This window comes from Trichosurus vulpecula, chromosome 1, assembly GCF_011100635.1.
Source record: "Trichosurus vulpecula isolate mTriVul1 chromosome 1, mTriVul1.pri, whole genome shotgun sequence".
Lineage (NCBI taxonomy): Eukaryota > Metazoa > Chordata > Mammalia > Diprotodontia > Phalangeridae > Trichosurus > Trichosurus vulpecula.
Genome location: NC_050573.1, coordinates 32,239,444 through 32,352,378, shown reverse-complemented (window position 1 = coordinate 32,352,378; position 112,935 = coordinate 32,239,444). Strand labels below are relative to the sequence as shown.

Here is a 112,935-nt window from a genome sequence, read left to right as displayed (position 1 = left end):
ACAAAACCCAAAGTAGGTTACCATTGCTTAGGTAGAATTCAAACTCAGGTCCTCTGATGCTAAACTCTGTGCTCTGTCCTCTCCTGCACACAGCCCATTCTCCTTTTTCTCTGGACTTTGCAGTTTTCATGCAATGAGAAAAATCTCCTACTTAGTGGTTTTAAGGAAGTTTTTGCTTCCTTTACTAGACTGCAAACCTCCTGGGGGCTCTCTGCTTTTGTTTTCTTTCCTAAAGTTTGCCTTGTCCCTGACTTTATTTTTCTAGAACTCTGGCTGATCCATCCCAGCTGCTGCTGCCATCTTGTTAAAAGTATAAAAACTACATAAGCAGGGGTGGTGCCTCCAAAGATTTGAGTTGTTTTTAAACTCCATAATTTTGAATGTTTGATTATTCAGAACAATTCATTAAGGTCATTTTTTAAGATTTTGAATTCTAAAACCACCTCTCAAAGAAAGTCCAGATGTACCATGCGCTTTAGTCACATTACCTAGAGAACAACACACCTGATGCTCCAGCCTTGGACCAGTCTGGCATGAAATTAACTCTCTGTTAACAGAGTCTAGTGTGCTATTGTGGGAATGATTCCTAGATCAACTGTCCATGTAAAGCCAATCCATTAACTTATTAAAACAAAACCCCAAATTAGCATAAAGCTAAAAGAATAATGATAAGAAAAAGATATGGCTTATAATTGAAACAACTCAATCCTGACTTAAGTAAATTATTGAAAAGGAAAAATTGATAACAGATGGTAGAAATCAATTTATCCTGAAGTTTAACCAATGTTAATCAATTGTTATAACAACCAGACCCAAAAGAGTCCAGCGAGTGCCTTAGTCACATCAGTAAGCATTTAAGTGCTAGGCACTGTGTGCTAAGGGCTAAGGATGTGAACAATATGGGACTTTACCTGAGAATTGAAAAAAGCCAGGGGAGCCAGGAAGGAGCGAATTCTAGGGAAGGGGGACAGGCTGAAAAAATGCACAGTCGGGCAATGGAGGGTCTTGTTTGAGGAACAGCCAGGAAGCCAGTGTCACTGGATCGTATAGCACATGGAGAATGTTTGTCAGTCAGCATCTGACTTACTTGCCAATCAAAGAGAGATAGGGGCTGCTGGCAATACCAGGTTAGAATATAAATGCATTTGCAAAATCTTACAAAGAAAGATGATGGAAAATTACAAAAAATATTATTATACAAATCAGAGAGAAATAAGAGGCTGAGCCAGTTGAAATAGTTTGACAAGAAACTCAACCAACGACAATGACAACAAAAAACCAACCAACAAAGTCACCCCATGAGCATTCAGGCATGGAAATCAAAGGAAGACAACAAACAAGGGGAAATGGGAAGGGAAAAATTTTAGAGATTTTTTTAAAAAAATCTCATATTTATAGATTTTCTAAAAACATCAATATATAAGAAGCAGTGTAGAGTAGTGGATGGAGAGCTAGCCTCTCAGGTAGGAAGATGTGGGTTAAAGTCTCACCTCTGACACATGCTGCCTGTGTGACTCTGGGCAAGTCATTTTATGTCTCAGGGCCCCCAAACAATTTCTCAGACTTAAGTTGCAGAGCAGGAGTTGTTATGCATTGAAAAAGGGAGTTTGCTCACCAGGAGTTCCCTATACCTATGAAATCACAAGTGAAGAAAAATCTTTTGGTTTTACATCACCTTCATTTCCAAATCTCTCTCTCTCTCTCTCATTCCCTAACCAACAAGACATGTGATAAAGATTTTTAAAGAAGGAAAAACCATGTCAGCAAAACCAAGGGACATCAGCTATGTCAGACAACACAGGAAATATTCCACACCCTTAGCCCTGCATGTTCCCAACTTTTCTCTGGGGCCAAGCCTCATCTTTATATTGTGTTCATAGTATTCAGTGTCTTTTTAAATTGCTTTTCCCATTTACACTATCTAAATGATTATGTGCATTATTTTCCTACTGACTTAATGCTGCATCGATTTATGTCAGCATTCCTAGGTTTCACTGAAGTGTTCACATTTGTCATTTCTTGCTGTTCAATCATTTTTCAGTTGTGTCTCACTCTGCACGACCCTATTTAGGGTTTTCCAGGCAAAGATGCTAGAGTGGTTTGCCATTTCCCTCTCCAGTTCATTTTACAGATGAGGAAACTGAGGCAAACGGGGGAAGTGACTTGCCCAGGGTCACATGGCTAGGAAGTGTCTGAGGCCAGATTTGAACTCAGGAAGATGAATCTTCCAGAGTCCAGGCCTGGCATTGTATCCGCTGTGCCACCTTGTTGCCCTTTTGTCATTTCTTATAGCTCAGTAATATTCTGTTACATTCAAATGAGAAAGATTTGTAGGTTTTAGTGGCCTCAACAGTGATATGTAGCATCAAAAACCCTAATGCCAACTGAGACTCTCTTCAAAGAAATACAATGTCTACTACCTACCTTGGAGGGACTATAATGAAGTCTTCTGCCCTGCTTAGACTATTTCTAAAGAACTGTGGCTGCCTCATTTGGTAACAGCTATAGAAAAGTTAGGGAGAGCAGTGATCATCATGGTGAGGAACTTTGAGAAGGTAATGCCATGTGTGGAGCAGCTGAAGAAATGGGATGCTCAGCCCATAGAAAACTTGGTAGGGGGAAAGTGCTGAGGGGGGTGGGAAGAAATAGGATGGGGTGAGGTGGGGTAGAATGGGATGGGTTGAGGTAAATGACATAGGAGGGGATGGGATGGGATGGATGGGGTAAGATAACCATCTTTAAGTAACTGAAGGACTATTATCACTTGGAAAGAGGGTTGGACTTTATCTTCTTGGGCCATGAAGGAAGGACTAGGGCAAGTGGGTGGAAGTTACCAGAAGCAAACTTAGACTTTGTGCCTGGAAAAACTCCCCTCTTATGAGGGCTCCTGAGCGTAGGATGGGCAGCCCCATAAGGCAATGGACTCCCCTTCACTGGAGAGCTTCAAGCAAAGGTTGAATGGTACAGAGGAGGCTATTTCTCAGGTATAAGGTACACTAACTAGTTAGAGTGATTTGCTTTCAATTTTGAGATAGAAAGACAATAAAAATTCCAAATAATATAAAATCAAATGTTAATTGGTATGGAACGAATAAATACAAGTGAAATGAAGGAAAAGTGGGTGGGAGGGGAGGCAGTGTGAGGGAGAAGAACCAGGAAGGCTTCTAGCCCAGTTAGGACAATGGGTTGTATAGACCAAGAGATACATCAATGGTTTCTTACATTCTTAGATAATTTTTCCAAGGACTAAGAAATATATAAGAATCACTGTTAACTGGCATATTCATTGACCCAAAATAAGGGCTACTGATGGTATCCACTATTAAGTAGGCTATCATTTCCTATGCAGATCTTCCTATCCTAAAGAAAAGGGACCATGGCCCCTGGTCCAGAGAGGTCACCTTTCTAAACACCTGGCTGGCTTGGATTGGAGGCTGACCAGAGCAGCCTCCAGTTTTTGCCATTAGAAAAACTATAAGGACTTACTTACATTAAGAATATCCTAAAAGAAAAACCAAATGGGTTAAAGAACAAATCATAGAAACAATTGATAATTTCATTAAAGAAAATGAAAATGATGGGACAAAATACCTAAAATAATGGGATGCTGCCAAAGTGGTACTTAGAGGAAAATTTATACCTCTAATTGCTTACATCAGTAAAATAGAGAAAAAGCAGATCAATGAATTGGGCATGCAACTAGAAAAAAAAACTAGAAAAATAATCCATTTAAAATACTCAATTAAACACCAAATTGGAAATCCTGAAAAATAAAAGGAGAGATGAATAAAATCAAAAGTAAGAAAACCGTTGAACTAATAAATAAAACTAGAAGCTAGTTTTATGAAAAACCAATAAAATATATTAAACTATTGACTAATTTGATTTAAAAATGGAAAGAAGAAAAACAAATTACTAATATCGAAAATGCAAGCGATAAATTCACCATCAATGAAGAGGAAATTAAGACAATTGTTTTGCCCAGTTATATGCTAATAAATTTGACAATCTAAATTAAATGGATGAATTTGTACAAAAATATAAATTACCCAGATTAACAGAAAAAATAAAATACTTAACCCAATCTTAGAAAAAGAAATTGGACAAGCCATCAGTGCACTTCCTAAGAAAAACTCCCCATGACCAGGTGGATTCACAAGAGAATTATACCAAAAATTTGAAGAACAATTAATCCCAATACGATAGAAACTATTTGGAAAAATAGGCAAAGGAGTCCTACCAAATTCCTTTTATGACACAAATAGAATACTGATGCCCAAACCAGAAAAAGCCAAAACAAAGAAAGAAACATATATGAATATTGATGCAAAAATTTTAAACAAAATATTAGCAAAGAGATTATCACAAGGACATACATGCAATTTACCCCAGGAATGCAAAGCTGGTTCAATATTAGGAAAACTACCAGCATAATTGACCATATCAATAATTAAACCAACAGAAACCATGTGATTATCTCAATAGATGCAGAAAAAGCCTTTAACAAAATATAACACTCATTCCTATTAAAAACACTAGAGATCATAGGAATAAATGGAGATTATCTTGAAATGATAAGTAATATTTATCTAAAACCATCAGCAAGCATCATCTGTAATGAGGGTAAGCTAGAAGCCTTCCCAATACAATCAGGGGTGAAGCAAGGATACCCCTTATTACCACTATTATTTAATATTGTACTAGAAATGTTAGCTACAGCAATAAGAGAAGAAAAATAAATTAAATGAGTTAGAATAGGCAATGAGGAAACAAAACTATCACTCTTTACAGATGATACGATGTTATGCTCAGAAAATCTTAGAGAATCAACTAAAAACTACTTGAAACCATTAACAATGTTAGTAATGTTGCAGGATACAAAATAAAACCACATAAATCATCAGCATTTCTATATATTACTAACAAAATCCAACAGCAAGAGATAGAGAGAGATGATCCATTTTAAATAACTGTAGACGATATGAAATACTTGGGAGTCTACCTGCCAAGACAAACCCAGGAACTGTATGAATACAACTATAAAATACTTCTCATACAAATGAAGTCAGGTCCACAGTAGTCAATGAGTATAGTAATCTACTCTTTGATAAGCCCAAAGACTCCAGCTTCTGGAATAAGAACTCACTATTTGACAAAAACTGCTGGGAAAACTGGAAAATAGCATGGCAGAAACTAGGCATAGACCAATATCTCACACCCTATACCTAGATAAAGTCAAAATGGGTACGTGATTTAGGGATAAAGGCTGTTATTGTAAGCAAACTGTGAGAGCAAGGAATAGTTTACCTGTCAGATTTATGGAGAATGGAAGAATTTATGAACAAATAAGAGATAGAGAACATTATGAAATGCAAAATGGATAATTTTGATTACATTAAATTGAAGAGTTTTTGCACAAAGCCAGTGCAACCAAGATTAGAAGGGTATCAGAAAACTGGGAAACAATTTTTACAGCCAGTGTCTCTAATAAAGGCCTCATTTCTAAAATATATAGAGAACTGAGTTGAATTTATAAAGATACAAGTCATCCCCCAATTGATAAATGGTCAAAGCATATGAAGAAATTAAATCATATGAAAAAATGCTCTAAATCATTATTGATTAGAGAAATGCAAATCTAAACAACTCTGAGGTACCACATCACACCTTTCAGATCGACTAACACGACAAAACGGGAAGATGATAAATGTTGGAGATGTGGGAAAATTGGGAAGAATTTAGGGCCAAAGAAGATATCAAGGGCATTACAAAATATAAAACAGATAATTTTGATTATACAAAATTTAAAAGTTTTTGCACAAATAAAACCTATGCTACTGAAATTATAAGGAAAGTAGAAAACTGGAGAAAAGTTTTTGCAACAAGTGTCTCTGAGAAAGGCTTCATTTTTCAAATATATAGAGAACTGAGTCAAATTTATAAAGATACACATCATTACCCAATTGATAACTGGTCAAATGATATGAATAGGCAGTTTTCAGAAAAATAAATCAAAGTTATCTATAGTCATAAGAAAAAATGCTCCATATCACTATTGGTCAGAGAAATGTAATTTAAAACAGCTCTGAGGTACCACCTCATACCTATCAGATTGGCTAATATGACAAAAAAGAAAAATGTTGGATGTTGGAGGGGATGTGGGAAAACTTGGGTGCTAATGCACTGTGGGAGTTGTGAACTGATCCAACCTTTCTGAAAAGCAATTTGGAAAACCATGGAAAACCATGCCCAAAGGGCTATAAAACTGTGCATACCCTTTGATCCAGCAATACCACTGCTAGGTCTATTTCCCAAAGACATCCCAAAAAAGAGGAAAAGACCTATTTGTACAAAATACTTATAACAGCTCTTTTTGCGGTGGCTAAAAATTGAAAATCAAAGGGATGTTCATCAGTTGGGGAATGGCTAAACAACCTATGGTATATGATTATATACTATTGTGCTATAAGAAATGACAAGCAGGATGATTTCAGGAAAAAAGACTTATATGAACTGATGCAAAGTGAAGTGAACAGAACCAGGAGAACATTGTACACAGTAACAGCAATATTGTTCAATGAAGAACTGTGAATGACTTAACTATTCTCAGCAATACAATAATCCTAGACAATCCCAAAGGACTAATGATGAAGCATACCCTCTTCCTCCAGAGAAAGAACCAATATTGACTGAATACAGACTAAAGCATGCTATTTTTCACTTTCTTTCATTTTTTCCTTTTATTCAAGTCTTCTTGTACAAAATGACTAATATGGAAAAGTTTTACAAAATTTCACATGTATAACCTATATCTGACTGCTTACCATCTCAGAGAATGGAGAGGGGAGAGGAGAGAGAAATGGAATTTGGAACTCAAAACTTTAAATAAAAATGGTTTTTTTAATTCTAATTAGCATATTCATTATTTTAATGCAAATTATGCTAGTAGCATTCATTTATAAGTAAACTAACATTTCCCTTAAGTAAATTACGAATCTCCTTTGTTTTTATGAGTCCTTAACCTCTTCGACCCTTGGTTTCTTCATCTGTAAAATGGGGATAATAGCACCTATTTCACAGGGCTACTGTAAGGATCAAATGAGATGAGATACATAAAGCAATTTGCAGATCTTGAAACACTACATCGATGCTATTATTGATGATGATGCCGATGATGCAGCAGGTGGTCCAGTAGAAAGAGCACTGGACTTGGAGTCAGAAACACCTGAGTTCAAATCTGGCTTCACATGCTTCACCTGTGTGACCCTAGGCAAACCACTTAATCTCTCTCTGCCTGCCTCAGTTTCCTCCTCTGTAAAATGGGACTCATAACAACACCTACCTCCCAGGGTGGTTGTGATGACCAAAGGAGATAATATTTATAAAGTGCTTTGCAAACTTCAACATGCTCTATAAATGTTAGTTATTACTAGCACCTACTGCATTATCGACAGTGGCAGGTAGGTGGTGCACTGGACTAAGAATCAGGAAGACTCATCTTCATGAGTTCAAATCCAGCCTCAGACACTTACTAGCTATGTGACCTTGGGCAAGTCAAGTTAACCCTATTTGTTTCAGTTCTTCATCTATAAAATAAGCTGGAGAAGGAAATGCCAAGCCAATCTGGTATCTTTGCCCAAAAAAAACCCCAAAATGGGGTCATGATGAGTCAGACACGACTAAACAAAAATTATATGACAAGATTTTTCCAGGGTTCTACATAGCAAAACTATTCCACATGTTTCCTGGGCTCTCAGGACCTCAATATGATAAGAAACCATTCTTTACCAGGAAGGACTCAGTCCAGGGAAGAATTACAGGAGTTCAAATGTCTACTGTATTTTACAAAGTACTTTCCACATCATAAAGTATTATACATATTATCATCCCCACCTTACAGATGAGAAAACCAATGTCAAAGAGGCTCAGTGACCTGTAATCACTGCCTCTGAACACAGGACTGGCGTCTCCCAGCTTTAAATCTTGTGCTCTTTCAATAATGTCTCTCACAGGCAACAGTCCATTTTCACAAAGAAAATATCAGACTCATACCCTTTGACCAAATGATTTCACTGATGCCTTCAGGATATTAATAAAACTGGGACAAAAAGCCCATCTGAACAAAAAATGTGCATGACAGCTTTATCTGTAATAGCAAAAAAACTGCAAGCAACCCATATATCCAAAAGATATGGAAATGGATGAATAAATTATTCTTTGTCATTGTAGAGAGGTAGCATGGGGTAATGGATAGAAAGCTGGCCTTGAAGTCTGGAAGACCTAGATCAGGGGTGGGGAACCTGCAGCCTAGAGGCTACATGTGGCCCTCTAGGTCTTCAAGTGCAGCCCTTTGACTGAATCCAAACTTAGAAATGAAGAGCTGCACTTGAGGATCTAGAGGGCCACATGTGGCCTCAAGGCTGCAGGTTCCCCACTCCTGACTAGATTAATGTCCTTCCACTTACACATACTAGCTATGTGCCTCTAGACAACGAGCTTACTCTCACAATGGCCCAGGAAAATCCCTAAAACTCAAGGTTGCAGAGATGAGCTTCCCATCTACTGCAGAGGGAGGGAGTTTTTCCACTGAAAGCTTCCTATACTGATAAAATCACAGGCAAGACTGGGTCCCCTATATACTACCAAAAAAAATAAATAAGATAGATTCTGTAAATGGGAATATGGTGTAGTGAAAAAAAAATGCTAGGCCTGGAGCCAGGAGAAACAGGTTCAAATCCTGTTTTCATCTCCTACTGGCTAAATGCAAATGGGTAAGTTTCTTAATACCTCTAAGTCCCAGTTTCCTGGTCTGTAAAACAAAGATAATAACACCTGTAGTATGCTACTTCAAACGGTTGTTTTCGTGAACAAATTAAATAATGAAGGCAACAAGCATGGCAAACTTTAAAATATTGTAGTTGTTGGGGTGCGCTCCATTTAGACTTCAGCAAGTTGAAAGTCATAAGGAACAAGGAGAGTGACAACCGAGATGTCATTAAGAGTGAGGACCTTCTAGGTGTTGTGGAATCATTCTACACCTAGTAAAGGATCTGAGGCTTTCAGCAAGAAAGAGGAATATGAAAAAGCCAATAGAAACAATGAATTTCACCCCACTCCAGACTGCCTTGTACCTTCCTCAGGCATTCACTTGCATAAACCAAAAAAAGAATGTTAGAAGCTGTTTTTTTTAACTTTGGGAAACCTGAACCCCAAAAGTATTTAGTAATTGTCGGGCAAATAGCCACTGGCTGGTTATGGTCTGGTAAGACGAATATTTGGGCAATGTTCTGGATTCTAGGTTTGGGTGAGGTTTGTCACTGAGTGAACCACCTCTGAACCAGGTAGAGTTGTCAGTCAAGGCTTTGTGGGAACAAAATTGGAGAAATCTCTGCTAATATGAGGCAAGGGTCTCTATGCTTTCTGGAAGCTCACAGTAGGACCTAGGTGATCCTGGGGCTGCTCCCTAAAGAATAAGCCCAGGCAGAGACATCACACACCCACCATGTCCTTCAGTGAACTTCAGGAGGACCCTTCCAGGTGAGAAAGGACACCAAGGGAGTCACAGTTGTTTAGTGCCTTGGCCATATGATAATCTTTATATTATTGTATTTTTAAGATAGTGCCTGTTCTCCCCTTCCCCCTGAACTCTACATTTCTGGAAGGATTTAGGGAGGCTTTGTTGTAACTACTATATTTGTAATATAGTAGTAATAACTATATTTGCTATATGGTTTGAGTAATGCTTTTGTTAAGAGCTGAGTCTAATGCCTGGTTGTTAATGGGAATCATACTACTGGGGGCCATCCACAGTGTTACCCCTAGCACTCAAGGTAGCAATCCTTCTTCTGGGGACCCAGCCTGCAAATGTAAATTTGATTGAGCTGGGGGGTGCAATGATAGTGAGGCATACACATGTGGCCAAGGCCGCTCTAATGGCTTCTCTTTTCTCACGGACTCCTCAAGTTATTCCCTCCTGTTCATTAAGCTGGCCTCCCTGGATCTGCTACTCTCTGGAGCTCAATGTTCAATTGCTAAGGAAGGTTCTTTTTTTAATTCCATAGTCAGCTCTTTTCTCTCTTCTCTGTTGCCAGAGATCTAACTTCTTGAAGTTGCTTCCTGCCTCAAATCTTGACTATCCTGTGACTTCGTCTCTCTAGAAAGTGTTTATGTGTCTGTGTCTGTGTGGGTCTGTTCCCTGCTGCATGTGAGGTCTCCTACTGCTGCTGCACACCTCTCTCCCAAGGGGAGAGAGGAAAGAAAATCCATTCCACCCTCCCTTCTGGTGCAGGTGCAGCTGTAAGCCTTCCCAAGACTACTTTCTGCCTAGGCTGTCAGCTTCTTGTCTGACTAACTAGAAACCTGGCCAGCCAGCTTTTAAAGGACATCCACAGATATAGACAATATTCAACCAGCCCATAGCATTTGACCCTTCAATGAACTTTTTCACCCCTCATAAAATGAGGAAGTATGTATCTACAACTTTATACTTAGTTTAACTCATTAACTGCCTCTTTTTCTGTGATTACATCCTGGGGTGAGAGTTTGCTCAGATATCTGTTCTTCTCTTCTCCACCCCACCTAATCACCAAACAAATAAACTGTACATTTTCATTCAGTGAAGGCAAAGCTGGCCACTAGCCTTATCTACAAAAGGAGTAGTCTCTGAGCAATCTCACTCGTGCCCAGGAAATTATGTGCTCAACCCAATAGCAGAGGGCCTTTAGGAAAAAAAAAACCATTCTCTCTATGATTCCCCAAGAGCTAGAAGAGTATTGTTAGAGTGAGGACCAGGGTTCAAATCCTGACTTTGCTATTTCTCATATGACCTTGAGGAAATCTCTTCTCTCTAGTAATCAATTTCCTCATTTGTAAAATAAGAGGTTTTGGACTAGATCAGCATCCTCTAAAGTGAAAATACACACACTTCAGGGAGTAAACAATACAGCAAAGTAAAGCAAAAATATAAAAACTTTTTGCATATGATTATTTTTCATCAAAAAAATATATAAGCTTTAGTATGTTTTAATATGCTGGTTGACACTTGTTTCATACGCCAGACAGTGCCTTGTTGCATATGGTACCTAAGGTATCCTAAGGGAAAAAGCACGCATTTCATGAGGCAGAGGGGTTGACAGTGAGTGATGCCTACACTCTTTCATTCATTTTTGGTGTATTTCAACATGTTATGGCTTTATGTGTACCTGATGTCCATATCATTAATAAAATAAATTAATAAATTTAGACTAATAAATTAATAAATCATTAATAAACTGAAATGAAAGCAAATTTACAAATTGTATTTTATGTAGTTCTAACTAAACTAACCCCCCTAAAATGGACAAGTGGCTTAAAAAGATACCTACAAAAACAATCTTGGACTGAAGATACCAGTAATAATCTGAGTGCAAGTGAACAAGATATTGGCAAAGTTAATACACACATTCCTTATACAAAGCACTTAATCAGCCACATTATGAGGTAAAACAATGACATTCTAATCAGATATAATAAGAAATCAACCAGAAAAAAAACTGAGATGACCAAGGTGATGGGAAATACAAATTTACATGCATGATCATTAACAATGAACTATTCACCTGAAATTTACATTGTGGCTTGAGATATTGACTAATAATGATAGTAGGAAGTCCTGACAGTTAGCAAGATATTTGAAAACTAAGAATCCAGAACATGAAAACAAACCTCTACAATTTTTTCCAGCCAAAATTCGCGGCATTACAAAATTTCAATAAACTTAATGATAAATATTGTGAGAGAGATGATTCATTTTGGACCCGTACTCAAACTCTAATCAGCATTAGTCAGTTCAGTATGATGCCATAAAGGGTAATGATTGTTAGCAATTATTTTATTATGCTTATCTCATAATACATGTTTAGTCTGCCATCTGATAATAGGTATAAGAATAAACAATGTATTTATCCATATTTTATATAAATCACATAGGAATGTCTACATAAAATAGGTTCTTAGAGAAGGGCCCCCATAATGGGCCTCAGACTTTAATGAAATGTTCACTACTTGTTTACCAGTTATGAAGCTCACTTGCACAACCACAAGAATGTTGACAAAGATATCTCCATCCTGTTTTGCTCAAGTTCCACGTCCAAAGCCAACACGGATAGGCTGCCTTGATTCTTTGGAAAGTTCCCCAACTTATTTTGGTGCCTCCAGACCGCTCCCTCCTGTCCAGCATGAGCAACTGACCATTTTATGACCACTTCTTCAGTGGAGATGCCCCATGCTTCACCCAACCTGTGACCCTCCTGCTGATAACATCATTTTTGGCCCTCAAGAGCAAGGTCTATCAACCAATGACATTCTGTGTTTTACCATGCCTCTTTTGCATGTCTGAGTATCAAATCCTATAAAAACAAGGTTCTGGGGACCAGGGGCATCTTAGATCATGAGGAAGATCTGAGGTCCACTTCATTAGAGGGGACCATGGACCTTCTAATAAAGTGCCATTGACTCAACGCTCTGCCTCAGGGTTTTTTTTCCTTGCAGATTGGGCAATTATAATCACCACAATATTTAAATTAAAGTCTCTTCTTAGGTTTCCCATTGAATGATAAAAAAAAAAAAAACAGGAAGCTACAAACCATTGGAAAACACTTATTCTTCCTGCTACAATAAAAATGGCTGAAATAATTCACAGAACACAACGGGGAAACAAAAATGCATTCCTTTGTCAGCAAATACTGTTGGAAGAAGAACAGAAAATGCTGCTGAACACTTGAAGAAACAAGAATAAGAACAAATCACGCAGCACGGGCTCACTAGACAATTGTACTAAAGTACAAATATTTCTAATGTTGTAGTTCAAGTTATGTTGGGGTTTTCTTGACAGATACAAGAGTCGTTTGCCATTTCCTTCTCCAGTTTATTTTACAGAAAAGGAAACTGAAGCAAAAAGTTAAATGACTTGCTCAGGGCCACACAGCTTGTAAGTGTCTGAGGTGGGATTTGAACTCAGTTCTGTCCTGACTCCAGACTTGGAGGTCTGTCCACTGCACTGCCTAGCTGCCCTTTATGTAGATGTTACTTCAGTTGGGTCTTGAAGAAAGAGAGAGGTCTATTCTCTTCATGTTCTTTTCCCAGAACCTCCATTTAAGGAGGTCACTGAGATGAGCCATCTCTACTGCATTAGATTTTGCTGTCATGCCCCCATGGCAGGTGTCTTTCTTTCTATTCAACTTTCTTTTGTGTGTTGTTTTTCCTTCTTTCTTTTTTTCTTTCTTTCTTTCTTTCTTTCTTTCTTTCTTTCTTTCTTTCTTTCTTTCTTTCTTTCTTCCTTCCCTCCTTCCTTCCTTCCCTCCTTCCTTCCTTCCTTCCTTCCTTCCTTCATTCCTTTCTTTCTTTCTTTCTTTCTTTCTTTCTTTCTTTCTTTCTTTCTTTCTTTCTTTCTTTCTTCTTTCTTTCTTTCTTTCTTTCTTCCTTCCTTCCTTCCTTCCTTCCTTCCTTCCTTCCTTCCTTTCTTCCTTTCTTTCTTTCTTTCTTTCTTTCTCTTTCTCTTCTTCCTCTTTCTCTTTCTCTTCTTCTTAAAAGTCACAAACCCTGTTTGCCTCAGTTTCCTCATCTGTAAAATTAGCTGGAGAAGGAAATGGTAAACAGGTTCAGTAATGGTAAACTTTCTTTGCCAAAAAAAAACCCAAATAGGATCACGAAGAGTCAGACATGACTGAACAACAAATGCTCAATCCCTTCCCTCCCTATCTTTTCCTCCACCCCACCAAGGTTCCTGGATTAGATATGTCAACCAGGGGCAGCTAGGTGGTGCATTGAGTAGAGCAAGGGCCTTGGAGTCAGGAGGACCTGAGTTCAAATCCAGCCTCAGACACTTGACACAGTTACTAGGTGTGTGACCTTGGGCAAGTCACTTAACCCCAATTGCCCTCCCTTCCCCCCTCCAAAAAAAAAGATATGTCCACTAATACCTCTGTGGCCCTACTCACCATCCCATAAACTTCCGGAACCAAAGTTCCCCTCCAAGACCACCATTTCCCTATATGAATTGTCTATTTCCCCTTTTAGAAGAAGAGGGATTGTCTTTATCTTTGTATTTCTATCCCCAACACTTTCGGTACAGTTTTTGACACAGTCATTACTTAATAAATGCTTTGTTATTCATTTATTCAACTCAGAGGTGAAAACCCAACTAACTCAATATTCTAAGTCCAACTGTTTTTCCACTACACCATGCTTTAAATACTCATGGCTCACATTTTTATGCTGCCTTAGATAAAAATAACCGAATAGAAGCTGTGGTATGATAGAAAGTTCATTGACTTTCTACTTCCAACTTCTGTGGGAGAAGTTTGTGGTGAAAGGAGAAGGGGAAAAGAGAAGGGCCTGAGCCAATTAAGAAGGAAAATAAAAACCTTATCTATTATTTGGAGGAGTTTAGACTAGTGAATTTAGGCAGGAAATTTTTAGAGAAATTTGCTAGAATTTGAGAAAAATTTGAATTTGAAGAAAACTCACCAGGACCATGTCTTGGTCCAGTTTCTACTTTCAGGTTAAAAGAGAAACAGAATCCAGAATAACTAAGGGGAATATAAAATGACCAAGATGGAGTCAGAAGTAAAACCTGAAGAGGAAGACTCAAGGAGGAAAAGGAGAAGGTAGCTGACAAGACCAGGCAAAGTAAGAAAAGGTGATTGGAACAATCAGAGGGTAAATCCAATTGCTAGAATGGATAGGTGGGTAGGGTGAAGTAGGAGATTGAACCAAGTAGGAGGGGAGGGAAGAGTATATTTGTGGAGTTGTTCAGACAAATGAAAGGAAGTTGAGTTGTTGTCAAGTTATTAAGAGGTGAAAATTGACTGTAAAAAAATTTAAATGCATAAGGTTGAGGTGTAAAGGAAAGTCATTTACCCCTCCCAAAGAGATGCTGGAAAAATCTCGATTGGTATGAAAACTAGGGGAAATTGTGCTATGTCTTACATCCAGATTCTGAGGTTTCTATTTCTGCCACAGTCTAGTGACGCTTTTCAGTGTTCCAAGTATAGTCCAATCTCCATGCTGAAGGAGAGGGTAAAGGGAGAATACCTCTCCACTCTCTGAGTTGTGCAAGATAACACAATGTTCTCCAAGGAAGGAAACAATGAAGACTTCTAATACAATATTCCCAAAGAAACAAAACAATAGAGACTTCAATGAGAAAAGGTGGGGAGAGATTCTGAAGAGGAGACTGGGATATTTGATTTTTGTCAGGATGTTGGCAAGTGGAACAGTGTTACAGAGAGGAGAAAGGGAAGGAAAAGGACATCTGAGTCTCTTCCTGAAGAGTTGGGAGCTCTAAGGAGACATATGTAATATCAATTAAGTTGTGTGTCTTTGATTGAGTCTTACTCTGTGCTAAACCCCAGGCCCAAACCCCTATCTACTAGGTGCTAAGGCTATGTGGGCGTGAAGCCCTCAGGGTCATTAGGGGAGTTGCTAAGACCAGAGCCCATAGTAGGAGCCTAAGTTCTGGTGTTTGATGAGAGCTAAACAGTGTATAAAAAGAGAGAGCACAGCTATTTGCAGAGGTCTCTCACTCTCGAAGTTGTGTTGATGTGGAGACTCTGGGAAGCTGTAGTTAAGAGTAAACCTGGATGTTGGGACTTTGTTACACCCTAGTAATTATGCATTGAGATTTGAATCAGACAAGGTCTATCTGTTGATGTTTGTAATTTGTTTGTATTTGCTCTGAAGTTCAGGGTGCTGGCTTTTTCCCCTGAACTAAGTGAATGATATTTGTATACTGGATTGAAATAAGATTGCTAACCCCCTTAATGCTACTTTCCTTAGTAAAGCAGATCAAAAGAACTTGTGCTTGCAGTGTTCTCATTGGGCTTGTGTTGGTTTTGCACCCCCACAGCAGCTGCTAGCCTAATTGTTACAACAACATATCCTGCTTGTCCTCCATAGCAAACAGGTGAAAGATCATCCATGAGGGTCAAAGGAAGAATGAAGGAGGGGGGAATGGAAGAGGAGGAGGAGGAGTAGCTAGCATTCATATGGTGCTCTGAAAAGTTTTGCAAAGCACTTTACTTAGCCTGTAAGTGGAAAAACCTCTGACCTCCCATTCAAAGACTTAATTCAAGTCAACCAGAAATTCAAGTCAGAAAGATTTTTTTGAATATTAATTAATTTTAAATTTTCAACATTCACTTCCATAAGATTTTGAGTTCCAAATTTTCTCACCCTCCTTCCTCTCCCCCTACCCCAAAGTGGTGTGCAATCTGATATAAGTTCTACATATGCATTCATATTAAACATATTTTCACATTAGTTATATTGTAAAGAAGAATTTGAACCAATGGGAGGAACCACGAGAAAGAAGAAGCAAAAAAAAAAAAAGAAGAGAGAGCAAATAGTATGCTTCGATCTGCATTCAGACTCCATAATTCTTTTTCTGGATGTGGACAGCATTTTCCATCATGAGTCTTTTGGAGTTGTCTTAGATCTCAAGAAGCATTTATTAAAGACCTACTGTGTGTCAGGCACTGTGCTAAGCACTGGGAATACAAATACAAGCAGAAAGACAGTCCCTGCCCTTGAGGAGCTTACATTCTAAGGAGGGAAGACAACATAAAAGAAAATTGAAGGGACTTGTAGGTGGGAGAGGATACCATGTTGGGGAACAGTGAAGAAAGTCCAGAGAATCAAGAATGCAACCTGGAGAGAAATGAAGACATGGCTGACTAGCCTGGTGGGGGTGGGGGGAGAAGGGGGGCTTCTTGAATGGCAGGTTCTAGAAGGAATCAGCCAATCAGAGGGGGAGACCATGGGGGTAGAGAGTACTTCCAGTTTGAGGAGTCCAGCGGTATATTGAGTTTCCTGGGCATAGAGGTTTCTATAGTACGGTAGAGAAAAATTCAGACAGTCAGGAGTACAACCTAGAAAGAAATATTATTTCACATTAGTTTCCTCTCTTCCCAATCTGGGAAGAACTACAAATCCCAGGGGTTTTGTGGCCAGACAATCCCTTCTCAGAGGTTGTTACAGAAACAATGGCCAACCGTGATTCCATAGGAGTCATGATGAAGCATGCTGCCTATCCTGGTAGAGACATGATGGACTTGAGATGCTGATTAAGACATATTTTGCTTTGGTTTTTTAACATAAGCAGTAGAATTTGTTTTGCATAATTTTACTTTGTGGCAGGTATTTTGCTTTTCTTTCTTTCTTAAAGTGGGGGTCAGGGGAGAGTGGGGGGGAGATTAAAATAAAATTTAATTTAAAAAATAATTTATTTGTGGGTATCTTGCAGATAAATCAACCAATCAAAAATCATTTATTAAATGCTTACTATGTGTCAGTCCTTGTGCTAAGCATTGGGGAAACAAAAACCAAAAATATTCTATGGTAGAATTGAATTTGTAGTTGACCCTCAGGGGTCATTTTTCACCAGTGGGTACATAAGGATGGGGTCAGCAAGTAAGCAGGAGTACAGAGATAAAATAAAGAGGTTTTTATTTGGCTAGCCAGGCAGATACTCCCATAGAGCATCTATGCCAACCGTAGAGGAAATGCTTTTTTATATACACTACTTTTAGGCAGGATTATACAGACTAAGCAAGAATCATTTAAACCAATCACAATAAAGGTCAATTTTCACATAAGCTGGATATCAGAATGGGGTGGACACAGTTTATCTCGGGGAGGTGTTTTCAGCACAAGATACCCTGCCCCATCAAAGGAACAGGATGTATACATTTTTCATCTTATGGAATGTAAAATAAGTCACGTCCACAGCTGCGATCTACAATCATATTTTTCCACATCTCTGCCCTCAAGGATCTTTCATTCAAATGAGGGAGAGAGGATTACATAAATAAATTATATGCAATATAATTTATATGAAATATGAATATGAAAGATAACCTTAGAGAGGAAAGCACTAAGGGGGGAGATGTGAGGGTGGGGGGAGAGGGAGGGAACAGGAAAGATGGCATTTGAGCAGAATTATGAAGGAAGCCAAGGAGGGATTCTAAGAAATGGAGGGAAGGAAGGAGAACATGCCGGGCATAGAGGACCGGACAGGCAGGGCAAAGATACTATATAGAGTTTTTGTGAATCTGTGAGACTGTGAAATGTGAGATTTTGTGGAAATCAAAGTGAAAAGATTTGGTAGCAGATTTAGGCTGGAGAATGACATAGGACTTGTAAGCCTGGGTGATTGGAGTGGGATGCTGCTGCCCTTGACAGTCATACAGATGTACAGAAAAGGGGTGTATTGGAGGAGGAAAGATAATTTAGCTGTATTTGGGGCACTTTGAGATATCTATGGGGCATCAAAGTAATCAATAAGAACCTAATCAGGCAAAAATGTAGTTCAGGAGAGAGACTGGGACTGGTTATAGAGATTGGGGAACCATATTGTAAGACAGATAACACTAGCACACAGGAGGGCTGATAGCACAGGTTTACCCTCGATCTGGTCAGACAGGAAGGATAGGAAGACAGCTTGCTTCAGAAAAATTAATAATCTTTCTTTATTCTAGTCTATTCTTTGCAAAGGGAGTTGCTGATAATGGGAGCACCAACTCCTACAGCATTCCCTAATCACCCTTCTTGCAGGGGCCAAAAAGAATGAAGGGGGAGGCAACTACCCCTACATCTCCATGGGGTCAATCAAGACAGGCACAGCTTGTTCACTCCCCTAAGTCCCCTCAAACTTCAATGGGGGCTGGCTAAGGCATGCACACATTCCCCTCAAGCCCTGATGGGAGTCAATCAAAGCACGAACAGCACTCCAGCTTGTGCATTCAACCCTAAGGGTTCCTCAGTCACTGACCGGTGTCCACCTACTTTATAGGGCAACAGACAAAGAAGGCGTATGCCAGCAATAGCCTCACAAGTTTACATTATGTCACCATTATATCTCACTGCACAGTCACAGCAGATATTTATAATTTAAGCACAAATGTTTATATTATTTATCATTACATAATGCTGCGCAAGTGTGATGGAGATGTTTACAAGACATGAGCCTGGGAAATAGAGATTGTTATGGCCATGGATTCTGGGAAACTAAACTCTAAAAAAGAAGAACAAAAATCCACCTTACTTACATACATCCAAAAGGATGATAATTGAACCAATGGGAATTGACAAGATCACAAGTGAGAGAGTGTAGAAAGGACAGAGGCTTAGAGTACACTCACAGTCAGAGCTCATAACATGGAGAAAGATCGAGCAAAGTAGTCAGATTGGGAGGAGAACAAGGAAAGAGTAATAACATGAAAACCCAGAGAGGAGAGAGTATCCAGGAGAAAAAGGCGTGGTCAATAGTATCAAACGCTTCAGAGAAGTCAAGATGGACAAGGATTAGGCAAAGGCCATTCATTTCAGCAATGAGAGATAACTGGTAACTTTGATGAGAGCTGTTTCATTTGAGTAGTGAGGTCAGAAACCAGGTTGCAAAGGGTTTGGAAGACAGAAAGAGGAATGGAAGCACCATATGTAAATGACTTTTTCATAGAGTTCAGCTGAGCAAGGAAGGCAAGATTTAGAACAACAGCTATAATGAAGATAATGGTATATGATATGATAATGATTTATGATATAATGATATGATTTGAGGATGAGATATAACGAAGATGATTGGAGCAAGTGAAGGTTTTTTAGAATTGCGGAGAATTAGGCATGTTTGTAGCCAGCAGGGAAGAAGCCAGAGATTGAATATTGGAGAGATGGACCAATAGAGAAGCTGGTGAAGCCAGGAGGGAATGGGATCAAGGGTATATGTAAAGGGTTGTACTGAGCAAGAAAAATGCATCACCATTTCATCAGAGACTAACATGAAGAGGAAACTGGAGAGAAGGTAAAGAATGATACCAAGGTAATGTGAGATGGAGAGAAGAGGGGACTCTCTTAGAGAATAGTTTCATTTTTTCCCATGAAATATGAGGTCAGATCCTCAGCTGAGAGGGTGTGGGGAGGGAACACCATGAGCAGCTTGAGGAAAGAAGAGCTTTGAAGCAGTCACTTGTGATGAGTGGGATCGAGAAGTGGGGAGTGGAAGGGTTGCCTTGCTTTGGTGAGGGCCCAACTGAGATTAATTAACATAACTTTGTAGTGAACTCACTGACAAGACTTCTGAATTTTGCCACCTCCATTCAGCAACATGTGAGTAGGAGCAAAACAGGCAGGTGGTGAGGATTATCCACAGTGAGGATCTGACAAGGCATGACCATCAAGAGAGTAAAGGAACAAAGGGTTTAAAAATAGAGGATGTGAGGATTTTATAACATTTTTTGAATTTTTGAAACAAAACTTTTTCCATTAATTGTATTTGAATAACCACTGCCTAGCACAGTGCCTGGCACAGAGATAAGGAGTACTTGGCCTATGATTTCATTGGCATAGGGAATTCACAGGTGAGGAAACTCCCTTTGCCAGGGCAGATCCAACTTAAACTGTCTTAGAGAGTTGCCTAGAGCATTAAGAGGTCAAGTGACTTGTCTATTCAGCCATTATGTGACAAAGGGGAGAACCTAGGTCTTCCTGCCTTCAACACCTGTTCTAGATCCAATTAGCCACATTACTTCTCTGCCTGGCACATAGTAAGTGCTTCATAAATGCTTGTTGGTTGACTAATGGATAGAGTGCAGTAAAGTTGAACTGTTCACCAAGTGGATAAGAATGGTAAGAGAGGAAAACATAGACAGAGTAATGGTGATGGTCTCTGTCATCTCCACTCTCTTGATTACCAGAAATCTCTCCCTGGCTACTGGCTGCTTGTCTACTGCCTACAAACATGCCCTTGTTCCCCCATACTCAAAAAACCCTCTCTTGGTCCAATCATATCTGCTAACAATCATCCATATCTCTCTTGCTTTTTGTGGCTAAACTCCTTGAGAAGGTCATCCACATAAGTACCTCCACTTCTGGGGGTTTCTGATCTCATCATCCAATTGAAACTGCTGAGGTCAATTATAGAGTTACAGTTCTAGAGTTGGAAGGGAATTTGGAGGTCACCTAGTCCAACTCCCTCATTTTGAAAATCAAACTGTTGCATGACTTTAGACATCAGTTTGACTATCTAATACCAAATGAGCCAGAATGAATCAGAGAACAGATTTTATGCACACCCCACCCACAGGTGACAGGAATATGTGTCTTTCACAGTTTGGCTAGTTGGTTTATACATTACATGAATCAAAGAAAAAATATGGCTGCTCATTATATAAAGAATAAAGCATAATTGTTAAGGAGAATGTTTATCAATAGCTGCAGGAGTCCTTGTTGGTGTAGCTGGCTTCACTAAATCAGAAGGAGCTACCTGATAGACTAGATAAGAGAGGAAGATATCCTAGAGACTGAAATCCTCCCTTTCTAGTAATTAAGTTTTTCTGTACTGTAGCAAGGCTGTCCCCCATATATAACATGGGGGTGTTGCTACATAGCTCAAACAGAGGCAGAATAAACATCTCTAGCCTCTACTATCCCCCACCCCACCTTTCTCCAAGAGAGATTTTATTTACTACCAGAAGGGGAAACAAGAGGTTGGAGCCAGAAGGTTAATCACTCTAATCTCCTCAGAGAGAGGGGTACTAGGTAAGAATTGTATCTCTGTCTCCTTTAATATTTTTAGTCTAGGTGATGTGGTTTTCAGGGTCAAGCAAACATCTGATTGCTGTTCCTTATTAAGGAAAGGAAGACCTAAGCTTTATGTCAGAGGGTTGACTCCCTTCCACCTAGTACCAGTGCCACAATGAATATATATGGTGGTGGTAGTTGTCTTCTTGACTCCAGGCATGTCACTCTATCTACTGCACCATCTAGCTGCCCTGAACACACAAACAGCAAAGAAATCCATTTATCCAAGTCAATGGTGAAACAGAAATCAGAGAAAGTATACGTAGGAAAACATATACCAGACAATATAGCGTGAAGAAGCTTTCTTATTAGGAGCAAAATAACTCAGCTCAACCAAGAGAAAGGGTCATAGACCTCACCCAAGGGGAAATTCCCCAAAGTCTCTGGTGTAGCAAGCTAGGCATAGGGAGATGGTGAAGACTGCCAGCCCTTCTCATTATGGGCTCTTTTAAGAGTTTTATTTTCCCTTCAGCAAACTGAAGTGGGATTGGCATCATCCATCTTCTCTCTCCAAGATGGAAGCCATAAGCACCTGAAGCCACCGCTAAGCCAGAAGAGACTCAAGATCTTGAAGAGTCTGAAGACACTCCAAAGAAGTCGAGAGATTGAATTTTCTCTCTTCTCTCCAACTCCACCATGCCCCCTTCACACAACCACCACCAACCTTCACCAACAAAGAGAGACTCTCATACCACTGGACCATGAAACTCATATTACGGTACTAATTAAGGGAGCAAAGAAAGATATTGACGAAAACCAGCTGAGTTCTAGAGTTCATGCCAGGATCATATACAGCAAAATGGAGAATGCAAACAATACAATACAAACAATACAATACAAACAACACAGTACAAACAAAACAAAACAATTCAAACAAACTGGAGTCTGTTATATTCTCCCAGAAATTCTCTTTAAACAAAAGTTAAGCCAGAAATTCTCTTACAAAACAGAGAATGAACTACCTTGAGAGGTGGTAGATTCCTCCTCCCTGGATGTCTTCAAGCAGATGTTGGATGACCATTTGTTGGGTACCTTGTAACAAAGATTATTTGACATGAGTTGGCCTAGATGCCTATGAGGTCCCTTCAGATTCGGTGCTTCTGAGATTTTGTGGCTTGGATCATAGAATCAGAGATTAAGAGTTGGAATGGATCTTTTAGTCCAGAGTTGTCATACTCACAGCCCTAACCAGATTAACTGTAATTGGGACATGCATAACAAAATAAATAAAAATACAATACAATGGATTGTGTTCAATGTTTGAAAACGAGTCCCACCAGGACCATTTCTGAGTTTGATACCATTGATCTAGACCGATCCCTTCTTTTTACAAAGGAAAAAAGACTAAGGACCAGAGACATTGTGTCTTGTCCAAGGTCACACAGATAGTCAATTAGCACTTGATAAACATTTATTATATTCCAGGGATGGTAATAAGAACTAGAGATATAAAACAAGTCAAAAATAGTCCCTGTCCTCAAGGAGCTTATCCTCTAACGGAGGAGTAAGTGGCAGCAGTCTGATTAAAACTGTGGTCCTATCATTCCAAGTTCAAAGATCTTTCCATGAACTCTCCAAATGCTTTTTAATTTTTTAATTTTAATTTTCAGTTCCAAATTCTCTCCCTTTCTCCACCCCCTCCACCACCATTGAGAAGGCAAGAAATATACACATTATACATGATGTCATGAAAAAACATATTTCCACGTTAGCCATGTTCTAAAAAAAAGAAAGAAAAGAAAAAAGCAAAAAAAAAATAAGGAAAAAATATGTCTCAGTCTGCACTGTGAGTCTGGCAGTTCTATAACTGGAGGTGGATAGCATTTTTTATCGTGAGTCCTTTGAAACTGCCATAGATCATTATCGTGATCAGAGTTGCTAAGTCTTTTCAATATTATTGTTACTGTGTTCATTGCTTTCCTGGCTCTGATCAGTTTATAAAAGTCCTCCCAAGTATTTCTGAAGCCACATCCTTCATCACTTCTCACAGCAAATAACTTTTTTGGCCATTCCCCAATTGAAGAGTATCTCCTCAATTCCCACTGCTTTGCCACCACAAAAAGAGTTGTTACAAATATTTTTGTACATCTGAGTTCTTTTATTTTGATCTTGTTGGGATGCAGACCTAGTGGTGGTATTGATTGGTCAAAGGGTATGCACAGTTTTAAATCCCTTTGGGCATAGTTCCAAATTGTTCTCCAGAATGATTTGACAAGTTCACAGCTCCACCAACAGTGCATTAGTGTACCTATATTCCCACATCTCCTCCAGCATTTGTCATTTTCAGTTTCTGTCATGTTGGCAAACCTGATGAGCATCTCAATGTTGCTTTAATTTGCGTTTCTCTGCTTATTCATTTTACATAGCTGTTGATAGCTTAGATTCCTTTCTCTGAAAGCTGCCTATTCATGCCCTTTGGCCACTTATCTATTGGGGAATGACAATTTTTTTATATAAATTTGGATCAGTTCCCTATATATTTGGTAAATAAACCTTTATCAGAGAAACTTGCCATAAAAATCTCCACTTTCCTGTTTTTCTTCTAATTCTGGCTGCATTGGTTTTGTTTGTGCAAAACCTTTTTAATTTTGTGTAATCAAAATTACCCCTTTTACCTCTGTGGCCCCCTCTATCTCGTTTGTTCATCAATTCTTCTATTCACAGTTCTGACAGGTAATTTTTTCTCTGCTTCCATAACTTGCTTATATTACCCTTTGTGTCTAAATCATACTCCCATTTTGAGCTTATCTTAGTATACGGTGTCAGATGTTGGTCTATGCCTAGTTTCTGCCAGACTACTTTCCAGTTTTCTTAGCAGCTTTTTGTCAAATAATGAGCTCTTGTCCCAACAGCTTGTATCTTTGGGGCTAATCAAATATTAAGTTACTGGGCTCATTTGATTTTACATATTATGTAATCTATTTTATTGATCAACCACTTCATTTCTTAAACAGCACTAAACTATTTTGATTATTATGGCTTTATTATGACTTAGTATGGTTTGAGATATGGTACTGCTCCAAAAGTTTTTGATGACCCTCCACCACACCCAAGTATCCCTGCGAAACAAAGTCCATCTCATTCACATCAATATTTTTCCAGTGATACTGGAGAATACCACTGTCTCCAAAGGATTAAAGAGATGCATCACCCAAAGAGTAATGGAGTGGCAGATAATGGACATGAGTGGACTACAATAATTATGTGCAATAAATGTCATAAAGGATGTCACCAGAGTGATACATGCTCCAAAAAGGAGGTGGAGAAGGCTTGTAGCAAAGGTGTGGGATATTCACCTGCATGCTCTATTGGTATCCACACAGAGGATGGAGAACAGAGATTCTTAGCATCATTTGCATTCTAGGTCCCTTGGGCAGTCTGATAAAGCCCAGGGATCTCTTTTCAAAATGTTTTTAATATGCATAAAATAAAATATTATTAAAATAAATATTAAAATGCATAGAATGATGAAAGGAAGCTAATTATATTGAAATTGAGTTATCAAAATATATTTTAAAACAGGTTAAGAATTCTTGATACAGAGAATGGTCCCCAAACTCTTTGGGTGGAACCCCTGAGTACTTAATGGAAAGCATGGATCAGAGTTACACAGTATCAGAAGTCATGAAGTCAGAAGGAGTACCTATGAGATCTATCATGAGTATCATCATTGTGATTTGTTCCCTGTAACTAGAATAGCACCTTTCTCACCATTTTCTGTTCTGTGTCCTGGGCCCCTCTACAGGGGCCCTCATGTCTACAAGGGGCAGAGGAAGGTTTTGTGGGATATAACCAAGAACCATTTCTAAGGTTTTCTTCCTCCGTATCTTTTCCCAAAGTTCTCTTTCTATCAAAGATATCGTGACTTCCCCTGCATAGATAGTAGGCTCCTTGAGGGTAGGAACTGTTTCAATTTTGTCTCTGTATCCCTATGCCTAGTATAGTTCCTGGAATGTAGCAGGTGCTTAATAAATGGTTGATGATTGACTGGTTGGTCTATCAATCACTCAGGCTCTTGACGTTAAAGTTACCCTTCACTCTTGACCCTTTCCCTCATCAACATGACTAAATAATTGCTAATTCCAGCCTTTACCCCATCATTTTAATCCTACTCAATATGACTTGATAAACATTGCTTGAACACATACTGACAGCAATGCTAGACACTGTGGATAGGAAGATAAAAAAAATGACTCAGTCTCTGCCCTCAAATAACTTCCATTCTAATAGGGGAATATGACACATATTCTGTGATGACACCAGAGAAAAGAGGATGGACAAAGTGATCTTGGAAGATTTGGAGAGAAAGGATACTTTTTGAGTCAGGGAAATCAGAAGAGGGTTCACAGAAAAAGTATCCCCTGAACTGAGCCATAAAAGAATTATTTTAACCAAAGTCATCATGAGGGTAAAGTGAGCAGTAGTTCTCCTCAGGATGCTGAAGCTTAAATGGTCCTGGCTGCGCTTAGTCAGTCTTTTAGCAGCTTAGAAACAATTGATCTTAGCAACAAGTTAGCAAGGATTACCAGTTAAAATAGAAAGCTGCCATATGCAAACCTATCCTCATCCCTGTTTCAGCTTTCCCAGCAGAAGCCTCGATAAATAGCCTGGGATCTTTGTCTACTTCACCTAAATTTGTCTTTTAAAAGTCAGTTCTGTGCCTTTTGTTGTGGGGAGAAAATTGCTAGGTATTTTTGTTTCTGATTTGAACAAATGGAGATGAGGAAATGACTAAAATGAGGGACAGCTTATACAAATGCCCTGAGGTGGGAAATAACACAGAGTTCATTTGAGCATCTAGATGTTCAAGAAACAGTTGACTGTTCAATTTGTCTGAAGCAAAGGATTTGTGAAGGGGAGAAATGTGACATAAGTCTGGAAAGGTCAGTCAGGTCCTGATTTTAGGGAGCCTTAAATGCTAGGCTAAGGAATTCATATTAAAAGAGGAAAAGGGAAGAATAAAATATTGCACAGGATTTGGAGCTATAAGGAACCTCAGAAGTTACCTGGTCTAATCCCACCATTTGACAAGAAAAAGTGAGGTCCAAGGAAAAGTGACTTATCCAAGATCCCTAAGGAAAACATCAGAACCCAGAAGCAAAACTGGGTCTTCCAACTCCAAATTTAACACCCTTTCCATTTTACTGGGAACATGGGGAAGAGGAGGAGAAAAAGGGAAGAAAAAAGATGAGCTCTTTTGAGCTGAATTTGAGATACCAGTGTGACTTCTTGGTGGACATGTATGACAACCAGGGACTGGAGCTTAGGGAAGAGTTTGGGTCTAGATATGTAGACTTGGGAGTCATCAAGCATTTAATTAAAGTACCTACTGCAGACCAGGTACTGTTCAAGGTACTGAGCGACTGCCAAGACAAAAAAAACCCATCTCACCCTCTAGGAGTTTATATGTCTCTAGGAGGAAATGTCACGTACATGGATAAATAAATATGAAATACGTAAAAAGGTATGTAAACTATCTTGGAGGATATTAATTAATGATATTATTGATAGTTGATGATGTTAATGAAATGATTGCTATTTGGTATTGATAATTAATGATATTAATGAATCCAATGAAATGATGTAAGATGGTTGGAAGACTTGAAGTGCTACATGAATGTGAGCTGCCGCTGCTATTGTTATATGGCCATCATTATCACTGCAGCGTCTTTATCATCCTTGTGTTGCAATGTTGTCATCATCACGGTGTTGTCATCCTCGTGCCATTGTGCTGTCATCATTCTGTTATTTTGTCATCATCCCTTGGACTTTAAAGGGTAGGTGGGTGATGCCGTAGTGCACAGATCACTGGGCTTGGAATCAGGAAGATTCATCTTCATGAGTTCAAATCTGGCCTCAGACACTTACTAGCTGTGTGACCCTGGGCAAGTCACTTCACCCTGTTTGCCTCAGTTTCCCCATCTGTAAAATGAACTAGAGAAGGGAATGGCAAACCAGTCTAGTATTTCTGCCAAGAAAACTCCAAAAGGGGGTCACAGAGAGTCTGAAATGACAACAATAACAACAGTCATCCCTTCCCCCTTCTGGATCACTGCCTTGTCATGGCAGAGGGGCCTGCATAGCTCAATGAACCTCTGAGCTGTGCCATACAGGGTTACCCAAGACAAACAGGTCATAGTGGGGAGTTCTGACGAAGGGTGATCCACTGGAGGAGGAAGTGGCAAACCATTCCAGTATCTTTGCCAAGAAAACCTGATAGACAGTGGGCTTGGCATGTTGCATCGGGTCACAAAGGGTTGGAACATGACTGAACAACAACAAGTCATCATCATTGTGTTTTGTTATCATTGTATTGTTAAAGTAGATGCCAACTGAACCCAGACATCACCAAGGAGAGAGCTCCTCCAGCATTAGAGAACCTGGGTTAGAATGCTGACTCTGTTACATAGCACTGGTAGGATTTTGAGCATCTAAAAGGATACTCATGAGGAGGTCCAGGTCAGAGAGTGTGTACGGTTCAGTGTAGCCCATCCCATTGTCAGAAGCACAACCCAAAACTTAGCCTGATTGTTGGGCACATCGGTGTCATCACTGAGGTATGGTACCTTTTTCCAAGTCAAGGACCACCAGTGAGAGGCTCCTTGAAAGAAGCAAACCCCAGCAAAAGTCCCATCCTTCCTGCAACCTTCACTCCATTTGACTGTGAAAGAAGAGAGAAGTCTAGGGCCCAGAGACAAAGCAGAAATACCCTCCCCCACTTCAGGGAACATATTTTCTTTCATCTTCTAGAATGGAAAACATATTTTCTCTCATCTTCTGCATCTGAGGACGGTCCCCTTCCAGTCTTGCCAACTTCCTGGGGGATCTCATAGGTGTGGTTCTCCTTCCCCAACACCACCTCCATTTTCTCTGGGTTCCACAGATAAGCAGATGGTTCTCCCGATGTTAGCAGCCTATGCCAGCCATAGGGCCTAGGCAAAAAAAAAAAAAAAGTATTCTAAGAACTTCCAAAAAAGTAAAATTTTTGAAATGGGGCTAGAAGAGGAATTAAGGCTTGAAAGAAATTACTTCCCCACCCCCTACACACACGAGAACACACACACACACACACACACACACACACACACTCAAACATGCACGGATGTACATATACATTCACCTGTTGTCAGAACTGACTTAGGCCAGGTCAGACAATCTATTCAGTGAGAGACGTTAGAATACAAGGAAACTCTACTGGCCGGTTCTGGTTTAACAGGCAGGGTGGCCCCTAGACTTCACAGTTATTCCTTGCTTTATGCAATAGACTAATTCCCAGGGATCTGGGATATGAATCTTATCCTTACTAGCTGGGCAATCTCAGGCAAGTAATTTCCCCCTCTCTGGGAACTAGTTTCTTTTATCTATAAAATAAGAGGGCTGGACTACACTGTCTCAAGTTAAAAAGGAGGCTAAACTGAGTCAAAAGACCTAGTTCTGACATTTCCCAGCTTTCTGACCTTTGGGAGTAAGTCACTTGTCCCCCTTTGTTTCCTCATTTATAAAATAGAGTGAACTAGATGGTGCCGAGGTCCTTCTCAGCCCTGACATTCCCTGTCCTCAGGCCCCTCCCAGCTCTGAATCCCCTATTTTGAGGCCCCACCAGCTCTGACATTCCCTGTTCTGAGGCCCCTCCCAGCTCTGACATCCCCTATTTTGAGGCCCCACCAGCTCTGACATTCCCTGTTCTCAGGCCCCTTCCAACTCTGACATCCCCTATTTTAAGGTCCACCAGCTCTGACATTCCCTGTTCTAAGGCCACTCCCAGCTCTAAACTTCTACTACTGATAACCTCTGCCTGCCATTACTAAAACAACCACAGCAAAACAAAGAATGACCACCAGAGGGTGACATGCCTTTGGGTCCTTTCGATTCTCCAGCTCCCAGGTGAGAAATTGCATTTTCCTTGGAGGGGGTGAAAGCAGCAAAATCTCAGACAAGGAGGTTGCTTGGGCTGTTTCTCTCCAGCCCAGCCCTGCTTTCCCTAGCACCTCTTATAGGGCAGGCAATTCATAATAAGGACCAAAGAAGAGTTTTTAAAAATCTCTTCCTCCCACTGTCCCCTCCCCCATACACACCCACCATCTCCCCTCCCCTCACCTCCCTGCTTCCCTCCTTTCTTGGAAAGCAGAAGATTCCAAGAAAATAATCCTAACAAACAGCTCACACTGAAAAACCCATCTGCCTGTCTCTCCTTCTGACTTCCCTGGATCCATTCCTATCACCACCGATTCATCCTGTCCCCTCTCTTTGATCTCTCACTCTTCCCTCTTGTCAGTCACTATGTCCTGTTTCCACCTCCAGCATCAGTCTGGTGGCATCTGCTCCTCTCTGGAAGTTTCACTTCTAACACATCTGTCATTCATTTAATTAATCAATAAATATTTGCTAAAAGACAACATGGGGTCATGAGAGAGTGGCCAGTTCAATCATCTGGGTTCAAGTCCCACATCTGACATCCAAGGGCAGTCACTCTGAGGAAGTCACTTAACTTCTTAGTGCCTCCCAGTGCCTCCCTAAGACTGGAAGTTGTAGAGCAGATGTCCAGGGTCCCAAATCACCTTGTACCTATTTTGCATAAACACAGGCACATGGCCTTTCCCAAGGGAGAAGTTCTCTGAGAGCCAGGAGTATCTCACTTCAATGTCTTTGTGTATGCCTAATACCTAACACAGTGCTGGGCATCTGGGGAGAGACAGACAGAGAATTGACAGACACATAGAAAGAGGGAGGGAGGAAGAGGGGGAGAGAGATGTGGAGACAGAGAGAGAGAGAGGGAGGGAGAGGGAGAGGGAGAGAGAGAGAGAGAAAGAGAGAGAGAGAGAGAGAGAGAGAGCAAGCTCATATTTATTCAGGCAAAGTGCCAGGTGCTAGGGACATAAATTTAAGCAAGCAAGCCAGTCCCTAACTCCCTATGAGAGCCTACATTTTAATGGAGAAGACAACATAAAATGAAAAGATGGAAAAGGATTAGGAAGAGGGACTTGATAGGAGACTGGGGTGGTTGGCAAAGAGAAGTCAGATCAGAGAGCGTCTCCTAGGCACCAGAAACATGGCTGGAGCCCTTTCTGAAATAGTGAGTAGTCTCAAGTGGAAGGCTTCTCCAAGGTAGAAATTAATCAGTAAATGCATATTCACTGAATAATTGTTTAGTAGGGGGAAGTCTCCTCACCAGGAGTTACTTAGGACATCGAGGTGGTGCCCTAGTGCACAGAGCACTGGGCTTGGAGCCAGGACAGCTCATCTTCCTGAGTTCAAATCTGGCCTCAGACACTTACTAGCTGTGTGATTCTGGGCAAGTCACTGTACCCTGTTTGCCTCAGTTTCCTCACCTGTAAAAATGAGCTGGGAAAGGAAGTGACAAACCACTCCAGTACCTTTGCCAAGAAAAGCCCAAATGGGGTCACAAAGAATAGGACACGACAGAAATGACTGAACAGCTAATTCTCTAACTCAGCCATTTGTAGAATGAAGGGATGTCTCTTCCAAGCCTAAGGAGCAAAGGGCTGGCCTTGTCACTCGGGATCACTCCTTCACGATCAAGAGCTGGTTGCCTAATGCCTCCATCCCCCGCCCGGCCATCACAGCTTCACAGGCAGCTTTAGCAACCAGCAGGAAGGAAGACATCGCCATTGGGAACGTACTGATTCTGAAACTCACAGAGTACCATCTTTTGCAAGACCTAAAGTGACATTACAATGTAAAAACACACGAGGGCACTCTATTCAACCAGCAAGAAAGAAAAAGTTTCAAATATTAATTAAGTTTTCACATTTTGAAGAGAGAGAGGAGATTTACTCATTTTTGGTTTATGGTGACAATGGTGAATACTGACTCCTACTCCTAGTGATATTGTCCACTCTGGGCCCCTGTCGTTCAGCATTTATTAAGCACCTACTGCATGCCTGGAAATTTAATAAATGCTTGTTGATTTATTTACTGGCACTGTGCTAAGTGTTGGGGGCAGAAAGCTAAGAGTGAGAGAGTCCATGCTCTTTGGGAAGGACATCCAGGAAAACCGCTCAGAACAGCTGTACTGTAGCAGAAAAAAAAAAACCTAGCCTTGGAATCAGACAAGACTTAGGTTCAAATTCTGCCTCTGACTTTTAGGTATTTCAGAAAGGGCCTGAGTTAAACAAAAGGATTAACTGAGAGGCAGTTTGGCAGAGTAATGCGGAAGAATGTTAGACTTGAAATCAGGAGAGAGCTGGGTTCAAATCCTGCCTTCTTCAGCGAGTGACCTCACCTCTGAGCATCTGTTCCCTTTTATAAAATGGGATTAATAATACCTTTGGTACTGACGAGAATCAAGTGAGTTAAACATGGAAAACATTTGTGAAAACAGCATGCTAGGTAAGTTTCAACTGTTACTATAACTGTCTGTGTGAGTCTAGGCACAGCTAGTCAAGTTCTCCTCTGTAAAATTCATGCTATATGAATTAGAAAAGAACGATCTCTTAGACTCTTCTCAGCTTTGACATCCACCGTTGCGAGGACCCTCCCAGCCGTGACATTCTCTGTTCTGAGCTCCTTCCCAGCCCTGACATTCCCTGTTCTAAGGCCTTTTCTAGCTCTGACATTCCCTATTCTAAGGCCCCTCCCAGCTCTGACCTTCTCTGTTCTAAGGCCCCTCCCAGCTCTGACATTCTCTGTTCTAAGCTCCTTCCTAGCTCTGACTTCCCTGTTCTAAGGCCTTTTCCAGCTCTGACATTCTGTTTTAAGGACCCTCCCAGCTCTGACATTCCCTGTTCTAAGAGCCTGCCCCAAGCTCTGACATTCTTTGCTCTAAGGTTCCTCTAAGGCTCTGACATTCTAGGTTCTGTTTCCTCTGGATGCTGACATTCTATTACGAAGGCCCCTGGAACCCCTAAATTCCAGGATCCTTTGGGTTACTTGAGGTTCTCAGTCTCCCTGGGGACTCTGGGACTTAGTGTCTAACAGGGGCAGGAGCTGTGGACTAAGGCAGCAACAACACCCTGTCTCCCACTGGCCCAGTCTCCTGACAGAGCCAGGTGACTTCCACTGATTTCTCAGGGAAATCAGAAACAGATTTATTGGCTCTCTATCCCTTCTCCCAGTCACATGGGAAATAACCTCCTTAAAGTCCCTATAATTTTGAGGTCATTTTTCTCAGTCACCAGGCCCTTGCCAAGGGAGTGGCCAGTGTGACCAGGGCTATAAGCTAAGTACCAGGCTGGGGAGGGAGGAATGGAGATTTTAAAGGCCTGGATGAGTCTTTCAGGCCCTAGGTTTGAGCAAAGGGCCAAATTAGGATAATGCATTCCTACCGAAGCCTCAGAAGCCACAGAGTTATGTTCCCAGGCCTTTGCTTCAGAGGACTTAACACTGAAAAGGCCCTGAGACATCATATAATCCAAACCCTTCTTTGTTTTCTGCCACTTCTTAACTCACCTTCTTCCGTGATGCCTAGGACAGGGCTTTGCACATTGGGGGTAATTCATTTGGGTTCTGAACAGTATGAGCAGCAAGGGAATTTGTGAAAGGCTTAATTGCAAGTTGCTTGGGGGTGAAAAGCTATATACACTGGGAACAGGTCCTGGCTGAGACAGATAGAAAAGTAGGCAGGTCCACGGGATGCCCACAGCAAAAAAGAAATACCAGCTCGATTCAATGATCATTGATTAAAAGCCTGCTGGCTACCAGGCATGGAAGAATGGGGAAAGAGAGCAGGCGGTGCAGTCAGGAAGGCCTGGAGGTTCAAATCCCACCCCTGACACATATCGACTATGGGACTGGAAGCAAATGACTTCATCTCAGTGCCCTCGCCAACTCTCCAAAATTATTAAATTGCAGAGCAGATGCAAGTCAGCATAGGTAGAGGAAATTTTCTCCTTGGGAGTTCCCTGCCTTCAATGAGCTTATATTCTACTGCGGGATTGAATGGTACTATGAAGAGTGTCGGAGCTAGGCTCCAGATGTTGGCTGGAATTTTCGTTCTGCCACTTAATGAGTGTGATCTTTTACCTCTCAGGGTCAGACTCTCATCTGTAAAATGAAGGGGTAGACCAGATGTTCTCTAAAAAAATCCCTTCCAGCTCTAGATCTCAAAGCCTTAATGGGTTGTGTGTTCAGGAAGGACTGAAAGCTTTCCCCCTCTTATTTTAACAGGTGAAACAGCTGAGGCCTAGGAAGGCCCCTGATGAAACTCTGTATTCCTGCCAAACTGGTTTTCTTGCTCTTCCCTGAACAGGACTTTCCCACCTTGGTGTCTTTTGCTCACACTATCTCCCCATACCTGGAATGTTCTGCCTTCTCACCACCTCTGCCTTTTGGAACCCCCTGGGTGGCACCTCAGCTGGAGGACCTCACCTAGGGGTCCTTTCCTGATCTCCAGTTGCTAGCTTCAAATGTATAGACTTGTAAGAACATTTCTGCACTGTCTCACCAGTCCCATCCTCAACCTCATCTTCCCACTACAGCCTTGGACTGACTCTACTCATGGGTCAACCAGCACTAACAAGTGAGCTCTTACCTTTCTGAGACACAGACCTTCGCCCCACTTCCTGTGCACCTCCTCACCATTCTTTGGCACTGGTCCCCCCCCCCCTGAGAATTTTTTAATATGTTGTCTTCCCTTATTAGAATGTAAGCTGCTGGAGGGCAGGGATTGTTTTGTGTGCTTGTATTTGTATCTCTGGTGATTAACACCATGCCTGGCACATAGGAAGGAATAAATACTCTATCTACCTTCGTTGTATCCCTCCCCACTCTCCCCTTCCCTCCTGCCACCAGAAAAATGTCATTTCTTTGAGGTCAAACTGTGGCTCATTTCAGTCTTTCCTGTTTTCATCGCCTGGCACAGTGTCATGTACAAAGTAAAAGTAAAAAGTAAAAATAAATGCATATTGAATTGAGTGAATGACTTGCTTAAGATTACTTAGATGGTATGGCCAATACGTACATATGTATATATAGACTATGGATATGTATATATACACACACATATGTACATGTATATACCTATGTGCACACATGTATGCCTACAAGCACACATATAATCGATATAGCGATATCTAGTGTGTTACATCTTTCTATATCTACACATATAGAGATATATTGCTTAGCCCAGTGTCTGGCACATAGTAGGTGATCTCACCTACTATGTGCCAGGCACTGGGCTATATGCTTTACAACAACTCTTTTAAGGTAGATACTATTATCCCCATTTTATAATTGAGGAAACTAAGGCAGAGATTAAAGTGACAAGCCCAAGGTCATCCTAGTAAGTGTCTGAGGCTACATTTGAACCCAAGTCGTCTTCACTACAAGCCCAGTGGTCTATCCACTGTAAGATCTAGCTGCTCCTAGCAGAATTTGGGATTTCTGACTGGCAGTGAAGAGCACTCTCCACCACATTCCAATGGGTTAAAGCCATTTTTATGGCCAGAAAGAACTGGTTTGACAGATGGGGTGGGGCTGACAGTGGCCCCAGCTTTCTTTATTCCTGACAATGTCAGAACCAGCCCCAAGCCCCCTTTCACTGAAGTCATGGTGGCTATGAGCCCTTGTGGAGGTGGGCGGAGGGAAGGCTCAGACTTTTGCAGACGTATACTCTGGGGAGCACATTGGGAGGTCCATTGACCCCCTGACTTGTCGGTCAGTTGTATCGCTCCTCCTCCCTAGTATAAACACAAGGCCCAAGGTGGTCCTGTCATCTTCCCAGCTGCTCTGTGTTATTTTCCCCTCTGCTCTTGCTTTCTTGGGGCATCCAGCCAGAGCCAGACTAGCAGGGGAAGGGACAAGTCTTTGTAGAATGGGAGTGGATTGGGGGATGCCAAGAGTGCCTTGGCAGCTCCCGTCCTGCACAACAGACAAGGCAGATACATCCCAGCCCCCACCCCACCCCACCTAAAGCTTCGGGACTCAATTCTTCTTCTGGCTGGGAGCTAGGACTCCTGGCTTCCTTTCCCTAGCAGCTGGACGCTGGAAGGGGAAAGGTAGTGGGAAGGCACCTCCCATCCCACTGTCCTCAGTTACCCTGGAGAAAAACAAGGAGACAAGGTTCCTCATAGACCCCTCTAAGCCGTGGAGGATGGGGAAGTGTAATGATGCCCTCAGAGGACTTTAAATTCCCTACCAGGTCCCAAGTCCCCAGTGGGGCTAGAGCTGCTCCCTCTCCCTAAGGCGACCCTAGTGTACCTAGTCTCTGTATTGACTCTGAAGAGCAGATTGCGGGGGGAGGGTTGTGGGGGACGGTCCTTCCCATTCCCAGCCCTGGCCTGAGGAGCTGGGGTTCGCCAGGACAAGGGGGTGTGCGATATCTCCTCCCCTTTCTCCTCCTCCGCGGGCCCCCTCCCCTTCCTCCTCCTATCCCCTCCCCTGCCCAGAGCAGCGGCGGTTGCCTTCCAGCCCTAGGATCTGGGCGTCTGTCCGTCCTGGGAGAAGCGAGCTTGGTGCGGGTTTGGCAAAGGCAAGAGCCCTCCCTCAGGATCATCACCCCCACTCCCCGACTCCCGGGCTCCGGAGGGGCCAGGAGCCCGGGACAGGGCCTCCAACCCGGGGGGGAGCCGACTGCCTCAGTGATCAGTGCAGAAAGAGGAGGAGAGAGGGAGAGCTAGAGCCGGAGCGAGGAGGTGGAGGAGGAGGAGGAAGGAGGGAGAGGGAGAAAGAGAGGGAGGAGAAGAGCGGCGGTGGACAAGAGCGGAGAGGACGAGAGCAGAGACAATCGGGCGGTAAGGATATCTCGCCCCTGGTGGGGAAGGGAAAAGAGGGAACCGAACGGGAGAGGGGGCTGCCCAGCGAAGACTTCGCCCCCATGTCCATCCCCATCCCCATCCCCATGTCCATCCCCATGTCCATCCCCATCCCCGTCCCCATGCCCATCCGCTTCCTCGCCACACCACGGAAGGGCCGGAGGGGAGGTAACCCACCCAGTCTGGGAAAGAGGAGGGGGGTGCCCCGCGCCAAAGCAGCAGACTACGTCTGCCCTCAGGGGTAGCAAGGCTCCCTCATTCCCCGCTGTGACCCCCCCCCCCCCAGGACGCAGAGGATTCTCCCTAGAGAGATCTCTTCTCCCATGCTTTCACCCCCTTAGCTCTCCCCCAGACTGGCAGGCAGTCCAGCCAGGTGGGGCCCAGAGACCCCTGGGATGAAGCGGGGGCGGAGGAGAGGGAGGTCCGTGGGGGGAGGGACTGAGACCCTGGGAAACCCTTCGGCCCATTTTGCTCAGCTTCGGATCCCCACTCCCGGGCCTGGAGCACCAGCCTCCAGGTACTCCTCCCACCCCCGCCCAGCTGTTGGGCAGGACCCCTTTAAGCGCCCTCTCCTGCAGGCACCCTCCCCCGGGGCTCCCCATTGTTCTCTTCTGCTATCTCTCTGGGGAAGAGGGTCGGGAGAGACGCGTTCTTAAAGAGCCCTCTCCCTTTCTTGTCTCCCCCACAGGTCGCTATTCAAGTGGGCTGGGGAATCGCGGCTGCTCCCCTGTGGTGTTGGGAATGGGCCGGGCCAGGTTGGGGAGGCCAAGGCACCGCCCTCTGTGACCTGAAGAGCTGCCTTATCTAGGGAGGTCACTGGGTGGGGCCGGGCGGGGGTGGGGTGGTGGCCCCCAGCAGAGGGTCCATTCTGCGGCTTCTTGACCGAGACCGGCGAAGCAGGCGGCTTCCTGACCCTCCTCTCGTCTGGGGAGGGGGGCGGGGACACCCCCCTGCAGCATGAGCTGGGAGCCAGGCCTGGAACAGGGCCGTCGGGGGGGCGGCCCCACCGCCCGGTGATCCGCCTCCCCCAGGCATACAGAGGCAGCGGACAGGGCCGCTCCTGCTGCTTCGGGCAATGGATGGAGCTGGGCCCAGGAGGGACGCAGACTTTGTGCTTTCCAGGCCCGGGGGCCGTCTGGGCTGGTGACGGGGGGAGGTTGAGACTCACACATTGACGTGACGAGGGGCTGCCTGAGAGGTAGAAAGAAGAGGAGGAAAGAGGAGGGGGCCAGCCGGGATCGCAGGGGCGTGACCCCACCCTCCCTTGCCAGGATTTTGACGGAGAACGGTGCCTTCCAGGCTCATACGACCCAGGAGTCTAGGACCCGCCACCTCCAGGTGGAGGCAGGAAAGCCAGGCTGAGGGGGCTGGCTGTAGCCTCCTTCTGTGGCTCCAGGCCTGTAGAGGCCTGGACTGGACCATTCACTGACTCATGGACATCAGCAGCTGCTCACTATCTCAGCAGAAGGTGGCTTAGCTGTGGTCAGGGAGGCCTCTCTTCCTTCCTGACCCCTTCCCCTTTGAGAGGAGAGAGAAGGGCACAATTGGACTTTCTCAGCCCTCCAGTCCCCCTCTCCTGGGGACCCTCAGGTGTGGTTGCACCATGTCCAGACCAGGCCCCGGAGCACTGATCTCCATCAATGGCCTGGGGTTCCCACCCCAAAACCTGGCCAGAGTGGTGGTATGGGAATGGCTGAATGAATACAGCCGCTGGCGCCCCTACACGGCCACGGTGTGCCATCACATCGAGAATGTGCTCAAAGAGGATGCCAGGGGCAGCGTGGTCCTCGGACAGGTGGATGCCCAGCTGGTGCCCTACATTATTGACCTGCAGTCCATGCACCAGTTCCGCCAAGACACAGGTAAGCTTCCCCCAGGAGCCCAGGAATAGAATCATAGATTTCCAGTGGAAGCCTGGGACTTTTAATCTCTTTTGTAGCGAAGCCTCTCAGAGGTCCAGTCATTTGCATGAAGTCCAACAGGTAGCAGGGCTAAGATTCAAACCCAGAGCCACTGACTGAGATCTAGGCACTTTCTTTTATATCACATCATGGTATCATCCCCTCCCACTGCCCTCCGGAGGAGAAGCTGCCTCCACTCACACCCCTATGCCCAGAGCTCAGTGTCAGGAACAGGCCTACATTAGATAAAAGGCCTGCAGGACCCAGTCCTTAAGACCTCAGAAAAGAGGAGCCCTTTAAACCAGCATTGCCAGCCCTCAGCCCCTCTTGTTTGAGGTTGGCTAAGGGGCAGGTACGTAGGTGGTGCTGAGCCTAGAATCAGGAAGACCCAAGTTCAAATCCAGCCTCTTATGCTTACTAGCTTAGCAACCCTGGGGCAAGTCACTTTTACCTATAGCTCAGTTTTCTCAGCTCTAAAATGGGAATTCTGATAGCACCTACCTCTCAGCACTGGTGTGAGGGCCAAATGAGATATTTGTAACGCTCTTAGCACAGTGCCTGGTGCACAGTAGTGTTAAATAAATGCTTATTCTCTTCTACCTCTCAAGGCCTTACTCACATAGGTGTGATTGGGGCAGCATGGACAGAGCAGTAGACCTGGTGTCAGGAAGATCTGAATTCAAATCCTACCTGAGCTGAGTGACCCTGAGCAAGTCATTTAAACCCTCTCTTAGCCTCAATTTCCCTATCTGCAAAAGGGAGAAAATGTGGATAATAATGGCATCTACCCACCACAAAGGGGCATTAGGAGGAGGGTCAAATGAGCTAACACACGTGAACGCTTTGTAAACCTTAGGGCATTGTGTAAGTGATTGCCGTTCCTGGCACTATTATTAATTCATGAGAGCCAACTGAGCTGTAGGTTTGAGTGTGAGCCCCACCAATGACACCTGTCAGATCATCAATCTAGAGCTACAAGGGACCTTCTAGGTCCCCATTTTACAGACTGGGAAACTGAGGCCAGAAATGACCTGCCCAAGGGCATACAGGTAATAAGTGGCAGATCCCAGTTCAAACTCACATTCCCTGACAACAAGTTCGACAACCTCTGCACTGTGATATCCTGCCTCTCCCCTTTACTAGCCAGGTGACCTTGGGTCAGTCATTTCTGGCTTCATAGAGTGGTTATAATTAGCCTATAAAAACATAAAGGTTCACCTTTCAGATTTACTTCTGTAACCCTTAAACTTTTGCAAACTGTCAGACAAATGCGGTTCTTGATACTTCTGTTTATATTTGAGGGTTGCACATTTTCCTAGTTTGTACATTATTTTTTGTGGGGCAGAACCAGGGAGCCAAATCCCCATGTTTCCCTGGGCTCCTGGGCTTGTTTTACTGAGCTGGGGTCAGAGTAGAGCTATCAGGCCACCCCCAGAGGGATGATGGTCATCTACTCCCAACCTTGAGGCTGCCCAGATCTGTCAGACTAGAGTGTTTCTGTATGGGGCAGATGATGGTGAAGAGCAGGCCCAGGTTTGGGCAAATGTCCAGGTCTGTTCTCGATCTTTCTTCTCTTCCCCCTGGCCCCTGCAGTTGTTTACCGAAGCTCTCCCCAGGAGGAAGAGTGACCCTCTGGGATTGCAGAGCACTCCCCTGTGAGGACGTTGAGTCTGGGGCTCCTTAGACTGTAAATGGGATCATGGAGGGGGATGGGCCCAGAGGGAGGAGAGGCAGACAGAGTGAAGGTGCTAGACTCCAAATGCTTAGCAAAGATCAGAAGTGGAATTCCCACCCAGAATGTTGTCGTGTGCTGGTCTGAGCCCCACAGCTCAGGAGATGTGGAGAATTAGAGGATTTGGAGCTGGGAGGGCATAGCTGAGACCCTCTTTGGATGTGTCCTGGACCCCTTTGGCATGCTCTGGGGAAACCTATGGACCCCTTCTGAGAATCATGTCCTTAAATGTATAAGATGAAATACAGAGAATTATACTTAGATTGAAATATGGCTGTCAAAATATTTTCTTTTAAATTCAGTGACCCCAGGTTAAGCCCCCTTGGATCTAATCGAGTGGGAACACTGAGTGCCAGAGAAGTTAAGTGACCAGTCCAAAGTCTCAGACAGACAGTATCTCTAGGAAATGGACCCTAGATCTTCTCGTGCCAAATCCAGCTCCATTCACATAACAGGGCTTGAGAAACGTATTTGGGGTGGTGTGGAGGCGGCCGCGTGAGAGGAGGGACAAAGATGTTGCCTCTGGATCTTGAGGACGTGGGTTTGCATCCTGACTCTGTTGTTCTCTGTCTGCGCTACTGAAAAGATGAGGCCTTTTCTGCCAAGAAGGACAAAGGCTGAGAAAGCCCAGGACAGAACCCCCAAATCCACAAATGGCAGCACGGAGAAAGGAAATGTGGCCCAAGTGTTGGCTGGATAAAGGATGTTGTGCTTGTAGACTGGCGGAGGAGGGGGTGGTGTTAGGACAAGGCAACAGATGTCTTATTTTACACGGCAGGGAGGAAACATGTAGAACCTTTGACCCCATGTTGTTGTTTAGTTTTCAGTCATTTCTGATTCTTCACGACCCCATCTGGGGTTTTCTTGGCAAAGATACTAGAGTGGTTTGCCATTTCCCTCTCCAGTTCATTTTACAGATGAAGAAACTGAGGCAAACAGGGTGAAGTGACTTGCCCAGGGTCACACAGCCAGTAAGGGTTTGAGGCCAATTTTGAACTCGTCTTCCTGGCTCTAGGCTTGATGCCCTATCCACTGTGCCACCTAGCTGACCCCATAGGGAGGGCAAAAGATGAGCTTGAGACATCTACTGGCTGTCATGCCTATGGATGAGTACCCATGTGTATCTTAGCAAACATGTACGTAAGAGGGCTCCTTTACTTATTATTATATCTCTATAAAGGGGTATTGAGGAAGCTAGGAGTGGTACACATCTTTTTTTCCTTCTCCAAGACATCCTGTGGCAGGCCCAGGCCAGGCACTATTTAGGGCGTCAGAGAGAACACCTTCTTCCAGCTACATTATCCACCCTATCGCCCAGAGGGAAGACTGAGGCCCTGACAGAGAGCTAGGTACACCCCCTTTAATATGCATGTGTGTTTGGAGTGTGGGGAGGAAACCTCATGTGTAGGGGGACAAGGGACAAGCTTTTTACTTGGCTACCTCAGGAGTGGGCCGCTCAGATATTTTCCTAGGCTGGTTGGGCCCCAGCCCTGTTTGGCTCTCTGGAGCAGGGAATACCAGAGTGAAGGGCAAAGTAGTCAGTGCGTCTCTGGTGCCTTCTTCTCTCTCCTCCCCTTCATGTCACCTCCAGGACCCTCTCACTGCTCAGAGTCCTCACTTCAGTGCTCCAAGCAGAGCTGCCATTCTCATCCCAAATCTTTCTCTGTCCACCCAGCTCCCAGTGCGAATTACCCCCCCCCATCCATAAGACTGATAAACTAGCCCTCCCTAAGGTGTTTCAAAAAGAAATTGACAATGGTGTAATCCATCATCTTTTCAAGAGTAGTGGGCATTGCGGGAGGGGACCTTTAGTTAGAGGGCCATAGATTCTAAAGACCCAGGAATTACTCTCTGATGGTAATATTTCAGTCACCACACAAGAGGAACGTTTAGGGGAGAGAGACACTCATATCATATTTGGTAGGTGAACGCCTGCTCCTTCTACACGTAAAGCCAGTTCACATGGAAAGCTCCTTAGACCTTAGACTTTCTGTCTGTTCCCTGGAGCAGGAAAGACTAAAGAGGCAGGAGGACAGCCCGTTCTGGTATTAGCTGTACAGAGGGTCCCCTCTTTTCTTACCTTCCAGCCTGCTGAATTTTGTTTTATTGAGGGTCTTCTGAGTCTCACCCCACCCTTCCAAAACCTTCTAGATCAGGCTGTTCACACAACATCTACTATCTGTTTGCAGGAAAAGAGAGAAAACACATATACATTACACACACACATGCACACACACACACACACACACACACACACACACACACATCCATCCTAGGTCTGGGACCCTGCCAAGCTCCCCAGCAAGGGAGGCCTGGAAACCAACCAGGCTTGGCAGGGGGTCCAGGGAGGGATCCAGAGGCCTGGAAGGGAAGCTGCCATATCTTCCAGTTCACACCCTCCCATCAAGCAAAAATGTCAGGAAGTGGACCCCTTTCCTCTTTGTCAAGGGCAAGAGGTGATGTTGTGGAAAGAGGCCTGGCCTGGGAGGTGGGAGGCCTGAATTCGAATCCTGGCTCTTGCCATTAAGCCACACCTTGCCAAGTGAATTCATCTCTCTGATCCTGTTTCTGCCTCTGACTAAAGGGGGGTGAACTGGATGTCTCTAAGGCCAGTCTTTCCTCTAATCCACAGAGCATCTCTCCAGTCCTGTTCTCTTAGAATTTACAATCCTAGAACAACAAAGCAGTATGGAAGCCCAGAGGGCCCCCCTTTTGTGCCTTCACCCGCACTTAGGTTTCCTGTATATTAGAGCTGGTGGAGAGAGACCATCTGGCCCCACCACCTCATTTCACAAATGAGGAAACTCAGATCCAGAGAGCAAAAGGGGTCTTCCCCCTTGGTTAGGGCATGGGTCCCTGGACAAGGTGGATGCTCTGTGGTCATCATCGGCCCAAAGTGAATAGCAGTGCTCAGGTTGGAACCCAGATCTTCCCACTCCCAAAGGCTCTTTTACACTGCCCCACACTGCCTGCCAGGGTGATAGGAGGTAGCCCCTGCTTCATTGTGCCCCTCCCCATACACATATGTGCTGAATTATAAACTGAGGCAGACACACCTAGGTGTGTACTGAGATCCATATTCACGCGTATGCCAATAATTCTCATTGCTATTTATAAATAGCTTTCCAAAGACACAGCCAGTGTGAGTATTACTATGTCTTTTTTCCTTTGGGGCTGGGTCTTTGGTTTTATTGGCATGGAGACCTCCCATTGAGGAAATTCCCTCCACCAATGCAGGTCTGTACTTTTTTTTGCAACTTGTGAGTTACTCAGACCAACGAGAGGTTCAATGACTTTTCTAGGGTCACAGGGCAAGTGTGTATCAGATGGAGGAATTTAGCCCTGATCTTGCTGCCTTCCCTCTGGTTGAGTAAATGAAGCCAATAACTGTGCCCAACATCACCCAGCTCACCCAAAAGCTGGGCTACACATGTTGATTCACCCATGAGGACACCAGCATGTGTAACAGACAGCCCATCACCATATCCATGAGCAGATGAGCATGCTCATCTGTTAAGTAAGGAGGAGGGATGGGGGGAGTCAGGGCCCCAGAGCACAGTGCCTGTAGGGCTGGAGTTTAGCTGCCCCCCCAAGCCCCTGGGGTCAGGGTGTTTGTTCAGCTGGTGGCCCCAGGCCCTGGTGGCTCATCTGCCTGCCTCACCCACTGCTTGTTTTCACTGCTCCCACAGGAAGATGGGTTCTTCTTTGAAATATTTCCCCAGGTCCTGGGTCAGGACCTGGGAGCCCAGTCTGGAAACAGCTTTCCCACATGGAGGGAGGAAGGGGGGGTAAGCTCTCTGACCCAGGTCATGGGATGGAAATGACAGATGAGGGTGGAGGGGAATGAAAGAGGGGCCCAGATCCAGGCTAAGGGAGGAGAGGGCCTCTTCCTTACCCCCTCAGTGATTGTTATGGTTATAATGTTGTTACATAATAGATAGCTGTGATATTATTAGTAATAACAAAACATTTTAAATAGCCTTCCTTTTGAGGCTTCACTGTCAGGCTGATTCCCTCCCCTCCCCCAGCCTGCTGGAGCAGGGTCCTCACTGTCAGGCTATGTGACTCTCCCACCTGTGGGAAGTGGAGTCTTCACTGCTAATGTTTGGATTTCCCCACTTGTGGGAACATGGACCTCCCATGTGGCTTCATTGCATCAGTTCTGGGGAGCACGGTAAACATCAGTAAGTGAAGTGGATCCCAAGGGACTCAGTTTCCCAGTGTTAATTGGATGCCTCCCTGATTCCCACCTGGGAATGGGACAGACACACCCAGTCTCTTTCCAATTGGACTTTCTGGTTACTTCTCCCCACTTTACAGGGTTTTCTACAATCTAGCAGTGTGACTACATGCAAGACTTGGCCTTCTCATCTGTCAAATGGGATTACTATATGGCACCTAGCTCACAGGGTTGTTTTGAGAATAAGATGAGCTCATACAGATGTGACAAGAGGCATAGAAAGGAGACACAACCAGAACTGCTGGCCAGTATTGATCAGTCAATCAACACTGGCCTCCCAGTGAATTTCAGCCACTTTTCTGGTCTTTATCTTCTTATGACAGGTACCCAAGCTATCTATTAAAAATATTTTTTTAAAAAAACAACATAAGGAAAAAAAAACAGCAACCCACACACCCCAAAAACCCAACCAGGTGCTTATTTGCATAGTATTAGTTTATGAAAGAGGTCTTACTCATTCCCTGCAAAGCCTCCCACTCCTGCCTCTCAGCCTTTGTGGGGTCAGTTTGGAGAAAAGAAAAAAAAATCAGTTGGACTCAAGTCAATGTTGGCAGGAGCCCTGAAGAGTTGCCCAGAGGCCATACATGGACGAGAGTCAGGGGAAAATAAGGGAGGAGCCTGCTGAAGCCAGTGTGGCTTTGGGGGTGAGGCTGAGGACTCAGCATGCTCTCCTGCTCTCCCAACCATCTCCCCCTGCTCAGGCTAGGAGGGGAAGAAAAGTTAATGGGACAGCATCCAGAGAATATTGTAGGAGCTGGGAGGGGCCTTAGAACAGGGAATGTCAGGGCTGGAAGGGGCCTTAGAACAGGGAATGTCAGAGCTGGGAGGGACCTTAGAACAGGGGATGTCAGGGCTGGGAGGGGCCTTAGAACAGGGAATGTCAGGGCTGGGAGGGGCCTCAGAACAGGGGATGTCAGGGCTGGGAGGGGCCTTAGAACAGGGGATGTCAGGGCTGGGAGGGGATCCTTAGAATCCTATATGTCAGGGGTTGATGAATATGTAAAGACCACCTAGCCCAAACCTCTTATTTTACAGAGGTAGAAACAAAGGGTTGTTGACTTGTCCAAGGTCACTCAGTGAGTGAAGACAGAGCTTAGATCAATATTCCCAGTCCTGATAAGGTAAGGTTAGAACAACCCAACTTCAGATGAGGGGAGTGGCAGAAAACAAGTGAGATGGATATGGGTTGGAGGCCTGAGGTAAAGATCGGAGCTAATGGAGAGCCAGAGAGTCAGTTAGTAACCAGGGCAGGGACCAAGATGGCGCCAGTAGACAGTGGAGCTCCAGAGGGAGAGCCAACATGGTTATAGGCAATCCCCTCCCCCAACAGGCTCCAGGGCTTAGGGCCACTTGAAAGGGCAACTCAACCAGGTGTGATTCCAGATGAGGCCAGTCCAACTCAACACATTAAGACTGAGATACAATGGGACAAAAGGGGTTGGGAAGATTGGAGTTGGGGTTGGAAAGAGGAATGATGGTATTGGACCTGCTGGGAAATACCTCTCATATTAGGTTGGAGATGGATGGAACAGTGGTTAGAGCGCTGAGCCTCGAATTCGAATGCAGCCTCAGACGCTTAGTAGCAGGGAAGTGAGTAAACCTCCATGTGCCAGTTTCCTCAACTGTAAACTAATGATAATAATGGCACCTGCCCCCCCAGAGTGGCTGTGAGGATCAATTGAGATATTTTTAAAGTGCTTAGCACAGTGTCTAGTACATAGCAGGTGCCTGATAAATGCTTGTTTCCTTCCTTTCAGAAGTTGAAATTCCACTGTTTGGGATTCATTCCTTTGGATGTTTCCGTCAATAGGAGTTCCCTATTCAAATATACTTGTCCTAGAAGGGATTGCCCAGTATTCAATTACCAGCCATTAACATCTTAGTGTAGATTAGTTGGCTGGGAGCTGAAAGCAAGGCCTTGAAGGGTTGGCACCAGAATAGGTTACTGGGGGAGGGGGGGGAACCAAAAAGGGGAGTTAGATTAAGAACTGGAAATGATTTTAGAGATGATCCAAGCTAGTCCCTGTACTTTACAAATGTGGGAAACTGAGGCCCAGAGAGCTTGGGCAATTTGACCAAGGTCTCACAGATAGTAAATAAGTAACAGTCTAAGGATTGGAACCCAGGCCTACAAAGCCGGTTCACTTGCACCTTGGGGAGAGAAAAGAGCTTGGGACTGGGAGCCAGGAGATCTGGATTGTAGAACTCAACTACTGTTATAGGACCTTGGGGAGGTACTTCTCCATCTGTAAAATAATGAAGAGGGCAAGGGGGAAGGAACAAGCTCATTTTTGAGGCCCCTCCCAGCTCTGACATCTGCTGTTCTAAGGACCCTCCCAACTCTGACATCCCCTGTTCTAAGGGCCTTCCCACTCCTGACATCCCCTGTTGTAAGGCCCCTCCCAGCTCTGTCATTCCCTATTCTGAGGTCCCTCCCAGCCTGACATTCCCTGTTCTAAGGGCCCTCCAACCCCTGACATTCCTTCTTCTAAGGTCCCTTCTAGCTCTGACATTCCATGTTCTAAAGCCATTCCCAGCTCTGACATTCCCTATTCTAAGGTGTCTCCTAGTTCTTACATTCCCAAAGTCCCTCCCAGCTCTGACATTCCATATTCTAAAGACCTTCCCAGTTCTGACATTCCCTATTCTAAGGTCTCTCCCAGCTCTGACATCCCCTGTCCTAAGGCCCCTCCCAGCTCTGACATTCCCTATTCTAAGGTCTCTCCTAGTTCTTACATTCCCAAAACCCCTCCCAGCTCTGTCATCCCCTGTTTTAAGGCCCCTCTCAGCTCTGACATTCCATATTCTAAAGACCTTCCCAGTTCTGACATTCCCTATTCTAAGGTCTCTCCTAGTTCTTACATTCCCAAAGCCCCTCCCAGCTCTGACATTCCCTGTTCTAAGGCCCCTGCCAGCTCTGACATTCCCTATTCTAAGGTCTCTCCTAGTTCTTACATTCCCAAAGCCCCTCCCAGCTCTGACATTCCTTCTTCTAAGGTCCCTTCTAGCTCTGACATTCCATGTTCTAAAGCCATTCCCAGCTCTGATATTCCCTATTCTAAGGCCCCTCCCAGCTCTGACATTCCCTATTCTCAGGCCCCTCCCAGCTCTGACATCCCCTGTTCTAAGGCCCCTTGCAGCTCTGACATTCCATGTTCTAAAGCCCCTCCCAGCTCTGACATTCCCTGTTCTAAAGCCCCTCTCAGCTCTGACATTCCATGTTCTAAAGCCATTCCCAGCTCTGACATTCCCTATTCTAAGGCCCCTCCCAGCTCTGACATTCCCTATTCTAAGGTCCCTCCCAGTTCTGTCATCCCCTGTTCTGAGGCCCCTCCCAGCTCCGACATTCCCTATTGTAAGGCCCCTCCCAGCTCTGACATCCCCTGTTCTAAGGCCCCTCTCAGTTCTGACATTCCACGTTCTGAAGCCATTCCCAGCTCTGACATTCCCTGTTCTAAGGCCCCTCGCAGCTCTGACATTCCCTATTCTAAGGTCTCTCCTAGTTCTTACATTCCCAAAGGCCCTCCCAGCCCTGATATAATATCACCTTTGCCTCTCACTCACTGTCAGCCCTGGACAAGTCAATTGCTCAGAGCCTCGGGTCCCTCATCTATAAAATGAGGCTATGATAACAGCACCTGCCTTGAAGGACACTCAGGTGAGCTCTTGGCTTGGGACATTGTATTCCTGTTCCGCTAAGGCCCGGAGAGAGGGAGGCCTCCATCAAAGTCATTTAAATTCTTCCTTTATGTAGGGCACTCTGATGAATGCTAAAGGTACAAAGAATAAAGGGAAACAGTCCCTGCCCTCTAGGAGCTTATGTTCTGTTAGAGACAACTTGTACATGTATTTGTGTGTGTGCGTGTATGTTTGTATTTTTGTATAGACATATATGCGTCTGAGTGCACTCCTTTGTAGTTCTATGTATTTTGCTTTATGCATTTAAAAACATGGTTTTTAGTCCATAAGCAGTCCGTAGGCTTCATCAGACTGCTCAAAAAAGGTTAAGAACACCTGATACAGGGAGATAAGGGTTGGGGAGAAAGAAATGGAACCTACTGGGGCAGAGTGGGGGACTCCCTTTCTGGTAGGAACAATAGAATAAAGCTTCCAGCTCAATCATCCATCTGCCGGTCCAGCCTGGGGGGCAGCCTATCTATAGTCTTTCTTGCTTCTATCACATTGAGGTTTGTGAAGCCCTGTATTTCTTCCTGTCCTCTTTGGGAGGCACAGATATGTTATTATCCCCATAGAGAGTTGGCCTGGAAGACAGGAAGAGCTAGGTTCAAATGTCACATCTGAGGTATACCGACTCTGGGCCTTTCAGCAAGTAGGTATCTCAGTGGATATAGCTCTGGGTCCAGAGTCAGGAAGACATGAGTTCAAATTCAACCTCAGACACTTACTAGTTGTGTGATCTTGGGCAAGTCACTTCTCTTTATGTGCCTATATAGTTTCCTTATCTGTAGAATCTGTAGAGGTTGAATCCCAGGTCTGCCACTTCCTCCTTGTGGGTCCTTGGGTCCTTTCTCTGGGCCTCAGTTTTTCCCTTTGTAAAATGCCAAGATGGGCAGGTGGTGAGAGGATTGGACTACATAAGGTTCGTCACCACCCTGGTCACCTTCCTCTGGGTGCTCTCCAGCCCTCTGTCCTTCCTAAGTGAACTGAGCCCAGTTCTCCAGATGTGTCTGACCAAGGCCGAGTGCTACAGAATTAATAACCTCCCTCAACCTATACGCTCTGCTTACCTCAGTCTTTTTTTTTTTAATTGAAGCATTTTATATCATCTTCATGCTCCTTTTATACACTATGGCCATTTTGGCCTTACACCAGGAATGCAGGGCTAGTTCACTATAAGTAAAACAATATACATAACATACCATATGAATATCAGAAATAATTAAAGCCACATGATTACATCAATAGATGTTAAAAAGACTTTTGACAAAATTCAGCATACCACTCTATTAAAAACTCTAGAAAGCACAGAAATAGACTTTTCCTTAATCAATAATAATACTAAATAATAGTTGTCTAAAGCTATCTAAAACCAAGAGCAAACATCATATGTAATGGCAAAAAGTAAGAGGCTTTTCCACTAAGATCAGAGGTAAAGCAAGGATGTGTATTATCACCACTACTCTCTAACGTGGTACTAGAAATGATAGTTACAGCAAAAAGCAGGAATGAGGAATCAAAGGAATAAGCAAAGAGGAAATAGTTTTTGAAGATGATACAATGGTTTATTTAGAAAGCCTAAAAAAGTCAACTAAAAAATTAATTGAAACAATAAGTTCAGCAAAGCTTCAGGGCATAAAATAAACCATCAACATTCCTGTATATTTCCATGAAAACTCAGCAGGAAGAGCTAGAAAAAGAAATTCCATCACAGAAGATATAAAATATTTGGGTATCAATCTACCAGGACACACCCAGGAATTATATGAATGCAACAATTTTTGCACAAATAAATCAATGCAGTTAAATTTAAATGGAAAAAAGTTAACTAGGAGGAAATCCTTATAGCAAATTTCTCTGATTAAGGTCTCATATCCAAGATATAGCAAGGAACTGATTCAAATTTTACAAACAAGAACCATTCCCCAGTAGATAAATAGTCAAGGGATATAAACAGTCAGTTTTCAAAGGAAGAAATCCAAGCTCAATCAATAAATATTATTAGGTACCTACTATGTGCCAGATACTATGCTAACAACAACCATATGAAAAAATGCTCCCAATCACTAATAATTGAAGAAATGCACATTAAAGCAACTCTGAGGTTCCACCCTCATCCATCAGACTGGCAAAGATTACAAAAAGGGAAAATCACAAATGTCAGGGGGCAGTGGGAAAACAGGAACACCAGTGCACTGTTGACAAGGCTGTAAGTTGGTCTAGTCATTTTGGAAAGCAATTTTGAACCCTGACCAAAAAGTCACTAAAATGTGCACGCTTGAGCTGTAGTAGTACAGCCCCAAAGACCTCAAAGGAGGGAAAGGACCCGTACGTACAAAAGTATTTCTAGAAGTTCTTTTCATAGTAGAAAAATAACTCAGAACTAAAGGGGTATCTGCCTATTGGGGAATAGCTAAGCAAATTATGACGTATGGATGTAAGGGAATTATTGGCCATAAAAAGTTATAGAATGAACAGTTTCAGAGGAAAATGAGGAAGACGTCTTATGAATTGCTGCAAAGCAAAGGGAGCAGAACGAAAACAAGTCACCAACACTCAAGCTCCTTAACAGTGTGCAGCATTAGCTTTCATGGATCTCATGTTATACTATTGACTCTGAATGAGCTTGTATGCCACTAAGACACCCAGTTCTTTTTCTGATAAATGACTACTTTGTCATACCTCAGTTGATCACTTAGCAAGTGCTTACTTTGTGTCAGGCCTGGTGCTAGGTGCTTCTCTAAAAGTGCTGTTTGGATAGTAGAGCCCTGAGAGCAATCTCACAACAAAAATGAGCATGGTTTTGGGTGTGGGAGGAGAGAGTGAGAAGGAGGGGTAGAATATTGAGGAGAAACAGATCTGACTTGAATGAGAAGCATACAGTGAGGTAGCAGTAGGCGATAAAGTTGTAGATCATAGGATCATATAACCATATAGAGTTAGAAAAAGCCCCTAGGAACTCCTGAGTTCAACCCCACCCCATTTGATAGATGAAGAAACTGAGGCACAGAAAGGTTAAATGCCTTTCCCAGGATCATATAGCTATTTCATATCTGAGGTAAAATTTGAACTCAGGTCTTCCTGACTCCAAATCCAATGCCCTAAACACTGTGTCAGGGTATCTTTCCATATTGGGTGGGTCTGTGTGACTCATGGATCCCCATAGTTCAGCTAACTAGGCATTGGCCAAATCACCAAAGAAACAACCATCATATCTAGGATTAATTGCATAGGTTCCTAAGATTTCAGGCTAGAAGGGAACCTTAGATCATCAATCCAATCCCCAAACCCATTTAAAGAGGAGGAAATCCAGAGGGGAAGTGATTTGCCCAAAGTCACAAGGTAATGAATGAGCAATCAAAGTAGGATTTGAATCCAGATCCTTTGACCTCATCGGCTTTCTTTCTCACTGTACCATACTTCCTCCAGGACTCTCTTTGCCTGAGATAGCCCGTAACTGGGGCACCCACAGCCAGGTAAGGCAAGCAAGAGGGGGTGGTGAGTTGCGCAGGTCTGGTCCCTTGGTACCTACTGTACCATGGTACGTCATGGGGCCTGGGATGACGCCTGCTCCTGCCTGCTGCCAGTTACCAGGCAGACCTCCCCAGAGGACTCTAGGCTTCACCAACCCAAACCAACCTCATTAATCACTGTCCTCAGCAGGGAAAAGGAGAAGAGAAAGGGGAGGGACAGGAGGAGGAGGAAGAGGAGGGGGAGAAGGTCAAAAGCACAGAGGATGTGGAGACAGCATAAATACGGTGGAGCTGGGGCCCACTACACTGGGGGGAGTCCCTCTCTGCTGCTCACTGGCTGGGTGGCTGTAGGCACATTAGTACTTTTCCAGACCTTGTAGGAAGCAGAGGTGGAAGTGACCTTCCACTCCAACCCCTTCATTTTGAAGAGGAGGAAGCAAACTCATGTAAATTGCCCAGGGTCTCACAGGTGATAGATACTGGAGGCAGGATTCAAATCCAGGTCTTCCAGGCTCCAAGTTCAGCACCCTGTTCATTATACCACCCTGCTTGGTACCTGGTAGTTATTGACAGAGATAGATTTGAACTCGGGTCCTGGGACTCCAAGTTCAATGCTCTTTCCACTATACTACTATCTCCCCAGTTGTAAAAAATGAGGGGGCTGGCTCCTATATCCCTTTGAGTTCTAAATCTGGGACCATTTGCAACCCCTCCACATGAGTTATGAATCCCCCCTCCAAAAAAATAAGCTCCCCCTCCCACCAGCTGCATGGCTGGTAAGAGCTGAGGTCTTTGTTGGGTGTCCCCCTTAACCCCTCAGACAACACTAGCCACCCTTCTTTAGTGTGTCTCTTTACTAAAAGCTGATACAGAAGAGAGGAAATAAAACTTGGATATATTATTGTGCCATATGGACCTCAGCAGGCACCTTGAGGAGAAGCCCCAAGAGCAGTGTTAGCCACATAGAGCTCTGAGCAGCCCCTGATAGGTTCACCCTGGGCGGCTCTTTCTCTTCCATTCCCCCACCCCTAGGCACCTCCTTCTTTTCTTCTTCACCTCTCTCCCACTGCATTCTCCCACCCCTCCTGCCTGTACATCAACCCGCCCCTTGTCTAGCGTTACAAGCTGAAATAAAAGTAATTATTATAATAACTAACAAAGTATAGGCCTTTAAGGTTTGCAAAGAGCTTTATAATATTATCTTATTTTATTCTCACAACCACCCTGGGAATTAAGTGCTATTATTCCCTCTTACAGATGAGAAAACTGAGGCAGCAGATGTTAAGTGACTGGTCTCTGGGGTACCCTTCCTTACACCAGGTCCAGCATGCCATCCACTAGCTGCATTCAAAGCTAAAGGACTTGTTATACTCCCGGCCTTAGAGAGAATCCCTAGGGATGAAGGCTTGCCCAGTTGAGGGATTTAGCCTAGACTTGGTTCTTTGGAAGAGGGAATGGAGGGGCAGATTAGGAGAAACTATAGGGATCTATGACTGGAGAAGGTGATGGAGCAGTGGTGGAGAAGGTAAGAGGCCCGTCAGAGGGATGGAGACAGAGCTGGGATGGGAAGTGATGATTAGAGCTGTGAGAGAGGAGACCGATGGCCCTGGAATAAGGGTATGAGGCTGGGATCGAGGAGAGTAAGATCGTGGGGTGGGATGGGAAAGAGATGGACTGGGACTTTGGGTGGGGGAGAGAATGAAGCTGCGAGAAAAAAAGGTGATGGTGCTTCACAGATACAAGATCAAGGGAGAGAGGGACAGGTCAGGCAGATAATCGAGTGGGAAAAGATCAGGGATTACAGTGGACCACAAACTCAGTGTGTTGGTAGTGATGGAGCTTGGATAGGAAAAGGAGATAGGGCTGTGATGGTGGAGGTGATGGACAGCCAAGAAAACTATTGTAATCTTGGGCTTCATTAAGAGAGACTTGGTCTCCAGGACTAGGGAGATGATAGCCCTGCTGTATCCTGGAGAGAGAAAGTGCAGTTCAGTGGAAAGAAGACCTGGGTTCAAATGCCACCTCTGTTGCTTATTATCTGTGTGACTTTGGGAAAGTCATTGAGTCTCCGTGAACTTCATTGTCCTCATCTCTAAAATAAGAGGGTTAGACTAAATAGATCCATGAGCTATTCCTTGGGCCTTTAAATTTGTCTTCAAAATCTTTGATCACTGTATTTCAATCTAATATGTTTTCTTTGTAATCCTCTGTATTTTATATTACGAACTTAACATGATTCTGAGGAGTCCCTAAGCTTCACCAGACTGCCCAACCAAAGGGGTCGAGATCACAACAGGTGGAGAGCCTTGGCCTAGTCGGGCTACATTTGAAGGGCACATCCAGTTCTGGGCATCATATTTTAAGAAGAGGATTCTTCAACTGGAGAGCGACCTGAGGAGGTTCTTAGATTAAGGCTGTAAGAGGTTCATTTGAATGAACTGAGGATGCTTAACGTGGAGATTTATGAGGTTTGTGGTAGCTGTCTTTAAGTATTTGAAAGGCCATCTTGTAAAAGAGGGATTATACTTGTTCTGCTTGGCCCCAGGAGCAATGGGTATAGGTTCATTTAGTGGATGAAGAATCTCCCAGCAACGAGAGAGCTAGCCCAAGATGGAACCAGATGCCTTGGGAGATGAAAATTCCCCATCTTTGAAGGTCTTCAAGCAAAAACTCGATGACCACTTGTTGGATTTGTTATGGAGAATTTGTTCAGGGCATTACTGTCTTCTTCAAAGATGAGTTGGACTAGATAGCGTCTGGGGTCCTTGTCAACTCTGGGATTCTGAGTTTCTGAGCTGGGATGGTTGTGGTAATGGAGTTATGGGGAAGGGAGAGGTTAGAGCCGTGGGACAGGGGAGAAGATATACACAGGTATAATGCCAAAATGAGAGGGTGGTGGAGATGGGCTCAAGGGTGGTAGATCTATGAAAGGAAGAAGTGACTGATGTTATGGGGAAGGTCATAGAGCTGGAATTGTGTTGATGATGGAGCTGGGATCGGAAAGGAGATAGAGCTGTGTTATTGGGGGTAATGGAGCTAGGAGTGAGCCGTGATGGAGATGGTATTGTGTTAGTGATGGAGCTTGGATGGGAAGCTGTAGTGGTGAAGGTGATGGAGCCTGGGTTAGGGCAGGGTGGGGGTGGGGATTATGTTGACAGGAGAGGTAATTGATCTGGAGTTATGGAAGTGATAGAAACTGGGTTAGGGCAGTGATGGAGGTGGGACTGGATGATCTCTCAAGCTCCATTCTAGCTCTGACATTCTATACTCTGTGGACCTCCCCATCATTTCACCATTTCAGCTCCATCAACTATGACATTCCCTGTTCTAAGGCCCCTCCCAGCTCTGACATTCCATATTCTAAAGACCTTCCCAGTTCTGACATTCCCTATTCTAAGGTCCCTCCCAGCTCTGACATCCCCTGTTCTAAGGCTCCTCCCAGCTCTGACATCCCCTGTTCTAAGGCCCCTCCCAGCTTTGACATTCCCTATTCTAAGCCCCTCCCAGCTTTGACATTCCCTATTCTAAGGCCCCTCCCAGCTTTGACATTCCCTACTCTAAGGCCCCTTCCAGCTTTGACATTTCCTATTCTAAGGCCCCTTCCAGCTCTGACATTCTGTGTTCTAAGGCCCCATCTCAATTATAATTTTACCCTCTAAACCCCCTCCCAGCTCTGGCCACCTGACTGCCCACTTATTGAGAAGACTCATCCTTTCCTACTTTAGCTTCCCCTGTGTGCTACATTCACTAGCTCATGGCTCCTGCTTAAGAGAGCCCTGGGTCTCTCCTGCCCAGCTCATCCCGCCCCTCCCCCCAACCTCTTCACCCAACACCCTTGTTCTCATTCTTCCCTCCTCCGGGCTTCTATGGCCCAGGGCCAGGGGAATTCACTGCTGCTTGCCTTATTTCTCCAAGGGTGGCAGGTGGGTGAAAGGGGTGCTGAGGAAGGAGGCTGGCTCAGCCTTCCCTGATGGCAGAGGATGGCAGAGCTGGCGCCTGTCCCTGGAACTGAATGCTCTTAAAATCCTAACAAAGAAAACGGCCATCAAAGCAGCCAGGACTGTTGTGGGGAAGAGGCTCCCAGAAGCTTTTCTGTGCCGGTGACGGGCAGGGGGAAGAGCAATTAGAGCGTCAGGAGCCCGCTCTGTTTTGCTGGGTACAGCTTGGGCAGCTCCTGTCCACTGGGATGCAGGCCCGCTGTCCCCTGGGTAACCTCCCCAGGACAACTGGCCTGTCACTGCTTGGCAGGATGGGGGCTGGTGTTGAAAATCTAGGGCAGCCCCAGATAGAAAGGACAGGAGAGAAAGGAAGATGGGATGGAGGGTTCAGGAAAGGGAAAAAGAGGAGGAGGAAGAGAAAAAAGCAGCACAGACCCATGGCTCACAGGATCAAGGGAACGGGTTAGCCACTGATAAATCATTGGAGCCTGAATCTAGAAGCAGAAAGGACCTCAGAGACCGGCTAGTGCAGCCCCCTCATTTTGCAGATAAGGAAACTGAGGGAAGTGACTTGCTCAATCTTATACAGGTAGTAAGCATCAGAAATAGAATTCGAACCCAGGTCCTCTGACTCCAGGGCCAGAAATCTTTCCACTGTAGCATTGAAGTGAATGATGAGCACATCAGAGAAACAGGCCAGACAGGGTGGAGATGTTTTGCTGTGATAGCACAAAGATAGAGGAGGAGGAAGAAAGAGGAAAGAAGGAAAAAGGAGGGAAAGAGGAGAGGGGAGAAAAGAGAAAGGAAGGAGGAGAGGAGGAAGTGGTGATTTGGGGGAGCGGTTGAAGGGAAAGAGGAGGGAATAGGGAGAAATGAGCAGGAGAAGATGGCAGAGCAAGAAAATGGCAGAACAGAGTGAAAGGAGGTGGCCAATCTTGGAGAAAGGGAAGGGGTCAAGGACAAGGTGATGAGATGAAGGATCTGCTCTCTTTGAAGGAGGGGAGGCAGGGGAGGGGAGGAATGAGCCCCAGTGAGCCAAGGTTCCCAGATCAAGCTGGCATAGAATCAACTGTGGGAGACACCCCATGTGTCATGGGATCTCGTGGCCATAAAAAAGCCCTAACCAACCAATCCCTCCCTCGCAAACATCTCTGCCACCCTGGGGATGCCACCCTGGCTGATTCACTGACTTGGGGGAAGCCGACTCTCCCCTGAGACTCTTTGGAAATGCAGATGCCTCCTCTACCCAGCCTGGGGAGAGACTTTGTTGGGGGGGCAGGGAGGCAGTGTCCAAGAGTTAATAGTGAAGTATTAAAATCCAGTTCGATGCCCTCCTAGACTTGGAGTCAGGAAGACCGGAGTTCAAAGCTAGTCTTAGACACTTACTAGTTTGGTGACCCTGGGCAAGTCACCTAGCCTTGTTTATGCCTCAGATTCCTCATTTGTAAATTGGCAATAATGATGACATCTGCCTCTCGTGGTGGTGAGGACCACATGAATGTGTGTATGTGTACGTGTGTATGTATGTGTGCATTGTGTGTATATATGTACATGTATATACGCACACATAAAGCAGGGGATATGTATATATACACGCATACACAACACACACAAATATATATTAGATATACACGTAGGTATTACACACAGATTATGTATCGTACATATGTGTATATTGTATTACATTGTCTTGGCAGAATACATACGTGTGTTGTTTGTCATGTGTATGTAAATATGGGGCAGCTGGGTGGTACAGTGGATAGTGCACTGTGCCTGGAATCAGAAACATCTGAGTTCAAATCCAGCCTCAGATACTTCCTACTAGCTGTGTGACCCTGGGCAAGTCACTTTACTCTGCCTCAGTTTCTTCAATGGTAAAAATGAGCTAGAGAAGGAAATGGCAAACCACTCCAGTATCTTTGCCAAGAAAAACCCAAATGGGGTCACAAAGAGTCAGACACGACTGAAATGACTGAATAACAACAGTGTGTATAGAATGTGTAATGTGTGTATATATGTACATATACATACATATATAGGGATAATATATACATACATGTTTACATAATATATGATATGATATGATGTCATTAACATAATAATATAATACATTTACAATACCTGTAGCTGTATATAATATAATATAATACCTGTGTATATTGGGTATATATATGTGTCTAGGTACATATCTACACACACACACACATGTATAAAGTGCTTTGTAAACCATGAAGCGCTGTATGAATAATACCTATTTCTGTTTCCTACTGACCTCTGAGAACTCCAGGAGCACTAGGGACAAAGGGAAGGTGAAGGGGAAAGATATGGAGATTTTGTAGAGGACTGGCCTTCTGGAAGACATTCCTGGGTTCTGCCATTAAGGGCTTTAGTCTGGGGCTGTTGCGCTCATTGGCATAGAAAGACTGCACTAATCGGAAGAAAGAACCCAGCCTGACTTCCTCGTTTATAGGGGAAGAAGTAAGGCACAGAATGGGGGAAGTGACTTCCTTAGGGTCACGCAGGGACTAAAGCCAGTCTGTACTCCCAGACTGGCCAGTCTCCCAGATGAGTACTAATGAGTCCTGCTGATCCAAAGGCATACTAGGCAACGAGTGGGGATGGTTCTGTGCAACTTATCCCCCCTACAGAAGACAGCTCAGCCATGGTCTTATTTCATTTCAGACAGCATAGAGGAAAAGGAGTGTCACCACATCAGGTCATCCTGGTTCTACCCAGACTGGTCCCATACCCTCTTTGGGTCTTGACTTCCCTCTGCCTTGGATAGATGCAAAGTAGAGGCCCAGAGACAGGGCCTATCTACCCCATGGATTAGTGGCACATCTTGTACTAGAATTCACGTCCCATCTTTCCAATACACCTCCAAGGCCCTAATTGTCCGGTCACAGGGTCACGGGATAACAGACCTAGAATGGGGAGGAACTTTAAAGTCAGTGTAATCTAATTGGTTCATTTTCCAGATGAGGAACCTGTCTAAGGTTGAATCCAGGTTTTCTGGCTTCACTCTTTCCACTGCCCCCCTGATTCTGAGTCCAAGGCTCTTTTAATGAGTAAAAGAGGCATGGCAGGTATACTGAGGCCAGTCTGGGATATCCGGGGAGGTCAGCATCCCATTCCCTCCCACCAAGAAGCCCCTCTATGGTCGTTTGAGACCCATAGTCCAGGCGCCCAAGAGCTGGACTCTATGGCACAGCCAATACCCCTCCAATTCTGTTAAAATCTGATTAAAAGGGCTCGGTTCCTGGGGATTTGAAGGAACAGGGGCTCAAATCAGGAAGCAGAAACTTGGCACTGGCCCAGCCAAGACTCATCTCACAAGACTCCTCTTGTGGCTTGGAGACGAAAGCGTGTTAGGACGTCATCAGATCTTAGGAGACTCCGCTGTGAGCTGAGAATAGATGCCTGCCTGTTTTTCCCTTTCCTCGTGTTGTCGTCCCCAAGGCCACTCACTTGCCTCTGGGAAATCTGAGCCCTTCCTGGTGACCACAGCAGGGCTCTGGAGCCCTGCGCATCCCCTTGCCTTGGTTTGCTTTCCCTGCCGCTCCCCTCCCTTCAACTGCAGGGTCCTGGGCCAGGCCAGCTTTGTTGATGAGAGAGCCCACGGAAACCACTAATGTATGTCTGTTTAGGCAGATGAGCCCCCTGGGAAGGATACATGGCCAACATTACACTTCTGATGGGGGTATTGATTACACTCACGGCCTCCCAGAGGGGCCCGAGGATCACGGGCTTACTAGCTGGAGGGGAATCTCAGTAATATCTAGGCAGTCAGTCAACAAGCATTTGTGAAGCATTTACAATGTGCCAGGCACTGTGCTAAGCATGGAGGGTACAAAAAAGGCAAACATAGTCCCTGCCCTCAAGAAGCTTATGGTCTAATGGAGGAGACAAGATGCAAACAACTACGCACAAACAAGCTATAGACAGGCTAAACTGAAGACAGTCAATAGAGGGAAGGCACTAGCAGGGTCAGAGGAGCTTCCTGCAGACAGTGGGGTAATAACATTTCTCTAGTGCTTACTATGGACACAGCTAGGTGGTTCAGTGGTTAGAGCACCGGGCCTGGAGTCTGGAAGACCTGAGTTCAAAACTGGCCTCACATACTTATCAGCTGGCTGAAAAAGGAAATGGCAAAACCAATTCAGTATCTCTGCCAAGGAAACCCCAAATGGGGTCATGAAGAGTCAGACACAATTGAACTGCAACCACAGTGTTTACTATATTACAAATATTATCTCATTTAATTCTCACAACAATCCTGGGAGGTAAATACTGTTATTATCCCCATTTTGCAGATGAGGAATCCAGGGCAAACAGGTGAAGTGACTTGCCCAAGGTCACAGAGCTAGTAGTGTCTGAGGTCAGATTTGAACACAGATCTTCCTGACTCCAGGCGTAGTGCTGCATTCATTGTACCACCTAGCTGGGGATTTGAGCTGAGTCTGGAAGGGAGCCAGAAAAGCTCAGAGAAAGCAATAAGGATGAGGGAGAGCATTCCAGGCCTCACAGACAGCCAATGTGAAGGCAGCCTAGTTTTCCAGCCCAGGTGACTGACTGGCAGGATGATGGCACCCTGAATGGTAACAGGAAAGTGAGGAAAGGGGGAGGGTTTGGGGGGAAAGACACGGAGGCTTGTTTTGGACACGTTGAGTTTGAGATGCTTCTGGAACATCCAATTAGAGATGGCCAAACACAACCACCTGACTTTGTACATGAGGAAAATGAGTCCCATCAAAGGGCAGTGACTTGCCCAAGGGTCATAGCAGAGGTCAGATCATATGCCAGGTCCTGGGACTGCAATCCCAGCGATCTATCCAGGAAATCAGTAAGTGTTTACTACGTGCCAGGAACTGTGCCAATTACCAATGAAACAAATAAAGAAATAAAAAACAGAAACCAGTCCCTGGTTTCTAATGGGGAGAGACAATGTACAACCAGGGCAGTGAAGGACCTGAAGTTAAACTGTACAAGACTGTCCTGGGGCCTCCAGAACCGAGGGCCAGGACCCTGAGAGTCTTAGGAGGCTTAGGGGGAAGCAAAGAAAGAAAGAAAGAAAGAAAGAGAGGAAGGTAGGAAGGAAGGGAGGACAAAAAGGGAGGAAGGGAGGGAGGAAGGAGGGAAGGAAGGAAAGAAGGAAGGAAGGAAGGAAGATAAAAAAGTATGCCGAGGGAAGCTCTGACTCTGTCTCTGGTATCTGTCTCCTCAAAGCAAGGGGAGTTAAGGTAGGCAATGGGATCTTGGAGTCAGTCACCATCATAGAACTGGGTATAAAGAATAATGGGAAGGAGAAAGAGGAAATTAGAATGTTAGGGCAGAAGAGCTGGGGAGCATGGCCCGAGAGAAAGAGCCCTTGATTTGTAGGCAGAGGACTTCTGTTTGTGTGACTGTGGGTAAATCTCTGAACCTCTCTGGACCTCAGTTCTTCATCAATAAAATGGGGGAATTGGGACTGATTAGCCCTAAATCCCATATTTTAAACTGGCCTTTTTATAGCCAGGATTGATCACCTTTGGGTACAATCCCCCTCTTCCCAATCTCAAAATATCTCCCCTACTGGCCAGCCACAATTCATTCTTTGGTCTCATAGAACATCAGAGATGGAAGGGTCCTCAGAGCTCATCTGGTGTAGAACCCAGAAAATAATAGTGAGTGCCCCTGTGCTCTTTGCCATGATCAAGCCACATATGGAACATTCAAGGGTACCCATTTTCAGGAAGGATACAGTGGAAAGATCAATGCACTTGGCCTCAGAAGACCTGGATTCAAACCATGCCTCTGTCATTTACTATCTTGGTGACCTTGAGCAAATCTCTTAACCTCTCTTGGCCTCAGTTTCCTCATCTGTAAAAATAAAGGCTCTTGGAGCTTATGAACAGTGTGATAGGGCTGCTAAAGAAGCTGATTTGATCTTAGCTTACGTTGATAGATCCACCACACTCTGCCCTGATCAGACCATACTTGGAGTATTGCACTTAGCTCTGGACATCGCAGCTTAGAAAGAAAACTGTTAAGCTAGAAATCAATGAGAACAGGGTAGCCAGTCTAGCAAAGGGCCTGAAGGTTATGCCATAGAAAGATTGAAGGGATTTGAGGATCTTTGTTCCTGGAAAAGAGTCAGGGGAGATACAAGAGCTGTTGCTGACTCAAAGAAGGATTCCCCTTGTGCTGTGTGGCTCCAGAGGTTGGAACTATGGGTGGATGTTGTAAGGAGTCTGAATAAGGCTCCATATCAGAAAAAACTTACCAGTGAGAGCTATTTAAGAGTGGAGGTGGATGCCTCGGGAGATCATAGGCTCCTCCTCATTGGGGGTGGGCTCTCTGTCATTGAAGGTAGGCTCCCCCTCATTGGTGGTGAGGTCCCTCTCGTTGGAGATCTCCAAGAAGACGCTGGATGCCCACCTATTGGACATGTTAAGGAGGCTATTCCTGTTCAAGTAGGAGTTGGATTTGTTGGCCATTGAGGTCTATGCCAAATCTAAGATTCTTCAGGTCTTTGATAATGGATTTAATAGTGCTTAGGAAGAATTGGGGGTGGCCAAGCCTTGCTTCCTGCAGTTGTTATGGTCACTTGGGGATCCTGAGTCCAGGCCTCTGATGGCCTCTTGTTCTTCAAAGTTCTGAGCAGGGGAGGTCTTTATTCTGCAGTGGGGTTGTTCCAGGCTACATGCACAAACACATGACCTTGCTTTTATAACTCTCTGTAATAGCTGTTGCCTTCATGTTTTTCCCCCTCAGCCTGACAGGATGTCCCATGACCATCTTCCCCTCTTGGGCCCTGGCCCGGCTCCTTTTCCGGTGGGGGCCCCTTTGGCCAGCCGGCGGTGGCCCCTTTCCTCATGACTCCCCCACCCACACACTGAAGTCATTTCCCTCCACTCCAGAGATGAGGGCCGAGGTTGGAGAAGAAGGGGAAGAGGTCACAGCTGTTGCTCTTCAGGGCCCCCCACCAAAAGGGAGGCAGGAGGAAGAAAATAGCGAGGGGGCAATTTGAACTCCTTTGTAAGAAGCTAAGAGGGAAGGTGGCAGTGAAGAACCACTAATAAAAAACGTCGTTCAGTAGTTTCAATCATGTCCGACTCTTCATCACCCCGTTGGGGTTTTCTTGGTAAAGATACTAGAGTGATTTGCCATTTCCTTCTCCAGCTCATTTTACAGATAAGGAAACTGAGGCAAACAGGGTTAAGTGACTTGCTCAGCGTCACGCAGCTAACAAGCATCTGAGTCTGGATTTTAACTCACAAAGAAATCTTCCTGACTCCAGACCTGGCACTCTATCCACTGAGCCACCCAGCTGCCCCATTTCTATGATTATTCAAGGTTTATAAATTATAAATTCACAAAATCCGCCATGAGGGAGGTGATGCTATGTGACAAATGAGGAAAGTAAGGAAATTCACCTAAATGGGGGCCAGACCTGGCAGGTGACCAGGATGGGGCTGTGTGGAGCCAGGGTAACGAGAAGAAACATCCCAGTGAGGGATAGATGAACCAATAATAGTAGAAGGTGTACCCAGGCCCCTGCCTACTGGACTGTGATTACCAAATCATCAACCCAGAATCCGAGACCTCAGTGGCCGCCCAGACCTACCTGAACCAAAGATCCCCTCCACACAAAACCTGACAAATGGTGTTTGCTTGAAGACATCTGATCAAGGGAACCCACTCCCTGCCCCCATCCCCCAGCCAGCCCATTCCATCTTGGGATTACTCTAATTATTAGGAAGTTTTTCCAGACATCAAGCCTAAATTTGCCTCCTTGTGTCTTCCACCCACTACTCCTTGTTCTGGAGCCAAGTAGAACTAGTTCAATCCCTCCCCCACACCCTTTAAATATTTGAAGACGGTTTCTTGTCCTCCCTGAGTCTTTTATTCTGGATTCGTAGCCTCAGCTCCTCCCTCACATGCCAGAAACTCAAGGATCCTTCATCCCCATCCTGGCTGACCTCCTCTGGCCACTCCCGACCCACTCATTAACCTCCTTCCTAAAGCGTGACTCCCCATATCAACACGAGATTCCGTATTTGTCTCTTTTTTTAAGTTTTTTTTTTTGAGGGGGGAAGGCAGGGCAATCGAGGTTAAGTGACTTGCCCAAGGTCACACAGCTAGTAAGTGTGTCGAGTGTCTGAGGCCAGATTTGAAGTCAGATCTTCCTGACTCCAGGGCCAGCACTCTACTCACTGCGCCACCTAGCTGCCCCGATATTTGTCTCACCAGAGCAGACCACAGTAGGACTAATTAACAACAAAAATAACCGGTAATAAGTAGCCTTTCTAGAATGCTTTACATTTTACAAAGTCCTTCACGTATATGATCTCATTTGACGCTCTAAACAACCCTGAGTCCAGGCCCAGGGATGGGTGCTGTGAGATCATGCTATAATAATAGGTTTTATATATATGGGTATTTATATGTATTTATGTATAGTATTTAATAACATTTGTAACAATATAACATTATAACATTTACAACAATAACTTAACATCTGTAACACTTATATAACATTTAATAACATTTATAACACTAACATAACATTTATAACACTTATGTAACATAATAACGTTTGTATAACATTACAACATTTAATAACATTGGTAACATAATAACATTTAGTAACTTTTATAAACAAGTGTAAGGCTTGCAAAGTGCCTTACCGATAATATCTCATTTGATCCTCACAGCACCCTTGAGAAGTAGAGGCGATTATCATCCCCATTTCACATAGGAAGAAACCGAGGCAAGCAAAGGTTAAATGACTTACTCAAGGTCTAGTAATTGTCTGAAATTAAATTTGAAGTTGGGAGCTCTGAGTCTGAAATCTGGCCTCAGATATTTATGAGCTTTGTGACCCTGAGCCAGTCACTTAACCTCTACCTCAGTTTCTTCATCTGTAAAATGAGGATAAGTAATAGTACCCACTCCCCAGGATCAAATGAGACAGTAATTGTGACAATGCCTGGCACATAGTAAGCACTGGATAAATGCTAGCTATTATCATTCTTTTTCAAATCCAGTCTCAGACGCTTACTAGTCGTGAGACCCTGGGCGAGTCACTTAACCTCCACTTGCCTCCATTCTCCTCATCTGTGAATGGGGGATACTAATAGCACCTACCTCCCAGGGTTGTTGTGAGGATCAAATGAAATATTAATGGTAGACCACTTAGCACGGTACCTAGCACATAGTAGGTGCTATATAAATACATCTATCATTATGATGATTCATGACTCCAGGTCTATCCACTGCATCACCCAGCTGCCTATGAGATGAGGAAAGAGGCCCAGAGACTTTCATGACCTGCCTTGTGTCACCCAGTGAATCAGGGGCAGACCTGAGAACAAAACTCAGGTCTCCCAACTCCCAGGCCCAAGTCATTCCTATCTTAACAGTACATATCTCCTTCCTCTGTGACCTTGGGCAAGTCACTCAACCTCTGCCTGACTCAGTTTCCTTACCCATAAAATAGACGAACTAGTGCCTAAGTCTTAGATTCAATATGAGTTTTCTGCTAGGACGGTGCCAAGGTATAATGCTCGTTTGCAAACTGTTTCTTGCCAGCCTTAGAAAAGAAATTCTGGAAGTCAGCTCTTTTGCATGCTGGAAATCTGAATTTTAGATAGCTCTAAATCTCTGAAATGGGCAGCTAGGTGGCTAAGTAAGCCCTTTACAAATATTATCTCAGTTGAAATTACTACTTCTTAAGGCAGCTCATTCTACTTTTAGAGAACTCGAATTGTTTAAAGCTAGGTGGCATGGTGGATAGAGTGCCAGGCCCGGAGTCAGCAAGACTCATCTCCTTGAGGTCAAATCTGGCCTCAGACACTTCCTAGCTGGGTGACCCTGGGTAAGTCACTTAACCCTCTTTGCCTCAGTTTTAAAATGAGCTGGAAAAGGAAATGGCAAACTGCTCCAGCATCTCTGCCAAGAAAATAGAAATGGGGTCAAGAAGAATCAGATACAACTGCACAACAACACATCTCTGATCCTCTTAAGTGAGGAGAGATGCTTTTACTTGGAATTCTCCTTAGGAAATACAGTAGCCCAAGGCACAGATAGAGATAACCAGTCTAGGCAGTCAACAAGCATTTATTAAGCAAATAGCTGACCCAATCTACTGGTGCGTCCCCCCGTCATCCAGCATACTGGCTGCACTCCCAGAGAACTGGAACTCAGGCCTCCTTGTCTCCTGCAGCTCAGAGAGTCTGCCTCCAGGGTGATGTGCGCTGGGTGCTGGAGAAGGAGGGTTTCTGGGCTATTTCTCTTGCTGGTTCTAGGATATCACTGCCCTAGTCTTGGACTGGAGTGAGAAGCCGTTCTGCACTGGAGAAAGCTGTGGAAAATTGCCAGGGAGGTGGAGACAAGAACTGGAAGCTTGAGGGGTGTGGGGTAACCTGCCCTAGAAGGACAGTCTCCCTAATTACTCCACTCCCAAAGTCCCCACTCTTGAGATTTCAATCTCGTTTCAAAAGGGCTCCAGGGACCAAGTCTTAATAACTACCAGAAAACAGGCAGAAAAATCAATACCCTTGTAAATAGAGCAGTGGCCAACAAGAACTCAGCAGCCGGCCTTTGCTGGACAATGCTGGCCTACCCAGCTCCCTGGCTTTCTCCGAGTAAGGTGGAGGTTTCTGCAGAAGCTTTCACTGCTAAAAAGGGCCAGACCCAGCTGGACTTTAGTACTCTCCTCCCAGATACCCTCCCTTTGACTCTATCCCCACCTCCCTGCAATGGGTCACTGAGCCAGAGCAGCATCCCATCCTGAAGATTCCCCTCCTCCCTCACCTCCCAGTCAGTCCCTGTGGCCCCTAGCCTGTGCTGGATGACGGTGAATGACTCAGTCAAATGGACTGGTAAACTTAGTTTTTCTCCCTATTATTTGAAACCTTTCCTCCTCATCTCTCATATCTGATCATAGATTCATAAGTTCTTTGTTCCAGAAGTCAAGGGGACCTAAAAGACCATCTAAATCCAACCCACTCATTTTTTTGGAAGAAGAAATTGAGAGGGGGAGTGACTTGCCCGAGGTCTCACAGGTAGTAAGCAGAAGAGATGGGATATGACCCACTTGACAGTTCTATCTCCTCCACATTTCTCACTTCTCTCCCCTGCCCTTCCTCCCCACTGACCCTCCTCTGCACCAGTCTTCATCAACACCCACTCCCACTATTGTAGTACTTTCCTGTTTAATATATTACCCTACCTGTTAATCTCTCTGCCACCTAATGGGGCCAAACTAACTTTTCTAACATGTGGAGCGAGTTAGTGTTTCTCCTCTGCTCAAAACCCCTCAACTCCATTGCTTCCTGGGTAAGGTTCATATTCTAGATTCGATACTCTCCAGAACATGACATCACCCTGACTTTCCAAGTTTTTCTCACTCATATCACACACACACACACACACACACACACACACACACACACACACACACTGGTGTGCTTTGAGCCACCAGCCCTCCCTTCCCCATCTCTCTCTCTCTGTGTCTCTCTCTGTCTCTGTCTCTCTCTCTGTCTCTCTCTCTCTCTCACACACACACACACACACACACACACACACACACACACACACACACACAGCACATAGCACTTTGTTTCTACCTCTCTAAAGACTTGGTATTTTGTACATAGCCACTTGTATTTTGTGTCCTAACCCCCTACTAGACCTTGAGCTCTATGAGGGAAGGAATCTTGTCTTTTCTAAACCTTGTCTCTCTCTCTCAGTGCGTCATACAGTCAATGCTCTACACACAATTCTGTGGGTACTTAATGAATGTACATGAATGAGTGAATGAATGAACAAATGAAAGAAAGAAAGTCAGTCAATAAGCATTTATTAGGGGCCTACTTTGTGCCGGGCACTGTGCTAATCCCTGGGGATACAAAGAAAGGCAAAAGACAGCTCCCAAGGAACTCATAGCCTAATTGGGGAGACAACATGAAAAATAAATTAGAGATTGTCAATAGAGAGAAGGCACTAGCATGAAGGTGAATCACAAAAGACTTCTCATTTTGTTGTTTAGTTGTTTCAGTTGTGTCTGACTTCTTCATGACCCCATTTGGGGTTTTCTTGGCAGAGATACTGAAGTGGCTTGCCGTTTCCTTCCCCAGCTCATTTCACAGATGAGGAAGCTGAGGCAAACAGGGTGAAGTGACTTGCCCAGGGTCACACAGCTAGGAAGTGTCTGAGGCTGGATTTGAACTTGGGAAGATGAATCTTCCTGACTCCACTGCATCACCTACCCAACCAAAGGTTTCTCATAGAAGGTGGGATTTTAGCTGGGACTTGAAGGAAGCCAGGGAAGTCAGGAAGTGAAGATGAAGAGGGAGAGCATTCCAGGCATTGAGGACAGACAGCCATGGCAAATGCTCACAGTAAGGAGATGGAGTGTCTTGTCTGAGAAACAGCCTAGAGGCCAGTGTCCACAGAGTAAATGTCAGGGAGTAAGGTTTAAGTAGGCTGGAAAGATGGCAGGGAGCCAGTTTGTGAAGGGCTTTGAATGCCAGAGAATTTTATATTTAATCCTGGGAGTAATAGAGAACCACTGGGATTTATTGCAATGGAGGATGAAATAGTTAAGTCTATACTTTACGAAGATTAATATGATATCTGAGTGAATGATGTGCTGGATGGATGGATGGATGAATGGATGGATGGAAGGATGGATAGATGGATGGATGGATGGATGGATGGATGAATGGATGGATGGATGGATGGATGGATGGATGGATGGATGGATGGAAGAAAATAAGTGAGTCATCAGTCCCAGGGCACAAGACTGATCATAAGATCATGGATCTAGGCTTGGAGGGCATCTCAGAGGCCATTTTATCTAACCATCCCATTTTACAGATGAGGAAAATATGACCCAAGGATGTCATAGGATCATAAATTCAGAGTTGAAAGGGATCTAACCCAAACCTCTCATTTCACCCCAGAGAAAACAGGGGCCCAGACAGCTGAAACGGCTTTCCAGGGGCACCCATTTAGTAAGAGTCTGGGGTAGGATTCCTATTTTAAGTCTTCTGATTCCATCCAAATCTAACCTTCTAACCAAGATACTCTGGTAGAGTCATGGTGGAGAGAGCATTGGTCTGGGAAGGAGACCAGGGGCTCATGGAGACACATACTGTGTGACTGTCTGGTCTTGGGCCAGTAACTGCTCTGGGCCTTCCTTACCTCATCTTCTCTATGCAGTGAGGGGGTTGGGTGCGATTGCCTCTTGGGTCCCTTCCAGCTGTGATACTCTGGGGTTCTTTGTAAAGCCAACACTGATCTTTCTTCCTTCTATGCCCTCCTCATGAGGACCCTATGGTTTTCCATTGATTCTCTGCTTCCTGTGAGCATGTTGTCTCTCAGGCTAGATTGTATACTATCTGATGACAGGGACAAAGTCATACATCTCCGATGTCCCACAGTGCCTGTCACAGTGCTGGACACAGGAAATGTTCACTTAAGATCGCTGATGGACCCCTGGAGACATGTGAGGTTGGGGGCCAGGTCCCAGTGCCCTTCTCCCCAATCCCAGCAGGCAGTGTATATAATATAGTGGGAAGACTCCTGGTTCTAGAATCATCAGGCCCTAATTCAAACCCTGGTTCTACCATGTTATAGCTAGGTGACCTGGGGTGAGTTCATTTCCTTCTCTGAACCTTAGAGTTTTGATCTGTAACATGAGAGGGTTGGAAAACACTCCATCTCTCAACCCTGGGCATTTTCTCTGGCCATCTCCATGCCTGGTATGCTCTGCCTCCTCCATTCTGACTACTGGCACTACTGGCCTCCCTGGCTTCCTTCAAGTCCCAACTAAAATCCCACCTTCTGTAGGAAGCCTTCCCCAACTCCTCTTAATTCTAGTGCCTTCCCTCTCATAATTATTTCCTTCTGTCCCACCCACCATCCCACTGGAGTAACTTCCTGGAAGGCAAAGATCTGTGGGAGGTCAGAGGCACATGGGATCATAGATTTAGGACTGGAAAGACCACAGGATCCTACATTTGGGGCTGGAATGGACCTCAAACCCTCTCCTTTTACAGGTGAGGAAACTGAAGACTGATACAGTTAAATTGTTTGACTCTTTCTTTTCCTCAATAATATCCTATTTTTTTCCAGTTACATATAAAGATAGTTTTCAACAGTCATTTCTGTAAAATTTTGAGTTCCAAATTTTTCTCCCCCCTTTCCCTCCCTGCTCCCCAAGACAGCAAGCACTCTGATATATACATATAATCATGGTAAACGTATTTCCACATTTTGACTAATGTTTCAGTTAGTAAGTGGCACAAGCAGGGTTTGAACCCAGATCCTTTGTCTCCTTTCATTCCCATGTTACCAAGAAGCCTTCTAGTCTAACTATTTATAGATGAGAAAATTGAGGCCCGGGATTGGAGTCTAGATAATAGCTAGCATTTACATAGTGTTTTAAGGTTTCTAAAGGACTTTGCTTTACAAATATTATCCTCACTGCAACCCTGGAGATAGGTACTACTACTACGCCCATTTTACAGATGATAAAGTTGAATGACTTGACCAAGGTCTTAGAGCTAGTGTGGGGTGTCTGGGGCTGGATATGAACTCAGTTCTTCCCAACTCCAGGTGGCAGCACCACCTAGCTGCCCACCTAGATCGTAAGATCACAGATATAGAACTTGAAGGGTAGAGGTCACCTAGGGGTCCAACTCCTTCCTTTTTACAAATGAGGAGTGAATGACTTGCCCAGGGCTTCTGCTTCCACTGCCATAGGAAACACCTAATTGAGGTTTGATGGATAGAGAAGGGGCATGATGGCTGGCAGGGCTTAGGTCAGGCTCACTGATGTGCTTCCTTTTCCCGGCAGGGACGATGCGGCCAGTCCGAAGGAACTTTTACGACCCATCCTCGGCACCTGGGAAGGGCATCGTATGGGAATGGGAGAATGATGGCGGCTCCTGGACGCCATATGACATGGACATCTGCATCACCATCCAGAATGCCTATGAGAAGCAGCATCCGTGGCTGGACCTTTCCTCGCTGGGCTTTGGCTACGTGATTTATTTCAACAGCATGTCTCAGATGAACCGGCAGACCCAGCGGAAGAGGAGGGTCAGGCGGCGCATGGACCTTGCCTACCCACTGACCATTGGCTCCATCCCCAAGTCCCAGTCCTGGCCGGTGGGTGCCAACTCGGGCCAGCCATGTTCTTGCCAGCAGTGCCTGCTAGTCAACAGTACCCGGGCTGCTTCTAATGCCATCCTTGCCTCACAGCGGAGGAAGATGTATCAAGCCTCGGGCAATGGCGCGGGGACGGGCACGTTGCCTGTTCGCCAGAGTAACACCTTCAATGGGACCGGGACTACACTGTGGGCTGGGGGCACTGGCCCTGCGGGAGTGGTAGCCAAAGGCGAGCCTGGGCGGTCACCTGGTGGAGCTCCAGGGAGCAACTTTTCTCGGAGCCAGAGTGCTCCTGGTGGTGCCCAGCTCACCAGACAAAACAATCTGAACCGACCGGGGACTCAGCGTGTGGCCGTCCTGAGTACCAGGGCATCTGTTCCACCTGGGTAAGATGGGATGTCTCCAAGAGGTCTGGGGTGAGAGGGATGGGGGAGGGGAGCACATCTGCCATCCCAGGGTCATCTCTGAACTGCTCTGTGGAAGAGACTAACCTGGCACAAGTGCGGGGGCTTTAGATCAAAGAATTTAGACCCAGAAAGGACCCCAGAGGTCACTAGTCCAACTCCATCATTGTACAGGTGAGGAAACTGAGGCCCAGAGCAGTCCAAGATCATGCACCTAGTAAGTGTCTGAGGCAGAATTTGGACCCAGGTCATAACAAGATAAATCTAGAACTGCAAAGTATCTTGGAGGTCCTCTAGACCAACCCCTGAATTTTATTAGCTGAGGAAACTGAGACCAAAGAGATTATGTGACGTCCATGTGAAGGGACAGTGGAAAGAGGTTTCATAGGGTTTAGAATTTGAGGGGAACCTTAGCATATTGCACAGTCATGAGGAGAAGCTGAGGTCCAGAGAGGTCACGGGGGTCATAGGTCTAGAACGGGAAGGGACCTCAGAAGTGATCTTTTCCTATAACTTTTACAGATGAGGAAACTGAGCCCTAGGAAATTATGAGATTTGCCCAAGGCCTCTGCCTCTGCCTCTGCCTCTGTCTCTCTCTCTCTCTTCCTTCTCTCTGTCTCCCTCTCCTTCTTTCTCTCCTCCCCCTCTGTCTCTGTCTCCCTCTCTCTCCCTCCTCTTCCCTCCCTCTCTCTGTCTCCCTCTCTGTCTCTGTCTGTCTCTGTCTCTCTCCTCTCTCCCCTCTTTCTCTCTGTCTCTCTCTACCTTTCCTTCTCTCTCTCAGTCTGTCTATCTCTCTCTTTATCTCTCACATACACACAAAGCAGCACGGTAGAGAGATAAACCTCCCCCTCAATTCACAGATGAGGAAACTGAGGCTCAGAGAGAGGAGGAATTGCCCAAGATGACCTGCTAGTGCATCAGAGACAGGCTCTGATCCACCTCCCTCTGACTGAAGAGGTGCAGCTCTCTTTCTCCCGTGCCCTTGTGCCTCTGGGGAGAGCCATGTGAGGCAGGAGATGGTGTTGCTCATCTGGGGAGCAATCAGGGAAGGCTGTGTGGTGGAGGCGGTGTCTGAGCTGAGCCTTCAAAGAGCAGGACTCTGGGAGCACGAGGGATTACTGTTAGACCTCCTTCAGAAATGTCTGCCTTGGATGCCAAGCTTGGGACTTGGGTCCAGTTCCAATGAGTGGATGAGAGAGAAAAACAAGAACACAGACAGATATTCTTGCCCCCTCCCCTGGCCCAGCCAATCTGGTGGTTTAGTCAGCCTGGTCCTCTGATAACCAGCATCAACCAGCCTGTCCTCCAAGTCTTCCAAGCCTAGCGATCCCTACCACTGCCAGCACTCAGTTGGCACAGCCTTCAAGAGCCCAGGGTCACCCCTACAATTAGGTATGGGAGAAGAACTTTCGTGAATGCCACACTATTCTCCCCGATAATAATAACTATGAGAGGCAGGGTGGTAGAGTGGATAGAGAACTGCGGGGCTCAAGCCCCTACCTCTAACACACACTAGCTGTGTAACCCTGGCAAGTCAATGAAGCCCTTAGTGACCTAGACCACTCACCAAGACTATAAGTCAGAGGAGGTGCCAGCCTGCACTGGTGGAGGGAATTTCTTCATCCAGGAAACTCCGGTACCAATGAAATCACAGGGCCAATCTCTGCCCCCTAAAAATAATCATAATGGCTTCAATTTCTATCCTATCTTATAGGATCTAGAGACCTCTAGGACAAGCCCCACTGAGTACAGCCCGAGTAATCCAAGTCTCCCGGGCTTGGTGAAGACAGAGTGGAGTGAAGGACCTTCACAGGGCTCTTGGTGCCCAGTGCCCAGATATAGAAGGAGGGGGCAGGTTGGAGCAGCTTGTGCTCCAGCTGCTGCCAGTTAGCAAGTCAGGCTCCCCAGGGATCTCAAGCTTCATCAGCCAAAGCCAGTCTCATTAATCACTGTCCCTGGCAGGAAAAGGGAGAGAAGAAGAGAGAGAAACAGGAGGAGGAGGAGGAGGAAGACACAGAGGTGGAGAGGAAGGAGGGTAGAGCAGAGGAAGGGAAAGTAGTATCTTTGGGCAGCCACACTGACAACGAGTCTTTTTTCTCACAACAGCTCTGTGATGTAGACAGATAAGAGAGTGGGGGAAGGGAAACAGAGAAAAATGAGTGGTAGATATCTAGAGAAATAGATGTTAGAGACAGAAATACTCGATAAAGAGATAGAAATAGATGATTGATATATCATTCAATAGATGATAGAAATATAGAGATAGATTGATAGAGATAGAAATAGGTGACAGATAAATGATAAAGAAATAGGAATGGTTGATAGGTAATCAAGAGATAGAAATAGATGATTGATGGATTATTGGAGGCAGCTAGATGGCACCATGGATAGAGCACTGGCCCTGGAGTCAGTAGGATCAGAGTTCAAATCCAGTCTCTGACACTTACTAGCTGTGTGACCTTAGTCAAGTCACTTAACCCTAATTGCCTCCAAAAAGAAAAAAAAAGATTATTGATAGAGATAGAAATAGATGGTAGAGAGATGATTGATAGAGGTAGAGAGATACGGAAATAGATGATGACTATAGAGAGATTGATAGAGATAGAAATGATAAAGAGAGATAGAAGTAGATGAGAGATATATGGACCTAGGAGATGATAACTCAGATTGCTTGAAAATAGCTTAGATTGATTGAAATTGGGAGAGAGAAATGGATGATATCTGGATAGGGTGCCAAGTGCTTACTGTGTACTAGGCACTGTGCTAAATGTTGGGAATACAAATGAAAGCAAGGCAGTCCCTGCCCTCAGGGAGCTTACATTCTAATAAGGGAACCCGACAAGGGGATAGGGGGAATCACAGCCTTCCTCACATCTTCCCCCAGGCAAGATAACTGAGGCTCAGAAAAAGGACTTGCCTAGGGTCACATAAGTAAAGAGCTGGGGACTTGAACCCAAGTCTCCTGAGGTGCATGGAGGACCCTGAAAGTCCGACAGAGATGATGATGATGATGATGATGATGATGATGATGATGATGATGATGATCTAGCTCTTGTATAGCCCTTTGAGGTTTGCAAATCCCTTCACATGTGCTAACTTTTGATCCTCATAATAACCCTGGCAGATAGGTGATATTATTATCTGCCATTTGGCAGGTGAGGAAACTGAGGCTGAAGGCAGGGTCACACAGCTAGTAAGATTGGAGCAGTCAGGTGTTCCTGCCCTCTAATTGGATCGGATGTGGCAGACAACAGGGAGCCTTTGTAGGGTCTGGAGCAGGGGAACGGTACTATCAATCCGCAACTATTTGTTAAGCACCTACTATGCATCAGACTTGTGTTTGTTTGTCCTTCATTCTCGAAGAGAACCATGACATCAGGAAAATGATGACATGACTTGCAGTTGACTTTGATTGGAGTGAGGGTAAGGATACAAAGACTGAAGTGAGTCCCTGCCCTTAAGGAGTTTACATCCTACGGCAGGAGACATTCATAGAATTAGCAGCAGTATTCATATAATTATCTACAACAGAAATATATAAAATAAGTACAAAATACAAAGCAATGTTAGGGGGCACTAGGAAGTGGGGTGGGGGTGGGGAACAGGAAGACATAGTGCTTGAGCCGAGGACTAGAATAAGAAAGAAATTGGTAAAAGAAGCAGCCCAGAACCAAAGAATGACTGTGACCTGGGCGGCCATCTAATCCTAGTCCTACACAAAAGTAATCCCCATTACACCATGGACGAGAAGGGGTCCTGTAGCTTCTGGGGAGGAAAAGGCCACCACTTCCTGGGCCGGCTCACTCCACTTTGGGGGTGGATGGCTCTCAGTTTGCTTTTCCTGATAAAATCCACCATTTCTCATGGTTTATCCCTTTGGGAACAAAGCAGGATACAGCTTATCCCACGTCGGGGGGACAGTCCTTCCAGTCCTTGGATGAAGACAGCTCCAATGCCCAATCTCCTCGCCTCCAGGCTAAACATCCCCAGTCCCTTCAGCTGATCCTTCTATGCCATGAGCGAAGGGCCTTTCACTCTGGTCACCCTCTTCCCAACTTATGAGTGATCTTCCTAAAATGCATAAAGAAACTGGGTAGCCTATTGAATAAAGGTGCTAGATCTGGAGTGAAGACCTGTGTTCAAATCCAGCCTCAGGAGCTTCTTAGTGAGACCTTGTGCAAGTCACTTAACTTCTGACTGCCTTAGTATTCTCCTCTGTAAAATGGGGATGATGATAGCACCTCGCACCTGGAGAGTTCAAATGAGATAATAATTGTAAAGTACTGTGCAAACTTTATGCTAACTCTTGTGTGTCACCTAGGACCAAACTTCTTTTCTGCTATGTTATCTTCTAGACTTAGACTCACCCCTGACCTAGGGGGGGAACCCAGGTATCCCTGATCCTATACGCTGTACTCCCACCTGCAGAGAGGTGGGTCCTGGAGCAATTTACTAATTGATTAGTCGATTTCACAGATGAAGAAACCAAGGCAATCAGATATTAAGTGACTTGCCCAGGATCTCACAGCTGATGAAATCAAAGATCTCCATGAGATCTTTCTGCCATGGCCAGGCATGGTCCTTGAGAGCTGGGGTGGGGAGGGAAAGGTGGGGGGGAGGGGTGTATCATCCTACAGGTGGCAGGAAGTTTGCTGGTCCCCTCCCCCAGAACTTGTGTCTCCCTTATTCTCCCTTTCAGGCCCAAAGGTCTAGGACAAGAGGAAGCAATCATGGATGCTGCTGTGTGTTGGGAATTGAGGGGTTCTGTAAGCTGGGGAGGGATGAAGTAGGAGAGCTGGAGTCAGAAAGGAGCAGACCTAGCCTGGCCCTGGCCTGGAGAGACTACAGAGTATCTAGCATCTTTTCCCCAGCTCGGGGAGCAAACATCTCAGGCCCCATATAAGCAACCTAATGGCTGAGCCCCCCAACCCTAAGCAGCTATAAATATCTGAGGGCTGGAGGGGGGAGAGGCAGTGTCTGACACTGAGAGTGGGGAACGAGGTGACATGCGCAGAAGGAGCTGTCTCCCGAAGGCCAAGGTTTCCAGTTGCCTTGGCAACAAGGGCCCAGGTGCACTGCAGAGGCAAGTGTCTAGAGAGGCCCTTGGGGAGGGGGCAGCCCCGCTCCTGGCCATGAAACCCTCTCCACTGCCCTTCGCCTCTCACTGCTCTCCCACTCTCTCCATCTGTCCCTTTGTCTCGCTGGGCTTCTCCCTCTCTGCCTCTCCATCTCTTTGTCCCTCTGTCTCTCCCTCCCTCTGTCTCTCCCTCCCTCTGTCTCTCCCTCTTTCTGAGTCATTCTTTCTCTCTCATTGATTGACTGTCTCTCCTTGATCCTCCTTTTTTCTCGTTTTCCGTCTTTTCCCCTGTCTCTCTATGTCTTTCCCATTGATTCTCTGCTGATTCTTTGTCTCTCCCTCTCTTTGTATTTTCTCTCTCCTCCCCTCTGACTCTTCCTGTCTCAGTATCTCCCTCCCTTTCCTCTCATTTGTTGTCCCATCCTTTTTCTTCATTTCCCTACCCTCTATCTCCCCATCCCCCCTCCTTCCCTCTCTCTGTTTCCCTTTTCATCTCCCTCCCTCCCTCTCCTTCTCCCTCTCTTCCTCCCTCCCTCTCCCTCTTCATCTCCATCTCCCTCCTTCTTTCTCCCCCTCGCTCTCTCTCCCTTTCTGTCTCCCTCTCCTGCTCTCCTTCCCCCTTTCTCTTTTCCTCCCTCTTCCTTCTCTCTCTCTCTCTCTCTCTCTCTCTCTCTCTCTCTCTCTCTCTCTCTCTCTCTCCCTCCCCACCCCTTCCCAGACAGCTTTTTCCTCATACACTTCTAGTCTCCTCAGTACACAAGAGCCTTTAAAAAACCAAACCCTCTCTTCCCTTCCCCCACTCTAACCACACCACACCAGACTCATCCTGACCTAACCTAATAAACCTCACCCACAGCTTTTTAAACACAAAGAGATTCCATGACCTCTCTCAAGAACACATGGCAGGAAGCTTTCCCCGGTGTCTGACAGATTATTTGCAGGGGGAGACCAAAAACAAAACATAGTTGAGGTCTTGAGAATGGTAGGGACTTGCCCAAGGTCATTCACTGACATTCACAGTCAGCTGGAGCACATCAGACCTAGGAAATATTGTGCAGCAGACTTGGAGCCAGGAAGACCTGGATTCAGATCCCTTCTATGATACTTACTGTGTTAGCCTAGGCAAGTCACTTAATATCATTAATCCTCAACTTCCTCCTCCGTAAAATGGGGGCATTGTGATGATTTGTGATAGTCATGAATACGTGACAATCATCTCCTTATTGAATGAAATAACGTATGCAAAGGGCTTTGCAAACCTTAAAGTAGATAAATAAAAACCATCAGTAGTAGTACCATAGGAGCATAGGTTGCAATTTTCAGAGAGGCTTCATATAGGTAAAAAGTTCCCAACAATTAGAGTCTTCTGAAAGTGGAAAGGGCTGCCTTTGGGTGGTCATGGGACAAAGATTCAACGAACACACATTGGGGATATTGTAAAGAGGATTTCTGTCCAGGAATCCGGCAGCTAGGTGGACCTGTAGATAAAGCACTGGGTCTGGAGTCAAGAAGACCCGAGTTCAAATCCAGCCTCAGACTCTGATTGGCTGTTTGATCTTGGACAAGTCACTTAAACTCTGTGTGCCTCAATTTCTTCAGTGGTAAAATGAGAATGATAATAGCACCTACCTCCCAGAGTTGTAATGGACAGTGTCTGGCACATAGCTGGTGCTCTATAAGTTCTTACTCCCTTCCCCCTCCCCATTCTTTCAGGTTGTACTAGATGGCTTCTGAGGTCCCTTCTAGCTCTCAGGTGTCTCTCTGGGTCCTTCCATTTCATCTAGGCAATGGGAGAGTAGAGAAGGGCATGTCTGGCAGTTGTTCTTATGGAGGGCGGGGGAAGTCTGGAGTGGGAGGCCAAGAGGTAAGTGAGAAAAACCCAACTGTGTGTAAAAAGGGGTCAATCCTCAGAGTTTCTGAGACCAGATGTTGCTGGGGAGGAGGAAACAGACTCAGAGTTTCCATTACATTGAGGGTTAGGTGGAAGGGAGAGTGATTTATAGTGTGCAGGGGGAAGCATGAGGTATATTGGGAGGGATTTAAGAGGAGAAAGCAGGATTTATGGTGAAGGGAAGAGGATTTATGTGTCTGTGTATGAGGGAGGGTGATTTATCTTTATTTTGAAAGGAAGCAAGCACCTAACTGGACTTTTCCTCCACCTCCCAACCATGTAGAGACCTCATTCTCCTAGACTCATTTCCCAAAGCCTTCTGGGAGGGGAGAAGGGAGAGATCAACACAGATCCATAGGACTGAAGGAGTTCTGTGGTGGCGCCCAGACTTTCCACATAAGATACTTCTTCAGATCTGAAAGAATATATGGAAAGACCCCTTGATTGGGGACCAGAGGGTCTGGATTCAAATTCCCTCTCTGTTACTCACCACCCATGTGAACTTGGGCAAATCCTTTGTACTCTCAGAGCTTCAGTTTCTTTGTCTGTAAAATGAGCAGTTTGGATGAGATGATCTCTGAGGTCCCTCCCAGCTAGGATCTTGTGAATGCCAAGACCTCTCCCACCTCCACATTCTTAATCCTGTGACAATTTCAGGGGAACCAATCAACCAATGATCATTAATTAATCAATTACTGTGTGCTAGGCACTGAGCACAAAAGGCAGACTGAAACAGTGTCTGGCCTCAAGGAGCTTACACTCTATCAGGAATCATAGTGCTGTGAAAAACCTAGGGACCTGGATTGAAGGCCAATGACCACTGGCTAGCCAGGTCCCTTTGGAAAGTCACTTACATTTTGGTTAAAAAAGAAACTTCACAAGTACAAGGTCGGAAAAGTATGGATAGACAGCAGTTGGTCCCAAAAAGATCGGAGTATTTTAATGGAGTCTAAGGTCAATAATAACCCTTAGCATGTATAGAATGCTTTAAGGTTTGCTAAAGCACTTTATGTTTAGACATTATCTCATTCGACCCTCGCAGTAACCTTGGAGAGGTAAGTGCTGTTACTATCCTCATTATACAGGTGAGGAAAGTGAGGCAGAGATTAAGTGACTCTCCCATGGGCCATATAACTAGTATCTGAGAAGGTGGATTTAAACTCAGGTCTTCCTGACTCTAGCTGTTGCACTGCCTAGCTGCTTGAGTCTCTAATGTGATATAGCAGCATTGAGAGGTATATTTTCCAAAGGTGGGGAGGTAATAATCCCACTGTATTCTGCTCCAGTCAGAAGGCTTATGGTCAAGCTGGAGGGCACCCAAAGGAGGTGGACCAAGATGATGAAGGGCCTTAAAGCTCTTGTCAAGGGTGCTTTAGAGGGGACCCAGACCTATTTAGGGGTAGGTTGACCTAGACAATGTCTGAGGTTTCTTCCAGGGCTGAGCTGCTGTGATTCTGAGACCCTCATGTCTTCCCAACTTAGCTCCAACTCTTAACACCCCCAGGAACTGCTTCTCAGCCTTGTGGAATTTGACACAGGAAGGGAACAGATGTGAAAGGGCTGAAAAAAATTCAACAGTCTACCAGTGTGAGTGCGTGTTGCCATGAGTGGGGAAGAAGAGGTCATGGCTTCTTGCTGGTGACTCCCACTTCTCCCGGGTTGTTGGATTCCCCGGTTCTGAGCCCAGCCAGCTGTATGGGGAGGAAGTTGTGAACAGCCATGCAGGACTGTGTGGTGAACTGAGGGGGGTCGAGGGGGCAGTCAGTTCTCAGCAGCCTTCCTTTCCCCTTCTCTTCCCCTCCACACCACAACATCACATCTCCCACCCCCAAATTACCGCAAAGTTAAACCAAATCCGTCAGCCAGATGAGACATACTTCCTGCCCCTTTCTCTTTGCACCTGCTGGAGGTTCTGGCCGTGGGAAATCCTCCCCCAGGGTTCAAGAGGGGGAAGGGCAGGGGGAGGTGCTGGTTGTTACCCAGGCACCAGGGACAGCATGTCAGTAGGAAGGAATTAATTGGCTCTGAACAGCAGCCTGGGACTAAAGACCAATGGTGGGGGCAGCGGGCAGGTTAACAGTGGGACAGAGCAAGCTTCAAACATGGCATAGTGATAGGATTTCAGAGCCTAAGCAACCATGGCAAAGTTACAGGGATGGTTGGGAAAACCCTCCCAGCAAGATAAATATCGCTAAGAGAGTTAGAGCCCACATCCCTGGGGTTAGCGCTAACACAAATTAGCTGTGTGATGAGAGGAAATTCACCTCTCCCCTTTGGGCCTTGGTCACTCCTAATGTAGACTGGGAATAAGACCCCTGCCCTTGCCTCCATTACTGAGCTCTTGGGAACACACTGACATTTGACCAAGCAAGTAGTTCCCTGATCACATTTGTTACAGAGGCTGTCTGGTCCAAGCAGCCCCTCATTTTACAGATGAGAGACCTGAGTCCCCAAGAGAGAAATTGGCTCACCTACAGCCACACCAGCAGGGAGGGACAAAACCAGAATGATGGGCATGAGATCTTAGGACTTTAGGCCTCTGGAGCTTGGAGACGTCCTGAAAGTGCCCACTCTAGACCATCCATTTTATGGTGGAATAGAGACCCACAGAGAGAAAATGACTTGCCCAAAGTCTCACACTTAAGTGGCAGAGATGGTATTCAAACCCAGCTTTTCTATCATCAAATTCAATGTTCTTTCTGGGACATTGACCTGCCTCATGAGGGCTTGGGGCCTGGCATCTGTTCTTGGAATTGGAGGACCACAAAGCTTGGGGAGATGGGGGTGTCAAGAATGAATAAGATTACTGTGGATTAGAACTAGTTTCCAGTAGGAGAAAAACAGCCCATTGCTGGGGTGTGTGTCCAGTCAGGGCCATGTGGTTAGCTCTGTTCTCTTCACAGTCTACAGAAACTCTAGCCAGGGCCCACTCCAGGATTTGGTGTCCCAGAATAAACCAGATGGCTCATCCTTTGAAGCAGGGATGGCCTAGATTGGTCCCATTGCTGACCATGCTCTGAGAACAGGTCCAGAACCACAGAAACTGGCAACGGTGATGGACAGCAACCAGGTGGATGCCCAGCATGGTGAAGGACCTCACTTCTTTGACATATGAGGACCATTTGAAAGAACTAGGGATGTTTTAGCCTAGAAAAGAGAAGGCTAGAGGGGTGGGGTGGGGAGGAAGGACCAATGTCATGGCTCTGTTCAAAGACTTGAGAGGCAATCATGTTGAAGAAGCATTATTAGCCTTGGATTCGGCCCCAGAAGGCAGCTGCCCCAGCTACTGGCCCTTGGCAGCCTCAGCTGCTCCAGGCTGCAGAAGGTGTCTCTTTGGCCCATACCCATATCCTTCCTTCTTCCATGCACCATCGGTGCTGATAGTCGGTACTGTATCTTAGTCTGCAGTGGATGGAGGCCGCAAAGATATAAATATTGGCTTGATAGGAAAACTCTCCTAACAATCAGAGCCATGGCAAAATCAAATGGGACACTTGGGGAGGTAATCAGTTCCCCCTCCTTTTTACTGCAGGTCTTTGAGCAATGACCAGTTGTGGTAGAGATGATACAGGTTGGACAAGATAACCTTTGAGATCCCTTCCACTTCTAAGATTCTGTGACTGAGTTGATCAATCAGCAATTACTTATTAAGCACTGACTGTATGCCAGGCATTGTGCTAAGCACTGAGGATGCAAAGAGGAAGAACCAAGTTCCTGCCCTCAAGAACCTTGCATTCTCATGGTAGCATCAACACATAAATAAATAGTTCAGTTGACGTGAGATACTGGAGGGAGTATCTGGGGCTTCATATTCCCTCTCTGTCACTCACCACCCATGTGAACTTGGCAAATCCTTTGTACTCTCAGAGCTTCAGTTTCTTTGTCTGTAAAATGAGTGGTTTGGATGAGATGATCTCCAGAAATTGGTAGCAACCCCCCCTCCATCTTTGGAAGTGAAGGCTGGTAACAGTCAAATCAGTCAACAAGCATTTATTAAGCACCTACTATGTGCCAGAAACTATGGTGAGCACTGGGGAAACAAAGGCAAAGGAAAGTCCCCATTTGGGCAGCATGGCACAGTGGAAATGGTGTTGGATTGTGAAGTCAAAGGACCTGAATTCAAATCCTTTCTCTGTTCCCTCACTATCTCTGTAATAAGGGGCAAGTCCCCTAATCTCCTTTGGTCTCAGTTTCCTCATCTGTTAGACGAGGGAGTCAGGCTGGATTGTCTCCAAGCTTCCCTCCAATGCTCAATCTAGATTATAATTAATAATTTTAATATAATTAATACAAAATGTCTGAGAGGAATGTTCTCAGGAAAATCAAAGCACCCTCCCCCCCGAATGCCCACAGAGCATCTTGATGGAACATTTCCAGGGAGAAACTTTCTCCTGGAATGCCCCCTTGGAGCATTTGGAAGGAGGACCCCTTAGAATGCAGATGCTGGGGCAGCTAGGTGGTGCAGTGGCTAGAGCACTAGCCCTGGAGTTAGGAAGACCTGAGTTCAAATCCAGCCTCAGATGCTTACTAGCCATGTGCCCCTGGCTAAGTCACTTAACCCTGATTGCCTCAAAAAAAAAAAAAAAAAACAGATGCCTCCATTCCAAGAAGAAGCCAGGATCCTAGCTGGAACAAGCTTAGGTGGGGGAAAAAGAAGCCCCAGGTTCAGTTTCAAGGAAGATAGAGCAGTTTCAGGTCCAATCCACTGGCAAGATGGGGACAGAGACCTTAGAGGGAAAGAGCAGTTGTACACACCTGGGGTTTTTCTAGACCCATCCCCACCCCCATCTTCACAAAGCTGTGACTGGAGCAGCTAGTGAGAAGGCACAGCTCAGTGAGTCAGAGGAAGTCATTGAGGTACCTGAATCAAAAACTCAGAGCACAGCAGCTATTCAACAGATTTTTTTTACTTGCAATGAGAGAGAGAGAGAGAGAGAGAGAGAGAGAGAGAGAGTGGGAGGGAGGGAGGGAGGGAGAGAGAGAGGGAGGGAGGGAGAGAGAGAGGGAGAGAGACAGATTTGAATACAAACTCCACCAGATCTTGCTATAGGGCTTCTTTGGGGGAGGGGGTGAGAAGAAGCATTTATTAAGGGTACTCTATGCCAGGCACTGTGCCAAGCCCTTCACAAATATTATTTCATTTGATCTTCACAACAGTCTTGGGACACAGGCCCTATTATTACCTCCATGTTACAGTTGAGGAAACTGAGGTGAATAGATGTTAGGTGCCTTGCCCAGAATCACATGGCTGGTAAGCGTATGAGGCTAAATTTGAACTCAGATCTTTCTGGCTCCAGGCCTCGCACTGGCCACTGCACCACCTAGCTGCCTCTAATTTATAGAAAAGCACCAAAAATCAAAGGAAATACTTGCTCAGTTCTGATCGGCTGTACTAACAAGGTACAAGGATTCATGGGAGCACAGGAGAACAATCTAGTTAAGAAACATCTTCTGCAAAACAAGTCTGGGTAATATGTGGGACAGTGAATGCTGGTATCTGTTCACAAAGAGTGCAGGCTATAGGGGTTTCAGACATGTGCTGTTATATCTGTTTTCCCAGCAAACAGCAATCCCTGATGGCTTAAAGTCAAGATGGAGTTACTCAGGTTCACACTTAGCTCAATGCCCTTTCACCACCTTGCAGACAGCACAGATATGCACCCTCTGAATGATGGTGTGGTACAGTGGGAAGATTACTGGATTTGGAGGCAGGAAGACCTGGAGCAGTTCCTTAGCCACTCTGGGCCTCAGTCTCCCCATCTGTAAAACAAAGGGGTTATATTAAATGGGCTTCCAATTCTAGATCTATGATCCCATGAAAACAGCCCAGGCTTTCCCCTAGTCTGTGCCATGTGGGAAAACTGCTCCCTTGAGGTTAATAGAAAGCAGACTTAGGAGGCTCCAAAGATGGTCCCTATAATGACTTGTTGACAGCAAATGTCATACGTGAATAGCACATACAATCCCCAAGCCCAAGGCCCACTTCCCTATCTTATTAAAAAGTAAATTATCTAATCAATTAACTAATTAAAAATTAATAATGAACTCTAGTCTCAGATACAGTTGATGGCTCTGCCTGAAGCTATGGATAGTTTGCACTCTGTTTGCACCATGTTCAGGGGTCAGAGGTATCCTACATCTGAATCTAGAAGGGACCCCAGAGACCCTTTAACAGATGAGGAAACTGAGGCCCAGAGAGGGGGAGTAACCTCCCCAAATTCCCTGCCGGAGCCAGGATTTGAACCTGTCCATGTGCTCTGGCTCCAATCCAGAGCTCACTCCACTGCACCACACTGTGTCCCTACCCATGGACAAGCTGTTGATAGGTTTAATTTTTTTTAAATCTCTTCCCAAGGTTACTGTAACGAAATCAACTAGATCCACCTTAAATTGTCTTATGTTCCCCAAGACTAGGCTGGTAGTTACTGTCTTCACCATCATTTGGAGCTTTTGCTGTGGTCAGAACCCTGGTGGTGATGTCTATACTGGCTACAAGGAGGTTTAAGACCCAGTCCTTGCCCTCGCTCTTAAGGAGCTCATCAGGTCTACGATAGGTCCCTGAATATAAGTGTCAGTGGGTTAATGAGCATGTATTAAGCACCTGCTGTATCCCAGGCACTATGCTAAGTACTGGGGATACAAAGAAAGGCAAAAAAAGAGAAACATTTGGGAACAGCGAGCCGACTAGTGAAGCTGGAAAAGACTCAGCAAGGAGCTGACTTCAAGTATTGTGGAGCTGTCCAGCAAAAGTGGGATTCTCCTTGTTTGGCCCCAGAGGGCAGAGCTAGGGCCAGTGGTGGGGAGGGTAGGAGAGTGGCCAAAAGTCTGGCTCTGTGTAAGGAGAAAAATTCCTGACAGAGTTCATCCAAAATGGCACAGGCTGACCCAGGGCTTCAAGCAAAAGCTAGATGACCACTTGATGGGAATGATAGATATTCTGACAGGACTAGATGACCTCTTACAGCAGAAGGAGCTCTAGCTCAGAGAGGTATATGATGTAGCATAATTTGGAGTCAGGAAGACTTGCGTTCAAATCCCACCTCAGACAACTGCTAGCTGTGTGACCTTGGACAAGTCATCTAACTTCCCTTTGCCTCAGTTTCATAAAATGGACTTCTAAGATCTCCAACTCTAAATCAGTGATCGTTAGAGGTTTTCACTTCAAATCTAGGCTCTGCCATTTACTATCTGTGTGATCTTGGGAAAGTCATTAAACTCCCAGGGCCGCAGTTTCCTCAATTGTTAAATGAAGAGATTGGACTAGATAGCCTTTGAGGTCCCTTTCAACTCTAGATCTATGAGGCCTTCTAACAGATTCTGGGATTTCTCAACAAACATTTATCAAGCACTTCCTGTATGTGAAGCATATACATGAACATTGGGGAGAGGATAGAGAAGACACTTCTGTGGTTCTGTGAGCTCTTTGAAACTCTCCAGTGATACAGATTGCCACTCTTACATCCCATGGAACTCCTCCAAGGTCTTCTACCTGTGGAATCTTATAAATCACCTCACATTTCTGGACTTTCTTCCATCCCCTGTAAAATAAGGGGGTTGGAGGAGAAGGTACCTTCCACCACCTATCATCAGGGTCCTTTCTCTAGAGCTTTGGGCATTGCATGGGCACTAGCCATCAGTTGGGCAGTCAATACGGCAGAGAATTTTTTTTATTATTGGAATAGGGTCCTTCCTGTGAAGAAACTCCCTAGACTGGAGCAGATCAGCAACTGTCCCAGTAATTTAGTCTTCAAGAGTTGCTTGGGGGCCCTGAGAAGGGAAATGAGGTCACATACAGCCAGCACGAGCATTGAAAGCTAGACTTGCACCCACATCTCCCTGAATCCAAGACAGGTCCTCTATCCACCACATCACTGCACTGTCACTCAGAAGGGAGAGGCCAAGATGAAAAAAGAAATCATCTCCTTTATAACATCCTCCTTCCAGGGTCATAGATTTGGCTCTTTACCAACCATGCTTCCTCTTGTTTGAATCAGATGCCACTTGAGGTCCCTTGGAACTCTCAGATCCTGTGATAAAGAGACCAGGTCCCCTTAGTTCAGAACACCTCTTCCCATAAGTCCAGTTGAGTTAGATCCACCACCCTAGTGACCCCTCTGTGCCAACAGAGGAGCCCAACCAGGAGACAGGGCATGAGCTGCCATTGCTGCCAGGCTCAGAGACAGAGTCTGGCTTCTTTGTTCCATTTTATTTCTTGTTGTCGACTCTGCCCGCCTGATGTTGCTGGACTCAGGCTAACAATAGCATTGGGGGAAGGGGAGACAGTCACACAAACAGCCTGGAATTCATCTGTGGCCACAGAGCCTGGTCTAACTGGAGAGTGGTCTGGGTTCCACAAGGAGGGGGAAGGCGGGATGGTCAGGTTGTGTGAAATCAGGCAAGGGGAGAGGAGAGGGACAGTGGGACAGCTGTGTGGGCACTTACCTACTGTGGCCCTGGATAAGCATGGTAATGTCACTGATACGAGTAATTCCTTCTACCCATGTGACCTCTCTTCAACTTATAATCTTAGGGAACTGTTTGGAACCCAAGGTCAAATGACTTGCCTGGGTCACATACAGTCAGTGTAAGCATCAGAAACAGAACTTGACTATAACTTCCTGAATTCAAGACTGGTTGTCTGTCTACTAGGTCATACATACAATGACCAGACCAGCTTCCCTATAACTGTGTGTGCCTCTCTGCCTCTCTCTCTCTCTCTCTCTCTCTCTCTCTCTCTCTCTCTCTCTCTCTCTTTCTCTCTCTCCCTCTCTATCTCTATGTATGTCTCTCTGTCTCCATCTCTCTCTATCCCTACCTCTCTGTCTCTGTCCCTCTTTATCTTTGTCATTGTTTCTCTGCCTCTCTTTCTATCTCTCCCTTTGTCTCTCTCTCTCTCCCTCCTTCTCTCTGTCTGTATCTCTATCTGTGTGTCTCTCTCCCCCTCTTTCTCCCTCTTTGTCTCTCCATCTCTCCCTGTCTTTTTCTCTGTCTCTGCCCCACTTTGTCTATATCTCTCCATCTGTTTCTCTCTCCCTCTCTCTCCCTCATTCTATTTTCCTTTCCTCCCCTTTTCCCTATCTCTCTCTGTCTTTCTCCTTGTCACTGTTTCTGTTTCTGTCTCTCCCTCCCTTGCTCCTCTCTCTCTCTCTGTGTCTTTTTGTCTCCCCCTTCTCCGTCTTTCCATCTCTCTATTTCTGTCTCTGCATCTCTCTGCCATCTCTCTCTCTATCTCTGTCTCTCTCTGTCTGTCTGTCTCTCTCACTCTCTCTCTTCTCTCCCTCTTTCTGCCTTACTCCTCCCCCCCCCTGGATGAAATCACGCCTCTGGCTGTTTCCTTGTGTGCTGGTGTATAGTCAGTGTCTGTATGGCTATGAATCCCTGCCCACTTCTTTCTTTGTGACCCCTGTTTTGTGAGTTCATTCACTATGTGGAGGTGGAACCTGGTTATCAGCAGTATGAGGTCTGCCCTCTCGGAAGGATGTGTGTGTGTGCCTTTGTGTGTCCATGTGTATGTTTGTGTCTTTGTGGGGGGGGGGGCAGCCCTGAAAGCCAAGCTCTTCCACAGCCCAGAGTTACAGGCTTTCCAAGGAGCCCCTCCGAGGGTTTGTGTTCCTTGGTGTCTCTGTGTGTTTGCCTTGCCGCTTGTGTTTGTGTTGTTCCATGTAGAAGTGTGTTTGCCTGCTGCAGGAGCCCTGACTGCTGGCCTGCCAGGGGGACCATCTGCTTGGAGAGGCCCCCTCTGGGTGGTTCTGCTGGGCTGCTTTTGGGCCGGGCAGGAGGCCAGGGCAGGATTTGCTCAGTTACAGAAGTTCCCCAACCCTCACTAGCTCAGCCTGGCCCAAGGGGAAGTTGGCCAAGTCCGATACCCTACCCTGCCCCCCAGCCTTCCACTCTAGTACCTTAGCACCCCCAGCTGCCATCTGTCCATCTGCCCCATCCCCCACAACCTGCCCTCCACAACAGCCCTGAACCCAGTGAAACCTATGGACCCAGATAACATTTAAGGGTCCTTCCAGATTTAGACAGATGATCCTCTGACCCAGATAGTGCCTTCAGGCTCTAGATTTAAGCCCCTCATGTCTTTTGGGCTCAGTGAAACCTATGGACCTAGATAACCTTTAAGGGTCCTTCCAGATTTAGATGGGTGATCCTCTGACCCAGATGGTGCCTTCAGGCTCTAGATTTAAGCCCCTCGTGTCTTTTGGGCTCCATGAATATAATGATGTTTGCATGACCAACCTCACCAGGTAGCTGAGAAGGTGCTTTGGAAACTTCAAAATGAAATAGAAACGCGAGCCGTCCTCCCTGGAGAGGCAGCCGGTATGTTAGTAACAAACAGAACAAGCCTGTCTCCAGGGCTTTGAGGTTTGGCAAGAGCTTTACAGAGATTGTTCTTATTGGGTCCTCACAACAACCCTGGGAGGGAGGAGTTGTTCTTATACCCACTTTACAGATGAGAAAACTGAGGCAGGAGGAGATCATGTGACTTGCCCAGGGTCACACAGCTAATAAATGCCTTAGGTTGGTTTCATACTCAGGTCTTCCTGACTCCAGATCCAGGTCTTTATCCATTGTGCCAGGCAGCTGTTAATGGTTGATAACAGGTCCCTCTGGTATGAAGTGGGAGAGGGAGAAAATGACAAGAGAGTAAGTGATCGCCCAAAGGTAGAAACACCAGTGACTTGTGTAGGAGAGATGGTTGGACAAAAGGACCATGAAGGCAGCTTTCCAGACTAGAACTAAGCCGAGGATCTCCAGGAACAATAGGGCCCTTCTCCAGGAGCTAGGGATAGCTTAGGCCATTATCTCACCTCATCCATCATCAGACTGCCCATCTGGGAAAGCAGTCACATGATATTCCCTAAAAAAGAATCAAAGAAGAGCTAGAAGGTCCTTTAGAACATAGAATGTCAGAGCTGGGAGGAACCTGGAATATAGATTATCGGACTTGGGAGAAATCTTAGGACATGGAATGTCAGAGCTGGGAGGGGCCTTAGAACAGGGAATGTCAGAGCTGGGAGGCACCTTAGGACATAGGATGTTAGATTCTCAGAACAGAAAAATGTCCAAGTTCAATGCGGCCTTAGAGATTGTCTAATCCAGTCCCATCATTTTACAGAGCACAAAATGGAAGCTCAAAGAGAGTTGGGTATCCAAGGTCACACTGATACACCAGGTTGAACCAGTATATCTATCTTGTGAGTGTCAGGAGGAAATCTCATGTCCCTCTTCCCTCCTTCCTCCAGGGTCCCAGCACTCCCTGTGAAGAATCTGAATGGCACAGGACCTGTGCACCCAGCCCTGGCAGGTAAGACATCTCCTCCTAACCCTAGGCACTTTAGCTACACACGCACACACACTTTGCTCCCACAGATACACAAGCCTGCACAAATGCAAGTGCCCATCCATTCACACAAACATCTCTCTGCTTACCCAAACACAAGCATGCCTGATACCCACACATAGATACACCCAGGTATGTCCCCAAGAAGGATTGCTAGAGTTTTGTGGGTGTGGCTGATGAGAAAGGAGAATCAGATTAGTTGGGAGAGGGGGACATGAATGGGGTTCCACAGCTTGGAAGAGCAATGACCATCTCACCTGTTCCAAGTTCAGAGTCAGCAGGAGAGGGGTTCTGGGAGGATATATGAGCCTCCCTAATCCTGCTCCCTGGCTGACTCTGCTTTCTCTGCTGCTTCTATTCCCTAGGGATGACAGGAATCCTGATGTGTGCAGCAGGGCTGCCAGTCTGCTTGACCCGGGCTCCTAAACCCATCCTACACCCACCTCCCATTAATAAGAGTGACATCAAACCTGTGCCTGGCATCCCGGGCATCTGCCGGAAAACCAAGAAGAAACATCTGAAAAAGAGTATGGCTGGGCCCTCTTGTCTCCTCTCCAGGATTAACCTTTCTTACCAATCTATCTGCCACCTCCATTCCCATCTCACTCTTGGACCCTTCTGTTCCCAGGAACCTAGGAAAGCCTAGGGAATGTCACCCACCTAGGGGTGGGTTTGGGGATGTGGGATACTAGGGAAGGGGTCCCTGAGGGATTCAGCTTGGGTGAGGTTCTTACCTAGAGGGCTTGATGACACTGGAGGTGGGGGGAGGAAGGAGTGAAGGGGAACTGTGGCCCTGGCCCAGACCTACCCCTGTCTCCCCCCATACTCCACAGGTAAGAATCCTGAGGATGTGGTTCGAAGATACATGCAGAAGGTGAAGAATCCACCTGATGAGGTAAATCCAGAACTGAATCCTGTGAGGGCTACATGGGGTGCTTGGCCATTGCCTGCCTTGGGGACCATGTCCTGAAGCCTGAGGTCTGTAATGGGGCAAGGGTCTCTTCCACTGGACTAGAGCTTTCACAGCTTGGAGAGGGAGGCAGGCCCCCCCCACCGGGGACCTCAGCAGGGGGCTCTAGAAAGGCCTGGAACAGGAAGGGCTATGGGTGGGAGAGGACCTGGGCCTGAGACATTCAGGGAAGAGGAGTTTGGGTCAGGGAGGGGGAAGGGGAACAGGACATGTTGGAAAATTCAATCAGTCAATAAGCATTTGTTAAACTCAAACTTAGTATGTGCCAAGCTGGGCTGGTTGGCGATGATACATGGACAAAATTGAAGCAGCCCCTGCCCTGAAGAAGCTCACATCCTATAGAGAGACAGAATAAAACTAGCTACAGAAATGGTGTTCAGTCTAGACCTGTGCCCTGGGAGGAAATCCCGTCTGATAATACAGATCACCAAAGGCTTTGCAACGTTTGGTCTAGGCAATAGTAGATGCAAAACCTGTTCCAGGGTAATGTTTGTGGGGGTGGGGATGCTAGCAGCTGCAGGGATCAGAAGGAGTTTCACTGAGGAAGTGGGGTTCAAGCTGAGTTTTGTGGGAAATTCAGGGATTCTAAGAGGCAGAGACGAGGAGGGAGGGCATGCATGCCAGGCTTGAGGGACAATATAGACAAAGGCTTGAAGAAAGGAAATGAGATGTGTGAGGGATAATAAGAAGGTGAAGGGGAATAATTTATAAGGTGAGATAATAAATAATGAAGGGGAGATAATTAAATGAATAATAAATTAAAATAAATTGCATAAAATAAATAAATAATGAAGGGGAGATGGTTAAGCAGTCAACAAGCATTTAGTAAGCACGACTATGTACCAGGTATTGTTCTAAGTGTAGGAATACAACAAAAGGCAAAAGCCAGTCCCTGCCTGCCAGGAGTTTCCATTCTAATGGGGAAGACAAGATGTAAATAACTAAGTCCATACATGATGATACACATAAAACAAGTGGAAGCTAATCTGGGAGGGAAAGGCACTAGTAGCTGGGGCACTGGGAAAGGCCTCCTATGGAAGAAGTGATTTGAACTAAACCTGAAAGGTAGCCAGGGAAACCAAGTCACTTCACGCATGGAGAAAAGCCAGTGCAAAGGCACATAGTTGGGAGGTGGAGGGTCAAGGGCAAAACCAGCAAGCAGTTCAGTGCATCTGGATAAAAGACTTTGTGGAGGGGAGTAAAGTATAAGAAGACTGGAAAGGTAAGTAGAGGCAAAGTTCTATATGCCTGAGAAGTTTATATTTGATCCTTGACATCGGGTTGAAGGACTTCAGTAACTGGACTTTGATCCTAGAGGTAACAGGGGGGCCACAGGAGTTTATTGAACAGGGATGTGACCTGGCCAAAACTATGCTTTAGGAATATTACTTTAAGTGCCTACTATGTGCACAGCCCTGTGGATGCAAAGAGGGATAAAGCACAAATAGGCCTTCTCTTAAGAAGCTTATAGTCTAAATGGTGTTTGTGAAGTATGGAGGACATGTATAGAAGTAACCAGCAACACACCAGGGAGGGAATTAAGTACAATGGACAGCTCCTAGCAAAGATGTAGGAAAACTGAAGAGATTCTTTAGGTCTGGAGGGGATATTAAAGGTGTTAGAGGTTTCACAGAGGAAGTAGTTCCTGAGTTGGACCTTTAAGGGCCAGAGGGGTCTGTTCCCAGGATGGGGGGAGGGAGATATTCTGAGCAAAAGCACAAAGAGGAGAGAAGGTGGGACAAGAATAGGGTACAGAGGATAATCTAGTTGGCTAGACATAGAGTATGCCAAGGACAGTAGCATAAGCAAAAGCTAGAGTCAGATTTTGGACACCTTGAATGCCAGTCAGGGATAGGGAGCCACAGAAAGTTTTTGAGCAAAGGAGTGACAGTTATAGCAGTGATTTAAGGTTATTCATCCTTAGTAGGGGATGAATTGGAAAGAGAAGCCTGGTTAAAAGGCTTAAGATATTAAGAGGCTATTGTAATAATTCAGGCAAGAAGTGATGAGGACCTGAACTAGAGCAGTGGCAGTGGGAAGGGAGAGGAGGGGCCTGGATAGCCTAGGCCCAGGATCTTATGCAGATAAAAAAAAATCTAATAATAGATGTAAAAAAAAATATTGAAGAGTAGAATTTACAAGATTTACCAACTGGTTGGAGCAGGAGACTAATAGGGAAGTATATGTTCTTTTTTTCTTTTTTGTATGTGACAACTGGGGGCAAGTGACTTGACCAGGGTCACACAGCTAGTAAGTGATAAGTATCTGAGGCCAGATTTGAACTCAGGTCTTCCTGACTCCAGGGCCAGTGTTCTATCCACTGCACCACCTAGCTGCCCCCAACAGGGAAGTATCAAGTGTCAATATCCATAGCATGAAATGAATCGTAGACCTCAGAGCTGGAAGGAAACTTGAGTTTGGGGTGACTCACTTATTTCTGAGCCTCAGTTTCCCTCATCTCTAAAATGAAGGGGTAGGATTAGATGATCCCTAAGGGACCTTCTAGCTCTCAATCAAAAATTCTATGAAAGGGGGCAGCCAGGTGGCACAGTGAGTAGAGCACTGGCTCTGGAGTCAGGAGGACCTGAGTTCAAATCCAGCCTCAGACACTTGACACGCTTACTAGCTGTGTGACCTTGGGCAAGTCACTTAACCCCAATTGCCCTGCCTTCCCCCCTGCAAAAAAAAAAAAGCAAAAATTCTATGAAAGATTCTAGCATAGAAAGTCCAGCATTGTCCCTTTTTGAGGGCCCCCAATGTCCTGCACTGAGTTCAAGTCCCACTGCGAGCACAGACTAGCGGGTGCTCCCGGGAAGTCTCAGTGTCCCAAGCAACTCTTGAAGATTATAAATTATTGAGCAGTGGCCAGTTTGCTTTGTCTTCCCAGTGCTTAGCATCGTTCCATCATGTCATATTAATAACAATAATATCTGTAATAGTTAACACTCCTATAGCACTCTAAGATTTGCAAAATGCTTTATTCTTATTTGATCTTCACAACAACCCAAGGAGGTAAGTGCTGTTACCCCCATTATACAGAGGAGGAAACTGAGGCAGACAGATTTATTAACCTTAATATGTGCCAAGTTGGGCTAGTTGAGGATGATACAAGGACAAAACGGAAACAACCCCCTCCTTGAGGAAGCTCACGTTCTATAGGGAGAGACAGAATATGCACAAAACTATCTACAGAAACGGTGTCCAGTCTAGACGTGTCCCCTGTGAGGAAGTCCCCTCTAATAATACAGATCATCAGAGGGATCTTTGTCCAAGGTCATACAGCTAGTAAGTGTCTAAGCATGGATTTGAACTCAGGTCTTCCTGACTCCAGGTCCAGAACTGGGGCCAAATCAAGTAGGGACAATGCCATGCTATGGCATATTTATCCACTGTGCCACCTAACTGTCTGATAAAGAAGCACCTAATAAATGCTTGTTGATTGACTGAGAGTTACCTGTAGAGATGAAACCACAAACAGGGACCCAAAGAAATCTAGTTCTCAGGGTCATTTCTTCATTAAAGCTTCAGTTCCAGGAAGCCCCAAACTGGAAGTCAAGAGAACTGGGCTGTGCCACTCACTGTGTGACCTTGATAGAGTTCTTTCCCTTCTCTGGCCTCAGTTTCCCCAATAAAATGATGGGGCTAGATTGTAGGGTCCTTCAGTCCTTTCACAGCCCAGCCATCCTGTGTCTCTGAGTAAGTCTTGGCCCCCATCTCTACTCCCATCTCTGGCAGGACTGCACTATCTGCATGGAGCGATTGGTCACTGCATCTGGCTATGAGGGCGTTCTCCGCCACAAGGGTGTGAGGCCAGAGCTCGTGGGCAAGCTGGGCAAATGTGGGCACATGTACCACCTCCTGTGCCTGGTGGCCATGTACAGCAATGGCAACAAGGTATCCCTGGGGAAGGTGGCCTTGGGGGGCAAACGGGGGAGGTGGGAGAGCCCATGATGTGGGGGGAGGAGAGACGGGCTGAGGAAAAGAGATAGACCAAGTTGGGGAGAGAGGCTGATGAGGAGAGGCTGAGATGGAGAGAGAGAGACTTAGGGAAGGGACAAGCTGAGAGGGGGAGAAAGGCTGAGGAGAGAGAGACAAATTGAGAAGGGAGAGACAGGCTGAGGAGAGAGAGACAAATTGAGGAGGGAGAGACAGGCTGAGGAGAGAGAGACAAATTGAGGAGGGAGAGACAGGCTGAGGAGAAAGAGAGACAAATTGAGGAGGGAGAGACAGGCTGAGGAGAGAGAGACAAATTGAGGAGGGAGAGAGAGGCTGAGGAAAAGAGATAGACCAAGTTGGGGAGAGAGGCTGATGAGGAGAGGGAGACTGAGGAGGGACAGGCTGAGATGGAGAGAGAGAGACTTAGGGAAGGGACAAGCTGAGGGGGGAGAAAGGCTGAGGAGAGAGAGACAAATTGAGGAAGGAGAGAGAGGCTGAGGAGAGAGAGACAAATTGAGGAGGGAGAGAGAGGCTGAGGAAAAGAGATAGACCAAGTTGGGGAGAGAGGCTGATGAGGAGAGGCTGAGATGGAGAGAGAGAGACTTAGGGAAGGGACAAGCTGAGAGGGGGAGAAAGGCTGAGGAGGGAGAGACAAATTGAGAAGGGAGAGACAGGCTGAGGAGAGAGAGACAAATTGAGAAGGGAGAGACAGGCTGAGGAGAGAGAGACAAATTGAGGAGGGAGAGACAGGCTGAGGAGAGAGAGACAAATTGAGGAGGGAGAGAGAGGCTGAGGAAAAGAGATAGACCAAGTTGGGGAGAGAGGCTGATGAGGAGAGGGAGACTGAGGAGGGACAGGCTGAGATGGAGAGAGAGAGACTTAGGGAAGGGACAAGCTGAGGGGGGAGAAAGGCTGAGGAGATAGAGACAAATTGAGAAGGGAGAGACAGGCTGAGGAGAGAGAGACAAATTGAGAAGGGAGAGACAGGCTGAGGAGAGAGAGACAAATTGAGGAGGGAGAGACAGGCTGAGGAGAGAGAGACAAATTGAGGAGGGAGAGACAGGCTGAGGAGAGAGAGAGACAAATTGAGGAAGGAGAGAGAGGCTGAGGAAAAGAGATAGACCAAGTTGGGGAGAGAGGCTGATGAGGAGAGGGAGACTGAGGAGGGACAGGCTGAGATGGAGAGAGAAAGACTTAGAGAAGGGACAAGCTGAGAGGGGGAGAAAGGCTGAGGAGAGAGAGACAAATTGAGAAGGGAGAGACAGGCTGAGGAGAGAGAGACAATTGAGAAGGGAGAGACAGGCTGAGGAGAGAGAGACAAATTGAGGAGGGAGAGACAGGCTGAGGAGAGAGAGACAAATTGAGGAGGGAGAGAGAGGCTGAGGAAAAGAGATAGACCCAAGTTGGGGAGAGAGGCTGATGAGGAGAGGGAGACTGAGGAGGGACAGGCTGAGATGGAGAGAGAGAGACTTAGGGAAGGGACAAGCTGAGGGGGGAGAAAGGCTGAGGAGATAGAGACAAATTGAGAAGGGAGAGACAGGCTGAGGAGAGAGAGACAAATTGAGAAGGGAGAGACAGGCTGAGGAGAGAGAGACAAATTGAGGAGGGGGAGACAGGCTGAGGAGAGAGAGACAAATTGAGGAGGGAGAGACAGGCTGAGGAGAGAGAGAGACAAATGAGGAAGGAGAGAGAGGCTGAGGAGAGAGAGACAAATTGAGAAGGGAGAGACAGGCTGAGGAGAGAGAGACAAATTGAGGAGGGAGAGACAGGCTGAGGAGAGAGACACAAATTGAGGAGGGAGAGACAGGCTGAGGAGAGAGAGAGACAAATTGAGGAAGGAGAGAGAGGCTGAGGAAAAGAGATAGACCAAGTTGGGGAGAGAGGCTGATGAGGAGAGGGAGACTGAGGAGGGACAGGCTGAGATGGAGAGAGAAGACTTAGAGAAGGGACAAGCTGAGAGGGGGAGAAAGGCTGAGGAGGGAGAGATAAATTGAGATGAGAGAGACAGGCTGAGGAGAGAGAGACAAATTGAGAAGGGAGAGAGAGGCTGAGGAGGAGAGAGAGACAAATTGAGGAGGGAGAGAGAGGCTGAGGAGAGAGATAGACCAAGTCGGGGAGAGAGGCTGATGAGGAGAGGGAGACTGAGGAGGGACAGGCTGAGATGGAGAGAGAAAGACTTAGAGAAGGGACAAGCTGAGAGGGGGAGAAAGGCTGAGGAGAGAGAGACAAATTGAGAAGGGAGAGACAGGCTGAGGAGAGAGAGACAAATTGAGGAGGGAGAGACAGGCTGAGATGGAGAGAGACAAATTGAGGAGGGAGAGACAGGCTGAGGAGAGAGAGACAAATTGAGGAGGGAGAGAGAGGCTGAGGAAAAGAGATAGACCAAGTTGGGGAGAGAGGCTGATGAGGAGAGGGAGACTGAGGAGGGACAGGCTGAGATGGAGAGAGAGAGACTTAGGGAAGGGACAAGCTGAGGGGGGAGAAAGGCTGAGGAGATAGAGACAAATTGAGAAGGGAGAGACAGGCTGAGGAGAGAGAGACAAATTGAGAAGGGAGAGACAGGCTGAGGAGAGAGAGACAAATTGAGGAGGGAGAGACAGGCTGAGGAGAGAGAGACAAATTGAGGAGGGAGAGACAGGCTGAGGAGAGAGAGAGACAAATTGAGGAAGGAGAGAGAGGCTGAGGAAAAGAGATAGACCAAGTTGGGGAGAGAGGCTGATGAGGAGAGGGAGACTGAGGAGGGACAGGCTGAGATGGAGAGAGAAAGACTTAGAGAAGGGACAAGCTGAGAGGGGGAGAAAGGCTGAGGAGAGAGAGACAAATTGAGAAGGGAGAGACAGGCTGAGGAGAGAGAGACAAATTGAGGAGGGAGAGACAGGCTGAGGAGAGAGAGACAAATTGAGGAGGGAGAGACAGGCTGAGGAGAGAGAGACAAATTGAGGAGGGAGAGAGAGGCTGAGGAAAAGAGATAGACCAAGTTGGGGAGAGAGGCTGATGAGGAGAGGGAGACTGAGGAGGGACAGGCTGAGATGGAGAGAGAGAGACTTAGGGAAGGGACAAGCTGAGGGGGGAGAAAGGCTGAGGAGATAGAGACAAATTGAGAAGGGAGAGACAGGCTGAGGAGAGAGAGACAAATTGAGGAGGGAGAGACAGGCTGAGGAGAGAGAGACAAATTGAGGAGGGAGAGACAGGCTGAGGAGAGAGAGAGACAAATTGAGGAAGGAGAGAGAGGCTGAGGAGAGAGAGACAAATTGAGAAGGGAGAGACAGGCTGAGGAGAGAGAGACAAATTGAGGAGGGAGAGACAGGCTGAGGAGAGAGACACAAATTGAGGAGGGAGAGACAGGCTGAGGAGAGAGAGAGACAAATTGAGGAAGGAGAGAGAGGCTGAGGAAAAGAGATAGACCAAGTTGGGGAGAGAGGCTGATGAGGAGAGGGAGACTGAGGAGGGACAGGCTGAGATGGAGAGAGAAAGACTTAGAGAAGGGACAAGCTGAGAGGGGGAGAAAGGCTGAGGAGGGAGAGATAAATTGAGAAGGGAGAGACAGGCTGAGGAGAGAGAGACAAATTGAGAAGGGAGAGAGAGGCTGAGGAGAGAGAGAGACAAATTGAGGAAGGAGAGAGAGGCTGAGGAAAAGAGATAGACCAAGTTGGGGAGAGAGGCTGATGAGGAGAGGGAGACTGAGGAGGGACAGGCTGAGATGGAGAGAGAAAGACTTAGAGAAGGGACAAGCTGAGAGGGGGAGAAAGGCTGAGGAGAGAGAGACAAATTGAGAAGGGAGAGACAGGCTGAGGAGAGAGAGACAAATTGAGGAGGGAGAGACAGGCTGAGGAGAGAGAGACAAATTGAGGAGGGAGAGACAGGCTGAGGAGAGAGAGACAAATTGAGGAGGGAGAGAGAGGCTGAGGAAAAGAGATAGACCAAGTTGGGGAGAGAGGCTGATGAGGAGAGGGAGACTGAGGAGGGACAGGCTGAGATGGAGAGAGAGAGACTTAGGGAAGGGACAAGCTGAGGGGGGAGAAAGGCTGAGGAGATAGAGACAAATTGAGAAGGGAGAGACAGGCTGAGGAGAGAGAGACAAATTGAGAAGGGAGAGACAGGCTGAGGAGAGAGAGACAAATTGAGGAGGGAGAGACAGGCTGAGGAGAGAGAGACAAATTGAGGAGGGAGAGACAGGCTGAGGAGAGAGAGAGACAAATTGAGGAAGGAGAGAGAGACAAATTGAGAAGGGAGAGACAGGCTGAGGAGAGAGAGACAAATTGAGGAGGGAGAGACAGGCTGAGGAGAGAGACACAAATTGAGGAGGGAGAGACAGGCTGAGGAGAGAGAGAGACAAATTGAGGAAGGAGAGAGAGGCTGAGGAAAAGAGATAGACCAAGTTGGGGAGAGAGGCTGATGAGGAGAGGGAGACTGAGGAGGGACAGGCTGAGATGGAGAGAGAAAGACTTAGAGAAGGGACAAGCTGAGAGGGGGAGAAAGGCTGAGGAGGGAGAGATAAATTGAGAAGGGAGAGACAGGCTGAGGAGAGAGAGACAAATTGAGAAGGGAGAGAGAGGCTGAGGAGAGAGAGAGACAAATTGAGGAAGGAGAGAGAGGCTGAGGAAAAGAGATAGACCAAGTTGGGGAGAGAGGCTGATGAGGAGAGGGAGACTGAGGAGGGACAGGCTGAGATGGAGAGAGAAAGACTTAGAGAAGGGACAAGCTGAGAGGGGGAGAAAGGCTGAGGAGAGAGAGACAAATTGAGAAGGGAGAGACAGGCTGAGGAGAGAGAGACAAATTGAGGAGGGAGAGACAGGCTGAGGAGAGAGAGACAAATTGAGGAGGGAGAGACAGGCTGAGGAGAGAGAGACAAATTGAGGAGGGAGAGAGAGGCTGAGGAAAAGAGATAGACCAAGTTGGGGAGAGAGGCTGATGAGGAGAGGGAGACTGAGGAGGGACAGGCTGAGATGGAGAGAGAGAGACTTAGGGAAGGGACAAGCTGAGGGGGGAGAAAGGCTGAGGAGATAGAGACAAATTGAGAAGGGAGAGACAGGCTGAGGAGAGAGAGACAAATTGAGAAGGGAGAGACAGGCTGAGGAGAGAGAGACAAATTGAGGAGGGAGAGACAGGCTGAGGAGAGAGAGACAAATTGAGGAGGGAGAGACAGGCTGAGGAGAGAGAGAGACAAATTGAGGAAGGAGAGAGAGGCTGAGGAGAGAGAGACAAATTGAGAAGGGAGAGACAGGCTGAGGAGAGAGAGACAAATTGAGGAGGGAGAGACAGGCTGAGGAGAGAGACACAAATTGAGGAGGGAGAGACAGGCTGAGGAGAGAGAGAGACAAATTGAGGAAGGAGAGAGAGGCTGAGGAAAAGAGATAGACCAAGTTGGGGAGAGAGGCTGATGAGGAGAGGGAGACTGAGGAGGGACAGGCTGAGATGGAGAGAGAAAGACTTAGAGAAGGGACAAGCTGAGAGGGGGAGAAAGGCTGAGGAGGGAGAGATAAATTGAGATGAGAGAGACAGGCTGAGGAGAGAGAGACAAATTGAGAAGGGAGAGAGAGGCTGAGGAGAGAGAGAGACAAATTGAGGATGGAGAGAGAGGCTGAGGAAAAGAGATAGACCAAGTCGGGGAGAGAGGCTGATGAGGAGAGGGAGACTGAGGAGGGACAGGCTGAGATGGAGAGAGAAAGACTTAGAGAAGGGACAAGCTGAGAGGGGGAGAAAGGCTGAGGAGAGAGAGACAAATTGAGAAGGGAGAGACAGGCTGAGGAGAGAGAGACAAATTGAGGAGGGAGAGACAGGCTGAGGAGAGAGAGACAAATTGAGGAGGGAGAGACAGGCTGAGGAGAGAGAGACAAATTGAGGAGGGAGAGAGAGGCTGAGGAAAAGAGATAGACCAAGTTGGGGAGAGAGGCTGATGAGGAGAGGGAGACTGAGGAGGGACAGGCTGAGATGGAGAGAGAGAGACTTAGGGAAGGGACAAGCTGAGGGGGGAGAAAGGCTGAGGAGAGAGAGACAAATTGAGAAGGGAGAGACAGGCTGAGGAGAGAGAGACAAATTGAGAAGGGAGAGACAGGCTGAGGAGAGAGAGACAAATTGAGGAGGGAGAGACAGGCTGAGGAGAGAGAGACAAATTGAGGAGGGAGACAAATTGAGGAAGGAGAGAGAGGCTGAGGAGAGAGAGACAAATTGAGAAGGGAGAGACAGGCTGAGGAGAGAGAGACAAATTGAGGAGGGAGAGACAGGCTGAGGAGAGAGACACAAATTGAGGAGGGAGAGACAGGCTGAGGAGAGAGAGAGAAAAATTGAGGAAGGAGAGAGAGGCTGAGGAAAAGAGATAGACCAAGTTGGGGAGAGAGGCTGATGAGGAGAGGGAGACTGAGGAGGGACAGGCTGAGATGGAGAGAGAAAGACTTAGAGAAGGGACAAGCTGAGAGGGGGAGAAAGGCTGAGGAGAGAGAGACAAATTGAGAAGGGAGAGACAGGCTGAGGAGAGAGAGACAAATTGAGGAGGGAGAGACAGGCTGAGGAGAGAGAGACAAATTGAGGAGGGAGAGACAGGCTGAGGAGAGAGAGAGACAAATTGAGGAGGGAGAGACAGGCCAGTGGGGAGAGACTGAGGGAGAGAAGCTAAGTATGGGAGACACAAACTGAGGGAAAAGGCACAGACCAAGGGGGAGGGAGAGGCTGAAGGGAGAAGAGATGGTAGGGAGAAGAGATAGACTGAAGGATGAGGAGACACAGACCAAGACTAGAGAAGTCAGACTTCTGGAGGATCTGTCAGAGCTAGGCTCTTGGGCCTGAAGCTATGCTGTGAAGAAGGACCAAGAGTCAGTGGGAGAACAGCTTAGTGGGGAAGGGTGCTGATCCGGAGCTCCATTTGCTGCCCAGCAGGATGGCAGCCTTCAGTGCCCCACCTGTAAGGCCATTTATGGGGAGAAAACAGGGACTCAACCCCCTGGGAAGATGGAATTCCACCTCATCCCCCATTCACTCCCTGGCTACACGGACACTCAGACTATCCGAATCGTCTATGACATCCCTACTGGGATCCAGGTGAGTTGGCCCCCTTCACCCCAGGCTGCAACTGCCCTGGTCCACAAGGTGGCCTTGGTCGCCACTGCCCCGTCCCCAGCTGCCCTTGGCCACCACCACCCCACTACCAGGTGCCTGACTCCCTCTCTCCTCTCATGCCTGCCTCTGGTATTTAGGGGTTCAAATCACAGGGAGCCATTCTGGGGACCTCTCTGGATAACCTAGGCCCAGGAACGTGTGATAATATCTGTCTAAAGATCCTGCTCCCAGAGGAGTCCTTAGACTCAGGTGGGAGGAGAGCTGGTCCCAGGGGATCTGTCCTAGGAGGTCTGCTGTGTTCCACCTGGAAGGCCATCTATGGGAAGAAAATAGGGACCCAGGGACACTTCAGATCTTCAGATACTAACGAATCTAGGAGATTCTCTAGGTCCTTAGACATGGGCTCCAGGGGATAAATCTAGGTTGCTCTCTGCTCCACCTGCTGGCCACCAAAGAAAATCCCCTTGTGTCCCTAACACAGCTCTCCCAGCTCCCAAAGTTCTGACCTTTATTGAAGGCTTGGGGCTTAGGAGGGAAGCAACCAGGTCAGAACTTAGCCCCCAAACTAACTTTGGACAATTGAGGGAAGGGGCCAGGGCCCCCCTCCCTAAGCCTGGCTTCTCTCTTCCCTCTCTGCTCTACTGTTCCCCCTACTACCACTGCAGGGTCCTGAGCACCCCAACCCTGGCAAGAAGTTCACGGCAAGAGGCTTTCCCCGGCACTGCTACTTGCCTGACAACGAGAAGGGTCGAAAGGTGGGTCATCAGGAAGGAAAGAGGGGAGGGGGCAAGAATCCCACCAGCAGGCTGGGCACCACAGCCCAGGGGAGAGGAGGGAGAACTGAGCTTCTCCCCACCTCTGCCCTTCCTCAAGGCTGGTGAGACCACAGTTGGCAGGCTTTGGGGCTTCTCAGTAGGATCCAGTGCCCAAATGACACCTCCTGTTCCTGGGCCCTCCCTAGGGCCCAGGTTTGAAGGTGCCAAATCACCCCAAGTTGAATTCAACCCATCTTACTGTCAGAGCCAAAAGGAGTCTTAAGGGAATGGCAGAGCTCGGAGAGGCCTTAGAGATCATCTAAGAATACCATCCCTTCTCATTCTATAGAGGAGGAGAAAGTGGCCTCAGAGAGGAAATGCCTTGCCCAGAATCACATACCAAGTTGGTGGCAAAGCCTACTTCTTTCTAAAGTATCTTCCCCTTTGGGGTAACACACTTGCTTTTAAGAGAGCCTTCTGGAGACAGTGGCTTCTATCAAAAGAGAACTCTAAAAGAGAAGTATCAGTTGCCCCATGTGTCAGGAAGATCTTTTAGAAAAGGAGCTTTCTTGGGACCCCTTTTTTATATCACAGGGGTGGCTGCCTACCCCCAACCCTGGCTCTGTCCATAACCTTCCTTGTCCTCATGGCCTCAGGTGCTCCGACTGCTCATTATGGCCTGGGACCGGAGACTGATCTTCACCATTGGCACGTCCAACACAACGGGTGAATCGGACACCGTGGTCTGGAACGAGATCCACCACAAGACGGAGTTTGGCTCCAACCTCACTGGACATGGCTACCCAGATCCTAACTACCTAGACAACGTCTTGGCAGAGCTCACAGCCCAGGGGGTCTTGGAGCCATCTTCAAAGGACTGAGACCTGGGTCCCTCCTCCAGGCTGTCCATGCTCCTTGCTCTCCTGGATATCTCACTCTTCTATCCCTTCACCCTCTGCTGCCCCCCACCTCCTCCAACAGGCAGGCTGCCAGGATCTCTCCTACCTGGGAAGGTGGAAATCAGTCCTACCAGGGTCTGGGCTAGGGACAAATATTTAGATCTTCCCTCTTTCAGTATGACAGCAAGTGACAGATTGACAAGCAAACACATATTCTTGGGAGGTAGGAAAGATACACACACCAAAAAACTCTCCAAGAAAACACCGTGGGCCCCTGAATGAAATAATATTTCCCATTTTATGGCATTCAGTTTACAAAACACTTTCCTCACAACAACTCTATGAGGTGGGCAATTCAGGTATTCATGGTTCCATTTTACAGATGAATAAACTGAAGTTCAGGCAAGGGGAAATGACTTAGAACTGGAAGAAATCTTAGAGACCTGCTGGTCTGAACTACCCATCTGCTCAGAGCAGAAGAGGCATGTCCATGACCACACAGCCAGGGAATAACAGATCTGTGCCTTGGCTGACATACTAACCTAATGGGAACTCAGCATCCCACCCATGCAATCAGACACACACACACACACACACACACACACATCATAGAGAAACACCCAGACCTGTCTAGAAGCACCCACCTTCCTCTCCCCTCCCACCTCTGCCTCTGCCTCTCTCTCCCCCCCTCCCTCTTTCTCTCTCTCTCTCTCTCTCTCTCTCTCTCTCTCTCTCTCTCTCTCTCTCTCTCTCTCTCTCTCTCTCTCTCCCCCTCTTCCCTCCCTCTTTCCCTTCCCCCCCTCCTTCTCCCTCCCCACCACACTGTCTCTTGCTAGTGTATAGGGATGGACTTGGGGGTCCTGGGTAGATTCTAGGTTCTATGTTGTGTGTGTGTGTTTTGGGGGGTGGGGGAGGGGGGGAACATGCACATATAATTGCTGAAATAAATGAATAACCCCGGGTGGGTAGGGGGGAGAGGGCGGCACTAGGGTGAAGGGGGAGGAATCTTGCTTCTTTTTCTCTTTGTCTCACCTTCCCTTTTACCCCCACCCTGACATCTACCTGTCTTTATTGCAATCTGCCTATAGGAGGTGACAGATGTGACCACACAGGTGGTCCTCTCCCATCCCAACTGTGGGATTTCTGAGCCATCCCTTCTGAGAAGTGTAAGCCCCATCCTGGAGCCAATCACTTGCTGGGGGTGGGGAGTAGGGACTCAGATATGTCATCTCTCTGCCTCGAAAACCCTTAAAAAGGAGAGTGGGTGACAAAGAGTTAATTCTTTTTTTTTGGTGTTGGGGGGCGGGGAACCCAAAGATTTGACAGCTCCCAGCCAACCAGGCACCTGTTGCCTAGGCAACTCACCAGCTCTGCCTCTGTTGATTGGCTGACATTGTGGAAATCTGCCAGGAGTTAAAGGGATGTTAACAATTGCTCTTTCAAAAAACCACCAGTCCCACTGTGGGTGGAGAAATAAATTGCCTTTCTCCTCCCCACGTTGTCCTCCCGTTAGTAAAGACTGGGGAATGGGTGTGAGGGGGACGGTCCCATCACACTCCCTTGCCCTCTGGAAGTAGGCTTATCAGGATTTGGGGAAGGGGGAATGGGGTGGGATCCACTAGGCAAAACACTTAGCCTAGGTCGGATGTTGGGAAAAGTGCAGTTCTGGGCATGACCACAAGGTGGTGCAGCGTTTCTAGCTCCAGACTGAGAACGTTACTAGCCCCGGGGTGGGGGGCGGGTCAGTAGACCCTTGGAAAGTCCTGGAGAGCCAACAAATCATATTAAGTGAAATCTGCACCATCCCCTGTCAGTCCTAGAGAAAGGTGTGGATCCACATTATCTCTTTTCTTGATCTCCCTCCCACCATATACACACAGTGCCAAGTTTCCAGCCATTAACTCACTCATCATCCATTCATTCATTCACTTCAGTTATTCAGCACGTCTATTGAACTCACTATATAAAATGAGGGGGGTGGAGTATATGGCTTCTGAAATCCCTTACATCTCTGAGCCTATATTCTTCAGGAAGCCTCAGCCCTGTCCCATTAGCCCCAGGGTACGTTCTCTTGGTGAGGGGACTCCTGAAGTTGTACACGTGGGAAGTGCGTAATAAATGTTGATTGGAAGGATGTTGGGAGAGAGAAAGAAGTCAGGGCAGGGATCCCTATTAGGGCTGTGGTCCCTAGAGAATTGAGGGAGAACAGGGGTTGGCAGCAGCCCCTCCCTTCACTCACCCCTTCTAGGGCACCCCTGCTGCCCCCTACATAAGCTCACCAACTGTGGCAGGAACATTTAGGGGGACTAGGAGAGCTCAGCCACCGCCCAGAAAAAAATGTTTTAAGGGTCCCTTCCCCAAACGGCCACAGACACCGAACTCTGCTCTCCAGCACACATGCAGTCACGTCACCCCTCGGCCTCCGTCTTGAGGGGCTCCATTAGCTGGAACCTCCTATCTGAGCTCTCAGGCTTTCCCTTGTTGGGTCCCTACCTCTGAACTGCCCTAGCTTATTTGGGGAAGGCTTTGCAAACTCTAGAACCTCATCTCAGAGAGTGGAGCTGAGCTCCCCCTGGTGGCCAAAGGTAAAACTGCAGCTTATTCAGATCGCTCTGAAGTTGGACGGAGAGAGCACCTGGGAACTCTCCTTCCTGGGCTCCACTGCCCCACCCCACCCCCAAAGATAAATCAACTCTTCCCTTTCTCAAGCCCAGCTCCTGAGGAGGAAGGGGGATCACTGGGTCACTGATAGCCTCGATTGGTCTGTGGGTTGATTCTGCAATGCTCTCCACATCCATCTTGTGGTCTTTGGTAGTCAAATCCCAGACTCCAGGATCTCTGCTTTGGCCCAGAATGGGGTAGGGACAAGACATTGGATATGGAGTCATGGGACCTGGATTGAAATTCTCATTTACTACCTATGTGATCCTGACCCTGTTGATCCTATAAAATAAGGGAATTGGACTAATTCCTAATGCCTTCTTCCAATTCTAAATCCTAGAATCTCCTAGAAGGCATTATCCCCATCCCCACTCCCAGCCTTCTCATCCTGGACAGACTGGGCTGCCTCATCCTTGTTTCTAACCTCAATTCCAAAAGTTACAGCTGGGAGCCCATTCAGGCATAAGAGGTCATGAAAGGAACCCCTAATTGATAGAGAATGAGACAAGGGCATCCCCCAAAATTGATTCATGAAAGATCCTGGATGAGGATCCTCTCCTCCCCCTTCACAAGGCTAGCAACCTAGAACTGAGAAGGTTCATGCAAAGTGGGCACTGTATTGGCCATCGAGGTCCAAAGGCAGGCCCTATGATGGGCTAAGAAGAAACAAAGGATTGGACCACATTGGGACTGTTTGAAAGAACTGGGGAGGTTTAGCCCAGAGAAGAGACAATATAAAGGGGACATGATTGTCATCTTTAAATATATAAAAGACTGAGAGGGATTAAATGAGTACTGCTAGTCCCCAGAGGGAAGACTTGGAGCAGAGAGCCAGAATGTAAAGTTGCAAAGTGGCATTTTCAGACTCAATGTCAGGAAAGGGTTGCTAACAATGACATCAGTCCAGAAAGGAATGGGTTGCCTTGGAAGGTAGTGAGTTCCCCATCATTGAAGGTCTCCAAGAGAAGGCTTGATGTCATATTGTCTGGGATGTTGTGAAGTATCAGAATCACGTGTGGAGACAGGTTAGAAGAGATGGCCTCTGAAGGTTTCTTCCCAGTCTGGGATTTGATGATCAGGTTTAGACTGAGGAACAAGGATTCAAAAACACATGAGGGGGTTGTTGAGTGCCCCTGCCTCGGGGCAGAGGGTCCACAATGAGCAACTGTTGAGGGTGGTCTAAAGGATCAAAATGACTGAAAAAGAATCCACATCACGTGGCCTTGGATCACCACAGCTTATGGGTGTCAGACTGGTTCAATCAACTTAGGGGATGACTGGCTTGTTGAGGAAACTGAGGTTTATACCCCATCTGGAGTGGTTGGAAAAATATTCTGTTCCCCCCCTGGTCTCCCTGCCAGTGGAGGCCATCAATCTTGAGGGAGAATGGGAATGATTCCATCCTATCCCATCTCCACTCCTGGAGATACCAATCAGGGTTCAAATCCTCCTTCATCCATCTCTTGGAGTGACATACCTAGTTCCCAGGAGTCTGCCTCTGGCTCTGGAGTCAAGACCTGTGTTCAAAACCTGGCTCAGGCTCTTACCACATGTAGCCAAGTCACGCAACCTTCCTAGGCTCAGTTTCTTCATCTGTAAAATGAAGGATTGAACCTGCTGGCTCCTGAGGTTCCTTAGATCTATGAGCCCCAGAGGGAGCCCAGTCTTCTCTACTTCTCTAGATGGAGCTTGGCTCCCTGCTCCATTCCAGGCTGCTACCCATTATCTGGGGCACAGGAACCTCAGCTCAGAGTGGGTTATGAGTGGAGGGGAAAGGTCTGAGCACCATACCCTGGAAGGCAACCCAGAGGGAACCCTGAGGGGTTGGGCCAGTGTGGGTTGTGGGCTGAGTCCAGCCTTCTTGGCCAATGGTCTCAGGTACCTCAGCCTTGATGACAACCAGGAAGCTGGAGGGGTCATCTCAAGCAAGTGAGTTTATCAGTTCAGTATCTCTGGGTAGCCAAGGAGTGAGTAAGGGGGAGGGGCAAGAAGAGTCAGGAAGCAGCCCCGAGGAGAGACAAGGCCAGGCCAGCTGTCTTCTGGGCTCCTGCCCTTTATTATTCATTGGACGTTAGCTCTTCCTTCCCTGATAAAAAATGTCCCAGGACAATGGGGAGAGGACAGTGTCCTGGACTGAAGGATAAAGACCTTAGGAATGAAGGGAACCTCTAGCTACTTGCTCCTTTTCTTGCTGCTCAAAGGTCTTGTGGGCCTGCTCCAGATCCTCAAGCACAGCCAGTAGATGGGCTGCAGCTGTAGCTGTGGGGGGTCTTTCCTGCTCAGGAACACCAGATCTCTCTTCTGATGGAAGAGAAAAGAAGAGAATGGTCAAGAGACTGTGCCACCCTGACCATTAGGACAAAGTCAAGTATGTTATCAAGTCAAAGTCACTGGTTTGGAATCAGACTTGAGTTCAAGTTCTGGTTCTAGTACTTGCTACCCAATACCTTGGGCCTCGGTTTCTTATTCTGTAAACTAAAGGAGTTGGACGTGAGCTCAAAGCTCTAAATCTGATTAACTCTCCATCCAAACCAGTGGGAGAATCAGGGCCCCAGAAAATGCCAAAGAACAGATAAAACATTTCCATGAACCATGGAAAATACTATGAGGTCTCCCTTCTGGGAGATGTATCTGCTAGACTCTGCTAATACTAAACTGGAGTACACAGCAATTTGGGAAGGTGGAATGCGATTAGATGCTGGCCACAGGTAAGTGACAGGTGATCCTAAGGCTACATATGCTTGAGTGTAGCAGAGAAGACTCTAGGTCCATGATTCTGGCTGCCAAATAAGGTTGTGGAGCTGGTTGATGACTTAGAACAGAGTTGGAACCATGGATTTTTGTGCCTGGGACAAACACCACCAATGGGGGCTCAGCTAAAATGCAGCCATTAGATGGAAAAGGAGTGTACATGCATTGGTGCTGCCACTGGGGATGGGGAAAAGCAGGGCAAGATGGAGCTGTAAGTGCTCCTTGAATTTTCCACTCTGAGTCAAAGTGCTAATGCCCCCAGGGCCCCTGGTAAGGAGAGCACCAGGAGTGACAAGGGAAACCTGGGCCCCATACATACATAAGTAATGAGAATATGCCCACAGTAGAGAGGAGGAGAAGGACTCCAACCAGATGTTCTCACCTTCCAGGCAACTCTGGCCCTTCATCACCTCCTGTTCCAGCTTGATCTTCTCCTCAGAAAACTCAATGTATTTCTTCCTGGGCAGAGAGAAAGAGAGAGAGACAGAGAGAGACAGACACAGACAGACAGAAAGAGACAAAGGCAGAGAGAGATGGAGCCAGAGAGACATAGACAGAGAAACTGAGACAAAGACAGAGAGACATGGAGACAGAGACAGAGAGAGAGACACACAGAGAGAGAGAGCTGGAGAGTCAGAAGACCTGCCACTTAATACCTGTGAAACCTTCCAATCAATTTCCTCCTCTGGGACCCATTTTCCTCATATGTGAAATTGGTGGGGGGGGGGGGCGGTGTTTGACTCGATGGCACCTAAAGTCCATTCCAACTCAGCAGAATCATGTGAGTTAATAAATTTGCAGCTGAAAGAGACTTCCGAGGCCAGGTAGTCCAACACCCCCCCCCATTTTATAGATGATGGTCTAAGGACCCTCCCAGTGTTGACATTCCCCATTCTAAGGCCCCTTGAAGTTCTAACACTCAGAGACGGGAGTAGAAATATGGGGGTCTCAGAGTTAGGAAGACCAGAGTTTGAACTTTACATGAGCCTCAGTTTTCTCACCTTTAGAATGGGCGTAACATCTTCAGTGCCTCACAGGACTGTGATGAGGATCAAATGAAATAATATGTGTAAAGTCTTTATAAACCTTAAAGAGTACGTGTATGTATGTGTGTATGTGTGTATGTGTGTGTGTATGTGTGTATGTATGTGTGTATGTGTGTTACACACACAATATTTTGTGTATACATATGCACAGTGCTTGGTACACAGTAAATGCTCTATAAATGTTGAATATCATATATGTGTGTATATATCAGCTATTATCATTATTATCATTATCTAAATTTTATAAAGTCTTTTGTCTTTGAGTCCGTGATACTGTGGTAGCAGAAAGAATGCTGGATTTGGAATCCAGAAGACCTGGATTCAAATCCTACCTCAGCTATTTACTACCCAGGATTACATAGGTGCATCGGCCTTGCTTTCTTCATCTGTAAAGTAAGAAGGCTAAGGTCTCTTTGAGCGCCTATCCTGGAAGGGATGCCTGGTCACAGTGCTGACCTCTGGTGGTCATAGTTGTTACTGCACCTCACCCCTCTCTCTTCACCCTAAAGTCTCCTCCCGCCCCTGAGACTCATGAACACCCACCTGAGCTTGTCCCTCCCCAGAAGCAGCTGCTGATACACCATCTGGGCCTCTGTGTCGGGGTCCAGGGGGTCACTCCAGTCTCCAAGGGTCACGGCCGAGTGGGTGCGGCTACAGCCCTGGACTGCCAGAAAAGGAAAGGGGAGACCCGATTGAGAGGCAGGAGGGCGTGGGGGCGGGGGGGCGGTGCCTGAATTCCAAATCCTCACTGCCGATCCCCAATGCAGGTCAACCTCATCCCATCGCTAGACCCATCCCCGTGTGGCAGCCCACCCACGGGCTCAGCCCGGCCTGCGGGTCACCTGTGCGATCTTGCTGGAGGCAGCAGGTCCAGCGGTTGCCTCGGAAGGCCCCTGGATGGCAGGAGGGCAGCATGCCCTCATTGCAGACACTGGCTTTGCGGATGGCCGACAACCATTGGTTCAGTTCATTCACATTCTGGTGAGGAACAAATGCTTGGGGTTAGACAGGGACCACAGTAGTAACAGCAGAAGTAGTAGTGGTAGTAGTAGCAGTAGTAGTAGTAGTAGTGGCAGTACTAGTAGTAGTTGTAGTAGTAGTAGTAGTAGCAGTAGTGAAAGAAGAAGAAGAATAGGAAGAAGAGGAGGAGGAAGAAGAAGAAACACGATGATGACGATAGTGTAGTAGATAGAGATATGGTCTTTGAATCCAGAAGACCTGAGTTAAAGTCCCTCCTTTCACACATACTGCCTGTGTGACTCAGCAAGTCACTTAACTTTTCAGTGCTATAGGCTCCTCTCAAAGTTTCTACATTGCAGAGGAGTGGTAATCTGCATTGGTAATGGGGAGTTTCCTCATGCAGAAGATCCATATATAAAATAGGGGGTGGGGGTAGGCAGAACAGATGATGGTCCCTGCTGAGATCTAAGGGACCAGGGTGGTTAGGTGAGGGATCATGGGTAAGAGGAGGGAAGAGAGATGAAGCATTCTCACCTTGCACTGAATGTACATGGTGTCCAGCTGCCCATCCCTGTTCTTTGTGATGACCTGCATCATATGCGGCTGCTGGAAGGCATTCTCGTCCACCCTCTCCACGGCACAGATCCTACACACCGGGATGGAGGTCCGCACCTGCCCCGGGCCAGCCCCCACACTCTGCTCACACCAAGCTGGAGGCAGAAAGGGAAGGAGCGCTCCCCTCCACCCACTCACCCCCCATACGTGCCCCCTGCCCCTAAGGTGTCCCTACCAGCTGACCCTCTCCAGGAGCTCTAGCTGAAGAACCCAGAATGACCACAAGGGAGCTCCTGAGCGCCTCTGGTCTGGCCCCTTTGTTTGGCTGTGAGTGAGTGTGTGTGCCCGTATGTGTAAGCATGAATGTGCATGTCCTGGAGCTAGGGGTGGACACAGCTGGGTCTGGGCTAGTCAGTGTGTGGATGTGAGCATCATCAGTCTCCTGAGCCGGTCTGACCGAGCTTGGAGAAGCCCTGGGTCACGTGGCTGGAGCTCTTGTAGCCAAGAACACCAAGGTCTAAATCCTGTCTCAGATGCGTCCTTCCTACAACAGCCAGCCCGCTTCTGTCTGCCTTGGTTTCCTCATCTGAAAAGTGAAGACGGCTGAAAACCAGACTGAATCACAGTCACAAAAGCCAAAAGATTTGCTTGTTTGAACAAGGGGAAGCAGACTGTGATGAAGATAATTAATAATAATGGCTGCAGCAATAACTAGCATTTATGTAGCACTTTAAGGTTTTCAAAGCGCTTTACAAATTTTATCTCATTTGATCCTCACAACCCTGGGAGGTAGTTGTAACTACTGAGCCCATTTTACAGGCAAGAAAACTGAGACTGAGAGGGGCTAAATGACTTGTAGAATCAAGAAGGAAAGAAGGAAGGAAGGAAGGAAGGGAGGAAGGAAGGAAGGAAGGAAGGAAGGGAGGGAGGGAAGAAGAGAGTGAGGGAAGGAGGGAAAGAGAGAGGGAGGGAAGGAGGGAAGGAAGGCAGGGAGAGGGGGAAGAAGGGAGGGAGGAAAGGAGAGGAAGGAAGGAAGGGAGGGAGGGAAGGAGGGAGGGAGGAAGGGAGGGAGGGAAGAAGAGAGTGAGGGAAGGAGAGAGGGAGGAAAGGAGGGAAGGAGGGAAGGAAGGAAGGAGGGAAGAAGGGAGGGAGGAAAGGAAGGGAAGGAAGGAAGGAAGGAAGGAAGGAAGGAAGGAAGGAAGGAAGGGAGGGAGGGAGGGAGGTAGAGAGGAAGGAAGGGAGCGAGGGAGGAAGGGAGGGAGAGAGAGAGGGAGGAAGGAAGGAACTATTTATTAAGCATCTCCTATGTGTCAAATACTATGCCTTTACAAACATGATCTCATTTGATCCTCACAACCCTGGGGAGTAGGTCCTGTCATCATCCCTATTTTATGGTTGAGAAACTGAGGCAGACAGAAGTAAAATCAAATTGTCCAGGGTCCCCCAGCTAGTAGATGCGTGAGGCTGGATTTGAACTCAGGTCTTCCTGACTCCAGTCCCACCACTGTGTGCAGTGTGGTGCCCCCTAGCTGCTCCAATTCTACATGGCACTACTTTACATTTTTATAGGCTTGAAGGAGGAATCAATTCAGCAATAGCGTAAAGACATTGCCGTGACATTCTGTAGTATCTGTGTTTCCTATTCTAACGCCTCAGTATTCCCCCTTTGACATTCAAGAACATTTTGCCTCATAAAGCATCTTTGTAACTTCATGTGAACGGGTTTGTCACTCAGTTCTAATTATCAGGGACGCCCCAAGACGGAGTCTGCCTTGTTTTTCTGCCGGGTAACGACATTTGTACCGCCTGCTACATGGGCTCGTTGTGGGGAAGAGTTCAGATCCTGCCTGGGACGCACGACCTCTGCAATGTGAGCAAGTCACGTCACCGCAGGGGCCTCCGAGGCCCTGTCCCTCTCTTGATCCGTGAGCCTGTGATGTTATTATTGGGATTATAGAACTGACCAGTGGAGGGGACCCTGGACATTGTCTAGTGCTGAGCCTCATTTCACAGAGGTTTTACTAGCGCCCCCTACATGAGGCCCCTTCTTACTGCCTCAGCTGCTGGTGCTTCCCTCTCGAGTAAAACACTATCATTACGACTGTTGCTGCTGCAACTATTACTACTACTACTACTACTACTGCTGCTGCTGCTGCTGCTGCTAATGCTGCTAATGCTACTAT

The 112,935-nt window shown here is 46.3% G+C and overlaps 2 protein-coding genes across 3 annotated transcripts in view; one reads left to right on the top strand and one right to left on the bottom strand.

The window, feature by feature from the left end:
* Positions 1 to 37,610: 37,610 nt before the first annotated feature.
* On the top strand, positions 37,611 to 104,273 carry DTX1 (deltex E3 ubiquitin ligase 1). Of its 2 annotated transcripts, none has more exons than XM_036741976.1 (9): positions 37,611 to 38,188; positions 70,137 to 70,836; positions 89,069 to 89,130; positions 89,532 to 89,693; positions 90,000 to 90,061; positions 93,872 to 94,030; positions 100,943 to 101,107; positions 101,791 to 101,880; positions 102,537 to 104,273. In XM_036741976.1, the coding sequence occupies exons 1-9, from the start codon at positions 37,930 to 37,932 to the stop codon at positions 102,759 to 102,761; spliced, it is 1,884 nt and encodes a 627-aa protein (XP_036597871.1). In that variant the 5' UTR covers positions 37,611 to 37,929; the 3' UTR covers positions 102,762 to 104,273. The 2 variants fall into 2 exon arrangements, with proteins under 2 accessions (XP_036597871.1, XP_036597872.1); XM_036741977.1 differs by having other exon boundaries at positions 100,946 to 101,107; positions 102,537 to 103,428.
* A 2,006-nt stretch (positions 104,274 to 106,279) lies between these two features.
* The window catches only part of RASAL1 (RAS protein activator like 1), a 28,516-nt gene continuing 21,860 nt past the window's right edge, over positions 106,280 to 112,935 (bottom strand). The window contains exons 11-16 of the mRNA XM_036763271.1: positions 111,210 to 111,338; positions 110,732 to 110,907; positions 110,080 to 110,215; positions 109,781 to 109,901; positions 108,574 to 108,650; positions 106,280 to 107,741 (exon numbers count right to left, since the gene is read on the bottom strand). Coding sequence (XP_036619166.1) covers positions 107,590 to 107,741; positions 108,574 to 108,650; positions 109,781 to 109,901; positions 110,080 to 110,215; positions 110,732 to 110,907; positions 111,210 to 111,338 — 791 coding nt within the window. The 3' untranslated portion in view covers positions 106,280 to 107,589. The remainder of the gene's footprint in view (positions 107,742 to 108,573; positions 108,651 to 109,780; positions 109,902 to 110,079; positions 110,216 to 110,731; positions 110,908 to 111,209; positions 111,339 to 112,935) is intronic.

Bases quoted from the DNA above. Each gene is read 5' to 3' on its own strand.
- DTX1 (XM_036741976.1), top strand. From the start codon at position 37,930: ATGTCCAGACCAGGCCCCGGAGCACTGATCTCCATCAATGGCCTGGGG. The intron at 38,189-70,136 runs GTAAGCTTCCCC...TTTTCCCGGCAG, and splicing joins CCAGTTCCGCCAAGACACAG to GGACGATGCGGCCAGTCCGA. The intron at 89,694-89,999 runs GTATGGCTGGGC...CATACTCCACAG, and splicing joins GAAGAAACATCTGAAAAAGA to GTAAGAATCCTGAGGATGTG.